This window comes from Pseudorasbora parva, chromosome 4 (genome assembly GCF_024679245.1).
Source record: "Pseudorasbora parva isolate DD20220531a chromosome 4, ASM2467924v1, whole genome shotgun sequence".
NCBI classification, from domain to species: domain Eukaryota; kingdom Metazoa; phylum Chordata; class Actinopteri; order Cypriniformes; family Gobionidae; genus Pseudorasbora; species Pseudorasbora parva.
Genome location: NC_090175.1, coordinates 6,908,361 through 7,030,256, shown reverse-complemented (window position 1 = coordinate 7,030,256; position 121,896 = coordinate 6,908,361). Strand labels below are relative to the sequence as shown.

Below are 121,896 nucleotides of genomic sequence, written 5' to 3'. Positions count from 1 at the left end.
AAATGAACGAAATGACTCGAAAAAAAGATTCGTTCATTTTGCTGAACGAGACTCAAAGATCCGAGTCAGTAAAATGATCCGAACTTCCCACTACTATCGGAGACTAGACTATATTCGACCCGGGACGAGCTCTGTGTGAACAAAAGCCGAAACTAATGCCGCAACGTGTACGTAGTTATCGTGCGACTCCTAGAGCTTGTTTTTTCAATAATACAACCCTGCAGTGCCAGAAGAGCTCGTCGGTGTTTAAAACGCAGAGAGTGTTCGTATACAAAAGAAACTAAAATTAAACAAGCAGAAATGAGCACAAACTGGACACAAGTCGAGACCACGGAGCTCCTTACTATCCGCGCTGAAGCTGAGATCGCTCGCCGTTATACGTCACATCCGGATGTCACGTGTCAACTCGACCCGGGGCCGTTACGGGTAGTGTGTGAAAGCGCACATATTACGGTATTTCGCTGGCAGTGTGAATGGACCAAATCTAGCGGCCCGGGAACAAACGGGAATCGCAGTGTGAAAGGGGCTTTGGTTTCATGACAGATCTTTGTATTTCAGGACTCATTCAGTGCAGACAAAGGGTGTTTTACACACAAAAGGACGTAAAACCTGTTTGGTATTTATAGTAATACTTTATTGGAATGATTCTTGTGGTGCAAAATATCACAATTAACTTGAACCATGTCCTCAGGAGTAAGCACTGGTATCCACTGAGTTCGCCTCCAGCTTAGAGGAGATATTTGTAGCCTAGAGAGTTGCGTGTAAGAAATTCTCACCCAAAAAGGAGCCAGATGCTCTGCACCCATTCAGAGAGAAGACTTTGCCTATTTAAAAATGCAGAAATGGAAGAATAAAGGGGGAAGAAACGGCGAAAGCGTTGAGGGTCGACCGCAAGGCTTCGCCGTGTGAATCACGCACGGAGTGTGTGCAATTTCGTCAGGTACTAGAACTGTATATCCCAATGAGAACCGTGACAATTATAGTGTGAAGAACAATACTAAACAAACGAAACGAAAACATTCATCCCCTCCTCCGCGCGGTCCGCTATCTGTCAGCTAGAATCAATGAAACGACTGATGAGCCAAAATATTGACACTTGTAGGATTTCATGGCACATTTCATAGGTGAAAGTTCAAAGTTCATCAGTGAATATTTTACAGAGCGCAGTGGACCTACAGCTGAAAGAAGAAAAAGAAAAGAGGTGCTCATTTTATGAAATCATGGCTTCTTTTCTACGCCATAGTCACTTTGTCATCCCTTTCAGTGCATTTTAAGAATAAAGAAACACATGACAGTATACAGGACCAAAAATATTTCGGTTATTACACAGGAATACATATTTTTTTCGTCTTTTTTTTGTATGGTTGTTATGGTGACCTAGTGGAGAACTTGCTCAAGATTAGAGATATAACTAACCCCGTCTGTTTTTGTGCGGCAACAACAATCCCAGTCCACAGGCCAACAAGTACACCCTATCAAATCCATCATGATTAATATCACATGAACAGAGATTAAAAAAAAAAGAGAGAAAATTACAAACATGATTAAAATAGAGGAGATGATAAAGGCCTCACTGTTTATCCCTGGAGGTCTTCTCTGGACTCTTCCGCTGGTTTCTCTGCTGTTTAACAGGAGGAAGGATCGGTTTTAAGATTCATGCACTTTTTCTCCTTCTCTCTCTCTTTCTCTCCACCTATATCCCTCTCTTTCTCTGATTTCTATCGTTTCTTGCTCTAGAACTCGGCAAATTCTTTAGCGCACTTCTCCGTGAACGACACACGGATCTCCTCTTCCTCGTAGTCGTCGAAGTTGCTGGTGTCCCCGGGACCTCTGCATTTAGGCACAAATGGGGCCTCCACCTGCCAAAACACACACACACACGGAGATATTTACCGGAGCTTAAACATTTAAAGACTGGACTACATTTGAGATATTTACCTCAGTTTAAACATTTAAAGACTAGACTACATTTGAGATATTTACCTGAGCTTCAACATTTAAAGACTGGACTACATTTGAGATATTTACCCGAGCTTCAACATTTAAAGACTAGACTACATTTGAGATATTTACCCGAGCTTCAACATTTAAAGACTAGACTACATTTGAGATATTTACCTGAGCTTCAACATTTAAAGACTGGACTACATTTGAGATATTTACCTGAGCTTCAACATTTAAAGACTAGACTACATTTGAGATATTTACCTGAGCTTCAACATTTAAAGACTAGACTACATTTGAGATATTTACCTGAGCTTCAACATTAAAAGACTAGACTACATTTGAGATATTTACCTGAGCTTCAACATTTAAAGACTAGACTACATTTGAGATATTTACCTGAGCTTCAACATTTAAAGACTGGACTACATTTGAGATATTTACCTGTGCTTAAACATTTAAAGACTAGACTACATTTGAGATATTTACCTGAGCTTAAACATTTAAAGACTAGACTACATTCGAGATATTTACCTGAGCTTCAACATTTAAAGACTAGACTACATTTGAGATATTTACCTGAGCTTCAACATTTAAAGACTAGACTACATTTGAGATATTTACCTGAGCTTCAACATTTAAAGACTAGACTACATTTGAGATATTTACCTGAGCTTCAACATTTAAAGACTAGACTACATTTGAGATATTTACCTGAGCTTCAACATTTAAAGACTAGACTACATTTGAGATAATTACCTGAGCTTCAACATTTAAAGACTAGACTACATTTGAGATATTTACCTGAGCTTAAACATTTAAAGACTAGACTACATTTGAGATATTTACCGGAGCTACAACATTTAAAGACTAGACTACATTTGAGATATTTACCAGAGCTTAAACATTTAAAGACTAGACTACATTTGAGATATTTACCTGAGCTTCAACATTTAAAGACTGGACTACATTTGAGATATTTACCGGAGCTTCAACATTTAAAGACTAGACTACATTTGAGATATTTACCAGAGCTTAAACATTTAAAGACTAGACTACATTTGAGATATTTACCTGAGCTTCAACATTTAAAGACTGGACTACATTTGAGATATTTACCTGTGCTTAAACATTTAAAGACTAGACTACATTTGAGATATTTACCTGAGCTTAAACATTTAAAGACTGGACTACATTTGAGATATTTACCTGAGCTTCAACATTTAAAGACTAGACTACATTTGAGATATTTACCTGAGCTTAAACAATTAAAGACTAGACTACATTTGAGATATTTACCTGAGCTTCAACATTTAAAGACTGGACTACATTTGAGATATTTACCTGAGCTTCAACATTTAAAGACTAGACTACATTTAAGATATTTACCTGAGCTTAAACATTTAAAGACTAGACTACATTTGAGATATTTACCAGAGCTTCAACATTTAAAGACTAGACTACATTTGAGATATTTACCTGAGCTTAAACATTTAAAGACTAGACTACATTTGAGATATTTACCTGAGCTTCAACATTTAAAGACTAGACTACATTTGAGATATTTACCTGAGCTTAAACATTTAAAGACTAGACTACATTTGAGATATTTACCTGAGCTTAAACATTTAAAGACTAGACTACATTTGAGATATTTACCTGAGCGTAAACATTTAAAGACTGGACTACATTCGAGATATTTACCTGAGCTTCAACATTTAAAGACTAGACTACATTTGAGATATTTACCTGAGCTTCAACATTTAAAGACTAAACTACATTTGAGATATTTACCTGAGCTTCAACATTTAAAGACTAGACTACATTTGAGATATTTACCTGCGCTTCAACATTTAAAGACTGGACTACATTTGAGATATTTACCTGAGCTTCAACATTTAAAGACTAGACTACATTTGAGATATTTACCTGAGCTTCAACATTTAAAGACTAGACTACATTTGAGATATTTACCTGAGCTTCAACATTTAAAGACTGGACTACATTTGAGATATTTACCTGAGCTTAAACATTTAAAGACTAGACTACATTTGAGATATTTACCTGCGCTTCAACATTTAAAGACTAGACTACATTTGAGATATTTACCTGAGCTTAAACATTTAAAGACTGGACTACATTTGAGATATTTACCTGAGCTTCAACATTTAAAGACTAGACTACATTTGAGATATTTACCTGAGCTTCAACATTTAAAGACTGGACTACATTTGAGATATTTACCTGAGCTTCAACATTTAAAGACTAGACTACATTTGAGATATTTACCTGAGCTTCAACATTTAAAGACTGGACTACATTTGAGATATTTACCTCAGCTTCAACATTTAAAGACTAGACTACATTTGAGATATTTACCTCAGCTTCAACATTTAAAGACTAGACTACATTTGAGATATTTACCTGAGCTTCAACATTTAAAGACTAGACTACATTTGAGATATTTACCTGAGCTTCAACATTTAAAGACTAGACTACATTTGAGATATTTACCTGCGCTTCAACATTTAAAGACTAGACTACATTTGAGATATTTACCTGAGCTTCAACATTTAAAGACTAGACTACATTTGAGATATTTACCTGAGCTTCAACATTTAAAGACTGGACTACATTTGAGATATTTACCTGAGCTTAAACATTTAAAGACTAGACTACATTTGAGATATTTACCTGCGCTTCAACATTTAAAGACTGGACTACATTTGAGATATTTACCTGAGCTTCAACATTTAAAGACTGGACTACATTTGAGATATTTACCTGAGCTTCAACATTTAAAGACTAGACTACATTTGAGATATTTACCTGCGCTTCAACATTTAAAGACTAGACTACATTTGAGATATTTACCTGAGCTTCAACATTTAAAGACTAGACTACATTTGAGATATTTACCTGAGCTTCAACATTTAAAGACTAGACTACATTTGAGATATTTACCTGAGCTTCAACATTTAAAGACTGGACTACTTTTACAATTTTAAGTATGACAATGATCATATCCCTCACCTTTGTTTTTGAGTAAGAGCATAAAAAATGTTTTATGTTACATTTACATTTATGCTTTTATCCAAAGCAAGTTATAACTGAGAAAGTGATCCATCATGAACAGGCAAAGAAACACAAAAAGGGCCTTAAATACAACGTTTTGGACATTACTCAGAGTAGCATAACAACCCACTCATTTGGAAGACATTAATATTGGATGCAAGTAGATATAATATCAGATATAATAGGCTAATTACATCCCAAAAAATAGTATACAACTTTTTTCATACAAACTTATTGTCATAAGCAAATTTATTCATGCGTGTTTATATATATATATATATTCCTCACTGTATATAAAACTAACAGTAAGCACCTCTCCTCTGGTGTTTCTTTATAGCTAACTAACAAACTGTGAACATCTGTGATGACTTTCCTGAGGTAATTGCTAAACACAATGTTAAGTGAGCTGTTGTTTACCAGCTGTTTTATTGACGTCTCTCTGCGGTTGAAACACCGACTGAGTGATTACATGAGTCATGATACAAGTTGTACTGTATCTTTTTTTATACCTGTTTTTCGAGATCCGCGCTGCCATCACAAACAGCTAAGATCAGTCCACCTTTACAGCCTCACTATGCTCATAATTGTGCTCTTATAAAGTAGTCTAACTCAAACGTTCTGGGAAACTGTTTATTATATAAAAGCCGTAAATGTTGTTGGAAGATTAGTTTTGATGAAGGGACCGTGGTGTAGTCCGTTTATAGCCTACCTTTAGCATTTTATTTCTGGCGACTGCATTTAGGCTTCAGAACTCATAGAAGTGTGTTCATCTGCGAAAATTATCTTGATGGACAAATTGTGCAAGTATCATGAACTTGTGTTGATCACAGAGCTTGTTTTTAGCAATAATCCCAAAGCTTATGGGGAAATACTATTGGGTTTTCTCAAGGAAACCAGTGCGATGCGAACTGTCGGCTGGCCTATAAAGTGACGACAAAACTGCACCACTCGATATAGTATGAGATACAAACTCTACGCCACGCTCACACCGCCAGCGACACACAGTGACAAAGTGACAGGATCCCATTTATTTCAATGGAGAGCTGGTGATATCAGGCGATACGCGAGGATATAAGCGTGTCCAGTGACGCGACAAGGTTGAGTAATGTTTAACCTTATGCAATTAAAGAGCGACTTTCTTCTGAATTCACTGGAGATAAATGTGAACCTACAGCTCTGAAAAAAAAATAAGGGACCACTTTACATTGATTTCTATATAGATGGCAAAGAGCGCTCGTTGTTTCCCGTTCATCATATTAAACATTTTATGCACTGATTCCAATTTGTCTTTTCTCTTCAAAATGTCTGCTTTACAACATCAGTGAATGTCATTCATAGCCGTTACAGCGCAGCTTAAACACTGAACACATCAGATCACGGTGAGCGATGAAGGGATTGTTTCTCACCCTCCGCTGGTAAATGGCTATCCAGTCAGTAGTGGAGAACCACTTGTGTCCTTTGATGTCGTTCACTCCGTTTTTAAGGTTGCCGTAGCGTTTGGTGAGGTCCACCTGCAGCAGGTTTCTCAACAGGTCCTTCAGATCCGAGCTGAAGTGCGACGGGAATCGTACCTGTGAGAAGAAGAAGTGCTTTAGCAAAAACCAAACGAGCAGACGGATCGTGGGTCAGGCCGAAGACAACAAGCTCAGATACTGCAGAAGCACTGCACTGCAAAAAAGGCTTTTCTTACTTAGTATTTTTGTCTGGTTTCTAGTAAAAATATCTAAAAATTCTAACATTAAGAAACATTTACTAGACAAGTAAAAATTATTGTCTTGTTTTGGGAGTTTTTGCTTAAAATAAGCTAAATAATCTGCCAATGGGGTAAGCAAAATAATGTTTTAAGATTATTTTGCTTACCCTATTGGCAGATTATTTAGCTTATTTTAAGCAAAAACTCTCTTAATTTTGAGTTATTTTTCCCCAAAACAAGACAATTATTTTTGCTTGTCTAGTAAATACTTCTTGTTTTAAGAATTATTAGATGTTTGGACTAGAAACCAGACAAAAATACCAAGTAAGAAAAGCATTTTTTTGCAGTGTGGATTCATTTTTGAATCTATAAGCTGTAGTTTTGTTGTCTTGGTAAAATTACCTTTCCTGAGACGATCTTTTCGTAGATCTGAATGGGTTGATCGGCGAAAAATGGAGGATAACCAGCAGCCATCTCGTACATCAGCACACCCAGAGCCCACCAGTCCACCGCCTTATTATAACCCTGCCAGAGGAACACCAGGATCGTTCAGGAGAAGACCAAACACTGCACTTCTTACTCTTCTGACTAAATGTTAGTCGAGCTACAACTGCGTATGAAGACCGCCTGACACGTTTCCTTTTAAATGAGCATTTTTTTTATAAGCCTTCTGTGTTTAGGTTCAGTAATTGCACTTTAATGGCAATGAAAAGGTTCTTAGTCGGTTGTGGAAATCCCTTATTTTCAAAAATTTAACTTTAGTCAATTTATTGGTATTAGCAAATTTGATGTCCATGTGTGCTTTATTTGCAAAAACCCTCTAAAGCTGTTCTTTAAAGTAGGTTATGTCAGTTTCTGTCAGAGTTACAGCAGCACACGAAACCCTGTCGTGTTCACGTTACTCTCGAAACCCCGTCAGCGGTTCTCTTTAGTCTTAGATCGGGCAGAATTATGAGGATGGCGACGTTTCCTTTTGCCATGTGACTGAGATTACCACAGGTTCATCCATTTCATCACACGCCTCCATCTTGTCTAGATAAAAATCTCTGTAAACATGACACAAACTCGACAACTGAAAGCCGGCTTATATGCACGCCGTCATTCCTCTTGAAATCATATGATTCGATTCGCGTCTTCTGATTGGTTCTGTGAGCTTAGAGGCTTTTACTGAGGAATGTAAGCGGTGTTTAGAGGTTTCGGCCAGCGAACCGTATTTCTGAATGGGCTGACGCTGGGATTCAGTGGGTATGAAGCGAAAGTATTTGATGAACGTAAACTATGTAGAGCATTCGCTCAATGTCATTAACTATGACGGAGCCGTTTAGCGGATTTTTAACCTGAACTCTTCATATATTTATGAGAAGATCTGAATCTGAACTCTTCATATATTTATGGGAAGATCTGAATCTGAACTCTTCATATATTTATGAGAAGATCTGAATCTGAACTCTTCATATATTTATGGGAAGATCTGAATCTGAACTCTTCATATATTTATGAGAAGATCTGAATCTGAACTCTTCATATATTTATGAGAAGATCTGAACCTGAACTCTTCATATATTTATGAGAAGATCTGAACCTGAACTCTTCATATATTTATGAGAAGATCTGAACCTGAACTCTTCATATATTTATGGGAAGATCTGAATCTGAACTCTTCATATATTTATGGGAAGATCTGAATCTGAACTCTTCATATATTTATGAGAAGATCTGAATCTGAACTCTTCATATATTTATTAGAAGATCTGAACATGAACTCTTCATATATTTATGGGAAGATCTGAATCTGAACTCTTCATATATTTATGGGAAGATCTGAATCTGAACTCTTCATATATTTATGAGAAGATCTGAATCTGAACTCTTCATATATTTATGAGAAGATCTGAACCTGAACTCTTCATATATTTATGAGAAGATCTGAATCTGAACTCTTCATATATTTATGGGAAGATCTGAATCTGAACTCTTCATATATTTATGAGAAGATCTGAATCTGAACTCTTCATATATTTATGGGAAGATCTGAATCTGAACTCTTCATATATTTATGAGAAGATCTGAATCTGAACTCTTCATATATTTATGAGAAGATCTGAACCTGAACTCTTCATATATTTATGGGAAGATCTGAATCTGAACTCTTCATATATTTATGGGAAGATCTGAATCTGAACTCTTCATATATTTATGAGAAGATCTGAATCTGAACTCTTCATATATTTATTAGAAGATCTGAACATGAACTCTTCATATATTTATGGGAAGATCTGAATCTGAACTCTTCATATATTTATGAGAAGATCTGAATCTGAACTCTTCATATATTTATGGGAAGATCTGAATCTGAACTCTTCATATATTTATGGGAAGATCTGAATCTGAACTCTTCATATATTTATGAGAAGATCTGAATCTGAACTCTTCATATATTTATGAGAAGATCTGAACCTGAACTCTTCATATATTTATGAGAAGATCTGAATCTGAACTCTTCATATATTTATGGGAAGATCTGAATCTGAACTCTTCATTTATACATAGGAAGATTTATTATGGGAAGAAATAGATTAGAGAGATTGATTCAAGAACTAGTTGGCTTTGCAAGTTATTGATATTGAAACAGAACAAATTAATAGCAAACAATTCATAGACACCACCGGTCAAAAATGAGAAATAATTGACTGCATTTATAAATAAAGTAAAAACTGATAAACTTAAATATTATTATAGTTTCAAAAGTAATGTATCAAAGCTGAATTTTCAGCATCATTAGTCTTCAGTGTCACATGATCCTTCAGAAATCATTCTGGTATGATTATTGATGATCAGTAAACATTTGTGATTATTGAAAACAGTTGTACAGTGTTTTATTTTGTTGTGGTCAAGACCAGCTAATCCGAGACCAAGACCAGACCAGCACTCCTTAAATTCATAGAGATCCACATTACCACCTGAGAAATGACTTATAACTTATAATAACTGACTTATAATAAATATCATTTGAATAAAACACTATATAGAGCTGTTACCAATCAAATGAAATCATTAATGACAAAATTCATCTTTGCGCTACAGAGGTGATCCGGAAGATGCATCTGAACTGGTAAATTACAAATGCATGAATAATGTTGAGGATAATGTTTTAAAACATATATATTGAATATTTGTCAAAACAATATCATGTTTGCAGTCCTGCTCATATTTGTGAAGACAGCTCTCTTAATCGTGTGATTTTGGTTCATTATATCACGTTATAAATCCAGATTTCCTACAATAACGTTTTGCAACAATATCTTGAGTTTTGGTAGCATTTGTATACATTTTTGAAACAATCCCTCATTTCTGAACAGGCACAATAAATACATCAAAGTAGAAATTAGTAGAAATTGATTGTATCTGAAGCAGATAAAAAAATTAATAAATGAATTGATCAAAAGTGACAGTGAAACATTTGTTAAAAAAGAACATAAATACTGAAAATACAAAAATAAATACCGTTCTTTTGTAACTCCTAAAGAATCCTGAAAAAAAAAATTAAACATGATTTTAACGGAAATATGAAGCAGCACAACTGTTTTCAACACATTATAATAATCATTAATAAATGTTACTCGAGCAGCAAATCGTCAGAATGATTTCTGAAGGATCATGTGACACTAATTCAGCTTTGATCACAGGAATAAATCACATTTTACAATATCTATTTTAAATTGTCATAATATTTCACAGTAATATTTTAATATGTTTGACTCAATAAATACAACCTTGGTGAAGAGAAGAGACTTTTAAAAGGCATTGAACAATCGTAATTATTCCAAACTTTTGATTTAATATAAAATCGTGTTATTTCACTGAAAGCGAGTTCAACAGGCTCGTGCCGAGAACACGCTTCATTAATAATAGCGGGAGTGCTGATCACCGTTAGTGTGAAATGACAGCATATTCCAGGATAATAACTGCACTGTAACTCAACACTTCTCACGTAACAAACGTCACTCTTGCCCTCTCATCATACAGCGAAGGTACCCGGCATGAATATATCATGCTGTGGAGTTTCTTGACTCTTGTTGGTTTTGCTTCACTTTAAGCAGTTTGTGTTTATAGTCGAATAATGATGTGTGTGTATCATTAGGTGATGGAAGGTCTTGTCACATCTTTCAATCTATAAACAATTATGAATTCGAATTAAGACATCGGTAAATCCTTACACTGAAATAAAGCTAGTACAGTTTGACTAACTTAAAAATCATCCAATTCGCTTATTTCATGTTCGAGCTTGCCGTTGTTTTAAACAAATGCTTTCGTTTGTCACACTTCTGACTTGATTGATTAGAAATATGAATATGAAAATATTTATATTTCTAAAAAAGTTCCAAGATCCCACACTGCGAAAAATGCTTTTCTTATTAAGTATTTTTGTCTTGTTTCTAGTCTAAATATCATTAAGAAACATTTACTAGATAAATTAAATTTATTGTCTTGTTTTGGGGAAAAAATAACTCAAAATGAAGAGAGTTTTTGCTTAAAATAAGCTAAATAATCTGCCAGTGGGGTGAGGAAAATAATCTTGTTTTCTGTTTGAATTAAGGTTTAAGGTTATTTAGCTTATTTTAAGCAAAAACTCTCTTCATTTTGAGTTATTTCCCCCCCCAAAACAAGACAATAATTTTTACTTGTCTAGTAATGGTTTCTCGCTAGAAACAAGTCAAAAATACTAAGTAAGAAGAGTATTTTTTGCAGTGCAGCGAGGCTCACCTTGCTGAGGATGATCTCTGGGGCCAGATACTCCGGGGTCCCACACAACGTCCACGTGCGGCCCTTCACCCGCTTGGCGAAACCAAAGTCCGTCACCTGAAACAAACGTTGCCTCAGATGACGCTGTGATTTCTGCACAGTACACGCATGCTTACATGCCAGAGACATGTGTTTAATGTCCTTCTCATATTAGCCATGAGGGGGCAGTAACGGTGGTGATATTATCAGCTGTGTGTCACTGAAAGCACATCCACAACACTCTCACACACACACACACTTGTCCGCATTTACACCCTGACCGGATTCCCCCCCACCTGTTCATGTCGCAGCTAAATCACTGACTTTGATACGTTTATTTTTATCAAACAACATCTGTCATAATCTGTGCTTGATTTAACGTTTACATTGATTGAATTTTATGTTTCGGTTCATCTAACATTTGCCATCATTTGTTCTTGACCTTACCCTTGATCATTAAATATTTCTGAATTAAATATTTGTTTAAAATACATATTAATGCACATGAATGTAAAGTAGGTCACAAACGATGATATTTGCTTTAAGCAGATAATTACATTATTAATCATGCTAATTAAACCTCATCCAGAAGACTGGAAGTCCAAAATTTTTCATATTCATTTCATATAATGACTAAATATTATATCATATTAAATGAAGATATCATGAATTTGACACATTTCTGATAACATTTGTCATAATTCTTGCTTGACTTACCCTTGTAAATAACATATTTTCCGAATGGCAGTATATAAACTGTTAAACGCATACCTCGGGTCTGTAGTGACCCGGGACGTCCCTCTTCCTCATTACTTTATTTAAGTTAGACATCAATCTTCCTATATTCCTCGATATATTAATTATAATCAATAAATAATATAGAATTATAAAAAAATGTCTGTTTTCTAGTTGATTTTTTGTTTTAAAAATAGTGTATAGTGTCTCTAGTGACCCGCAGAGGCGGACAGCACTCCAGTACTTTTACTCTCCAAGTCATTTTGTTTTTCAAGTATATATATTTTCTAAGTATATGTACTTTATCAGTGTTCTTCCTTAGAAAACTTTCACTTCACAACATGCCAAAACATAATATTGTACTCTTTACAGCAATACATTTAATTCTGAATATCACTTAATACTTAATTACATTAAAAATGTAGTACTGTATACTTTTACTCAAATAAAAGTATTCAAAGTTGTACTTGAGTACAAGTAAGAAAGTACTACATTTTTAGTGTAATTAAACAAGTATTAAAGGGAAGAAAACAACAACTTTTATTTATGAAATGTAGTGCAGTAAAAAGTATGACATTATAAATTATGCTTAGGAGGTAGTGTTGTCAAAAGTACCGACCGCGATACCAAATCGGTACTGAAATGTTAAAAATATGACGCTTCGAGCGCTGTTGAGCGGAATCGTAAACACCTCTGACTGGCCACTGTGCTCACGCGCTCATCAAATAGGTCTGTGATTGGCTACTTTGATCAGCGCTTCACAAACATGTTGTAAAAATACATCAATGACCATTTTCACGGAGCGCTTATACACACAGAGCGTTTGAATGTAGGTGTCTATCAGCCTACCGGTCCGCTGGTCGACGCCTGCTTGTGCTTTCAAACGCTCCTGCTCGCGCTTTCAAAACACTTTTCAAACAATTCCGTGTTGTTTCAAACCGCTGCCGTGAGTTGATCATTGTAGCCAATCACAGGCACATCCGATGAGCGCGTGAGCACAATGGCCAGTCAGAGGTGTCCGCTCAACAGCGCTCGAAGCGTCACATTTTTAACATTTCAGTACCGATTTGGTATCGCGGTCGGTACTTTTGACAACACTATTAGGAGGTAAAAGTATAAACTTGAACATTTACTTGAGTAGAAAGTAAAAATACTCCACTACTGTCCGTCTCCGCTGTATGTAGTAGTGTACGTTTTTTTTGTTTTTTTTGCACAACTATTGAGTCTCTGATGGCTCAGTAAGTGCCATACACCGTTATTCCTCAAACAGGACACACAATGATGGCGTGAGCGATCAATATATCGATTATAAAGTCATCTCTACTCCAGACAGTTGCTTTACTGAGCAGTCCCGATCTGAATGTAACTCTTTTCCAGTGGCGTCGGTGTGTTTCTCACCTGGATGTAGCCCTGCTGATCGATGAGGAGGTTCTCTGGTTTAAGGTCTCTGTAGATCAGGTCAAGGGCATGCAGATATTCAAACGTCAAAACTATTTGTGAAGCATAAAAGCGCGCGTGGGGTTCACTGCAGAAACAGAGAGAAAACACACAGTTACATGAAGGATCAGCAATAATTAAACACATGGACTGGACTAGTGTTGTCAGAAGTAGTGACCAAAGTGACGAAAAATGTGACCTCGTTACTAAAATTTTAAAAACATGACGCTTTGAGCGCTGTTGAGCCGAATCGTAAACGCCTCTGACTGGCCATTGAGCTCATCAAACATCTGCGATTGGCTACAAACGATCAACGCTTCAAAAACATGTTGTAACATACATCAATGACACTTTTCACGAGCACTTATAAACAGAAGCATTGATCATTTTAGCCAATCACAGACATGTTTGATGAGCGCAATGGCCAATCAGAGGTGTTTATGATTCTTATTTCAAGGCCTAACGTCCTATTGTCAAGTTCAAGTGTCTATAAAAAGACTGGCACTGTAAAATAAGTGTTCAAATTATGGCTCTCTTTAGGGCAGTATGTCATATCTCAAAGCCTAATGTCCAATTTAATGCATCCTCTGTGGCGGCGGAGGAAACATGAGATGAATTGGGCAGATGGCACAATACGGCTGTGGGCACAGTCCTATTTGCCAAGTTCAAGGGTCTATAAAACAGACTGGTACTGTAAAAAAAGTGTTCAGAAATGGCTTTTAGTATAGGGGCAGTCATATTTCAAGGCCATATTTTAGGTCTGCTTCTGTGGAGGCCAAGAAACCACAACATGAACTGGGCTGATGGCACATTACAGCTGTGTGCACTGTCAATAATCAATCAACTTTATTTATATCGCGCTTTTACAATGACGATTGTTTCAAAGCAGCTTCACAGTGTTAAACAGGACAACAAAATTTGATTTGGCTGTACATTTGTTCTGGAGAAAACTTGATGTCATCAGCTTATTTTAATTTATCATAGAGCGACAATGTTGGCAGATCAGTTTTATAGTTTATAGAATTAAATAAGACCTAATTCATTAAATATTTGCCATATTTGCCAAGTTCAAGTGTCTATAAAAAGACTGTTGCTGTAAAATAAGTGCTTAAAATGTGGCTTTCTTAGGGCAGTATGTCATATTTCAAAGCCTAATGTCCACTTTAATGCATCCTCTGTGGCGGCGGAGGAAACATGAGATGGGCTACTGGCTAATACGGCCGTGTGCATAAGTTCAAGGGTCTGTAAAACGTGTTCAAAATGTGGCTTTCAGTAGGGCAGTGTGTCATATTTCAAGGCCTTAGGTCTGCTTTGACGCATCTTCTGTGGAGGCCAAGAAACCACAGCGTGAAATGGGCTGATGGCGCATTAGGTGGCTCATTGTGTGCGTTGTCCTATATGCTAAAGTTTAATGGTTTCTCACACTAAAGTCTGTATTTTTCCCTTTCAGAGGCTCTGTAATACCGTGCTACACTGTGGAAAAAATATTTCAAAAATAAGTTACCTGGTTGCCTTGATTTTCAGTTCATTGAAATAAAAAATTTGAGTTAATACACTGTAAACCCTAATGTTGTCTTTACTTTTTTTAAAAATCAAGTAATCTTGACTTAATATTACTAGTTTAGTCTAAAAACTCAAAAATATAAGTTAGTATAACTTATTAACCTACAAAATACATAAACTTAAGATTTCAAGTTGAATGAACTCAAAACCATAAGTAATTAAAATAGCTCACTCTGGTCTTGCTTTAATGTGATTGGCCATTCAAGGAGTTCTGCCTGGCAACAAGAACTAATTCACTGATTGGAGGACATTTACAAAAGGCGGTCCTTTTCTGTTGCTGATTCAAATTAAGATGGAGACTTTTTCATTGTGTGCAATCTTTAAATCGGTAAATAAAAATGTGTAAGTTACTAAACATAATAATAATATGTGAACTAACTTATAACTAACCAGACTGACTTTATTTCTGTTTTAATGAAAATAATAGTTTCATTGGAAGTCACCATGATGGAGATCAGTGTTTGCTTTAGTTGGGCTCTTGACCCTTGACTGTGTAATATTAATAGTTCTCTGGCTGCTTTGTGTTTGTGAAACATTTGTTAAGGAACAAAAAGTCAAGAGAAAATATTATAAAGTGATGTTGTTTAATCATTGAGGATGATAACATTATCATGTATTGGCAGAATCCCTGATCTCATGCAGAGTCTAATGTTGTCAAAGCAGTTATTAAGAGTTTTGAGATATTAATAAAAATATTCATGAGATTCTTTACTCTTTTGGTAACTTAACTTGGTAATTTATTATTTCATTTTATTTTAAAATGTTTAGATCTACGACATTAGTTAGACATGAACAGACATCAAGAATCTGTGTATGAATCTCTACAATGGTGACAATAATAAAAAAAAAAAAATCCGATAAACAGATCAACTCTGAACATAAAACAAGCTGCGAAAACATCAGAACAAAACAGCAAATGTAACAGCAAATAGTAAGAATCAAAGAAAATGTGTCACAATTCAGACGCATAATTTATTCATGCTGCAATGCATGTTGGGACCAATGGGGAAGTTTTGATTGGTTGTACCAAGCATAGTGTGCTGAACTTCTGGAGTACCCAGTTTGGTGAACTTAACAACTTAAGTACAGTGAACGTAAGCACCAAGTTAAGTGAACTTAAATATACAAGTTTTGGGAGACTCCATTACTCAATTGATTTGAGGGAACGAGTTTACTTGTTACTCGTACCAATTGAGTTCAATCAACTTATTAGGGTTTTCAGTGTACAAAGAACATTTTTGATAATCGACAACCTTTATTCAAATATTATTAAAAGATTTTGTAAGCATTGGGTTATTGTGTTTTATTTGTGATGCCAAATAGTGCTATTTTCATGATTTATCACATTTTTTATGTGGTTCAGATACAATAATATTTTGAGTGTCTATTTATTAAACCAATTTTTTTCATTGTATCAACTCAATTTTTTAATTTCAATAAACTCAACATTTAGAGGCAACCAGGTTACTTACTTTAAGGTAAACCAACAATGTTTTTTACAGTGTAAGAATATCGTGCATTTTTGCATAATGAAATAAATAATCACTGACTGTGAAAACATACTTCTTGTATGATACATTTATTTTCATTAAAATCTTAATTTTCTATTATAGAACACACATTTTCCATACTCTGCTTTCTTTTTTCCCATACTTTTCCAGACTGTGTAGGATCCCTGAATAATTCAATCCACTACACTAATCTCTCTCCGACAGCGATGCCACAGAAATATAGAGAGCTGCCACAATAAAGCGTGTGTGTGTTTGTTTCTCCGGCACATACTGTATCTGTGCATTATGCTTCATTTCCCCCTCAGGGGCGAATACAGCACATGAAGAATGATGTAAAGATATTCACCTGAATCTGCCGATTCTGCGCAGGTGTGAAAACATCTCCCCTCCCTGAACGTACTGCATCACCATGTAGAGATTAGTGTTGTCCTGCAGCAAAACACACACACACACACACACACACACACACACACGTCCATTACATGCGCCATCATCCGGTTACACTGCAAAAAATGCTCTTTGTAACGAACTGCTCTGAGACAGAAGGTTGGTTGAAGATCCAAACGCAGTATTTATTGAAGGGTAATCCAAAGTCATAGTCCATAGAACAGGCAAAAGGTCATAACAGGAAATTAGTCCGAAAAGGCAAACAAAACAGAAGGAACAGGCAAAAGGGTAATCCATGGAGAAGGCAAGAAATCAAAGACCAAGATACATGAAAACAGGGAACCGCTCAGAAATGCAGTTGTGACACTAAACAAGACTTCGCAATGAATGACAGAGTGAACACGGTATATATAGGCAGAGGTAATGAGGTGATGAGACACAGGTGAAAACAGTGAGTGCTAATGAGTCCAAGGATTATGGGTAATGTAGTTTGTGATGGAATGACAGTCCGGGGTGGAGTGCCCTCTGGTGGTGATCACGGGCACTCATACTGATGTAACACTCTTCTTATTCTGTTTTTTTTTCTTGTTTCCAGTCCAAATATATAAATATTCTTAAATCAAGATTTGTTTACTAGATAAGTAAAATGACATATTTTTGCTTGTTTTTCTGGGGAAAAATCTAAATGAAGTGAATTTTTGCTTAAAACAAACTAAATGATCTGCCAATGGGGTGAGAAAAATAATCTTGTTTCTTGTTTCCGTCCCAAACAGAAATAAGATTATTTTTCTCACCCCATTGGCAGATCATTTTGTTTGTTTTAAGCAAAAACTCACTTCATCTTGATATTATTTTTAGAAAAATATAAAAATGTTAGGAAAAATGTCTTATGTCATTTTACTTATCTAGTAAATAAATATTGATTTAAAGGACAACTCCGGTGAGAAATGACCCTAGGGGTAAGTTATCGAGTAAATCGTTCTCTGGGATGCGTTTTCATGAAAATCGAAAAACAGATTAGCTTATAACGCTAGTCTATGGGGCACAGGGTAGACACAAGGTAGTCAAATTAAACCGCTAGTTAATACCACTAACAAGACTCAAAATAGCCTCACACTAACACAGCAGCATAATGAGGGTCCCTGCATGCGAACCGCAGCATTGAGAACTTTGTAAGAGTACAAACAGTTTAATAAGAAGATACTTTATAAACACAGTACATTACGCGTTCACGGACAGGCGCCATCTTGGAAAACAGTCTCGACGAATCGATCCACGAGCGCTGTCCTAAGTGAGCTGGTCGATAGGAATTAAGTTTGTGAAATGTAATAACATGGACATTTTTATTTTTATTTATTTATTTTCTCTGTTGTGTTCAGTGTTTTCTTCCGGAAACAACGGACCATATGAGATTCAGTCACAGTTCATCACTTAGCACAGCGCTCGTGGCTCGATGAGTCGAGACTGTTTTCCAAGATGGCGCCTGACCGTAAGAGCGTAATGTACTGTGTTTATAAAGTATCTTCTTATTAAACTGTTACACTTACAAAGTTCTCAATGCTGCGGTTTGCATGTAGGGACTCTCATCATGCTGCCGTGTTAGTGTGAGGCTATTTTTAGCCTTGTTAGTGGTATTAACTAGCGATTTAATTTCACTACTGTGTGCCCCATAGACTAGCGCTATAAGCTAATCTGTTTTTAGAGATAAAACTCTTTACATTCGATTTCCATGAAAACGCATCCCAGAGAACGATCTACTCTGTAACCATCTGTTAATTACCCCTAGTGCCATTTCTCACCGGAGTTATCCTTTAAAGGGGTGTTTGCATGCGATTTGACTTTTTTAACTGTAGTTAGTGTGTAATGTCGCTGCTTGAGCATAAACAGTGTCTGCAAAGTTACAGCGCTGAAAGTTCAATGCAAGCGGAGATATTGTCTTTTAAAGTTACGGCAGTTTATTGCCTACAAAAACGGCCGGTTTGGACTACAACGAGCTTCTTCCTGGGCTGGTGACATCATAAACCCTTGCTAGTCTCCGCAGATGTGACTTCTGCCCGTAATGGGAAGAGGCGTGGCGTTTCCATGACAACCGGTGCTTGGCACTTCAGCCAATAAAAATACAGGAAACTACATTTGGCCATCTGACCAATCTAAGACCATTGCGTTTTTCAGAGGGAGGGGCTTCATAGAAGCAGGAAGCAAACGAGCCGTTCAAAGGACAGACAGCGGTGTGGAATAAAGGGAGAATAGAAGAAAAATACAGCGTTTAAAAAAAGAAGTATTAAGACATGATATACTGCGCCCCATAAACACAACCAAGCCTAGAAAAACACCAGAGAACCACCCCTTTAAGAAATGTTAGATATTTAGACTAGAAACAAGACAAAATGACTCAGTAAGAAGAGCATTTTTTGCAGTGTACTGGTGTTCTGAGCAATCCTAATACATTTAATAATAATAAGACATTTAATTTATAAAGCAGTTTTCATGTTAAAGAAAATCTTCACCTTGAAGGAGTATTCCAGGCGCACTAAGAAGGGGAAGCTGACGGCCTGCAGTATCCTCTTCTCGTTTAGAGTGTGTTCGATCTGCTTCAGCTTCACCACCTAAAGAGAAACAGTGTTAAATCACGGCTGACTGCGGCGGCGTGCGTGCGTGTGTGTGTGTGTGTGTGTGTGTGTGTGTGTGTGTGTGTGTGTGCGGCTCCGCCCACCTTCTGTTTGTTGAGGATCTTCATGGCGTAGTGTTGGCCGGTCTCTCGGTGTCTGACCAGCATCACGCGACCGAACGAGCCAGTGCCCAAAGTTTTCAACCGCTCGAAGTCCTCCAGGCATGCTGTGTTCTGTGGGACAGGCGGACATTACACTCCTTCATAATCAAAACTGACCTTTGACTCGATCGGTGCACATCCGTTTCTTTTAATTCATGTTTCTGAAGTGCAAAAAATGCTCTTCTTACTTAGTAATTTTGTCTTGTTTCTAGTCTAAATATCTAAATATTCTTTAATCAATATTTATTTACTAGATAAGTAAAATTGCATAAGATATTTTTCCGTGTTCTCTTAAAAATAAAATCTAAATGAAGTGAGTTTTTGCTTAAAACAGGCAAAATGATCTGCCAATGGGGTGAGAAAAATAATATTATTTCTTGTTTCCGTCCCAAACAGAAATAATATTATTTTTCTCACCCCATTGGCAGATCATTTTGCCTGTTTTAAGCAAAAACTCACTTCATTTAGATTTTTTCCCCCAGAAAACAAGCAAAAATATCTTTGTCATTTTACTTATCTTGTAAATTAATCTTGATTTAAGAATGTTTAGATATTTGGACTGGAAACAAGAAAAAATTACTTAATAAAAAAAGTATTTTTTTTGCGGTGTGGTAATCTTGAATCAGAATAGCAACCCCTAACCCTTTCTCTGATGACGAGGGCGGGGCAACCTGTCACTCATTTGTTCTTGTTTGTGAAGCGGTTTCACGCGATATACGTCACAACAGGGAAGAAAAGATTCTCTCAACTTTTGTTCAATGCCGACTTTGTGTGTCAGTCGCATGAACCAGCATCTGTATGGCTTCACCTGATCTCAGATCAGTCCCGTGAACCAGTGTCTGTATGGCTTCACCTGATCTCAGATCAGTCCTGTGAACCGGCGTCTGTATGGCTTCACCTGATCTCAGATCAGTCCCGTGAACCTGTGTCTTTATGGCTTCACCTGATCTCAGATCAGTCCCGTGAACCTGTGTCTTTATGGCTTCACCTGATCTTAGATCAGTCCTGTGAAACGGCGTCTGTGTGGCTTCACCTGATCTCAGATCAGTCCCGTGAACCTGTGTCTTTATGGCTTCACCTGATCTCAGATCAGTCCTGTGAACCAGCGTCTGTATGGCTTCACCTGATCTCAGATCAGTCCCGTGAACCGGTGTCTTTATGGCTTCACCTGATCTCAGATCAGTCCCGTGAACCTGTGTCTTTATGGCTTCACCTGATCTCAGATCAGTCTTGTGAACCAGCGTCTATATGGCTTCACCTGATCTCAGATCAGTCCCGTGAACCAGCGTCTGTATGGCTTCACCTGATCTCAGATCAGTCCCGTGAACCGGTGTCTTTATGGCTTCACCTGATCTCAGATCAGTCCCGTGAACCTGTGTCTTTATGGCTTCACCTGATCTTAGATCAGTCCTGTGAACCGGTTCTGTATGGCTTCACCTGATCTCAGATCAGTCCCGTGAACCGGTGTCTGTATGGCTTCACCTGATCTCAGATCAGTCCCGTGAACCGGTGTCTTTATGGCTTCACCTGATCTCAGATCAGTCCCGTGAACCTGTGTCTTTATGGCTTCACCTGATCTCAGATCAGTCCTGTGAACCAGCGTCTGTATGGCTTCACCTGATCTCAGATCAGTCCCGTGAACCGGCGTCTTTATGGCTTCACCTGATCTCAGATCAGTCCCGTGAACCGGTGTCTGTATGGCTTCACCTGATCTCAGATCAGTCCCGTGAACCGGTGTCTGTATGGCTTCACCTGATCTCAGATCAGTCCCGTGAACCGGTGTCTTTATGGCTTCACCTGATCTCAGATCAGTCCCGTGAACCGGCGTCTGTATGGCTTCACCTGATCTCAGATCAGTCCTGTGAACCAGCGTCTGTATGGCTTCACCTGATCTCAGATCAGTCCTGTGAACCTGTGTCTTTATGGCTTCACCTGATCTCAGATCAGTCCCGTGAACCTGTGTCTTTATGGCTTCACCTGATCTCAGATCAGTCCCGTGAACCTGTGTCTTTATGGCTTCACCTGATCTCAGATCAGTCCCGTGAACCGGTGTCTTTATGGCTTCACCTGATCTCAGATCAGTCCCGTGAACTGGCGTCTGTATGGCTTCACCTGATCTCAGATTCAGTCCCGTGAACCGGTGTCTTTATGGCTTCACCTGATCTCAGATCAGTCCCGTGAACCGGTGTCTGTATGGCTTCACCTGATCTCAGATCAGTCCTGTGAACCAGCGTCTGTATGGCTTCACCTGATCTCAGATCAGTCCCGTGAACCGGTGTATTTATGGCTTCACCTGATCTCAGATCAGTCCCGTGAACCGGTGTCTTTATGGCTTCACCTGATCTCAGATCAGTCCCGTGAACCGGTGTCTTTATGGCTTCCCCTGATCTCAGATCAGTCTAGTGAACCGGCGTCTGTATGGCTTCACCTGATCTCAGATCAGTCCCGTGAACCGGCGTCTGTATGGCTTCACCTGATCTCAGATCAGTCCCGTGAACCGGTGTCTTTATGGCTTCACCTGATCTCAGATCAGTCCCGTGAACCGGAGTCTGTATGGCTTCACCTGATCTCAGATCAGTCCCGTGAACCGGTGTCTGTATGGCTTCACCTGATCTCAGATCAGTCCAGTGAACCGGCGTCTGTATGGCTTCACCTGATCTCAGATCAGTCCTGTGAACCAGCGTCTGTATGGCTTCACCTGATCTCAGATCAGTCCTGTGAACCTGTGTCTTTATGGCTTCACCTGATCTCAGATCAGTCCCGTGAACCTGTGTATTTATGGCTTCACCTGATCTCAGATCAGTCCCGTGAACCTGTGTCTTTATGGCTTCACCTGATCTCAGATCAGTCCCGTGAACCTGTGTATTTATGGCTTCACCTGATCTCAGATCAGTCCCGTGAACCTGTGTCTTTATGGCTTCACCTGATCTCAGATCAGTCCCGTGAACCGGTGTCTTTATGGCTTCACCTGATCTCAGATCAGTCCCGTGAACCGGCGTCTGTATGGCTTCACCTGATCTCAGATCAGTCCCGTGAACCGGTGTCTTTATGGCTTCACCTTATCTCAGATCAGTCCCGTGAACCGGTGTCTTTATGGCTTCACCTGATCTCAGATCAGTCCTGTGAACCAGCGTCTGTATGGCTTCACCTGATCTCAGATCAGTCCCGTGAACCGGTGTCTTTATGGCTTCACCTGATCTCAGATCAGTCCCGTGAACCTGCGTCTGTATGGCTTCACCTGATCTCAGATCAGTTTGTTCAAATGGCCACAGCAAACACCATGACCATGTAATACTTCTACTGTACTGTAAACTCAAAGTGTACCTGAGAGCACCCAAACCTGGATTAAATGTCCAGGTGACACTCATTTAACATATCAGAATAAAGGAGCTCACCCAAAGCCTCACTCCCCTCCTCTAGTCCTCTTACCTGTGCAGGGTTCTCCCATTTCCTGAGGAAATCTTCTTTGGCGAAGGCCAGAAACTCTTTGACTGTGGGAAGAGACAAAAAAAAGCACACTTATTATCACAAACAGTGACATTATATTTGATTTCTAAAGCCACTAATGATCAAAACCCTGCTTTTGCACTCAATGTGCCTTCTGTCGTCGGACTGATAGTTTAGACTTTTTTGACATATAAAACGCCTATTAGTGTAATTGTAAAGGTTGCAAAAAAAAAGCAAGTAAAAAGAAAGAGAGTAGCACAACACGTCACACAGGCCAGCGGGGAAGAGCCCGTCTAAACCTCCAGTGGGTTGAAGAAGTGTTTTTCTTAGAGGTTTTCTGTATAGTGTACGGTTTTGGGCTGTCCCAGACGAAAGAGGAGCAATCGTGGCGATTTCTGGGGTCGTGGTCCTCTATCACACAGTGTGAGCGGTTCAAAGACAGCTTTTGTCACGGTCTTGAGAACAAAGGATAGCCTGCGTCTACTGACGAGCCAATAAAACTGCAACATGAGATGGCGTGTTGCTAATAACGGTAAAACATAACTACTTACCTCGAAATTCGGCACACTAAGTTGGGCTCTATTTCCTAGCCACAACCACATCCATGTTCTCATCTTTCTCTCAGCGCACATCACAACCACAATTGCTAGTGTGATTCATCTTGCTCTATTTGTTTACCACAAGCTCAGGCTGAGGATGTGTTATTCTTCTATACTTACTTGCGTCGTCGCCTATACGATTCAAAAGGTGTCATCTCAGTACAGTCTACATACATCACGCCCAAGTTTATTAGGTGCAGTGTGATTTGTGCTGATCTTATAGGATTGCTGAAATCCCACAGTCCGTCTCAAGCATTATACGACTTCTCAATACGCTCAAGACCAGTTTATTTGTGGTCCGATTTTCACAATACTCACCGTTTCCAAGCAGCTTTACAGAAAATCATGCCGTTAATGTTTATATTGCCTACAATGCAACATTTGAGCCGAGTGATAATGTAAAGTTTACATTCTGCATCGATACAAGCAATCAAGCTGATGAGCTGTGCTATAATCGCTTTACGCAAGTATACAGTACGTATGCAGATTAAAGTTAGTTATACTATTAGTAGGGGATGATCCATGGCTGGCTGTGCATTAAATGATTTTTAATGCATGACGTGGAGGTAAAGAACCGCCAAGACTCCGCTAATTGTTTGATGAGCATCTAGTCGTGGATTATGCTGATTATACCATGTTAGATTGCTGGCATTGACAATTTAAAGCTGTTATTAATGTTGGCTATACTATCAGTACGGGATAATCCACAGATTGTGAAGCATTAGAGGTGTTGATGGATCTCTAATGTCGATCTCCTGCATTTTTTAAAAAAAAGAAGAGGGTCAGCTCTTTCTTTTGATATATTGCATACTCAGATGTTCACACAACAAAATATTCAATGGGCTATTACATTTGTGTGAAAATGGTCAAAAAACCCTGATGGTCACTGCCAACATTTTTATTTATTTTTTACGCTGGCGGGGAAAGAGTTAAACAGTTTTATTGCACACCTTCCAGCCAATCAGAATTGTGCATTCAAACAGGTATATGGTATGTATAAGGAGGTATAAGATCATATATATGGTATAAGGTATAGGACCCATGGTATAAGTCTTATTAACCCCAGAGTTAACACGATAGTTCAACCAAAAATTAAATTTATCCCATAATTTGCTCATCCTCAAGTCATCCTAGGTGTATATGGTATTCAGAGTTATATCATAATAAAAACATATCCTGGCTCTCCCAAGCTTTATAATGGCAGTGAATGGGGGTCGAGATTCTGAACGCCCCCCAAAAAGTGTATCCATCCATCATATAACTGCTCCACGTGACTCTGGGGGTTAATAAAGGCCTTCAGAAGCGAAGCCTTGTGTTTGTGTGAGAAAAATATCCATCTTTATAACTTTATAAACTGTAACTGGCTTCCGGAGATCCATAGGAAGAATCATCATCATCATCATCATCTTTATTTATTTGAGCATCTGATTTCCACAAAATTCAACATAGTAACAAGTTTCAACAGAAGGATACATGCGCAAATGATTAAGTAAATTAAAATAAAGAGAAAAAAAAGAGAACGTGGATTTGATGCTCTAAAGGAGTAGGCAGAAGCTTATTGACGCCTACCCCCTTTTATACATTTGAGCAGTAAATACATTTACTATAATCAATAAGAGAGTCGCCACATATTTATGTTGTCCTATTCCAGTGACTATACAATCAAAAATATTAACTCACAACCATTATGTTAATTCCAAGACAAGGAAAGAAGACTCTTCGAGAATGACCTTTGATCCAACGCATCACGTATTGACGGACGATTATTACGAGAAATATGGGACAAGCTCGAGTTTGTCGCGTACGGCCGTTATCAAAACCTGTGATTATAGTTTGTCAAGCAATAAATATGGATATTTTTCTCACACAAACACATGGCTTTGCTTCAGCAGGCCTTTATTAACCTCCTGGAGCGGTGTGGAGCAGTTATATGATGGATGGATGCCTGAAAATCTCGACCCCCATTCACTGCCCTTATAAAGCTCGGACGAGCACTGCTATTTTTTCATATAACTGATTGTGTCTGAAAGAATAAAGTCATACACACCTAGGATGACTTGAGGTTGAGTAAATCAAGGGATCATTTTAGTTTTTGTGTGAAAGGACACTTTTAACCCTGGGTTGAGCAACGTTTCACACTTTTTTTTTTTTTATTGGGGTTCGCACAAACAAAGGTATGAGTTACACTGAGTTGTTTAACAACAGACAAACCCATCTAAACAGTGTTCCTTCAAGTTGTAGAGTCACAGAAACTCAGCAGCGAGGCGAGCGGTTTTAGTTCCTGTTTTGACACATGTTCCACCAAGCCTTCCTGTTTCAGTATGTATCATCGAAGGACTTATTGGATATGAATTGATCAACATAACTAACTGTTCCAGCTATGAGTCATGATATGATCATTTCACAGCGCATTTTATCAGACAAAAACATGCGAGAAGATGCTGTCGATAATTTTGAGTGTTTTACTCGTTCAATCAATGTAACAACACACATGCAATGATGTTACCCTGGTGTGTAAAGTGTGCAATCTCAACCTGATTACTAAACCACGGTTAGCATGAACAGGGTTAAAACATGAACTACTTAACCCAGGGTTAGCATGAACAGGGTTAAATGTGAACTACTTAACCCAGGGTTAGCATGAACAGGGTTAAATGTGAACTACTTAACCCAGGGTTAGTATGAACAGGGTTAAATGTGAACTACATAACCCAGGGTTAGCATGAACAGGGTTAAATGTGAACTACTTAACCCAAGGTTAGCATGAACAGGGTTAAATGTGAACTACATAACCCAGGGTTAGCATGAACAGGGTTAAAACATGAACTACTTAACCCAGGGGTATCATGAACAGGGTTAAAACATGAACTACTTAACCCAGGGTTAGCATGAACAGGGTTAAACGTGAACTACTTAACCCTGGGTAAGCATGAACAGGGTTAAAACATGAACTACTTATCCCAGGGTTAGCATGAACAGGGTTAAAACATGAACTACTTAACCCTGGGTAAGCATGAACAAGGTTAAAACATGAACTACTTATCCCAGGGTTAGCATGAACAGGGTTAAAACATGAACTACGTAACTCAGGGTAAGCATGAACAGGGTTAAAACATGAACTACTTAACCCAAGGTTAGCATGAACAGGGTTAAATGTAGGGCTGAACGATATTCTGTTTTAACATCGACATCGCGATGTGCGCGTGTGCGATAGTCACATCGCCGGCACATGCCATGTGAAGGGTAGTAGCCCACAGTGTATTAAGAGAACGGTAGCACACAGTAAGCACGCGTTTGCTGCTGGAGTGAATTGCACGTTCCTCATGCCTGCACAGTGATTGGTTCACTGTGCCGCTGCTCACCGCTCACGGCCAAACATTAACTGCCAAAATGCGCGACAAAGAGGATCCGAAGAGGAAAAAAAAAAGGTTTGTACTAGAAATCCTCTTTTTGGGACTGTTTCGGCTACATAAAGGAGGAGAGGATGTTGAACAAAACGAGGTACTGCATGGAGTGTCTTGTGGCCACAAAACAAGAAAACGCCACCAATTTGTCTGATCACTTAAAACGGCACCACAAAGATCTTTACAACGCATAAGTTATAAAGCAGGGCTCGACATGAACGCTTGTCCGGGACGTGGATGTTTTGAAGGGACAAGCGAAAGAGAATTTTACTTGACTGACGGACAAGAGCCTGATTTAAACAAAAAAAAAAACTAGCGAATCACCAAAATGCAAGAATGTTTGTGCATTAATTTAGTGTAAGTGGCGATCGATTGTGGATAATATATAATGAACAGTTGAACTGATTATAATAATAAGGTCGCGCTGTTGACGCTCTTGCAGCCTCTCGAGGAGAAATCACAACACTAGAGCGTTTTCCTGAATATAATCACGACTGAAAATGACACTGATTTCATATGACAGCTCCATAAACAACTAATTAACATTCACTTAAAGTCACTTACATTTTAGATGCAATATTTAGGTGCTTTTGTTCTATTTCAGCAGTGAAAACCGTTTACAGCAGACCCGTAACACGTCTCACTCACAGCAACAAGTGTGTGAATGATTCAGTGTTTGAATGAATCGTTTGAATGAACGACTCAGTGACTCACTCATTAAGACGGTCACCTGCTGCCCCCTACTGGAGGTTTAATTTCATGTTTGCACATACTTTCCAACATTTTTATTTGTCACTTGTAATGAAGCTTTCTTATTAGTGAAATTATTAATATCACGGAATGGTAATTATTGACTTCAGCCTGGATTGATGGCTCTCAATATCGCAATATATATCGTTGGGGAAAAAAATATCGCAATGTAATTTTTTTTCAATATCGTGCAGGCCTAGTTAAATGTGAACTACTTAACCCAGGGTTAGCATGAACAGGGTTAAAACATGAACTACTTATCCCAGGGTTAGCATGAACAGGGTTAACACATGAACTACTTAACCCAGGGTTATCATGAACAGGGTTAAAACATGAACTACTTAACCCAGGGTTATCATGAACAGGGTTAAAACATGAACTACTTATCCCAGGGTTAGCATGAACAGGGTTAAAACATGAACTACTTAACCCAGGGTTATCATGAACAGGGTTAAAACATGAACTACTTAACCCAGGGTTATCATGAACAGGGTTAAAACATGAACTACTTAACCCAGGGTTATCATGAACAGGGTTAAAACATGAACTACTTAACCCAGGGTTATCATGAACAGGGTTAAAACATGAACTACTTAACCCAGGGTTATCATGAACAGGGTTAAAACATGAACTACTTATCCCAGGGTTAGCATGAACAGGGTTAAAACATGAACTACTTAAGCCAGGGTTAGCATGAACAGGGTTAAAACATGAACTACTTAACCCAGGGTTAACATGAACAGGGTTAAATACGTTAAGCAGCAGCTGGGCCAAAACCAGCACAGATTGTCGAGGTTCATATCAGATTGTTCAGTTTTTATATGCGGTCCCTCAATCTCAATATTGCATTACTCTCTCGTTTCCTACACATCTAGATCCATCAAATACACACACACACATATGGATCTTTACTATTGAATAAACATCGTTGACATATTATATAGGCTATAAACACACACTCACACACAAGTCTGTTCACTATCTTTGCGGGGACACTTCATAGACTTAATGGTTTTATACTGTACAAACTGTATTTTCTATCCCCCTACACCGCCCCTGCCCCTAAACCTACCCATCACTCACACACACACACACACACACACACACACACACACACACACACACACACACACACACAGGTTTGTTTCACTATATTAGTGAGGACATTACATAGACTTCCATTGATTTTGTATCAGGTTAATGATATTTTCTATCCCCTAACCCAACCCCTATCCCTAAACCTACCCCTCACAGAAACATGTGCAGAACAACAGATAAAAATAAAAACATGTTTTGGCCGATTTATAAGCCTTTTAAACTAGTGAGGACCAGTCCAATGTCCTCACTAGTGGGTCATTTTCATGTTTTACTATATAAGTGAGGACATTTGTGTCCTCACAAGTATTGCCAAACAAGGAACACACACAACCCCTAAACCTACCCATTACAGAAAACATTCTGCATTTTTACTTTCTCAAAAAAAAAAAAAAAATCCTCCTGTATGATTTATAAGCCTTTTGAAAAGTGGGGACATCTGGTCCCCACAATGTAGGTGATCTCAGGTTTTACTATCCTTATAGGGACATTTGGTCCCCATAATGTAATATAAACAAGGACAAACATTTATACATACACAAACATACACAGCCCCCAAAACGAAGCACCGCTCGCTCTTATTAAAGCATCAACACATTGTTTGAGCCTGCAATCGCCATGACAGCATCAGCATCATCTCTGCTGAAGCCTCGCACATGCACGAGCATATTCCCGAGGCTGAGCATCTGATGATGCCGATCACCGTGATCGATGATGATCGATGATGACTAAACAGAATGATTGGGAAGCATTACAGACACCCACCGCTTTCCATCTCGTTGCCCCGTTTGGCGGCCGGCGTGTTGCCCATGACTCTGGGCCTGTCAGGCGAGCCGCAGGTAGGGAGGGATGCTGCCGCTGCTGCCGCGCCTGTCGCGCCTTGGCTCTCACGGTCCGTCCGTGCGATTGACGTCTGCCGATCGGCTTTGAATGTGAAAACAGGGGACGTTGACGCGTCCGATCTCTTTTAGGATAAACAGCGATCCCTTATGAATGCAGCAGCAGCAGCAGCATCCGCGTTTAAAGGGCGGACGGGCCGCCAGCATCAAACCGGACTCGGGCGTCCTTTCCTGGCCTGGCTCTCCGCCGCACCTCCGCGGCCCCGCAGTCTCTCTCTCGCCTCCCCGCGGGGGTGTTCCGTGAGCGGCGCTCGCAGGGGGGAAATCGCGGCTGAAAAACACGGACGCAGGTTCGGTGAGATCGTTCATGCAGCTGCGCTTCCCGTGGCCATCGACACAGACTCCGCCCCCCACGGACTGAGCCCGCCCCTCGCCTCCCCCCATTGGTCAGACGGAGGAAGATTGACAGATGTGTGGAGTGATTGACGCTAATGAAGCCGTTATGAGTTGCGATTAGCCGATATCGAAACAGAACATTTTCGTGTTTTTCATAATGGACGGAAATGTGTGTGTCATTGAGTGGATTAACTTTTACTTGTCTCGTAAAATATATACATTCTGAACATTTCCACTGTTGTTGTCCTGGAAAATCATTTTAAACATTTTGGATTCAATAGAAGGACATTTTGTGGGGTTTCATTGGAACCTGCGTACCTCGGACAATTTGAAACTGTAAAACAAATATAAAACTTAAAAATAAAAATTCAGATAACAGAAGGTCAAAGCATTTCTGTGTGAAAACTAGTCACGTTTTGAGTGACCCTATAAAGTGATATAAAACATAGAATATGCAAGTTTTTTTTTCTTTTCAAAGTAAACAAAATAGCCAGTTTACAGGGCCACACAATATATTGCGGATCTTTAAACTTTTTTATTTATTTCAGCAACTTTTCTCATTTTTAATTAATAACGCCATGTTTCATGTACAAAAATACAAAAATAATATGTGTATATATATATACACACACACACACAATCATGACCACCTTCCTAAAATTGTGTTGGTGCCCCTTTTGCCAGCCTTCGCTCCTCACGTGCATCAATGAGCCTTGGCCGCCCATGACCCTGTGGCCGGTTCTCCACTGTTCCTCTTGGAGCACTTTTGATAGAGACTGACCACTGCAGACCGGGAACAGCCCACAAGAGCTGCAGTTTTGGAGATGCTCTGACCCAGTCGTCTAGCCGTCACAATCTGGCCCTTGTCAAACTCGCTCAAATCCTCACGCTTGCCCATTTTTCCTGCTTCTAACACAGCAACTCTGAGGACAAAATGTTCACTTGCTGCCTAATATATCCCACCCACTAACAGGAGCCGTGATGAAGAGATCATCAGTGTTATCACTTCACCTGTCAGTGGTCATAATGTAATGCCTGATCAGTGTATAAATAATCTTAATGATACTAAAACAACACATACTGTCAGGAAGTTATGACACATTTTTTACATTGCTGTATCTCATCAAAATATGTTAATTAATTTTCAACTTTTTTCTAATTCTAATCTAATTTCTAGTAGAGTTTAAATCAATTAAGGTTGAAATGACTTTAAACAAAGCTACTTTTGTATTTTATGTAACTTTATGAGTGTCTGCTCATGTAAATATTCCTCCCTGAACACACATTGTAATGTCCGTGTCACCTCTCTCTCTTCCGCAGCACAGGAGACGCTCCGATCTGACCCACAGTCTGCATATTTCCACAGAGCCAGATCAGAGGACGGAGAATAGACGGAAAATGAAACTATAGGACGAGAGCAGAGGGAGTGATGGAGGGATGAAAGGAAGAGTAGTTGTCTGATGTGATGTGTGGATCAAAGGTGGAGCAGCCCATAGTGCCATCTCTAATAGCGGTTGCCTAGCAACGTCATAAAAAGACACACACAGGGTGGAGGACGGACAGAAAACCAAAGACAGCTTTACAAAGACAAAAGTTAATATTTATTCAGGCGAAGACTTTTCATAAACAAATATTACATGGGATGAAAAAAAAAAAAGGCAACAAACGTACCAATATAAACCAGGCGTTCAGATTAAAACCAACATAACAAATACGTCACACGCCAACTAATCCGAAACAGAGTTGGAGGAGCTCCAATAATATCCGAGGAAAAACAGTCCCGGGAAAACCGCGGATTTCTGATCACAGCGTGAATCTCACAAAAACATGTCGGTCACATTTCACCACAGAATTAAGAGGAAAACAAAGATGTCCCCATTATAGCATTTACATCCGTTATTATTGTATTATCAGCATCAATTAAAAAAAACGTTATTATAATAATAATGTTTGCATTGCAGTAATGAAAATGAGCTGTTTTTCCATAATAATAAAGACACGTGTGGGAACTATTTGTAAACGATCTCAGACTGTCGATCCTAAAAATGCTTCATTGTGTTTAGGCTAAATATGCGCAGAGAAACGTGACTCGAACATGCTTTCGTGACCTGAACGCGTTTCCTCGAATGAGGAGAACGGAAGAAAACAGTCCATGTCTGCTGGTGCTGCAGGCTCCGCCCCCTGCTGTTCGACACAGGAAGTGCTTGAGGAGGCCTGCAAAGTCCCTGACCGCTGCAAGGAAGTGCCAAGGATGGAGATGAGAGTGTGTGTGTGTGTATGTGGAGGTGTATAAATATAAGATAACACCTTTATTACTTTATGTATGAGGTTGTTGTTGTAGTTTTGTACGCGTCCTATAAGCAGTCCATGGAGTTGTCGGGCATGAGTCCGAGGGGCGGGGCTTTGCCCGGCATGGATGTGGGCGGGAGCATGGCGTTGGGGGCCGGGTCTACATTCTCCGAATCCTCCATCTTGTCCACAGTTGCTTCCCAGTTAATGTGGAAACGGGTCACCCGAGGGTTCGATGCCAGGATGTTCCTTTGTAGCTGCGAATCGGCACAAAAAAAACAAAACATGAGGAAAAATCAGACAAGAACTTGGATTTGAATCTGTCAGTGACACATTTTAAAGACTCAATGCTAATATTTTTCCTTAAAATATAATACAGAGTTCCAGAGAATAAAGAAATAAGGAGACATTGGCTCCTATTAGGGGGGAAAAAAAGCCGACAGATCATTTTCTTAAAAGCCACAAAAGAATATTCTAATTAATTAATTCTGTCATGTGTTGTCACGTCTGCCCTCCTTATAGAGCATCAGCTTTCCATCCATCTCGTGGATGTCCTGGGAACTACGGTTATTTTTAATGTAGGAACTGAATTGCTTTTCTAACTTGAGAACGAAATACAGTCACAAAGGCAGATCGCTAGCCTAATTTAATCTGCCCGCAAGTGTCGTCCAGGAACTCTCAATACCCTTTTGAGCTGTATTCGCCTAACTCTGGTTGGGCCAATCACATCGTGTATAGAGTCGGTGGGTGGGGCCATAATGACGACGGCCGAGTTGCATTTGCGTGCTTGTGGGCGGCAGTGACTCAGTGGTTCATGTAGGTTGTCTACAAAGGTTGGTGGTTCAATCCCCGGTTCCACCTGACCAAGTGTCGAGGTGTCCGTGAGCAAGACACCTAACCCCAGCTGCTCCCGACGAGCTGGATGAGCCTTACATGGCTGACATCGCCGTCAGTTTATGAATGGGTGAATGCGAGGCAATATGTAAAGCGCTTTGGATGGCCATAGGGTCTGTTAAAAGCGCTATATAAATGCAGTCCATTTACCATTCTAGTAAACACAGAAACTGGTGAACGGCGGTCTTTCGAATCAGCTTTGACCGCGACTCTGGAAGACTTGGAGTTAAGCTTTTCTCTGAGAAAAGGACAAAGAACGGCACTGAAGTCATTCTTAAAAAGGGAAGATGTGTTCGGAGTTTTGCCGACCGGATACGGTGAATGTTTAATCTGTCAGCGAGCTCTGCTTCACCGTCGTTGCTCTGGTTGGTTGTAGCGCTATCCTATCGCGTGCAGAGGGAGTTTGAAAGACAACCGTTTATCCGCCCCTCGGATTGAGCTGTCAATGGTGAGTTTCCAGACCAAACATCTTGATGTGGGTCTGGCTTGTCAGGCTAGCAGATCGCATGACGGAGAGCCAAACTCAGTTTTCGGCGAGTGAAAAAAAAGATATTTATATGCTAAACTTATGCTTAGACTCTAGCACACCCACTGACGAGTAAAATCTAAGAAATTTTAGCTGAATATACCAATATAGATAATTGATAGACATTATTTAGTCGCCCAGAGTGAAGATTTACTCGCATTGTAGCGGGTTAGGGCGAGTTTTTTCACCGCAGTGAAAATGCTGTTTTTAAAAATCTTAACGTCAACAAATATGGATCGAAAAACGAGAATGTTGAATTTTTTTCAATACCTCTTGACTTTTGGCCTTTACAACGCTCTGGAGTTACTGGAAATGTCTGGATCACACGAATCAGAAACAATCCTATGCCTCCAGCAGCATCATCAAGGGTAAAACCAGTCAATCTCTTGCTGACATTTCAAAGGTAAAGCTACGTTTTAGCTTAGCAAAAGTGTGTAAAAAACAGAAAGTTGCTAGGCAACAGTGAAGCATCTTCAGTGACGGGGTTACTGTGTGTTCACACCGCCGGCGGAGAGAGCATCAAAGTGGTGTGTGAAGTCACTCACTTTTTCAATTTGAGCACTTTTCAATTAGCTGTGCTTAAATAAGGCTGTTTTCAAATTCAAGTATTTCAAACACTTTAAAGGTGCACTATGTAGGATTTTTGCAGTGAAATATCCAAAAACCACTAGGCCAGTGTTATATATTGTTCAGTTGAGTTCTTACAATATCCCAGATGTTTCCAACTATTTGTAAATTGTGAGAAAATTGCTATTTTAACCAAGGACCGGGACGTGTCGGCATAGCGTTTGAGGGAGTCGCCTGTCAATCGCCTCATATCTGCGCTACCCTCGGTTTTATAGTGTGAGCATGTCACAGCAGCGCCGAGCGAACGCACAGAGGAACGTCATAACATCATTTTAAACACACTTAAATGTAACTTATATGATAAACAGTTGGGCGATGTCACCTAAATCGGCAGCTGACGATGTGTACAGTAAAACATCGCGATGGACGATGATATCGTCCGGAGGGTGGGGATGTGAGTGGAGTGGGAGCGGAGCGATTGTGAATGGAGTGAGGAGCGGATTTTTTAAAAGTCGGAGCGTTGTGGCTTTTACTCGCTCCAAGAGCGCTCCACTAGGGATGGGCACCGAAAACCGGTATTAAACCGGCCCCGGGGGTAAATTTTGAAAGACCGTTGTATCGATAAGCTCGGACGTTATTGGTTCTGCTGTCGGTACTTTTAGAGAGAGAGAGAGAGAGAGAGAGAGAGAGAGAGAGAGAGAGAGAGAGAGAGAGAGAGAGAGAGAGAGAGAGAGAGAGAGAGAGAGAGAGAGAGAGAGAGAGAGAGAGAGAGAGAGAGAGAGAGAGAGAGAGAGAGAGAGAGAGAGAGAGAGAGAGAGAGAGAGAGAGAGAGAGAGAGAGACGCAAACGACAGCCGAGGACAGAACTAAACATTCAAACGTAGCCTGGTTACACTTTAGATCTGTGATAGTCTGATTTTATTTTAGATTTTGGCTTCCAAATATTATAATAATTATGTCTAGCGCAACTTAATTCCCTTTGCAGCAGTAGCCTACGCTGTCATTTCTCCTCAAACGCATTGACAGAATCCGCACGATCAGAGATTGTTGTAAAATACAGTCTAGCTACTGTTGGTAAATTGTGGGACGCGTTTAATAATAAAAAGTGCGATTAAAAGCACAAAAATGTGTGCAAGAGATTGTTCCCGGCACGCGCTCTGAAACAGCCACAACGACACGAGCAAATTACACTTTCGGTTTCACACTCGCGTCTAAACGATCAAATGTACACAAACATCTATGTCAAAATGACCGGCTTGGAGAGTCTCTTAAACACAGTTTGTGTCTAAAATGGACGTAGTTATTATGGTTATAGTTGGGCGAAAATGTAGTGCATCTGCCTATTATCAGTCGCCTATAGATCTGCACATCTGTCTTAAAGAGGCAGCGGTGTAAATAAACATGCTGACGAATTACTGCGAATTAAACAATCAAATGCAAAGAGAAAATCACTCACAGCTCTTGAATTAATAACTTCAACTTTAATAAGTGTTATTTTGGCTATTTATGATAAACAGTGTTATTTTACATTTGATCACTAGAATTCTTCCTGAAGTGAAAGCACTGTGTAGGCCTGTGTATTTTTGTTAATTGTATATTTTATATATATATATATATATATATATTAGTGTTGTAGTACTCGAGATCGGTCTCGAGACCACTTTTTAAAGGTCTTGGTCTCGTCTCGGTATCGACCGCATTTTTACTCGGTCTTGTCTCGGTCTCGGGCGAAGATGACTCGGGATTTTGTCTCAAGACCGGTCAAGACCACAGCTGAAGGCATATAAAGAGCAGAGAACTCCACCCTGCGCGCACTCTCTCTGTCTTCAAAATAAGCACATGAGCTCTCTCTGATACTTCACATATTAAGCTAAATCAAAAGTTCAGAAAACCGAATCCATGTTGAACGTTGCGCGTTCGGACAACTGTTTTGAAGTACCGCTCGGTGTGAAATGCACTCAAAAAACGTTTGACCAGCTAAACAGCTGACAAAAATCATACATTAAATAAACAGGAAACAATTTCTATCCAGTTATGAAGTGTTTTCTGTGTGACAAACCTTCCGCGATGTTCTGACAGCTGTGATTCACACACAACGGGTCTGCTAATGTCCGATTCACGACCAAATGACTCATTTGAACCGAATCATTTTAACGACGGTAATAAGAACTGATCTGTTCAACACTGAATTAAACGAATCAGTTTAATCATTTACTCAGAACACCTCAGAAATGAGAACGCAAGTGCGCTTACCCAATTTAGCAAGAGTGGAGAGTAAGAATTATTAGTTTTAACTATCCACAGTATTTCAGCTTATGTATGTTGAATGTGTAGTAAAATAAATAGTCTAAAATCATTTAGTTTAGACTGGAGTGAGGTGAAAACAGATCAAAACTGTTTGTTAGCTAGCGGATCATTTTATTAAATTGTATATGGCAGAAATTGTGGCTATTTGTTAACTGTTAATGCTATTTCTAATATTGATATGATTATATACCAAAACAATTCAACCTGTTGGAACAAAAGAAACATCAAGATAAGAGATCATACATAATATGAGATATAAACATAAGATAATAAAGAATGATTGTTTCGTTGCATTTAAAAAAAAAAAATGGTGTGTGTGTGTGTGTGTGTGTGTCAGCCACCACCAAAGACCATTTTTGACCCAAAACCCTGCACATGTGAGATATTTGTTAAATCAAACTAGTTAATCAAAAAATGCAAGTACAGGGTTTCTTTTCCTTGTTGTTGCACAATAAAGCTGCACAATAACATTTTCAATTTGTAAATGAAAAATATGTACATATATAAAATAATTAGCTTAAGCAGCATACTAATGCATATCTGTATGATACATATTCCACCTCCTGTTATTCACATTCATTTAAGACATAATGGACTGTGTCTGAGATTAATACCTCATCCAGATTAGCATTCTTAGGGAACTTTGAGTTTTAAAATGGGATTGAGCGCTTTTCACAAAACAAAACACAAAACTCTGTCAGTGTCAGTTTGGTGTTTGTGTCCACCATAGACTGTAAACAATATGGACACGTCGTCTTCAGTGCCTCCCATTGACGAAAAGTTAAGTGTTATTTGCTTATAGAAGAAAAGATTAATTCCCACAAAGCTGCAATGCCTTTTGATTATTTGATCAAAACTTCTCTCATGGTACACTTACACACCCACACATACGAGAGAAGTGCCAATCATATGCATATTCCACATTTTATCATAAGTGTGGGGACATGCACTGGTCTTGGTCTTGTCTTGGTCTCGGTTTAGGTGGTCTTGACTACAACACTAATACATATATATATATATATATATATATATATATATATATATATATATATAAAGTACCAATAAGAATACCGTTAAAGTACCGGACCGATAAGCAGTATCGGTAAGAGTAGTAATACCGTTAAAACCTTAACGATACCCATCCCTATCCATCACGAGTACAATTCGGGCCGGCACATAATAACTACATTTTTAGCCAGAACTAGAGCTTAAAAAAAAAATCAAGCCTGACCCTGCAGACCCCGAGAGACCGGCCCTGCCCGGCACATTAACTGTAATTATCGTGAACGAGCCTGTAATGAGTAATGAGTGGAGCGCAGCCGGAGTGATCAGCTCAATAATCCGCACTCGACCCAGAGGTAAAATGACTTTCGTTCAAATCCAGCTCAGACATGACATAAATCTGTAGGTTACTATACTTGTTGTAGCCATTACACATTTTTTTCTTCTTTCATATTTATGTTTAAATATTATAATATTATTTTTAAAATTTCATCTGATTAACGTTATAAGTGCAAAGATGCGAGTGGGTCAGAAATGATTTTGGTGGTTATATTTAGTTTAATATTAAGTTTTGTTTTGTAAAAAGCCTTTCTTTCGTTTTGAACAAATTGTCTCTTAATTTTAATAAATTTTTCTTCGGCCAATTGCATGTATTTAATTAATAAGAAGCAAATAAGTAGACGGTCGCGGAAACCATCGCTTTCATCATGAACTGAAGCGAATCTCAAATAAACTGAAACTCGTCAGTCTTGCCTCACAGACATGAGGAATATGTAGCCTAATATGTGTAGAAACGAAAATATTTAAATAAGCATATAGTGCAATGTTCAGAACTCACACGGTAAACAACCAGCTGGATACAGAAGATCACGGCGATGGGCATAAGCGGGATGGTAAAGTTTAAGGGATTTTTTTTTTTACCTTCAACATAGCCTACTGAATATGATCGAGCGAAAGCACATTTGAAACAGGTCGCACTTATTCACACACGTAATCGTTCTCTCTAATGCATTCAAACACATCTTGTAGTGCTTGCTTACAGTTATCAGTACTGTAGTTACAATATACAGTTATTCTATTATATGATTTTGAATGAGCAGACATCTGTATTGATCCGTAGTAGTGTTGTCACGATACCAAAATTTAGACTTCGATACGATACTAAATCAAAATACCTCGATACCGATACTAAATCAAAATACCTCGATACCGATACTAAATCAAAATACCTCGATACCGATACTAAATCAAAATACCTCGATACCGATACTAAATCAAAATACCTCGATACCGATACTAAATCAAAATACCTCGATACCGATACTAAATCAAAATACCTCGATACCGATACTAAATCAAAATACCTCGATACCGATACTAAATCAAAATACCTCGATACCGATACTAAATCAAAATACCTCGATACCATACTAAATCAAAATACCTCGATACCATACTAAATCAAAATACCTCGATACGATACTAAATCAAAATACCTCGATACCGATACTAAATCAAAATACCTCGATACCGATACTAAATCAAAATACCTCGATACCGATACTAAATCAAAATACCTCGATACCGATACTAAATCAAAATACCTCGATACCGATACTAAATCGATACCACGGTAAAAAAACAAACAAACAGATAATATGAATAATATGACAACAGAACTTATTATTCATTGTTTAATTTTTTTACTAAAAATTCACTTGGCCAGCATGTTCCTGCGCTGGTTTTTGCCCATTCCCTCCTGTTATTGCTATAATAACTACATGCCATTGTGAACATCCTCACAGAGATCATCATTATCAATCATTATCATTCACTCACCTTTCACTTCTCAACAGGTTGGGATGACCAAAATCTTACTTCATGATATGAGTAATTTAATATTTTTTTAAGTGTAATTTTATAATTATTATATAGATTTTAAATTGTTTTTTTTTTGAAAAAGCAAAAATGCTAATTACAAACAATATGACAAAAACAGTGCTTTATTTTTCAGCTTCATTAGGTCTCTTTAACAGTAGCAAGTCAAGAAATAAATAAATAATCAAATATAAAACTGCTTACTAGTCTTCATTCTATAATTTAACAATAAACTGATTCTTAATAAATATATTTGAGTTATTTAGCCAAGCATGTGATGGTTTTCTATTTTAAATTGGTGTTTGATTAACATTAAATCACACAGAATAGTAGGTCTGGCTTAAGACCTGCACGGATCAAATTACCTCAGCTGTACACTAAAGACATATCCGACTGTGTTTACCTGAATACTCGCCAGACCCTGCATTTTTACATATGTTTGACCAATCAAACCCAAATAATAATCCGTGAAAGAACTGTCTGAAAGGTGTGTGTGTGTGTGGGCGCGCGCTTCAGTTCAGAGTCCGGCTGCACGAGCACGTCCCGCGCTGCGCTTTTTCTCCTCATGCGCGCATATTTCTATTGCTTTCTTTCTCATGCGCTGTTATATATATAACTCTTCTACTTCCCATGTTTAGTGAACGGTTCCGCACACGTGTCCTGACACCTGCTGTCACACTTCCACGCAAATTAAGAATACAGCTCATATTAGCGCTGTCCTCCTTAAAGTACCGGTACTAATACAAGTCCATATCGTACCGTTTGTAGTAGGAAGGTATCGCAATACTTTTCTAGTACCGGCATACCGTGCAACACTAATCCGTAGATAAAATTTATAGAGCGTGGAGGGGAAATTGCCGCTGCTCCACTCCGCTCACATACTCTGGTGTCGACCCGCAAGACTCGCAGCGGGGCGGGGCGTGGCATCACGATGGTGTTTCTCCATTGTGATGTCTGTCAGCCATCGTGATGGATGATGATATCGTCTATCGGCACAACCCTAATAAACAGAGCTGCTTTACCTTATAATCCTGACCGGAAAAAGCGGAAGTGCACGCCCCCGGCGACTGTGTCCCGTCCCGTCATAATAAAAGTCTCGGTACTCGCGAGCCGTGTGTTTGTATAATCCCGGTGTTTGCAAGGCGGGTATTTGTTTAACAATCGCTCCAGCGGCCGTGCTCATCTCCTCAACACTCGGTCCTGCTCTGCTTCACTACAGTAACGTTAATAACCAATCGCTCCAGCGGCCGTGCTCATCTCCAAAACACTCGCTCCTGCTCTGCTTCACTACAGTAACGTTAATAACCAATCGCTCCAGCGGCCGTGCTCATCTCCAAAACACTCGCTCCTGCTCTGCTTCACTACAGTAACGTTAATAATCACATCCATGAGCGTGATTTCTGCCCGAGTCCTATTTTCCACCGGCTGTGCGGTGAAGACCACATGTCCCAAGATGCTGCGCTCACACTTGGTGTCATCAAACTACGCCTTTGTTTTGAATAGGATGTTGTTTTCAAAGCACTTACATGCAATAGCGACTTAATACTGTTTCCTGTGCAGTGACGTTAGCCAATCAAAACAGTGGCCGTTAACTGACATGCCTTAAAACGGATAATTTGAGCAGTTATATATATATATTTACTTTTTGTGTGCAAAAAAATACATTATTAGTGAACCTATTAAAACATTTAAAAAAAAATAAACATTTGAAAATAAACATTTGAAAATCCCATGCTAACTAATGTTAACAAATGGCAACCTTATTGTAAAGTATTAGCAATATATTATTATTATTACTAAGATATATCTCAGTGGCCATTTCCCATTTCTGTGATTTGAAACAAATGTTTTATGCGTCAAATGTGAAATGAGTTTTACATATTCATTGAGCGGTTTAAGAACCTCTTAATTCGCAACAGAATGAACTGATGGAAATACGGGATCCTGTAGCAACACGCACAATCGTTCAGCAGAATTAATGAATTACAAGCGATATGGGCTATAAACGGCAGACACCTGTCTCTTTGATCCGGCCGGCATTACCACATCTCAGACGCAGCAGATCTGAGTTACACAAATACACTCTCTATATATATAACATGCATAATGTGTGTGTGTGTGTGTGTGTGTGTGTGTGTTGATGGGGTTTCATGTCTAAACTCACTTTCTCTTACACATCTGTATTCCTGCTTCCTTCCATTCGCCAGTAATAGAATAATCAAATAATCACTCAACAAGTGAAATATAATCATTTTAATATAAATATATCAAATATAGATAATATCTAAATTAATTGTTATACTGATGTTGAAATCATTATGTGCTCATTCGGTAAAAATCAGTGTGTGTGTGTGTAAAATATGCTTTAATAGAGGTATTTACTTTTTGAGATATCGCTAGATTGGCGTTAAACTTTGCTTAATTTAATCCTTATTGGTGCAACACACCCTGTAGTGTTTTCACGTTAAGCGTTTTAAAACGTCCCGTTGTTTTTAGTGATTGAAATACTACAGCAGGTGCTGTATATGGACCATAAGTGCCTAAAACGTGCATCTTGTTCACATATGTTTGTTTTAAGATGGATATTTGACAGGCTTGTGCTGCAGTTATATGGCGGTTTTCCCTCCCTGCCACTGAAGTCATGTGACTGAAAACTATGAATAGCAGTCTATGAGAGCCACTGAATAAAATAAACCATTTCAAGTCTCACGATACCAAATTTCCAGTAGTCGGTACTAATACCATAAAAATGTTACAGTTCTTACACCCGTTTCACACATCCTCCGTCTGCAGTGCGTGTGCGGTGTGTGTTTCGTGTGTGTTGCAGGAGCCCCACGCCCTGTTTTGCTTTCACACATGCTGCGTTTGCAGTCGTAACTGATCCGCTGTTGCATACATGGCTCGTCAGAATTGCAATTCTCTTTGTTTACTATGGTTAGTGTGGATTAGAGGTTAGATCGGGCTAAAAAAAAATCAAGCCCGACCCTACCCGAGCCCGTGCACGTTGTGTCCGAGCCCGGCCCGGCCCGACACATTAACTGTAATTATGAGCCCGAGCCCGATTTAAACCCGACCATTGTTCAATACGTGGGCGTTTTGACGAGAACGAGCCTGTAATGAGCAAAGCGCAGCGAAGCAGACTGGTGAGGCTCATGATAAAACTACATTTAGGGTGCTTTCACACTTACCTAGTTTGGTCTGGATTTTCGGACTTTTCAGTTTGGTACGAACCAAAATTACAGGTGTGAAACCTCCCTCGGACCATGGGCCGGACCAAATGGACGAAATTTGGTCCGACGAAAAGAGGTAGTCTCGGTCCGGACCAAACAGAACAAAGGTTCGGTTCGTTTCTTGTGTGAAAGCATTTTCTGTATAGTTTGGACTTTCAGACCATTTACAGGAAGTTCTGGAGTAGGATTAGTGAAAAAACACAGATTAAACTCACAGCACATGCAGTGATGGAGCGCGCAGCATTTTATCCAGAACCGCTCGTGTACTCATGTCAGCTCGCGTGAACAGCGTGCTCTGCTTGACTATATGAGTTTCGGTTCATTTATGAGACCGCTCCAGTTCATGTGCAACACAAATGATCACTCCGTCACGGGATGTCTGCTATATTATTTATTTAAGCTTATTTATTAAATTCAGGCAAACGATGAAACATTTATTAAAATTAAGATACAAAATACAAAGCTTTCTACAAAACAAATCTTAATGTCTTTGACATATATTGCACATCTGTGCACGTTTCATAATCAATATAGCCTAGATGAAATTTAAAAATAACATTATAATATTTAAACATAACTATAAAATAAAATACATTGTTTGGCTAAAAAGCCTATCCTCTAGGAGCTCCTCCTTTCCTGTCGGCGCCGATAAAATGTTTGCACAACGAGGACGTTCATTTGGTGAATTTGCCTCGAGTATAGTTGGTGCTGCAGATAGTAATGCCATAATATTAACAGTATTGGCAACGATGCGTCTGTTCATTCATTCTTGTCAAAGTTAGCCGCTGAATTGACAACACACTGACGTCAGACGCACGTCCGCTAACAAACCAATCAATGTTAAGATGCAGCCCACATAGATGATGACGACAGGACGCCAGTGCGTCATGTAAAGTTCTTTGGTGCGTTAACATAACTGCAATGTGAAAGCAAACCAAAAAGAACCAAATGTCCAAACACAAACTTTGGTTCGGACCTTGGTGCGGACTTTCAGGTGTGAAAACGCCCTTAGTTTTCAGTTTTCTCCACAGCGACTGTACAGCCGAATAACATTTTGTTGCAATATTTTCATTTTTAACACTTTGAAGCTGCTTTGAAACAATCATCATTGTAAAAGCGCTATAGGCTATAAATAAAGCTGACTTGACTCCGCTCAATAATCCGCAGGCGCGCGCTCATGAACCGCTCACCGGTAAACTGATGTTTGCTCAAATCCAGCTCAGACATTTATCTGTAGCTTACTTTGTTGTTGCCATTAAACAATGTGTTTTTCCTTCATATTTATGTTTAAATATTATAATATTATTTTTACATTTCATCTGATTACGAGTGAAAAGATGCGAGTGGGTCAGAAATGATTTTGGTGGTTATATTTAGTTTAATATTAAGTTTTGTTTTGTAGAAAGCATTTATTTCGTTTTGTTTAAATTGTATCTTAATTTTAAAAAAGGTTTCTTGGGCCAATTGCCTGGATTTAATAAATAAAAAGCAAATAGCAGAATATAATCATGAGGTGAAGTGGTGGGAGTGATCGCTTTCATTGCTCATGAACTGGAGCGCGTCTCATAAATAAACCCAAACTCAGCAGCTACTCGCCTCACAGACATGAGAAATATGCGTATAGAAAGCTTGAAATGACCACTTTTAAACGAAACGATTCGAAGATATTTAATTAAGCAAAGTGCAGTGTTGACGCGAGCAGCTCTTGACACAGAGCGTTTCTGTTTATAATGCTGCGCTCCATCACTGCTCCAGCTGTGAGTTTAACACGCGGGTCGGTTCGGGTCAGGTTCGGGCTCGGGTAGAGAATCTAAACTCTAACGAGTGCTCTCCATTATGGCACTTTTTTTTAACCTAAATGCCAGGTAAGGTGTCGTTTCCTTGCTTTACTTGAGAAAAAAAAAGCCATGTGTTGACTTTTAAACAAGAGTATATTTGTACACCATTCATCTGCGGTGAAATTACTAGATTTTCGCGTCAGTACGTGTTTATTTTAATGCGAACAATGTTCTATCACTTTAATGCAGCAACGCAGCGCAGCAAAAAATAGACTCGGTACGAAAACGATCCGTGCACTGCTGCAGACGCAACGCTCCTGGAACGGACTGACGGACCGCATCCGCGTGCAGTGTGAAAGCTGTCATCCGTTAACATGGGTACGGAAAAAAATACACACCGCACACGCACTGCAGACGGAGTATGTGTGAAACGGGCGTCAGTACCAATTTCTAGCCTGGATGCCAGCCGAACTCAGCCCCGCCCACAAATTTTTGGTTTGGTCTGGCCTCGCTTAATAGAGGAGAGATTATCCCCGAACAGAAACTGTTCGGACCAATGAAATCATCAGGGCGGGCTTTAGACGATGACGGACAGATGATCAACAGTAACGTAATCATCACGTCATCAAAGGGGCTTGGGTTATATTTATCTCTGCAATGATGATCATGTTGGGTAAGTACTCTGTGTATCCATAAATTCTTTTATTTTTTTACAACCCCGGCAAAGATCGTGTATTCCAGCGCGCGTGGAGACAGGGTTGCCAAGTTTTTACAACAAAACGTGCCAACTACTAGCCCTAAACAATAACTTCTGGGGGGGTTCTCCGTAAAAAATGGTGTTTGGGGGGTAAAATGTGTGTTAGTTTGGCAAGATTGCTGCTAAAATTCGCTCTCATGGGTCTATATATCACATAATAGTCGCTTAAAAACGCGAATATAGAAAACAACACGTGGTAAAAAACGCAGACTTGTCAACACAGTGCAGTTGAGCTCTGTCTGTTGACATTTGACAACTAATATAATGTGTCCCTTCGTTTCTCTAATTGGTTGTAGGTCTATCCAATTGAGGTCTTTCCTGGTTCGGTTGAAACACGCCCCATAATCACAGCCCAATGGAGCATCAGACTCATATTCTGAGTATGACCACGTCAGGCTAACCAATTTCGGTACCACGGCTAAGTCAACAGTTTCTTCCCACAGGCCATTTCCCTCTTGAACAGTTAATGTGCAAATGCCTGTAAGTGCAATTATTCCCACTTTTTAGTGCAATATCTCCTAAACTCAGGTGATTACTTATATTACTTATATTATTTATTATTTATATTTATTCTCTCCACCCAAATACTGTAAATGCTCATAATCTACGTCTTCTGACTAAACATAACCGTGACCTTATACTGTTCATATTTTTCTTCATATTTTTATTCTTAGAATTTTTTTATTACCGTGTTGTATTGTATTGTTTATGTGCACTGGAAGCTTCAGCACCAAAAAAAATTCCTTGTGTGTGAAAGCACACTTGGCAATAAAGCTCTTTCTGATTCTGATTCTGATTCTAAATGTTTTTTTATTTTTATTTATTTAACTATTTACAAAAAAACATTTTCAATGAGTTTATTATTTATGATGATAATATTAAGTAAATAAAGCATAAACATTTAAATGCTACATGCTGTTTAAAAGTAAACATTGTTTACTCAAGGATCAAGAAAGGATCAAGTAAAAAAAAATAAACAAATATTATTATTATTATTATTATTATTATTATTATTATTAGAAGCCTATTAGTATTACATTGAGATGTGGCTAAATCTACTGTACAACAGTAGCCTAATATATTTCTATCAATTTCCTCAAGTTAAACCAAACTTTTATTTTTTGACGTGTTGCCGTGAAGACCTTTGAGTGTTTGTGTTCATTAAATTATTCTCTAAAGTGACGGTTTATGCGTTCATGCCCTCGTATAATGACAGGGCAGAGGCTAAAATGACAGCGAGTGTCACGCGAGTGTCGCGTGTGTGTGTGTGTGTGTGTGTGTGTGTGTGTGTGTGTGTGTGTGTGTGTGTGTGTGTGTGTGTGTGTGTGTGTGTGTGTGTGTGCGCGCACGCGCGAGCTGCAAATGAAACTGCGCATTTGCGCCCGTTATTCACACAGAGACGCAGAATTTGCAGAAGTAATATTTAGATAGTATTTAGCAGTTTAATATTCACAGACACTAGTATATATTCGGCCAGTCTGGAGCCCTGCGCTTAGACCAGCACTGAAGCGACTGAACGCAGCTGCGATTACAGATTATACTCGAGAGTCGGTACTACAGAAATGCTGGTATCGTCACGATAAGCACGTTTAAGCACTTTGAGATTTTGTTTATTATAAAGTGCTTTACAAATAAAATGTAGAAGTACCGGTACTTGGGACATCCCTAATTTCATGTTCATATCTGATACTTCTGGCTTTTTTCCTGTAAATTGATAGTTCATATCTCACAATTCTGAATTTTCTTCTATATTTTTATTTATATAAACTGATTATTCTGTCTTTTTCCTTGGATTTGTGAGTTTAAATCCCGCAATTATGACTTTTTTTACTCTCAAAATCGTGGTGTAAACTCACAATTTGCGAGTTATACAGTCAGAATTAGGAGATTCAGGGCGTGTTCACACTTGCCATGTTTGCTTGGATTAAAATGAACCCTGAAGCGATCACTCTGTTAATGAGCGCTGCCATCCGAACACTGGTGCGCACCAAACAAGCGGACGAGAACGCTAAAAAAGATGGATCTCGCTCTGTTTCGACTGAAATATGAAAGCAGCACGGACCAAAGACATGTAAACGAACCAAAACTTTCTCCAACGGCCACAACATCTGCGGAAATCTGCTGAGCGATTCTGTGTGGGCAGCTAATGACTATATGTGTTGAGCTGATGGCTCCACTGATTAAAATGAACATTTTAAAATCAAACACAATGTTTATAATAGACTTCATTTGACTTTTTAGTTTTAGCGTACATTCATTTTTCAAAAGCAGTATAACCATAATGTGTGTAATCCTACCCTTCTTTGTCTTTTCAAACCTCTAAAACAACAGTGCCCTGACATTAGTGTGTGACGCGTAAACTCTCACCTGTGTGTAGTCGGGTTTGACTGGTGGGTTTTCCCGAAGCTCGGGGTCTGTGTACTCATTGTTGACATAGTAGCCAATGCGAATGAATTCCTGTCCGCGATAGGTGCATGTGATCAACACCACGGTCACGCCCACTGCATCACTCTCAGGGATCAGCCCTGTGTTTGGAGCATCCGCCTGTCAATCAGAGAGAGAGAGAGAGAGAGAGAGAGAGAGAGAGAGGGAGAGGGAGAGGGAGAGGGAGAGGGAGAGGGAGAGGAGAGGGAGAGGGAGAGGGAGAGGGAGAGGGAGAGGGAGAGGGAGAGGGAGAGGGAGAGGGAGAGGGAGAGGGAGAGGGAGAGGGAGAGAGAGAGAGAGAGAGGGAGAGGGAGAGGGAGAGGGAGGGAGAGAGAGAGAGAGAGAGAGAGAGAGAGAGAGGAGAGAGAGAGAGAGAGAGAGAGAGAGAGAGAGAGAGAGAGAGAGAGAGAGAGAGAGAGAGAGAGAGAGAGAGAGAGAGAGAGAGAGAGAGAGAGAGAGAGAGAGAGAGAGAGAGAGAGAGAGGGAGAGGAGAGAGAGAGAGAGAGAGAGGAGAGAGAGAGAGGGAGAGGGAGGGAGAGAGAGAGAGAGAGAGAGAGAGAGAGAGAGAGAGAGAGAGAGAGAGAGGGAGAATTTGATTGACTCTTGCTTCATTAAATAACCTGATATCTCCAGACGGCCCTTTGTATTTCAAGACTAATCTAAGTTGATTGTAATGATTTTCCAAAAGATCAATACAGTCAGTAACACACACACACACACACACGTTTGTTTTTGTGACGTATGTGGACATTCCATAGGCGTAATGGTTTTTATTCTGTAAAAAAGGTATTTTCTATCCCCTTACACTGCCCCTGCCTCTTAACCTACCCATCACACACACACACACACACACACACACACACACACACACACACACACACAGCCCCTAAACCTACCCGTCACAGGAAACATTCTGCTTTTTTACTTTCTAAAGAGAACTCATCCTGTATGATTTATAAGCATTTTGAAAAGTGGGGACATGGCCAATGTCCTCATATTTCACCCTGTCCTTGTAATACCCATGTCATACCTATGTCTTTATACACATGTGTCCTCATGTCACAAAAACATGCCCACACACACACAGACACACACACACTTTACTGCATATGCACTCTCTCAGTACATCTCTAGATGGCAGTGCTCTGCAATCTCAGAAGGTATTATTATACAGCTTGGAGCTGAGATTTGGATGCAGTGCAGATTGAAGTATGTCAGCCCACCTGAAACACAAACATGTGTCTTCCTGCAGGAACCGGGCCGACCAGAACCGAGTCCAGAATCTGGTCGTACTCCTCGCTCTCCGCAGAGCCCACGTAGATGATCTTCCACTCCAGATCTGAGAGAGACGCAGAAAACGACGGATGAGTAAAGATATTATAAACAGATACAACCCATTCAACTCTCATTGAGTTTCCAATACAGTGAACTCCAGATGTTCAGGAGTAAAAAGTACAAAATTGAGAATCTAGTGCAAAATCACCAAAGATGTCCGTTTATATGCTTGAGAAGTTAGACAACCTTAGTTAGTCCTTATATTTGTATTTCAAGTTTCATATTTGGTTAAGATATCAGGAGTATCATGTGAGGTTTTGTATTTGTAGAACAAAATGTCTTACCACAAACCTTATTTCACTTACAAATCAAAAACTGCCATTCTGCTAGCCTTCAGGGTTAGCCTACAAACTAATGGCATGCCTGAACAAATTTAATGAGCATTTTATTTGTTTAGTTTACCCAAAAATGAAATTACCTCATGCCAACTCAACTCAAAGCCATCTAGGTGTGTATGACATTCTTCTCACAAACAAATACAATTGGAGTTATATTAAATAAAAAAAATGTCCTAGCTCTTACAAGTTTTATAATGGCAGCCCAAAATTTGAAGCCCAAAAAAGTCCATCTATCCATTATAAAAGTAATCCACACGGCTCCAGGGCGATAATAAAGGCCTTCTGAAGTGAATCGACAGGTTTGTGTACGCAAAATATCAATATTTAAAACTTCATAAAGTAAAATATCTAGCTATAAATATCTGTAGTCTTATGAAGAAAGTGTAACGCATCTCAGTTTTAAGCGCGTATGCTATGTCTGACATCAACCGTCGCACAAGTTACACTTTCTATGTTAATAATACTTATTTGAATATGGATATTTTTCGTAAACAAACCCATTTATTTACTTGTGAAGGCCTTTATTAACCCCAGAGCCGTGTGGAGTACATTTATGGTGGATTGATAAACTTTTTTTGGGTTTCAAATGTTGGGCTGCCATTAAAAAGCTATTTTTAAAGGATATATTTAATAGAACTCCAATTGTATTCGTCTAAAAGAAGAAATGAATACCCACCATGGATGGCTTGAGGGTGAGTAAATCATGGGCCGCTCATTTTCATTTGTGGGCGAACTATCCCTTTAAGTGTCATTCCTAAATTAATCACTGTTAATTTTGCAACAATTGATCTGAAAATAACTGAATAATACTTTTCCTTACGTTTTTTTCTTCCAGGGTTGAAATATGCCTGACGTTTTCTTTCTTTTTAAGCTATGATAATGCAAAATGGGGAAAAGAACAAATATCCAAAGACATAATGGAGGAAAAAAAGACACTAAATAAATGTTGCACAATGTTTTAGTGTACGTACAACAGATAGAAATGTGTACAGAATGTCATAACTATACTCATATAAAAAAACAACAATGTATTTCAGTATAAAATAAAATTATAAAAAACCATTTACAGTGCGATACTAAGCACAAAGCGCAACTCGCTCCAAAATCTTCAGCACGCTTCCGGCCACGTGACGTGAGGCAAAGTCCGACCAATCAAACACATTTGTCACGCCTCGCGTCTACTATCAGACCAATCAGAGAAGGAAGGGCGGCCTCGCGCTGTCATCGAACTCCCCGCCGGCGCCAAAATATTAAGCGCGTTAACTGAACATTAACAACTGAAAAAAAAAAAATACTTTTCCCGCGTAAACCAGCATGACTATTCGTGTGATTCTTGCCATCTAACGAATAATGATTCAGCAAAAAGACATCTAAAGCCTTCGGTATTCGACTTTTACACAATAATTGCAAAATGTGTGTTAAATAATGTTCATCTGTGCAATCTCTCACCTTCAGGTAGGTCCTCCATGCACTCAAATGTGATCTCGAACTGAAACGGGTTCCCAAAAGGACTGGGGTTGTCCAGAACAGCCACGTTTAGCACCTGCACTTTGGCCATGATGGTTCACTGGGATTGAGCCACAGAAATCGGCCTTGTGTTTACGGTAGAGATCCTCGCGAAAACTGCCCAAATCACCAAAGTCTGAAGTAAATCCAGCGGAAGTGAGACACCACAGTCCGTTTTTTGACTGAAAGGACCGCAGGTGAAGAAGTAGGGCTTTCTCTTTATGGGGTTATTTTGTACTTTTTAAACTAATCAGCTGGTCGCCATATATCCATTTTGCTTATTGCTGAAACATCTTGAAAAACATATTTAGTGCAGGATTTGCATGAACATGGTTTCAAATAACCAAATTAAAGAATCAATCCGTCCTTTCCACAGGATCCTGAAGGAAAAACGTCCCCAGATGCAGCAAAGATACTGAATGACAGCAGCAAGTGCTGTGGATGTGATGTTTTCCTTCCTCTCTGGTCACTTTAGTGGAATAACCTGCTCTCTGCTGCCCCTGCTGGACTGGAGCACATCTAGCCACTGTGCAGTAAAGCACCCTTATCAAAAAAATAAAAAATAAAAATAAAAACAATAATCAGGATTCCACTAAGAACCCTGTGCAAGATTCCATTTAGAATTTCTATCACATTTTGGCAGGATTCCGTTAGGATTTGACTTATAGGATATTTGTCTTCTTGTCCAATAAGATTCTTCTGTGATATCTATGGGATAATCTTATAAGACAATACATAAATATCCTGCAGAATAATCGGATTTTAATGCGATGAAATTATCAGTGGGATCAATTTCTCTCTCTCTCTCTCTCTCTCTCTCTCTCTCTCTCTCTCTCTCTCTCTCTCTCTCTCTCTCTCTCTCTCACACACACACACACACACACACACACACACACACTTACTCTAAAAATAGTTATTATTTTACTATATTAAAATGCAATAATACAAAAAATATCACATGACGCAGTGAAATTAGCCTACATTTAATAAAAACGCAATGCCCAAGTGCTGTGGATGGGATGTTTTCCTTCCTCTCTGGTCACTTTAGTGTAAAGCACCCTTGTCACAAAAAAACAAACAAAAAAACAATAACAATCCTAAATAATTCAAATAAGAAACCTGTGCAGGATTCCATTTAGAATTTCTATCACATTTTGGAACTGTTCCTATAGGATTCTGTTAGGATTTGACTTATAGGATATTTGTCTTCTTGTCCAATAAGATTATTGTCTGGTTTATGGGATAATCTTATAAGACAATACATAAATATCCTGCAGAATAATCGTATTTTAATGCGATCAAGTTGTCAGTGGGATCAAAATCTTTTTTTTTTTTTTTTTTAATAAAATAAAATTTTCTCTCTCTCTCTCTCTCTCTCTCTCTCTCTCTCTCTCTCTCTCTCTCTCTCTCTCTCTCTCTCTCTCTCTCTCACACACACACACACACACACACACTTACACACACACACACACACACACACACACAATGTTACTCTTAAATAATTATTTATTTACTATATTAAAAAGCAATAATAAAAAAAATCACAGAACAAAGTGAAATTCCATTAAATAAAACACATGTCCAATATAAGATCCAACAGGATACACTGAAATTTGAAGGATTGTTTGACGAGGGGCAGATATACAAGAATTCAGTATGAAATAAAAACAGATGCTGAGATGTCAATTGAGCATTTTATTAAAACAGAAGCATCTCAAAGCAGTTTCACAGACACTCAATATCAGAATTATAGAGTTTGTGATGGTCAGCTCAACACTTCAGACAACAAATAGGCTAAGATGCGTAGATGCGTAACAGCTAATAATGTCATAATAACATCCACCTTATTCCTGACAAGACTACTGTGATTTAAATTAAGCGGGAACTTCCAATCAAAAAGACTGAAATGAATAATTTCACATCGGTTGCGCTTTACAATATAGCCTATCCGTCAGTTTGTCAATGTTCCTTCATGTTTTATTTTCAGACATTATGAGAGTAATGCACCGCTTGGTATTTTAACGTGACTTGTATAAGAAGAATATCAATGGCAAGAGCTCTTTTCAGTCGCTGCATTCTTCTCCTGATTATTTCATTTGTTCCCTTTGTATTCTGGTGTAATGGTATGAAAAAGACACTGCTCATTTGTGGTCTATTCTCCCGATATAATTTACGATATATAATTTACTGGAATCTCCTTAAATCCTTACATCTTTTCCCATGTAGTTTAACAGAGGCAAAATACAATTTATTATCTGTCAAAACGACGGAAAACACTAGTATCAACCAAGTTAATGGCATTTTTTTGATTAAGGCAACTTATTTTATTTTTATTTTTAAGGCAACTTATAATACAAATGAAATATTACTACAGTGATATTGAACCCGTCCGTTATTGCTGTGGAAACAATCGTGCTTTTGAAGTTATTCATGGTGTGTTGGAAGTAGCTTGTTGATGTTTTTACACTTTTAAATGTACTTTTAATGTTTGAAGGTTGACAGGTGTGTAAAATATCGGCACATTATTGGACCCGGTTTGAAAAAAAACGGGGTTGGTCTTATTGGTTTATCTCGAGGAATTAAATAAGGATTACAATGGATTTAATAAAATAAAAGACATAAGAATGGTTAAAGGTTCAGGTCTATTGTTGTTATGAATTAAACTATTTAGCAAATAATGTATTATTTTCTTATATGCACACAAAAAAAGTAAAAAAAAATTTTTTAAAAACATTTCCTGTCATGTCAAATTCAGTTATAATGAATAATGTAAATAATGGCATATTCCAAATTCGAAACAGTGAGACTTCTTAAAAATGTTGAGTTGTTTGCATCCATTAATATTACTGTTGGACGCTGAAAAAGTTTCTATCATAAAACAGTAGGCCTAATTGTTTAGCTATTTAGGCCTACACCTTACGAAGCACTCGCATTGAAACTCAGACAAACGGTAAGCCTCACCTTCTTTGATTTAATCAGTGATGGGAATAACGGCGTTATAGATAAACAGCGTTACTAATGGCGTTATTTTTTTCAGTAACGAGTAGTCTAACTAATTACTGTTTCCCCGTTACAACGCTGTTACCATTACTGAGAATAAAATGTGGCGTTACTATAATTGAGCTCACTGAAGCGGTTTTCATCCGAACACTGTCAGCGGACCTACAACCTGTGTGTGTGTGTGTGTGTGAGAGAGAGAGAGAGAGAGAGAGAGAGAGAGAGAGAGAGAGAGAGAGAGAGAGAGAGAGAGAGAGAGAGAGAGAGAGAGAGAGAGAGACAACCACAATTAATGATGATTCATGATTGAGGTAGACACACACACACACACACACACACACGAGTGCATGCGACCAGAAGTCAGAGCGATGGCACATCCTGACTTCAAAGGTAGCTTTCGCAAACTTCCCTTGTTGAGGTGAAAGGGAAGGATGTTTATGTAACGTGCAACTTATGCCCAGAAAGAGTCTCTCCACGTCGGTGGCAAGTAATTCTAATCTAATGAAGCACTTCACATCGTTACATGCCCCCACAAAATTAGTGGCTAAGAATGCAAAGGATAACGTGAACTCCGCTACCAAAGGAGGAGACAGAGCCACGACATTAAAGAAATATGTGTTGGTCAGTTGGGGTCTGTGCAATAAATCTTACAGTTCTTAACAATCTATTTTGTTTTATTGTTTCACTATAATACTGATATTTACAATAATGTTTTGAATTTGATAGGTGTCCCTCACATTGTCCCACAGCAACATTAAAATAGTGTAGATTAGTGTACAACATAACAAAATTTTACAATAATAATTTATTCTATTTCGTGTGCATTTCATTAATTTAATATTGGGGGCATCCAAGTTATTTGACATATTTGTACATTTAAAAAAAAGTGTATCAGTAGTTAATTTTCCTGGTAATTAGTTACTTTTATAATGATGTAACTCAGTTACTAATTGAGTTATTATTTGTGAGAAGTAACTAGTAACTATAACTAATTACTTTTTTAAAGTAACTTGACCAACACTTGGATTTAATTGGCCATCTTTCTTTAAATGCTTGTTCTCACCAGGATGATTATCTCATGTTTGTCACAGACATTTAACACCTTGTGATTAAACAAAGGGCGCCAATGTGTGTACGCACAACAGTAGGCACGTTTACATGCACACCTTTTTGTCATTCCGATTAAAATCATTTAGATTTTAAAGATTTATTGGACTGTTTACATGAGACGTTATCTAAACCGATCTGGTCTTTACATGTGCTGACTTTCAATCGCAATCATTTTGTGACATGCAGGTTGTCTGCCGCATTAAGGGGGTTGCTCACCGGAAGGGAAGCTCCGCGCCACGTCTCTAAAATTCAAAACATTGTTTTCAATGAGTGTAAGCACACCGGTGGCAGCATTCGGTGCCTGTCCACAGCGGCTCAAGAAGTTGTTCAAAATCCTGCCGCACCACAGAGCGCCATTTCAAGATTTTATATTAAATTTATATTATATTTCCATCAAATCTGATCAATATACTGATTTGACCCTGTGCTACAAGATACACCCATCATGCAGCTCTGTCAGAAGTCATTCAGAATTAAGCTTGCGCGTGTATATAATGTGCACGTCCGGCGTGAGATCCTGAGACGCGACGCTGAGCTTCAGTCCGGTGTGCGCCCCGCTTCCATCAGAAATGTCGACGCCGTCCTCTCCAGCTGGAATGCGTTCATGGATGCAATAGCAACTCTCAACGACCACCAGGACTTATACGGTTTTATAAAAGCTATTTATTTGATGTAAAGTGTAATAATCATCTCAGAAAAATAAATTCTTCTGTCAGGCGCAGTTGAAGTAAAAAGTGCCTGGGACAAACTCTGTCAGATGAGGGTGTAGCCAGGCAATGTCTGTCATTATGCCAACATTATCTTCATAACTTATGTATAACTTAATAAAAAGTTTAACGTTACCCCTCAGAAAAATTAACTTTCCTCTCTTGTCAGCATTATAGATTGGTGTTTTTGACCAATGAGATTGGCGCTTTTGTTCTCGTGCCTGGAGCTGCTAAATTATTATTACACACGACTTGGTGGCGCCAAAACACAAGTCGGTCTTACCGAGCACACACTGATACCTAAGAAAAATCAGACGACGAAGAGGAAGTATGTAGACATAGGCTGGATCCCCAATGGCACCCTAAACCATCACGGTCCTCCTCTGAGTCCGCACTTTTGTGACGTAATGCCGCTTTGACTGCCAGGTAAGGTCCTCTGTGTAGCTCGCAAATTGCAGGCTCAGCTGAAGTGCGTATAGCCTATCAAGGGTGTTCGCAAGGATCCTTCTGAAACCTAAAATGATAAATGGGACACTACTCTCATGGACTTAACAGACACGTGTACTCGGCAGCCATTGTAAGTCCACAAGACTGAAAGTGCATAGAAGGGATTCATCCGAAGGAGATGCAACAAGGCGAGATGATTGCTGGTCCCTTTGGTGTTCACAACGCCACAGCGACTACAAAAATATTGATAAGAGCGAGTTGTTATGGAGAGGAATTGCAGATCAAATAGGATTCGATGGAAAAGCACCAGGGAGTGGATTTGCATGTTCGCTCCGCGCATCGCCAGTGAAAATAACTTGGGTATTAAACACAAAGATGTGTCAAAAAAACCTTGAAAAATGCTGCCGTTAAAGGGTTAATGAATCAGTGAATTGATTCATGAACTGATGAAATCACGTGACTTTGGCGATCTGAATCATGACTCGATATGCTGATTCAAAACCATTCAAAGCTTTGTTCTGAAATCGGGCATCACTATATAAGTCATTATTTCGTTTTTTTTTTTTTTACGCACAAAAACTATTCTCGGCACTTCATAAAGTGATTGTAGAGCCGCTGTAGTGAGATGGGCTTTGTAACGACGTCTTTAGTGCCTTTATGGGTCTTGAGAGAGGAAATTACATTGGTGTCAATGAAGGCCTTTCTGAGCCATCGGATTTCAACACTAATATCTTCATCTGTGTCTGAAGATGAACGGAGGTCTGACGGGTGTCGAACGACATCCATTACACCCATAATTGGCGCAAAGTGTCATGGAGCATAGGAATAGGGTTGATAGAGCTGCTTGTGATGGAGCAAGACATTCACATAAAAGCAGTTCATACATGATAAAATAAACTTACAGTTTAAAAAGACAGGAATCTTAATAATAAACTATGTGATCAAAATAAGATTTATTCCATAAAATAATAGAAGTAAAACCATGACATGACGTAACCTAATGCTCACAAATACATTTTATCTTGAATAAACATGGGAGATCATTCCAGTTGTTCACACGGTCTCTTTCGGGATCCAGTTCAATGCAGTCCTCTATTCTAGGAAGACTATTCGGCTCACCTTTATCCCAAAACCTGAATAAAATGTGTCAGAATTATTAAGAACCTCAAATGTTTGATTAATATTTAGCACGTAGACTTAACAAATGATGAGCATCACAATCAATTCATGAATCAACAGTCCTCGCAGATGAATGGCATGATTCAGGAGTAAACTGATGAAGCAGAAGTTACAGCGCAGAGAAGAAGAGTTTCCATGGGAAGTTCATTTAATTGTGTTTGTGGAAGAGGCGTGTCTCCAGCAGTTTTCTGAAGGTTGTGATGGTCTGATTTTTTATAATGACTAAAACAGATAGCAGTAGTTTTAGATCTTACTTTTGATTCAGATGTGAAGTATCCACCCATTTAAAGACCGTCTCGTTCTCAATGTCAGTCAAACCAATCCACAGTCTCTCCTTGGCTAATGAAGTTATGAACCTCTGTGTGAATAAAAAAAGGAATAAGCGTGTTTCCTCTCCTTCATTAACAGTCATTCACACAAACTCACCTGCTTCTCTTCAGTGTTGATAATGATCAGATCAGCTCCTCGATCCCTGCAGTACTGCCTGCTCTCAGACCAGGTCATCGCCTCATTGGATATGGTATAACAAACTGGACCACACAGATTGTCGTACATAAACACTTTTCAAAACTATACATAAACGATTAAAAGGAAACTACACATGAACAGATTTTTACTGACCTTGTTCAGAAGCATCCTTTGGTTTCAGAATGCTTTCTAGCTCCTGGTTTGTGTCTATTAAATTTGGGATTTTGCCGATCTGCAGTATGACGAAGACCAGTAGAAGAACACAAATGAGCCCGAGAAACACCGTCAACACCACCAAACATCTGCATCCTCCTGACAAACAGAGGGAAAACACACAAATATCAGTGAATACCATTCACATTATAAGATACGACATTTCAAATCAACCATTATCCAGCTTTGTCTTTAGTTATAAACGTGTTCTGTTAAAATTACAAACTGGAATTGCTGTAAAATATTCAAACAAGCACATGCTGAGAAAGTAAATATTAGAAATTATTCCATGAAATACACTTTATATAAAATCAGATAAACTCATAACTAATATAAAATCAGAAATAAAGTGCTCATAGAAAGCCATGACTGAGATTGTTTTTGGTTCCTAAACTTTCTGCTTACTTGTTTTTGGAGCTTGTCCTTTATCCTGGCTGTGAGTCTGTGTCTGAGGTCCATGCAAGTCCTTAACATTTTCATAAATGGTGTCTATCTCCATTATTCGCCTTCACAGATGAGGTGTGTTTAGAGATATGAGTAGTGTTTCCAAAATGGTGCTAAACCTTCAGGGGAAGTAATTTTCTCTGACAAACGTGTTACAAAACCATATGCTTAGGATGTGGTAACAGATGAGGCAATCACTTCTGGTGTTTTAATCCTAACCATTGTTTCTTCCCTGAAGTGTAAGGATCAGCAAGCTTTATGCTAAACTTAAAGCATGACAAAAAATCACGACAGTAAAGTTTGAACAAACTCAGACACAGATCTGTGTCAGACAAAGAGCATCAAGGTCTTTAACAGGTCTATCTCTGCTGTGATGGGGATGTTTGCTGGGCCTGTCCAAATAAACACACTTGCGGTCTTGGCCATTTGAGAGTGTGTGTACGCAACAGAAAGTAAGTGTGCAAGACTGTTCCAGGTCTAGAAAAAATGGCAAAGCGCAGTACAGTTAACTTTCATTATTCAAATCAATTGACTGATTGTTAGGCTGCATTAACTAGGTCAGCCGGAACCGGGAACACTTCCCATAACACCTGATGTACTCGTTCATCATCCCAAATGGCACCCTAAACCCTCACGGTCTTCCTCTGAGTCTGCACTTTTGTGACGTAATGCCGCTTTGACTGCTGGGTAAGGTCCTCTGTGTAGCTTGCCATTTGCAGGCTCAGCTGAAGTAAGTCCACAAGACTGAAAGTGCATAGAAGGGATTCAGCCGAAGGAGATGCAACAAGGCGAGATGACTGTAGAGCTGCTGGTCCCTTTGGTGTTCACAATGCCACAGCGACTACAAAAATCTTGATAAGAGCGACTTGTTATGCAGAGGAATTGCAGATCAAATAGGATTCGATGGAAAGCACCAGGGAGTGAATTTGCACTTTCGCTCCGCGCATCGCCAGTGAAAATCGCTTGGGTATGAACACAAAAATGCGTCAAAAAAACACCTTGTAAAATGCTGCCGTTAAAGGGTTAGTTCACCAAAAAATGACACCCGTCAGACCTCCGTTCATCTTCAGACACAGATGAAGATATTAGTGTTGAAATCCGATGGCTCAGAAAGGCCTTCATTGACACCAATGTAATTTCCTCTCTCAAGACCCATAAAGGCACTAAAGACGTCGTTACAAAGCCCACCTCACTACAGCGGCTCTACAATCATTTTATGAAGCGATGAAAATAGTTTTTGTGTGCAAAAAAAACAACCTAAATAACGACTTGTATAGAGATGGCCTGTTTTAAAACATGGAAACTTCCTGGGGGGGTGAAACACTCAGTTTCAGTCAATCTTGAGTACCTATAGAGTAGTATTGCACCCTTCATATCTCCAAAAAGTCTTTAGTTTTATTATATTTATAAAATAAATATAGGCTGTACCGAGTCTTTCCGAAAAACAAACAAACGGTTGGAGGCGTATCGTGTGGGCGGAGCTAAAAAATGACAAGCGCGCACAAAGCGGTAACATCCTCAAGCGTGGAGAAGAAAACGCTACTCTAATAAACCATGGCTATCAATCAGATTCAACTAATACAGATCCAGAATCAGATCCCGAGGCTGCGGCACGTCTTGTATTCAATGAGCCCAAAATGGCTCATGTCTCACCTCTACACAGCAAAAACTCCAGTGTTAAATTAACTCTCCTGAGAGTACATGTGAGACCACACTCAAGAGTGTTAAAGTGTTAAAATAAGAGTGTTAAAGTAACACTGAAGCAGTGTTAAAGTTAATAAGATAATTAACTGATTATTGGCAATTATTGAAGATACCTGATGATAACAAGCAGAATCACCAAATGAGAACATCACGATTCACAAGTGGACATATTTTCCATTTGTAATTGCAAAGCAACTCAGACAGTGTGTGTTTGTCCGAAAATCATAAAAATAAAAGAAACTTCACTCACACCTTTAGACACTTTAGACAACTTATCATCTGTAATTCACACATTTTTGGATCTTGAGAGAAACCAGACCTGAAGGAAAGACTCTCTGGCTCAGGATTCAATCCAGGATCTTCTTGTTGTGAGGAGCAAGTGTTTCCCACTGAGACACTGTGCTGCCCTTAATCACAGATATAAGACACACTTTGACTATTTCTGTCAGAGTCAGACGTCTACAGAAGCTCTTACTGAGAATTACCAGAGGTTTAGATGTTGAGGATTTATGGTTCATTTGAAGTCACCATTGTGGAGGGAAGCGTTTGCTTTAGTTGGGCTCTTGGTCCCCGTACGTGTGTTAGCGTTTCTGAGGCTGCTGTAACTGTGTGTGTGTGAAACACAAGAGTTGTGGCTGAGAAAGCAAAGCTAATGTGACATCAGATGTTGTTAGCTCCTTGTTGATGATAACTAAATCATCAGAAAGTGAGCATCTGATGTTGTTTTTTGTGTTCTTGTTTGGCACAATAGTTATTTGTTTATAGCCTCTATAATCTTGTAAATCTGCATTATTTGGCACCAATAGCAATAAATGAACCACCTATCCTGACGGGTGAGAAAAAAAGTATGTGTACCCAATGTTTTGAGAAAATATTTCCCATGGTCACACACAGATATCAAGATTTGGCCTATGATTCACAACAATGGTGACAATCAAGCATCAGTTTTGTACTACGAAGCCACCCATCATGCATTGCAGCAGGAAGCGTTTTTGTGTCACCGTTGTTGTGAAACATAGGCCAAACCTTGATGTCTGTGTGTGATCATGGGAAATATTTTCTCAAAACATTGGGTGTATGTACTTTATCATCCTTCAGGATAAGGCTATTGGTGCCAATACTGCAGAGGCTATAAACAAATTACTATTATGCCAAATAAAAACATAATATCAGATGCTCACTTTCTGATGATTTAGTCATCATCAACAAGGAGCTGACAACATCTGATGTCACTTTAGCTTTGCTTTCTCAGCCACAACTCTTGTGTTTCACACACACACACAGTTACAGCAGCCTCAGAAACACTAACACACGTACGGGGACCAAGAGCCCAACTAAAGCAAACGCTTCCCTCCACAATGGTGACTTCAAATGAACCATAAATCATCAACATCTAATTATCTGTTAATTTTGTTTTTATGATTTTTGGATAAACACACTTTGTCTGTGAGTTGCTTTGCAATTACAGATAAAACATATGTCCACAATGAGCAGATTTGAACTAGTGTTTAACCTTGAGGTCCATGAGGGTCTATATCAGACGTGCAGATCACGTCCAAAATAGACGTCATAAAAACTTTCATTCTGTCTCCTCAGTGGACGTCTTTTCAACGTCTGCCTCTAGTGGCAATGAAATCATTAGAATTATATTGAAAATGCTGGATCTCATGTTATAATCAACCAGATAAACCCAACTAAGAGACTCTAAATTAGTTGAGTGATTCAGATCAAGTAATGACAACATCAAAACATAACCAACACCAAACAATCAGCTTTTCTCATGGCTTGTCTGACTGTTGGTTACGGCATCAAACAAAATATAATCTTACAAAGTCAAGGGTCAAGAGCCCAAGTTAAACAAACACTGATCACCAAAATGGCCTCATTTGGTAATTCTGTTAACATCAGGTATCTTCAATAATTGCCAATCATCACTCCATTAATCAGTTAATTATCTTATTAACTTTAACACTGCTTCAGTGTTACTTTAACACTCTTACTTTAACACTTTAACACTCTTGAGTGTGGTCTCACATGTACTCTCAGGAGAGTTAATTTAACACTGGAGTTTTTGCTGTGTATTCATCTCTCTGCATTGGCTACCACTCGCTGCCCGGAACAAATTCAAAGCTCTGACTCTTGCTTATGGATCTTCCACAAGCTCAGCACCCGCATACTTCGACTCACTCCTACGAGTCTACACACCCACCAGAAGCCTTCGCTCAACTAATGAGCGAAGGCTTGTGGTACCATCACAGAGAGGCATGAAATCCCTCTCTAGAACTTTTCTTTCATTGTTCCTGGTTGTTGAAACGATCTTCTGTCCTCCATACGCACGACAGAATCACTCGCTTCATTCGAAAGACAAGTAAAAACTCATCTCTTCCATTAATCTTACATAAAAAAAAATAAAAAAAAATCTTTCCTCCTCTATTTCTCTTTTCTTCTTCCCTTTTCTGGTTTTTGCTACTCTGAGCGGTATTTGGGGCACTTTTTGTGTTTCTTTGCCTCTTCTTGACGGATCACTTCCTGTTTTCCTGAGTTGTAAGTCACTTTGGATAAAAGCGTCTACTAGATGCATAAATGTAAATGTAAATGTAAATAAATTGAACAGGAGAAGCAACAACAGCAGGACCTCCGTCTCTGTGGTATGTACTGTATTTAGTGGCCTGTCAACATTTGTATGGGTTTAGTCGTTGTTTATGAGTAGGGTTGCCACCTTCAATAAAGAAAAATAAGGGACGCCTGCCACAGTGGTGGCCACACCCCTCGGGGCCACGATGACCACAGTCCCGATGGTGTGCCAGTGCAGTGGTCGTATATCATAACTTAAAACATGTTTTCATAATTTGTATATATATTAAGATTGATACCAATGGACATGATAATAACCAGCAGCCATATCACCCTGTAGCCCAAGACTGGTTTCCCACTGAAGCTAAGCAGGGCTGAGCCTGGTCAGTACCTGGATGGGAGACCAACTGGGAAAACTAGGTTGCTGCTGGTAGAGGTGTTAGTGAGGCCAGCAGGGGGCGCTCACCCTGTGGTCTGTGTGGGTCCTAACACACCAGTATAGTGATGGGGACACTATACTGATAAAGAGCACCGTCCTTCAGATGAGACGTTAAACCGAGGTCTCGACTCTCTGTGGTCGTTAAAAATCCCAGGATGTCTTTCGATAAAGAGTAGGGGTGTAACCCCGGCATCCTGGCCAAATTTGCCCATTGGTCTCTGTCCATCATGGCCTCCTAATAATCCCCATATCCTGATTGGCTTCATCACTCGGTCTCCTCTCCACCAATCAGCTGGTGTGTGGTGGGCGTTCTGACGCAATATGGCTGCCGTCGCATCATCCAGGTGGATGCTGCACATTGGTGGTGGTTGAGGAGATTCCCCCCTTCAATGTAAAGCGCTTTGAGTGCCTTGAAAAGCGCTATATAAATCGAACGCATTATTATTATTATTATTACATGATAATAGGATATCTGCTATTGAAATCAGTGTGAACAGATGCACTCAGTATAATACACAGCTATGACAATAAAAAACAAAGGCCAACAAAGTGTGATTAAGACCACAAAAAAATAAGCTTTTGGAGGAACCATATTTTATTAACTTATTAAATTAACAGATCCATAACATAGTTATTATAAATTAAACAAATGCTTTTATAATAATAAAAAAAGTATATTGGGGAAAATAAATATATATATAGTGCAGGAGACTTGCAAAGGATTTTCCATGAAGATCATGAACATAGTAACATTAGTGGACCAGAAGTACTAGTGTGCAGTATTGGAGGCTGGTGCATGTCAGGCCTACTTTCTTTTAAAAGTGTACTTCTTGTCACTCCGTGCAGCACTGAGAAGCTGTTTGTCTTTCAAACAGCTACAGTAAAACTCTGAACAGGACTGCTCAAAGTTGAGCGTGATCAAGAGATCACTCCCAATGAGCTCCACAGAGCACCTGTTCCTGCGGTCACTCCATTTGTTGGTCATTCTAGAAAAGATCCTTTCCACATAACCAGTGGATGCTGGGACGCTTAAGATGTGGCTGATGATGGACAGCATGTTAGGCAGGTTAGCTACTTGAAAGAGAGCTACCCACCTGGCAGCCACATCTTTGGACTTCCATTCATCCTCATCTCTAAGCCCCTTCAGAATGCTATTTGCTGTGGTGCATTCATCATAATTTAAAATACGGGACAAATCGCATCCCGTATTGCTTTGATACGGGATGCGTAATTTTTCCTGAAAATACGGGATGATTCCGTATTTCACGGGACGGGTGGCAACCCTATTTATCAATTTGTTTATGGACTATTGTATGCGACTAAACCTTAGCAGTAGCAAGCAAAACGGTTTTGCACGTCAGACTAGTGTAACGTTATACAGAGAACAACAATGGAGTAACCGTTAGCGCATTTGAATGACGAAGCACGCTTTGTGAGAACGCTAGGTTTATGTTTGGGTGGTTTTACAATAAACAAACTGACACCTATAGTGGTCAGCTAAACAAATGTATTTAAACACACACCATAGATCGCATGCTCCATTGATAAATTAACTAACGTTATACACGATCGTGTTGTTTACTGATGTTTACTCACGCGACGATAGCCAACAGCACAGACATTTGAAGCAGTTTTACTCACCGGCTGCTTCCAAAGCAGGACCGAACCTTTATCGTTGGGACCGCTCCGTCAAAAACACACTTTTTTGGTAACTGTTGATTTCGTGAAGTCCTGTGACAGCAGTGACTGTGGCGATCCACTTTTGTGACACGACTGAGGTGTGATGATGTGAAGCTTCCCGTCATTTCTGCATTCAAATCGGTTCAAATGCAGCGCTGCCTTCCCGGAATGCTGTGCGGACGCGTTGAAGTCACTTGACGTCACCCATAAGGCTTGCTTATACTTTCACCTGGCTTCGCTGTGTGAGCCTCCGCTGTCTGCGCGCACTAAAAAAAAAAGAACTTATGATGCTGTTCACTTTATTTAAGAAATTCATCTTGATTTAACACCGTTATATCAGGTTTCTGGTTCAAATGTAATTGATTCATGTTAAACTGACTTAAAACCGTCACTCTTTGACATAACTTTATGTTTTTATTTTGAGATAACATTTCAGTCAAGTAATCCAATCAAACAGGACTTTTACTTCCCAACATGCTTTGCAAATGGGCTGAATTTGGAGAGTAAATGTTTAAATAAAGTGCTATTTTATGACTTTCTAATAAGATGAGAAAATGGAGAGACTTTTTAATGTTTAATGTTTTGTTATGTTGGTATTTAAAAGTGTGTGTTATGTTAGTGTGTTTTGACGTCACCATTGTGGTGAATTGTAGAGCAAGTGCTTGGGGTGAGGATCTGCTAATAACAATTATAGTTATTTTAATAATAAACAACAACTTTGGGCATGCCATAGATGTAACAGAACCATCTAGCCAATACAATCTTGTAATGTAAAAGGTTTTGTAAATGTTGTAAAAAATTGCATTTCACTAAATAAAAAGAATCAATTAAACTTGTTTTGTTTTTTATATTCATTTCAGAGTAATTAAACTTAATAGGTTTGGACAAAATTAAGAATGTTAACCTGATTTAACTAAATGGCATTGAATTAACTTTACGTACAAAAAATAACGTTTACCGAAATAAACAATGTTAATTAAATTCAACATAACCCAATTACGTGGAACCTGTTGACATAAAAAAATTAAGTAAATCCAACGTATCATTTTTTTGAGCGCGCGCTCCTCCCCAAAAGGACGAAGGATTATACTTGACGCGCTCGCCGTTGTGCTATTCTTTGAAACGACAGAGGCCGACTCGGAGTAATTGTTCTATAAACCAACGCGTCGAGAAGAAGTGGGCTAACGTGCACAGGTGATGATATTTATTTTAGTACATTTCACCAAAAACCACACCACAAAAGAATCGTGTAAAACTCAGTAAACCTTTGCTTGATATTATTAGGCTACTTGTGACATGAGAACAAAATATGCACTAAATTAACAATCTCTTAAATATTTCCTAATTTCACAAAACTTTAGTGTCGTGATTTATTTATTTATTTGGTTAAACATGGATCTTTATTTAAAATGGCTTATTTTAAAACGACACCCTCGCGCTCATGCAGAAGCGTCGAGTATAAACAAGGCTATAGGAATAAAGTGGAGCGCGGCGCGACAGAAGTGTTGCACGGACGAGTGGATCTGCACCTGAGAGCAGCGTTTATGGGCGTGCATTTCCTCTCTCGCTCTAGTCACGCGCGCGCACCCTACCGGTGGAAGAGCCCGTACGGCCCATACCATGACCTCTGACTTGTTGACGTCAAGCCGACCCACACTCGAAAAAAACTCTCCGAAACTTGTGAGAAACCAGAAGGAGTATTTTTGACACAGAAATACTCCATCAAACGTCCAACTTATTTTTTTAAACTTTGTCTATGTTTAGGATGGGAATCCAAGTCTTTAACAGTGTAAAAAGCTCAGTATGCATGAAACAGCATTTCACCCCCCCACCCCCCTTTAATGAATCAGTGTATCGATTCATGATTCATGAACTGCTGAAATCACGTGACTTTGGCGATCCGAAACACTGATTCGATTCACTGATTCAAAACGGTTCAAAGCTTTGTTTTGAAATCGGCCCATCACTATAAAAGCCATTATTTCGTTTTTTTCCCACACAAAAACTATTCTCGTCACTTCATAAAATGATTGTAGAACCACTGTAGTGAGATGGGCTTTGTAACGACGTCTTTAGACAGAATTTTATTTTTTGGGTGAACTAACCTTTTAAGCGCGTGATAATCGTCCTGGTGTGCACAAGGCTTAAGAATGTACTATTTAAAACGTATTTAAATCGCAACAAACAGACTGGTGTGTAATGGAGTACAGCAGAGCAGCATCAAAAACATCAAAAGTTGGTAATTTTGGCGATTTTTAATTATTGTCTATAATTATTGTAACATATATCTATAGTGGTTACAGCCCAGGTTCATTTGTTTACAGTTTAATGGAAGATACACCCATTATTGGCGCAAAGTGTCATGGAGCATAGGAATAGGGTTGATTGCTTGTGATGGAGCAAGACATTCACATAAAAGCAGTTCATACATGATAAAATAAACTTACAGTTTAAAAAGACAGGAATCTTAATAATAAACTATGTGATCAAAATAAGATTTATTCCATAAGATAATAGAAGTAAAACCATGACATGACTGGACGTAACCTAATGCTCACAAATACATTTTATCTTGAATAAACATGGGAGATCATTCCAGTTGTTCACACGGTCTCTTTCGGGATCCAGTTCAATGCAGTCCTCTATTCTAGGAAGACTATTCGGCTCACCTTTATCCCAAAACCTGAATAAAATGTGTCAGAATTATTAAGAACCTCAAATGTTTGATTAATATTTAGCACGTAGACTTAACAAATGATGAGCATCACAATCAATTCATGAATCAACAGTCCTCGCAGATGAATGGCATGATTCAGGAGTAAACTGATGAAGCAGAAGTTACAGCGCAGAGAAGAAGAGTTTCCATGGGAAGTTCATTTAATTGTGTTTGTGGAAGAGGCGTGTCTCCAGCAGTTTTCTGAAGGTTGTGATGGTCTGATTTTTTATAATGACTAAAACAGATAGCAGTAGTTTTAGATCTTACTTTTGATTCAGATGTGAAGTATCCACCCATTTAAAGACCGCCTCATTCTCAATGTCAGTCAAACCAATCCACAGTCTCTCCTTGGCTAATGAAGTTATGAACCTCTGTGTGAATAAAAACAGGAATAAGCGTGTTTCCTCTCCTTCATTAACAGTCATTCACACAAACTCACCTGCTTCTCTTCAGTGTCGATAATGATCAGATCAGCTCCTCGATCCCTGCAGTACTGCCTGCTCTCAGACCAGGTCATCGCCTCATTGGATATGGTATAACAAACTGGACCACACAGATTGTCGTACATAAACACTTCTCAAAACTATACATAAACGATTAAAAGGAAACTACACAGAAACAGATTTTTTACTGACCTTGTTCAGAAGCATTCCTCAGTTTCAGAATGCTTTCTAACTTCTCGTTTGTGTCTGTTAAGTTTGTAATGGCGGTGATCTGCCATATGAAAAGGACCAGTAGAAGAACACAAATGAGCCCGAGAAACACCGTCAACACCACCAAACATCTGCATCCTTCTGACAAACAGAGAGAAAACACACAAATATCAGTGAATACCATTCACATTATAAGATACGACATTTCAAATCAACCATTATCCAGCTTTGTCTTTAGTTATAAACGTGTTCTTTTAAAATTACAAACTGGAATTGCAGTAAAATATTCAAACAAGAACATGCTGAGAAAGTAAATAGAAGAAATTATTCCATGAAATACACTTCATATAAAATCAGATAAACTCATAACTAATATAAAAGCAGAAATACAGTGCTCATAGAAAGCCATGACTGAGATTGTTTTTGGTTCCTAAACTTTCTGCTTACCTGTCTTTGGAGCTTGTCCTTTATCCTGGCTGTGAGTCTGTGTCTGAGGTCCATGCACTTCCTCAACATATTCATAAATGCCGTCTATCTCCATTATTTGCCTTCACAGATGAGGTGTGTTTAGAGATATGAGTAGTGTTTCCAAAATGGTGCTAAACCTTCAGGGGAAGTAATTTTCTCTGACAAACGTGTTACAAAACCATATGTTTAGGATGTGGTAACAGATGATGCAATCACTTCTGGTGTTTTAATCCTAACCATTGTTTCTTCCCTGAAGTGTAAGGATCAGCAAGCTTTATGCTAAACTTAAAGCATGACAAAAAATCACGACAGTAAAGTTTGAACAAACTCAGACACAGATCTGTGTCAGACAAAGAGCATCAAGGTCTTTAACAGGTCTATCTCTGCTGTGATGGGGATGTTTGCTGGGCCTGTCCAAATAAACACACTTGCGGTCTTGGCCATTTGAGAGTGTGTGTACGCAACAGGAAGTAAGTGTGCAAGACTGTTCCAGGTCTAGAAAAAATGGCAAAGCGCAGTACAGTTAACTTTCATTATTCAAATCAATTGACTGATTGTTAGGCTGCATTAACTAGGTCAGCCGGAACCGGGAACACTTCCCATAACACCTGATGTACTCGTTCATCATCCCAAATGGCACCCTAAACCCTCACGGTCTTCCTCTGAGTCTGCACTTTTGTGACGTAATGCCGCTTTGACTGCTGGGTAAGGTCCTCTGTGTAGCTTGCCATTTGCAGGCTCAGCTGAAGTAAGTCCACAAGACTGAAAGTGCATAGAAGGGATTCAGCTGAAGGAGATGCAACAAGGCGAGATGACTGTAGAGCTGCTGGTCCCTTTGGTGTTCACAATGCCACAGCGACTACAAAAATCTTGATAAGAGCGACTTGTTATGCAGAGGAATTGCAGATCAAATAGGATTCGATGGAAAGCACCAGGGAGTGAATTTGCACTTTCGCTCCGCGCATCGCCAGTGAAAATCGCTTGGGTATGAACACAAAAATGCGTCAAAAAAACACCTTGTAAAATGCTGCCGTTAAAGGGTTAGTTCACCAAAAAATGACACCCGTCAGACCTCCGTTCATCTTCAGACACAGATGAAGATATTAGTGTTGAAATCCGATGGTTCAGAAAGGCCTTCATTGACACCAATGTAATTTCCTCTCTCAAGACCCATAAAGGCACTAAAGACGTCGTTACAAAGCCCATCTCACTACAGCGGCTCTACAATCATTTTATGAAGCGATGAAAATAGTTTTTGTGTGCAAAAAAACAACCTAAATAACGACTTGTATAGAGATGGACTGTTTTAAAACATGGAAACTTCCTGGGGGGTGAAACACTCAGTTTCAGTCAATCTTGAGTACCTATAGAGTAGTATTGCACCCTTCATATCTCCAAAAAGTCTTTAGTTTTATTATATTTATAAAATAAATATAGGCTGTACCGAGTCTTTCCGAAAAAAAAAACAAACGGTTGGAGGCGTATCGTGTGGGCGGAGCTAAAAAATGACAAGCGCGCACAAAGCGGTAACATCCTCAAGCGTGGAGAAGAAAACGCTACTCTAATAAACCATGGCTATCAATCAGATTCAACTAATACAGATCCAGAATCAGATCCCGAGGCTGCGGCACGTCTTGTATTCAATGAGCCCAAAATGGCTCATGTCTCACCTCTATTCATCTCTCTGCATTGGCTACCACTCGCTGCCCGGAACAAATTCAAAGCTCTGACTCTTGCTTATGGATCTTCCACAAGCTCAGCACCCACATACTTCGACTCACTCCTACGAGTCTACACACCCACCAGAAGCCTTCGCTCAACTAATGAGTGAAGGCTTGTGGTACCATCACAGAGAAGCATGAAATCCCTCTCTAGAACTTTTCTTTCATTGTTCCTGGTTGTTGAAACGATCTTCTGTCCTCCATACGCACAACAGAATCACTCGCTTCATTCAAAAGACAAGTAAAAACTCATCTCTTCCATTAATCTTACATAAAAAAATAAAAAAAAATCTTTCCTCCTCTATTTCTCTTTTCTTCTTCCCTTTTCTGGTTTTTGCTACTCTGAGCGGTATTTGGGGCACTTTTTCTGTTTCTTTGCCTCTTCTTGACGGATCACTTCCTATTTTCCTGAGTTGTAAGTCACTTTGGATAAAAGCGTCTGCTAGATGCATAAATGTAAATGTAAATAAATTGAACAGGAGAAGCAACAACAGCAGGACCTCCGTCTCTGTGGTATGTACTGTATTTAGTGGCCTGTCAACATTTGTATGGGTTTAGTCGTTGTTTATGAGTAGGGTTGCCACCTTCAATAAAGAAAAATAAGGGACGCCTGCCACAGTGGTGGCCACACCCCTCGGGGCCACGATGACCACAGTCCCGATGGTGTGCCAGTGCAGTGGTCGTATATCATAACTTAAAACATGTTTTCATAATTTGTATATATATTAAGATTGATACCAATGGACATGATAATAACCAGCAGCCATATCACCCTGTAGCCCAAGACTGGTTTCCCACTGAAGCTAAGCAGGGCTGAGCCTGGTCAGTACCTGGATGGGAGACCAACTGGGAAAACTAGGTTGCTGCTGGTAGAGGTGTTAGTGAGGCCAGCAGGGGGCGCTCACCCTGTGGTCTGTGTGGGTCCTAACACCCCAGTATAGTGATGGGGACACTATACTGATAAAGAGCACCGTCCTTCGGATGAGACGTTAAACCGAGGTCTCGACTCTCTGTGGTCGTTAAAAATCCCAGGATGTCTTTCGATAAAGAGTAGGGGTGTAACCCCGGCATCCTGGCCAAATTTGCCCATTGGTCTCTGTCCATCATGGCCTCCTAATAATCCCCATATCCTGATTGGCTTCATCACTCGGTCTCCTCTCCACACAGCAAAAACTCCAGTGTTAAATTAACTCCCCTGAGAGTACATGTGAGACCACACTCAAGAGTGTTAAAGTGTTAAAGTAAGAGTGTTAAAGTAACACTGAAGCAGTGTTAAAGTTAATAAGATAATTAACTGATTAATGGAGTGATGATTGGCAATTATTGAAGATACCTGATGTTAACAGAATTACCAAATGAGGCCATTTTTGGTGATCAGTGTTTGTTTAACTTGGGCTCTTGACAACTTGACTTTGTAAGATTATATTTTGTTTGATGCCGTAACCAACAGTCAGACAAGCCATGAGAAAAGCTGATTGTTTGGTGTTGGTTATGTTTTGATGTTGTCATTACTTGATCTGAATCACTCAACTAATTTAGAGTCTCTTAGTTGGGTTTATCTGGTTGATTATAACATGAGATCCAGCATTTTCAATATAATTCTAATGATTTCATTGCCACTAGAGGCAGACGTTGAAAAGACGTCCACTGAGGAGCCAGAATGAAAGTTTTTATGACGTCTGTTTTGGACGTGATCTGCACGTCTGATATAGACCCTCATGGACCTCAAGGTTAAACACTAGTTCAAATCTGCTCATTGTGGACATATTTTTTATCTGTAATTGCAAAGCAACTCACAGACAAAGTGTGTTTATCCAAAAATCATAAAAACAAAATTAACAGATAATTAGATGTTGATGATTTATGGTTCATTTGAAGTCACCATTGTGGAGGGAAGCGTTTGCTTTAGTTGGGCTCTTGGTCCCCGTACGTGTGTTAGCGTTTCTGAGGCTGCTGTAACTGTGTGTGTGTGAAACACAAGAGTTGTGGCTGAGAAAGCAAAGCTAAAGTGACATCAGGTGTTGTCAGCTCCTTGTTGATGATAACTAAATCATCAGAAAGTGTGTATCTGATATTATGTTTTTATTTGGTACAATAGTAATTTGTTTATAGCCTCTGCAGTATTGGCACCAATAGCCTTATCCTGAAGGATGATAAAGTACATACACCCAATGTTTTGAGAAAATATTTCCCACGATCACACACAGACATCAAGGTTTGGCCTATGTTTCACAACAACGGTGATACAAAAACGCTTCCTGCTGCAATGCATGATGGGTGGCTTCGTAGTACAAAACTGATGCTTGATTGTCACCATTGTTGTGAATCATAGGCCAAATCTTGATATCTGTGTGTGACCATGGGAAATATTTTCTCAAAACATTGGGTACACATACTTTTTTTCTCATCCGTCAGGATAGGTGGTCCTTTTATTGCTATTGGTGCCATATAATGCAGATTCACAAAATTATAGAGGCTATAAACAAATAACTATTGTGCCAAACAAGAACACAAAAAACAACATCAGATGCTCACTTTCTGATGATTTAGTTATCATCAACAAGGAGCTGACAACATCTGATGTCACATTAGCTTTGCTTTCTCAGCCACAACTCTTGTGTTTCACACACACAGTTACAGCAGCCTCAGAAACGCTAACACACGTACGGAGACCAAGAGCCCAACTAAAGCAAACGCTTCCCTCCACAATGGTGACTTCAAATGAACCATAACTCCTCAACATCTAAACCTCTGGTAATTCTCAGTAAGAGCTTCTGTAGACGTCTGACTCTGACAGAAATAGTCAAAGTGTGTCTTATATCTGTGATTAAGGGCAGCACAGTGTCTCAGTGGGAAACACTTGCTCCTCACAACAAGAAGATCCTGGATTGAATCCTGAGCCAGAGAGTCTTTCCTTCAGGTCTGGTTTCTCTCATGATCCAAAAATGTGTGAATTACAGATGATAAGTTGTCTGAGTGAAGTGTCTTTTATTTTTATGATTTTCGGACAAACACACACTGTCTGAGTTGCTTTGCAATTACAAATGGAAAATATGTCCACTTGTGAATTGTGATGTTCTCATTTGGTGATTCTGCTTGTTATCATCAGGTATCTTCAATAATTGCCAATGATCAGTTAATTATCTTATTAACTTTAACACTGCTTCAGTGTTACTTTAACACTCTTATTTTAACACTTTAACACTCTTGAGTGTGGTCTCACATGTACTCTCAGGAGAGTTAATTTAACACTGGAGTTTTTGCTGTGCACCAATCAGCTGGTGTGTGGTGAGCGTTCTGGCGCAATATGGCTGCCGTCGCATCATCCAGGTGGATGCTGCACATTGGTGGTGGTTGAGGAGATTCCCCCCTTCAATGTAAAGCGCTTTGAGTGCCTTGAAAAGCGCTATATAAATCGAACGCATTATTATTATTATTATTATTACATGATAATAGGATATCTGCTATTGAAATCAGTGTGAACAGATGCACTCAGTATAATACACAGCTATGACAATAAAAAACAAAGGCCAACAAAGTGTGATTAAGACCACAAAAAAATAAGCTTTTGGAGGAACCATATTTTATTAACTTATTAAATTAACAGATCCATAACATAGTTATTATAAATTAAACAAATGCTTTTATAATAATAAAAAAAGTATATTGGGGAAAATAAATATATATATAGTGCAGGAGACTTGCAAAGGATTTTCCATGAACATCATGAACATAGTAACATTAGTGGACCAGAAGTACTAGTGTGCAGTATTGGAGGCTGGAGCATGTCAGGCCTACTTTCTTTTAAAAGTGTACTTCTTGTCACTCCGTGCAGCACTGAGAAGCTGTTTGTCTTTCAAACAGCTACAGTAAAAGTCTGAACAGGACTGCTCAAAGTTGAGAGTGATCAAGAGATCACTCCCAATGAGCTCCACAGAGCACCTGTTCCTGCGGTCACTCCATTTGTTGGTCATTCTAGAAAAGATCCTTTCCACATAACCAGTGGATGCTGGGACGCTTAAGATGTGGCTGATGATGGACAGCATGTTAGGCAGGTTAGCTACTTGAAAGAGAGCTACCCACCTGGCAGCCACATCTTTGGACTTCCATTCATCCTCATCTCTAAGCCCCTTCAGAATGCTATTTGCTGTGGTGCATTCATCATAAAATTCATCCATGCTGACTTTTTGGATGAGGTTGAGCTTATTAATGATCCTCTCAGTGTCACTGAAAAGCATGTCATGGTTCAGAGAGAGAGGTTGCAGGGAGAACAGCCAGTTGTCCTCTGAAAAATCAAACCATTTCTCAATGTATGAGATTGCTGTGTTGAGAAATGCTGTGAAATCTGCCCTTGCCCTATCTGCATCATGTGGGAGAAGATGCTGCAGCTTCACTTTTGTTATAGCAATAAAACTGGTCATCTCTTCTCTGTGCAAGTTTTTGCTTGAAGGTAGACATGATGGAATACAGCTCAACACACGTGGTTGAATCATTCTCCAGCTTCTTTACAACATCTTCAAATAGAGGATGTTATTGGAGAACAGGAGGTAAACTTCCACATTATCAGCATCTTCCTTAGTTGAGGCTTCACTGAGCTTTAATAAAGCTCTGATCTGTCTGGGACACACCCCCAGGCTGATGAAGTAAGACCTGACAGCCACCTTGTAGTAACATGGCGCAGAATCTCACGGAACTCTACATCACAGAACTGGCAAAACTCTTTGAGGGATTCCCTTCGTTTGGCAGATGTGGAGAAGTGGCCATAGACCTTCAGCACAACATTTTCCACATCTACAGTGAGCTGGTCGAGAGCATGCTTCACTGTGTTGTGCACAATATGGGCATGGTAGTTCCCTTCCAGCAAACCTTTTTGCTTTTTCTTTAGGTTGGTGAAGACAGAGTTATGGATTCCATAATTTACATTAGTATTGTCTGCACTAAATGCTGTAACTTGATCTAATGATAAGCCAAATTTATCAAGGGATTGTTCTATGTATTCCATAATCCCAGCAACTGACTCATCTGGATTCTCTCCAAAATCCAGCATTTTGTTGCAGATTGCAGTTTCTGGCCTGAAGTACTGTACAGCAAGGGGAAAAATCTTCATGTTCCCTTTATTTGACGCATCCGTCTGAATGGAGAATGGGAGGGGTTTATCTGATGTTAAGATGTCAACAACATCAGCCACTGCTTTTGGAGCAAGGATGTCTTTGACAATGTCTTTGTTCTCCCAAGAGACATTTTCTTTATGATTTTGGAGTCATGCAGAATCTTTTGGTTGAGCTTGTGTCCACAGTCAGCACTATTATAGCTGAGGTTGTGTTTAACCGTGTGGTACACCTGCGTTAACTCAGCTGCTGTAACCTAGAGGGGAGTAGGATAAGAAATTGCTAAATAACTCGAGTAATTTTATAGTGTTGTGAACAAAGATTTTGACTAAAATATTTGTCATTGTTTGCAGTAACACCATCCAAACAGTGAAACCACACCTAAATAACTGTAAATGATATAATATCTACAATCATTTCTTATTTTAATAAAACACTTAACAACATTTTTTTTAATTTTATTTTTTATTTTAAATATATTTATGTATTATTCCATTTTTATAGTCTATTGTTAATTCTATAGTATTGGATGATGCAATTATTTAAATTTGTTAAGCATAACAAATAGTTGTTAATTTTATTCCTAAAAGGTCCTATTTTGATTAAATATGTATTAAATATTTTATATATATATATATATATATATAAATATATATATATATATATATATATATATATATATATATATATATATATATATATATATATATACATATATATCTTATCTCTTATTAAAGTAATGCTTGTGTGACTGTACAACTTAACCTTAATAAACAAATCATAACATCATTAATGTAGCCTACATTATTAACATTATTTCTTAATAGCAGCATATGAAATCTAACGTTACCAATCAAAAAATTGAGGTGATAAAAAAAAAAAAATATATTACACTGTCTGCCTCAGGAGATGGTTGAGGCATGAAGAACTGTGCGACAGTGCTTTGATTTCGGTGAGCTCTTGCATTTCGTGAATGTTGCTCTCCCGATGCTGTCTCACATCTGACAGGCCACCGTGGGCCACTGAAAACACTCGCCGACAAATTGTGCAATTGGCTTGGTATTCATTGCCGCGGACACTTTCCAGCCAAGTATTTAATTCTTCCCACTCTTGTCTGTACCTCAGCAACCCAATTAGGGGCAGAATAGGACGTGTCTTCACACAATGCGGGTGGACCTATGTAAAATACGGGACAAATCGCATCCCGTATTGCTTTGATACGGGATGCGTCATTTTTCCTGAAAATACGGGACGATTCCGTATTTCACGGGACGGGTGGCAACCCTATTTATCATTTGGTTTATGGACTATTGTATGCGACTAAACCTTAGCAGTAGCAAGCAAAACGGTTTTGCACGTCAGACTAGTGTAACGTTATACATAGAACAGCAATGGAGTAACCGTTAGCGCATTTGAATGACGAAGCACGCTTTGTGAGAACGCTAGGTTTATGTTTGGGTGGTTTTACAATAAACAAACTGACACCTATAGTGGTCAGCTAAACAAATGTATTTAAACACACACCATAGATCGCATGCTCCATTGATGAATTAACTAACGTTATACACGATCGTGTTGTTTACTGATGTTTACTCACGCGACGATAGCCAACAGCACAGACATTTGAAGCAGTTTTACTCACCGCCAGCTTCCAAAGCAGGACCGAACCTTTATCGTTGGGACCGCTCCGTCAAAAACACACTTTTTTGGTAACTGTTGATTTCGTTAAGTCCTGTGACAGCAGTGACTGTGGCGATCCACTTTTGTGACACGACTGAGGTGTGATGATGTGAAGCTTCCCGTCATTTCTGCATTCAAATCGGTTCAAATGCAGCGCTGCCTTCCCGGAATGCTGTGCGGACGCGTTGAAGTCGCTTGACGTCACCCATAAGGCTTGCTTATACTTTCACCTGGCTTCGCTGTGTGAGCCTCCGCTGTCTGCGCGCACTCAAAAAAAAAGAACTTATGATGCTGTTCACTTTATTTAAGAAATTCATCTTGATTTAACACCGTTATATCAGGTTTCTGGTTCAAATGTAATTGATTCATGTTAAACTGACTTTCTCTCTTTGACATCTCTTTGAAACCGTCACTCTTTGACATAACTTTATGTTTTTATTTTGAGATAACATTTCAGTCAAGTAATCCAATCAAACAGGACTTTCACTTCCCATCATGCTTTGCAAATGGGCTGAATTTGGAGAGTAAATGTTTAAATAAAGTGCTATTTTATGACTTTCTAATGAGATGAGAAAATGGAGAGACTTTTAAATGTTTAATGTTTTGTTATGTTGGTATTTAAAAGTGTGTGTTATGTTAGTGTGTTTTGACGTCACCATTGTGGTGAAGTGTAGAGCATGTGCTTGGGGTGAGGATCTGCTAATAACAATTAAAGTTATTTTAATATTAAAAAAACAATGACTTTGGGCATGCCATAGATCTAACAGAACCATCTAGCCAATACAATCTTGTAATGTAAAAGGTTTAGTAAATGTTGTAAAAAAATAGCATTTCACTAAATAAAAAAAATCAATTAAACTTGTTTTGTTTTTTATATTCATTTCAGAGTAATTAAACTTAATAGGTTTGGACAAAATTAAGAATGTTAACCTGATTTAACTAAATGGCATTGAATTAACTTTACATACAAAATTTACGTTTACCGAAATAAACAATGTTAATTAAATTCAACATAACCCAATTACGTGGAACCTGTTGACATAAAAAAATTAAGTAAATCCAACGTATCATTTTTTTGAGCGCGCACTCCTCCCCAAATGGACGAGGCATTTATACTTGACGCGCTCGCCGTTGTGCTATTCTTTGAAACGACAGAGGCCGACTCGGAGTAATTGTTCTATAAACCAACGCGTCGAGAAGAAGTGGGCTAACGTGCACAGGTGATGATATTTATTTTAGTACATTTCACCAAAAACCACACCACAAAAGAATCCTGTAAAACTCAGTAAACCTTTGCTTGATATTATTAGGCTACTTGTGACATGAGAACAAAATATGCACTAAATTAACGATCTCTTAAATATTTCCTAATTTCACAAAACTTTAGTGTCGTGATTTATTTATTTATTTGGTTAAACATGGATCTTTATTTAAAATGGCTTATTTTAAAACGGCACCCTCGCGCTCATGCAGAAGCGTCGAGTATAAACAAGGCTATAGGAATAAAGTGGAGCGCGGCGCGACAGAAGTGTTGCACGGACGAGTGGATCTGCACCTGAGAGCAGCGTTTATGGGCGTGCATTTCCTCTCTCGCTCTAGTCACGCGCGCGCACCCTACCGGTGGAAGAGCCCGTACGGCCCATACCATGACCTCTGACTTGTTGACGTCAAGCCGACCCACACTCGAAAAAAACTCTCCGAAACTTGTGAGAAACCAGAAGGAGTATTTTTGACACAGAAATACTCTATCAAACGTCCAACTTATTTTTTAAAACTTTGTCTATGTTTAGGATGGGAATCCAAGTCTTTAACAGTGTAAAAAGCTCAGTATGCATGAAACAGCATTTCACCCCCCCCCCCCCCTTTAATGAATCAGTGTATCGATTCATGATTCATGAACTGCTGAAATCACGTGACTTTGGCGATCCGAAACACTGATTCGATTCACTGATTCAAAACGGTTCAAAGCTTTGTTTTGAAATCGGCCCATCACTATAAAAGCCATTATTTCGTTTTTTTCTCACACAAAAACTATTCTCGTCACTTCATAAAATTATTGTAGAACCACTGTAGTGAGATGGGCTTTGTAACGACGTCTTTAGACAGAATTTTATTTTTTGGGTGAACTAACCTTTTAAGCGCGTGATAATCGTCCTGGTGTGCACAAGGCTTAAGAATGTACTATTTAAAACGTATTTAAATCGCAACAAACAGACTGGTGTGTAATGGAGTACAGCAGAGCAGCATCAAAAACATCAAAAGTTGGTAATTTTGGCGATTTTTAATTATTGTCTATAATTATTGTAACATATGTCTATGGTGGTTACAGCCCAGGTTCATTTGTTTACAGTTTAATGGAAGATACACCCATAATTGGCGCAAAGTGTCATGGAGCATAGGAATAGGGTTGATAGAGCTGCTTGTGATGGAGCAAGACATTCACATAAAAGCATTTCATACATGATAAAATAAACTTAAAGTTTAAAAAGACAGGAATCTTAATAATAAACTATGTGATCAAAATAAGATTTATTCCATAAGATAATAGAAGTAAAACCATGACATGACTGGACGTAACCTACTGCTCACAAATACATTTTATCTTGAATAAACATGGGAGATCATTCCAGTTGTTCACACGGTCTCTTTCGGGATCCAGTTCAATGCAGTCCTCTATTCTAGGAAGACTATTCGGCTCATCTTTACCCCAAAACCTGAATAAAATGTGTCAGAATTATTAAGAACCTCAAATGTTTGATTAATATTTAGCACGTAGACTTAACAAATGATGAGCATCACAATCAATTCATGAATCAACAGTCCTCGCAGATGAATGGCATGATTCAGGAGTAAACTGATGAAGCAGAAGTTACAGCGCAAAGAAGAAGAGTTTCCATGGGAAGTTCATTTAATTGTGTTTGTGGAAGAGGCGTGTCTCCAGCAGTTTTCTGAAGGTTGTGATGGTCTGATTTTTTGACTAAAACAGATAGCAGTGGTTTTAGGTCTTACTTTTGATTCAGATGTGAAGTATCCACCCATTTAAAGACCGTCTCGTTCTCAATGTCATTCAAACCAATCCACAGTCTCTCCTTGGCTAATGAAGTTATGAACGTCTGTGTGAATAAAAACAGGAATAAGCGTGTTTCCTCTCCTTCATTAACAATCATTCACACAAACTCACCTGCTTCTCTTCAGTGTTGATAATGATCAGATCAGCTCCTCGATCCCTGCAGTACTGCCTGCTCTCAGACCAGGTCATCGCCTCATTGGATATGGTATAACAAACTGGACCACACAGATTGTCGTACATAAACACTTCTCAAAACTATACATAAACGATTAAAAGGAAACTACACAGAAACAGATTTTTTACTGACCTTGTTCAGAAGCATTCCTCAGTTTCAGAATGCTTTCTAACTCCTCGTTTGTGTCTGTTAAGTTTGTAATGGCGGTGATCTGCCATATGAAAAGGACCAGCAGAAGAACACAAATGAGCCCGAGAAACACCGTCAACACCACCAAACATCTGCATCCTTCTGACAAACAGAGAGAAAACACACAAATATCAGTGAATACCATTCACATTATTAGATACGACATTTCAAATCAACCATTATCCAGCTTTGTCTTTAGTTATAAACGTGTTCTGTTAAAATTACAAACTGGAATTCCAGTAAAATATTCAAACAAGAACATGCTGAGAAAGTAAATAGAAGAAATTATTCCATGAAATACACTTCATATAAAATCAGATAAACTCATAACTAGGGTTGGGCATCGTTTTGATTTGAACGATTCTGATTCCGATTCCGATTCTTACTTTCGATTCCGGTTCTTTTCGATTCTCGATTCCGATTCTTTGAGGGGTGGAGTCAAAACATGTCACATCGATATTCAATGCTATTTTCAATACCACGGGGGAAAAACGCTGCATATACTGTCAATTAGATATTTATATATATATATATATATATATATATATATATATATATATATATATATATATATATATATATATATATATATATATATATATATATATTTTTTTTTTTTTTTTGGTCTGTCTTTTGAAAGTCTAGGCAATCAAACATTTCTTCTGAAGAGATCACTTTATATGATAAAGCTTTTAAGCTTTTTCTCATATATAAACATTGATCAATTACTATTAAAATTATCTCACAAATATTTGTTAACTCAATGTATTTTTTACAACGGGGTAATTGTGTTGCAATAGCTTACACACAGCACAAGTAAGCTTGATTTTGAATGGTAAATTGAATAAACAAAGATACATATTACAAAAAATAGCACAAATAAACACAATAGAATAAAAGATATAAATGAAGTGGCTAAATCAATTTAAAATAACATTGGATAATGTTTTTGTAAAAAATTAAATAGTTTCATATAAAACCATTAAAGTTAGACAAGTTGATCAGTCAAGAGCAGTGTGATCGTTTGTCTTTTTGTTGTTTGACTTTGAATAACAAATGACTGCTGTCCCTTTAAGAACTGCCGCACTCATGGATCCTGAACACTGTTCCTGTTACTCATTCTTCATTTCTTCCTGAATTGTTTAAGACTGTGTTTACATACTGTTCAAAATGTGCACTGAGAATTTGTTTGAGTGTATTTGACCAATAATTATAACCAAAAAATAAGCTGGAAAAATAAGCAAATATTTGGACTTGTATGTCAGAGGGGGCTTTATTACGGTATGTGTGTGTGTGTGCTTCAGATGTGAGCTTGAAATCTGCGGGGTTTCGTAGAATTGTATGCAATCCCGTGCGAAATTCAGACCGATCACACACACTAACACTAACACGCTGTCGTAAGGAAAAGTCCAGCAGAACGAGCGTCCGTCGTGTTCAGAGGTTAACCGGCTGAATGAGAATATGCGGCTGCGCGTCAACTCGCTGTCGGTCAGAGAGGAGAGTGCAGCTGGGATTGCACTGTGCTGACCCAGGCTTTTAATGGTGAAATAAATCCACTCTTCAGAGCCGCTTACCGGGCTTCCATGACTAAAAGAACAAGCGGGCGCGCAAGCAACGGAAATCAGGTGGCCATGGAAACCAAAACTTGCGCGCTTGGAACAGAAGATCGGAACCGAAAATACATTTTCTAAACGATTCCAATGGAATCGTTATTTTTTAAACGGTTCCAAGTTAGAACCGGTTCTCGATGCCCAACCCTACTCTTAACTAATATCAAATCAGAAATACAGTGCTCATAGAAAGCCATGACTGAGATTGTTTTTGGTTCCTAAACTTTCTGCTTACCTGTCTTTGGAGCTTGTCCTTTATCCTGGCTGTGAGTCTGTGTCTGAGGTCCATGCAAGTCCTTAACATTTTCATAAATGGTGTCTATCTCCATTATTCGCCTTCACAGATGAGGTGTGTTTAGAGATATGAGTAGTGTTTCCAAAATGGTGCTAAACCTTCAGGGGAAGTAATTTTCTCTGACAAACGTGTTACAAAACCATATGTTAAGGATGTGGTAACAGATGAGGCAATCACTTCTGGTGTTTTAATCCTAACCATTGTTTCTTCCCTGAAGTGTAAGGCAAAAATAAACATGCTTTATGCTAAACTTAAAGCATGACAAAAATCACGACAGTAAAGTTTGACCAAACTCAGACACAGATCTGTGTCAGACAAGGAGCATCAAGCTCTTTAACAGGTCTCTCTCTGCTGTGATGGGGATGTTTGCTGGATCAGTCCAAATAAACACACTTGTGGTCTTGGCCACTTCAGAGTGTGTGTACGCAACAGGAAGTAAGTGTGCAAGACTGTTACAGGTCTAGAAAAAATGGCAAAGTGCAGTACAGTTAACACACATTAAATCCACACTATCTCCAAGGCCCGGTCCCACGTAGAACCCAAATACCTCTAGATCTAATTCTGAGGCAGAGGTGGACAAAGTACACAACTTCATTACTTGAGTAAAATTGAGTACTATTGGTCAAATATTACTCCATTACAAGTGAAAGTAAGTAAAAGTAAAGAAGTATTTGTTTTCAAAAGTACTTGGGGGGGGGGGGGGGTGAAATGCTGTTACATGCATACTGAGCTTTTTACATTGTTAAAGACTCGGATTCCCATCCTAAACATAGACAAAGTTTCAAAAAAAATTATTTGGACGTTTGATGGAGTATTTCTGTGTCAAAAATACTCCTTCCGGTTTCTCACAAGTTTCTGAGAGTTTTTTTCGACTACGGGTCCGCTTGACATCAACGGGTCAGAATGTCCTTGTATGGGTCGTACGGGCTCTTCTCCTGGACCAGAGCGAGTCAGCGAGAGAGCAAATGCACAACGCCCATAAACGCTGCACTTTTAAACGCTGTGTTTTTGATGGGGCTGTGACGGTAAAGGTTCACGGTCATGCGTTGGAAGCAGGCGGTGAGTAAAACTGCTTCAAATGTCTATGTTGTTGGCTATCGTCGCGTGAGTAAACATCAGTAAACAACACGATCATATAGTTAATTTATCAATGGAACATGCGATCTATGGTGTGTGTTTAAATACATTTGTTTAGCTGACCACTATAGGTGTCAGTTTGTTTATTGTAAAACCACCCAAACATAAACCTAGGGGACGTTCACACAAAGCACATTCAAATGCGCTAACGTTACTCCATTGTTTTTCTATGTAACACTAGTAGTCTGACGTGCAAAACCGTTTTGCTTGCAGTTGCTAAGGTTCAGTCGCATACAATAGTCCATAATCCAATCATGTCCTCACAATCCACAAGTAAACAAATGCAAATGTTGACAAGCCACTAAATACAGTAACGTTACATACCACATAGACGGACGTCCTGATGTTGCTACTTCTCCTGTTCAACTTATTTTAGCCTCTGGATCTGATTCTGGATCATATATGTGAGCCAATTAAAAAATATTAATTCAGGTAACAATTTCTAGAATGAAATTAAGTGAACGTAAAAAATCTGTGGAACTAGTTACTAAATAATAAATAGTTGCAAGCACTTGAAATTTTTTACAGTGTAAGCCTCAAACTGCCCAACTAAAAGGAAACACTCATCCCCAAAATGGTAACCAAACATTTTCAATAAAAAAGTCTACATCTGAACCTGTTCATTTTTCATAAGAACGTCTCGGTTACATATAAAACCCTCGTTCCCTGAAGGAGGGAACGGAGACACCACGTCGAAGTACCGGCGAATAGGAATCTCGCTAGCGAGAGCCAATCTACTTCGAGTGTAACCAAACGAGCCAATGCACATTGGCATGCAATGATTGCACCAGTTGCTCATGCCACGCAGCGCGGGTATAAATGAGGCACAGGTGCTTGCATCAAATTAATCTTTTGCTGAGGAGCCGAGTAGGTGAATTGGCACCCCAGCATTGTACAGAGGACATGGCGACGGGACGTAACTGAGACGTTCCCATTCAGTCGGTCACTCTCGACGCGACATCAGAGTAGCGACGAATAGGAATCCCTACCAAAGCGCCATGGCCTGTGCCCCCTTCCAGTGCCCTGTGTGAGCCTCCTGAACTCTCTTACCTGATGAGACAGGGCTCACACAGAAAAGTCCATCACTACTGTTCTGCATGACCCGCACAGTGACTATTGGATAACACTGGGAAAGCGTGCCCAAATGGGGGGGCCGCTGCGGAACCACATCATACCGAGAGGAGTTATCTGGAGACAGAGCTGAGCCTTAGCCCTCCGCCGTGAGGAGGCTCCATCCCTAATAAGGGAGGGCTCTCCCAAGGAAAAGACACAGGCTTCTGGGAGGAGCAACCGTGGACAAATATGTGGGATCCCCGCAGGGTCGCTCACATGGCCCAAGTCAAATACCGGTTCTCAAGGATTCAGCGGCAAGAGGCCTGATGCCGGACGCTCCGCCACGCCCGGCACCGAGGGCGGTGGAGGAGTCACAGAGTTTCATCTCTGAAGAATGTAAGCGCCGAGGCGCAGCAAGCCAACAGGAGCCGGGGCCTCTCAGTGCTTCTACCCGTTTGAGGTGAGAACAGAGAAGGAGACTGGCTCCACACGTAGGCTATAGAACCTAGCGAACGTGTTGTGTCACCCAGCCCACAGCTCTACAGATGTCTGACAGTGAGGTGCCACGTGCAAGCGCCCAGGAGGATGCAACACTTGAAGTAGAGGTTGCTCGCACCCTGAGTGGACAAGGCACACCTTGTGTTTGGTAAGCCAAGGGGATGGCATCCACTATCCAGTGGGCCATCCTCTGCTTGGAGACAGCCTTTCCCTTCTGCTGGCCTCCATGACAGACAAAGAGCTGATCTTAGGTTGTGAAGCTTTGAGTTCTGTCCACATAGGTCCACAGAGCGGACGGAACAGAGCAAAAGCTAGGGCTGGGTCTGCCTCCTCCAGGGGCAGCGCTTGCAGGTTCACCACCTGATCCCTGAAGGGAGTGGTGGGAACCTTGGGCAAGTAGCTATGCCGGGTTCTCAGTACCACGTGGGCGTCACCCGGCCTGAACTCCTGGCACGATTCATCGACCGAAGTGCCTGCAGGTCCCCTACCCTCTTGATGGAGGCCAATGCAGCCAACAGCAAAGTCTTCATGGACAGAATCTTAAGCTCTGCTGACTGCAAGGGCTTAAATAGGACAATCTGAAGTGCTCAGAGCACCAGCAAGATCCCAAGACAGTATGGAGGGAGGTCGAGGAGGATTTAACCGTCTCGCCCCCCCAAGGAACCTGATGACCAGGTCGTGCTTCCCAACCGACTTACCTACATGTGTGACAGGCGGAAATAGCAGCAACATAACCGAGGGAGGAGGGTGACAGCCTACGCTCCAATCCCTGCTACAGGAGGGAAAGCACAGACATGATCGAACACCTTCGCAGATCTTCTCTGGGAAGAACACCAATCGACGAACGGGTTCCACTTCAAGGTATAGGCCTGTCTTGTAGACGGTGCTCTAGCCGAAGAGATGGTGTAAACTACCTCTAGGGGTAAGTCACCTAGAACCTCCGCGTCCCGTCCAGGGACCAGACATGAAGTTTCCAGAGGTCTGGACGCGGTTGCCAGAGGGTGCCCCATCTCTGAGTTAGAAGATCTTTCCTCAGAGGAATCGGTCAAGGAGGGGCTGTCGTGAGGAGCATGAGTTCTGGGAACTGGGTCCGGTGGGGCCAATACAGGGCCACCAACAGGTCCTGCTCCTCATCCATCCTGCCCTTGCACAGTGTCTGTGAAAGTAGGCTCACTGGGGGAAAACGCATATTTGCGCAGGTCCAGAGCCAGCTGTGCGCAAGTGCATCCATCCCGAGTGTACCCTCGGTCAGCAAATAAAACCACTGGCAGTGGGACGTTTCTGGGGAGGAAACCAGGTTGACCTGTGCCACCCGAACTGAACATCGCCTGGCCGAGGGCCTGCGCCGTGACCTGATCATGGTTAGTCAACACAGCTCAACCCCGACTCAGAACTACCCTCATGCCTTAAGAGTGCAGGGCGGAGGTGGTCTGCATACAGCCACCCCACCGAGGAGGGTAGTGAGGGAGGAAAAACTTATGCAGTTCTGGCCCCTTTGGCATTCCATATCCAAAGTAGTTCCATACTGACAAGTTTTACATGCACATCTGGGATTGATCCCAGGAAGCATGGCTGTTGACTCTGAATCTGATTCAGCAAAGCACACACCATTACAGTGGGCTCAGCATCATCTTCATTCCCAGAGCCCAACAGCCCTCTCTCCGATGCAACGATTGACATCTGCCCTCAGCTGGAGCCCTAAATGAAATGCTAGGTTCCCCCATAAGAAGGACCAGCAATTCCAGAAGCTGCACAGCTTGCATAGTGCTAAAGGGGGAGGAGCCATAGGGGGTTGGTTCCCAGAAGAAACCCCACCCACCTCAAGTCACCCCAGCCATTACACCAAAGTAGACCACTCCTGTTGGCCACCAGGGAGGGCGCTACAACGGGAAATAGACCAGGGGACAGCGCACAGAGCGTCGAGCGTGCGCTGGGTTGCCATGACAACGCGCGCTGCAGCTTAGCTGCTCGATGGCACACGACTCGCAGAAAAGCGAGAGGACCGTCCGGGTTTCCCCCGGCGGCAGCTCTCGCTAATCTCCACGGTCTCCCATAGTGTCGAGCAGACCCGCGGCTGTGCTTTTCAACATGAGCCGCGGCTGGCCAACAACACAGGGGACTCAAGCTTCCTGGAGAAAGAAGAGTCACGACTGGCGTGCCGACGTGGTCATGTTCTCATTAGAACACATGAACCACCCACGAACGCAGTCTCAGCATGCTGCCCAGACATGTGAAACAGTGATCGTGACCGTCAGTGAGGACAGGAAACAACCGCAACCAGAAACACACAGGTAGATTGTCATCTTTATAAAGACGCAAGCTCTATCTGTGTAGCTCTTTTAGGGAAAATGCTCTCTGGGGTACCAATGCACACAGAGGATAGTTGCGGTGACGCAGACAGGGAATGTGTGCAGCCTGTCGTGCGCGCTCTCTTTCTCATAGAAGGCGATCTCTTACCAGCCGTAAAAATGGCTTTTTAGCGCTTTAAACAGCGCACCGAACCAGCTTTGAGAACAGCCTTTTGTTTTTGCTCAATAAAACAAAATAGAAAGAGAAGAGAGAATTCGACCCCGCTGCAATGCCGTCACTTCACCAAACGAAGAGAGATCCACCCAAAGAGCTTGACTCATTATGTTAACACACGCTTGTAGAGAGTGATTTCAGGACAATCCATTCACCACTCGGCTCCGAAGCAAAAGGCTAATTTGATGCAAGCACCTGTGCCTCATTTAAACCCGCGCGGCATGAGCAGCTGGTGCAATCATTGCATGTGATTGCATTGGCTCGTTTAGTTACACTCAAAGGAGATTGGCTCTCGCTAGCGAGATTCCATTCGTCGGTACTCCAATGTGGTGTCGAGAGTGACCGACTGAATGGGAACTTCTGTTTCCAAAAGACACAAAATGCTGAATTGGCTCAACTACAAAAGATTTGTTACAGATTAGTTGCATCTCTCCTGAAAACAAATAATGTCACGTTGACTCAACTAAAACATTTTTTTGTGTGTCACAGACAACTTATTTTCAGTTCGTATAACTGTTATTTACCAAAGTTGAGTCAACAAGAAAAAGCTAGGGGAAATTAGTACTAAGATTTTTTTTTTGTTGTACGAGATTTTTACAGTGCCGATTTTTGCTGAAACAACAAAACTAAATCAGTCTTCTCAACTTTTTTCAAATTGTTTTTTACAATGTTTGATTTTTTGCTGAACCAACACAACAAAGTCAGTCATTTCAACTTTTTTCAAGTTGAGTTTTTTACAGTGAACCAGCTAATGAAGCTCTTACTAGGCATAGAAACTTCCAGACAGGTGTGTAGAGGCAAGCTGGAACTAAACTCTGCAAGACATTGGCCCTCAAAGTCCGATTTTCGACACCAACAGCAGTGGTTCTCAAACCTGTCCTGTTGTATGACTCACCTCATCAGACTCATCCAATTCAAGTCTTGCAGTCTTGATATGATTAATTGAATCAGGCAGTTAGATGGAGACATGCAAAATATACAGTGGTGGGGGGCTGAGAACCACTGGTTTGGAGCATAAGAAACAAATGGTTAAACCATTAAAAATATTATATTTTAAATTAACACTCAAAATTCAGAATTGTCTGATCATTTACAAGAATTGCTGGTGAAGATCAACTAAAAAAAAAAAAAATCCTATAACCTATTTATAACCCCTCCTGTTCAAATCGTCCGCTCCAAGCAGGACCTGAACTCAAGTCCGCCGTCATGAGAGACGGATGCTCTAACAAGGAGGCTAAAGGCTGCAACCTCTAGCGTCAGTCGCTAGAGTGTCTCTTGAGGTCAGAGGAGTGAGGTTTACTTGAACAGTGACTACTAGCTGGCCTCTGTTACATATTTAAAAGTCAAAATTCAGAATGTCAGACTTATTTCAAATTGTTTGTGAATATAATCCATCAAAAACTACAACAACAACCATCTGGTCAAGGATTAGTGAATTATTCTACTTTATTATGCAGAACACAATATCACCTGTTCATCTTTGTTTTTGGCTTTCTTTTGACCAAATTATTTGCTTTAGCAAACACGGTTACAATAACCACAAACTCACATGAAAAGCCAAGAATCAAACTGCCCAACTAAAGAAAACACTGATTACCATAATAGTGACCAATTATTTTCAATACACTGCAAAAAAATGAAAGCATTTCATAAATGATGAAATAAACGTACAATTTGAAAAGACAGGAATCTTAATAATAAACTACTCGATCAAAATAAGATTTATTCCATAAGATAATAGAAGTAAAACCATGACATGACTAGACGTAACCTAATGCTCACAAATACATTTTCTCTTGATGAAACATGGGAGATCATTCCAGTTGTTCACACGGTCTATTCCGTGAAACAGTTCAACGCAGTCCTCTTCTTGTCCAATGCTATTCGGCTCACCTGTGAACCAAAACCTGAATAAAATGCGTCAGAATTATTAAGAGCATCAAATGTTCGATTAATATATAGGCTTAACAAATGATGAGCATCACAAGCAGTACATGAATCAACAGTCCTCGCAGATGAATGGCATGCTTCAGGAGTAAACGGATGAAGCAGAAGTTACAGCGCAGAGAAGAAGAGTTTCCATGGGAAGTTCATTTAATTGTGTTTGTGGAAGAGGCGTGTCTCAAGCAGTTTTCTGAAGGTTGTGATGGTCTGATTTTTTATAATGACTAAAACAGATAGCAGTGGTTTTAGGTCTTACTTTTGATTCAGATGTGAAGTATCCACCCATTTAAAGACCGTCTCGTTCTCAATGTCAGTCAAACCAATCCACACGTTCTCCTTGGCTAATGAAGTTATGAACCTCTGTGTGAATAAAAACAGGAATAAGTGTGTTTCCTCTCCTTCATTAACAATCATTCACACAAACTCACCTGCTTCTCTTCAGTGTTGATAATGATCAGATCAGCTCCTCGATCCCTGCAGTACTGCCTGCTCTCAGACCAGCTCATCGCCTCATTGGATATGGTATAACAAACTGGACCACACAGATTGTCGTACATAAACACTTCTCAAAACTATACATAAACGATTAAAAGGAAACTACACAGAAACAGATTTGTACTGACCTTGTTCAGAAGCATCCTTTGGTTTCAGAATGCTTTCTAACTCCTGGTTTGTGTCTATTAAATTTGGGATTTTGCCGATCTGCAGTATGACGAAGACCAGCAGAAGAACACAAATGAGCCCGAGAAACACCGTCAACACCACCAAACATCTGCATCCTCCTGACAAACAGAGGGAAAACGCACAAATATCAGTGAATACCATTCACATTATAAGATACGACATTTCAAATCAACCATTATCCAGCTTTGTCTTTAGTTATAAACGTGTTGTTAAAATTACAAACTGGAATTGCAGTAAAATATTCAAACAAGAACATGCTGAGAAAGTAAATATTAGAAATTATTCCATGAAATACACTTCATATAAAATCAGATAAACTCATAACTAATATCAAATCAGAAATACAGTGCTCATAGAAAGCCATGACTGAGATTGTTTTTGGTTCCTAAACTTTCTGCTTACCTGTCTTTGGAGCTTGTCCTTTATCCTGGCTGTGAGTCTGTGTCTGAGGTCCATGCACTTCCTCAGCATATTCATAAATGGCGTCTATCTCCATTATTTGCCTTCACAGATGAGGTGTGTTTAGAGATATGAGTAGTGTTTCTACAATGGTGCTAAACCTTCAGGGGAAGTAATTTTCTTTGACAAACATGTTACAAAACCATATGTTTAGGATGTGGTAACAGATGATGCAATCACTACTGATGTTTAAATCCTAACCATTGTTTCTTCCCTGAAGTGTAAGGATCAGCAAGCTTTATGCTAAACTTAAAGCATGACAAAAATCACGACAGTAAAGTTTGAACAAACTCAGACACAGATCTGTGTCAGACAAAGAGCATCAAGGTCTTTAACAGGTCTCTCTCTGCTGTGATGGGGATGTTTGCTGGGCCACTTGAGAGTGTGTGTACGCAACAGGAAGTAAGTGTGCAAGACTGTTCCAGGTCTAAAAAAAATGGCAAAGCGCAGTACAGTTAACACACATTAAATCCACACTATCTCTAAGGCCCGGTCCCACATAGAACCCAAAACCCTCTAGATATTCCTCTGAGGTTACACTTTTGTGATATAATACCATTTTGACTGTCGGGTCACGGCTTGGAAGCACCCTTCTGAAAAATAAAATGACAAATGAGGCACCCTATGGACTTGTGGACTTAACAGATACATGCACACGTCAGCCATTATAAGTCCATAACACCGAAAGTGTGGGACAGGACCTAATATCTCTTCAGAGCGATGTCTTCGAGTCTTTGAGGCTAGGAATATCCCATTCTTCATTACGTTCATGAACTGACATGACCCAATTTGTGTCATGTCATGTCAAGGAAAACTTTCCAAAGCAAGTTAAATTAATTGCGTTACATATGTAAAACACTAGACCGCTAAAGAAAGAGTACTTAAAGGGTTAGTTAATCAATCAATGATTCGGATCGCCAATGTCACGTGATTTCAGCAGTTCGGAGCGCATGTCAAATTGCCAAACTGTTGAAGTCACGTGACATTGGCGATCCCACTCATTGATTGATTCACTGATTCATGACTGTTTTAATCTTTTTTGAGGAACACGGAAGAGAAGACAATGCTGAATAAAGTCATAGTTTTTGATATTTTCTGACCAAAATGTATTTTCGATGCTTCAAGAGACTCTAATTAACCCACTGATGTCACATATGGACTACATTGATGATGTTTTTATTAGCTTTATGGACGTGGACAGTAAAGTGTGCATTGACTACATATGCTGTGGGACTAAAATAAAAATGATCTTAAACTGTGTTCTGAAGATGAACGGAGGTCTTACAGGTGTGGAACGACATTAGGGTGAGTCATTAATGACATCAATTTCATTTTTGGGTGAACTAACCCTTTAAGATTGCATTGTTTAGAGTGGGGGTGTCCAATCCTGCTCCTGGAGGGCCACTGTCGAGTTTAGCCCCAACCCCAAACAAACCTGAACCAGCTAATCATGCTCTTACTAGGCATATAAACTTCCAGACAGATGTGTAGAGGCAAGTTGGAACTAAACTCTGCAAGACATTGGCCCTCAAAGGCTTATATGGTGGAAAAGGTGACGTTTGCTAGAAGGATCGAGTGAACGATCTAAGCAACGTATCTACGTTTGTATTTTGTAATACAAAATAATATTACCCTTTGTCATTAGACACACTATTTAGTTTTGTATGTTTCTTGGTGTTTCCTATTGTTACTGTACTAGCATCTTGCGTTATCTAGACAATGATGTCTCTCGAAGAAACTTTCAATTTTAATCAGAAATTGTTTAAACAGTCAATAAATCACTACTTACTGCTTACAGCAAGTGGATAAATCACTAATTACTGCTTACATGAATACAGTTTTACCTTTTCTTCAGTTTAAGACGCTGAGCGAAGCTTGCTTGAAATAGGCAGAGCAAATGAACGATTTTGAAATAAATTGTTGTGGTATCTGAATATAACAAACCTCAACCATGACTGTTGACATATGAAAGCCTGAACATGACGTGTGTCATGAAAGCCGTTTTTGCTATCCTCAAGTGTCGTTTGTTTATAGTCCCGATGATCCGGCTCCGTCAGTTCCGCCTGACAATGCACATGTTTGGACAGATGCAAATGTTGGGGGCGTGCATATAAATGATCCCCAATGCTTTTTTTGATGCAATGGTGACTTCTCAATAAGAGCTTCTGTAGTCGTCTGACAGAAATAATGTCAGGCTAGTTAATAATGTGTGAAGCTGGTAATGCTGTTTGTCGCCAGAGTTTAGCCCCAACCCCAATCAAACACACCTTAAACAGCTAATCAATTCCTTAATAGAGGGAATGCACGTGCCGTTACCGTCAGCTGCAGTGACTGCGATTACGCTCTACTGAGTTGCAGAAAGACTGAGAGGCAGCGCTGGTTTATAGTGTGATTTAAAGGGTTAGTTAAACACAACTTTTTAATATATAAACTGTATAAAATGAAGAAAAAAAGGTGTAAAAAAAAAAAGATCTACACAAATCTAACCTCGTTTAGAAGCACCCTGAAAGTGCTGCAGTATAATGCCAGAAATCAGAAGAAGACAAAGGATCCCGAGACACACGATCAAACATCGACATCCTTCTGACAAACGGACAAATATCAATGAATACCGTCATATTTTCAGTTCTGGTATGACAACTCTTGGAGAGTTTTGGATGGTAATAGATATGTCAATGTGTGTGTATGTGTAGTTTAATACTGTATGCAAACAAGAACTAAAAGTAAAAATAATACCTTGTTAATATATTTTATATAAAATAAAATATTGACATTTTGGTCTTGGAAAACAACGATTGAAATTAGCGCTGTCAAAGTTAGCATGTTAACAGATCTGATTTTTTTTCTTCAGTTTAACGCGTTGATAATATTTAATGTAATTAATGCAGCATCCGTTTTTTCTGTCATCCTTGGTCTAGCGTTATATTTTGATCATTCTTATTCATGCAAACGCACACTCTAAGGAATGTTGGGTTAAAAACAACTCAAATTAGGTGAAAATGGACAAACCCAGAAACTGGGTAGTTTGAATGGGTCGTTTCACTGGTTTCACAATAAAAAGATCATCTCTTTTGTTCTTCAGCAAACAATAACACACAGAATTATGCCAAAATGTAGTCAACAAAACTGTTGACATCATTACAGCAAGGAAGTGCAGGAATGTAGTCCAAACCGGCCAATCGCTTTGAAACGGAACTTGTGTTAAATAAAATATCTCACTTGGCATTGAACATTGAGCTTTATAATTTTACAGGTATTATTTATGCTCTAACAGCAACATTACACACTGACTAAAGTTTGAAAGATGGGATCGCGAAGAACAGGACCTTTAAGTTGTTGCTACATTAATTTGTAGCAACGCACATGAATGACGCACATGTTTGGACAGATGCAAATGTTGGGGGCGTGCATATAAATGATCCCCAACGCTTTTTTTGATGCAATGGTGACTTCTCAATAAGAGCTTCTGTAGTCGTCTGACAGAAATAATGTCAGGCTAGTTAATAATGTGTGAAGCTGGTAATGCTGTTTGTCGCCAGAGTTTAGCCCCAACCCCAATCAAACACACCTTAAACAGCTAATCAATTCCTTAATAGAGGGAATGCACGTGCCGTTACCGTGAGCTGCAGTGACTGCGATTACGCCCTACTGAGTTGCAGAAAGACTGAGAGGCAACACTGGTTTACAGTGTGAATGCAGTGAAAACACACAAAACCAGGCCCGGCAGTAGAGGTGGGGTAGGGGGAGGCTTGTCCACGAACCCAAAGGACATCGCTGTTCCGAGCTTGATGCTGATGCATTCCCTCTATAGGCCCTATAACATTGATTAGCTGGTTCAGGTGTGTTTGATTGGGGTTGGAGCTAAATTCTGCAGGACAGGAGCCCTCTAGGACCGACACTGGGGACCCCTGCTCTGATGAGATCTTGTGATTGTCAGAGTCTCCAATTGTCCACCACAGGGCAGCAGAGACTTTGAAATGTGAACAGAGGTGGAAAGTCCAGGTTCAGAAGATAAAAAGTCCTGCTCCTTATTTTCTTCCAAACACCTGGATTTGCTAATAACACACTTTTTCAGCCAAGAAGTAGAATTATTTATTGAATCAGCTGACTGAGTTTTTTTTTTTAACTTTCTGAATTTCAATAAAAAATTCTGTTCACAATAAGATTGATTCAATATGATATCTCAAGTTTAATCAGGATGAAGAAGAAGTAAAAGAAGAAAAAACAAACAAACAAAAAAACAGGACGATCCCTATTTCTCACAAATCCCTTTTCTCATGTCAGAGCATTTGAGATCACTCCAGTTGTTCAGGGTGTGTTTGTCAGGATCCAGTTCAATGCAGTCCTCATCTCCGCCATAATAGTTGTTCGGCTCACTTTTAGCCCAAAACCTGAATAAAATCAGATTTTTAATTATTCATAACTTCAAAAAGTTTTTTATCCATGCAACACCAAACAAATAGGTATTTCCCACAGAATAAATAAATACATCATAAATATAAAGCACTCAGTACTGCACTGACAAGTTTCAAGAGTGAACAAAGCAGAAGTGAAGGCACAGAAAAGTAAAAGAGAGATTTTATTTTTAATAGATTTATTTATAGGGAGTGCCTTTGTGGTTTTGGTGTGGTTTTGTGGTTTTGTGCTTGTAGAAAAGCAGTCTTCAGAAATTTTCTGGAGGTTTTAAATAAAAAATAACTAAAAAGACTAAAACAAATAGGCCTAAATACATGATTGTCTGCGAGTGTTTTATCGCTTACCCTTGTTTCAGTGGTGAATTATCCACCCATTTCATGATCCCCTCGTTCTCAATGTCAGACAAACCAATCCACACACTCTCCTTGGCTAATGAAGTTATGAACCTCTGTGTGTGAATAAAAACAGGAGTAAGTGTGATTCCTCTTCTTCATTAACACTCACTTACTCAAACTCACCTGCTTCACTTCAGTGTTGATAATGACCAGATCAGCTCCTCGATCCCTGCAGTACTGCCTGCTCTCAGACCAGGTCATCACCTCATTGGACATGAACAAACCATCTGGACCCCACAGATATCCTAATAGAAACACAACTTTTTAATATATAAACTGTATACAATAAAAATGAAGGAAAAAAGTTATAAAAAAAGATCTACACAAATCTAACCTCGTTTAGAAGCGCCCTGAAAGTGCTGCAGTATAATGCCAGCAATCAGAAGAAGACAAAGGATCCCGAGACACACGATCAAACATCGACATCCTTCTGACAAACAGGGACAAATATCAATGAATACCGTCATATTTTCAGTTCTGGTATGACAACTCTTGGAGAGTTTTGGATGGTAATAGATATGTCAATGTGTGTGTATGTGTAGTTTAATACTGTATGCAAACAAGAACTAAAAGTAAAAATAATACCTTGTTAATATATTTTATATAAAATAAAATATTGACATTTTGGTCTTGGAAAACAACGATTGAAATTAGCGCTGTCAAAGTTAGCATGATAACAGATCTGATTTTTTTTCTTCAGTTTAACGCATTGATAATATTTAATGTAATTAATGCAGCATCCGTTTTTTCTGTCATCCTTGGTCTAGCGTTATATTTTGATCATTCTTATTCATGCAAACGCACACTCTAAGGAATGTTGGGTTAAAAACAACTCAAATTAGGTGAAAATGGACAAACCCAGAAACTGGGTAGTTTGAATGGGTCATTTCACTGGTTTCACAAGAAAAAGATCATCTCTTTTGTTCTTCAGCAAACAATAACACACAGAATTATGCCAAAATGTAGTCAACAAAACTGTTGACATCATTACAGCAAGGAAGTGCAGGGATGTAGTCCAAACCGGCCAATCGCTTTGAAACGGAACTTGTGTTAAATAAAATATCTCACTTGGCATTGAACATTGAGCTTTATAATTTTACAGGTATTATTTATGCTCTAACAGCAACATTACACACTGACTAAAGTTTGAAAGATGGGATCGCGAAGAACAGGACCTTTAAGTTGTTGCTACATTAATTTGGTGACTAACTGCAATTACTACAACATAAAACATTACAAATAAAACATTTGTTAATGATTATTTTAAAAAATGTTAATCGATTGAGACAGCACTGATTGAAATATAACAGTTCTCATTTGCTGAAACCTCATCAAAGCCAACACTGCTTCAAATGAAATGCTCTACTTACTGCACGTTTGAGCTCTTCCTTCATTCTGGTTATATCTTTGAGTTGTGTCCATAACACTTCTGCATTTAGCATTTTCATAAACGTCCTCTAATTCCATTATTTGTTCTTGTGTCTTGCAGTGTGTCTTGACAGATGAGATGTGGTCCTTAGAATGACGACTATTTTTAATAGTTCAGCTTATGTAGTGCTAAATTTACACCGGAAGTGATTTAATTTGACACTAATTTGACCTTCAATGTGAATAGACTTCCTAAAATTCTCCTCAGATCCAAACTCTATGACCGTATCATTGTGTACATTGAACCACATGTAGTGAGTTAAAAGCCAATTTTGGCAAGTAAAAACACAACAAGAGTCTGTGTCCATTCATATGAACTACCTAAACAGCCATAACTAGACCAACACACACACAAACACGTGACTTATGGATATTTATTTTGTGATTTATTTTAAACATCTTCACTTCTAGACAAAATGGAAAATGTTGAATATGGGATTTTTAAAAAAAATGTTTTATAATGCCTCAAGTGACACTATCCACATTCCTAAAACCTGAGAGATAAACAGATTAAGTTAGTATTTCTATTCTCAAAACTTCAAGTATTTCATCATGAACATTAGGACACTTTCTGACATTCAGCTTTTCAAGACACACAATGCTCTTCTTATTTAGTATTTTTTTTTCTTGTTTCCAGTCCAAATAACAAAATGGCATTTGTGTGCCCATATAATCTTAGTGGAAGTTGTAAACAGATTTAGCTTGCTGTCTGCTATAGAGGGGCTTGGAGAGGATATTCCCAAGATCCGATTGCTAACAGGCAAAATTGTACAAAAAGGAGGAGCAGGGGAGGAGGAGGGATGCTGGAAGAACTAACAACAGGAAGAGGTAAGCTGCTGGTCTTATACCAGTATTAACTGAAAGATTAGATGGGCGTGCTCCTCCCGAAATTACGTTGAATAACTTCACTTCTTAAATCAAGATGCATTTACTATATAAGTAAAATGAGATTAGATCAAAAATCAAAATGAAGTTAATTTTTGCTTAAAACAAGCAAAATGATCTGCCAATGGGGTGAAAAAAATAATCTTATTTTTGTTTGGGATGGAAACAAGAAACAAGATTTCAATCAGAAACAAGATTATTTTTCTTACGCATCTTAAACGCATCTTAAAACCACACAGCAAAATCCACCAGCCGTGGCAGACGATAATTTGGGAAAGGGGATGAAATGGGCCGCCTTCAAGAACCAGTCCACTACGATCAAAACCGCCGTATTGTCCTGGGAGGGCAGGAGGGCAGTGACAAAATCTAGCACAATGTGGGACCAGGGTTTCGAAGGGACTGACAGCGATTGGAGTAACCCATCAGGTGGACAATTGGAAGACTTCCCACAAGCACAGACCAAACATGCCAAAACAAAACGCTGAATGTCGTGAGCCATAGAAGGCCACCAGAATCGTTGCTTAACCAAAAAACTAGTGCGATTAACTCCTGGATGACATGCTACATTGGAACATTGACCCCACTGAATGACGTTGGACTGTAGCTCCTCTGGCACGAATAAACGACTCGATGGACACATGTTTTCAATGGAGAGGCAGAATCTCTCAGACTATATATAAAATATCTTAAACTGTGTTCTGAAGATGAACCGAGGTCTTACGGGTGTGGAACAACATTAGGGTGAGTCATTAATGACATAAATTTCTAACTCTTTAAGGGTACATTTTGTACCTCTAAGTCAGGGGTAGGCAAAACTGCCCAACTAAAGGAATCATTGATTCTTGACCTTAGCTTTTTAATGTTATATTTAATCTGGCTGTTGTAACTGGGTTTGTAAGACACATTTGTTATGGCAAGGAAAGCCAAAAGAGAATGCATCTGGGTTATGTTTGTTATCGATGAAAACAACATAATCACCACCTTCAGTATGCTGTTTTTGTAAAGTATAAGTAATTTGTGATTAAATGGTATGAGACATAGTCATAATCATTTATGAGGGATCTCAAAAGCATGATAAGACAAACATTGAATTAATCTCAACAAGGGTGACAATCTTTGTGCAGTGAGCTCAAATTGTGACCATATATGAGCACACAGTGAGTGACTTTTAGCTCCCTGTGACCTCAAATTGTCGACAGGAAACACAAACAGACATCAGCTGCACAAAAATGTTAGTGAACTAACAATACAGATGCCCAACCATAGCCATGCACACCAGTGGAGTTCTGGAAACCATGCAAACCTTTCATATATCACGGAAAAGTTTTTACGCCCGAATGAGGTGGATTTTCAGGAAAAACTTTTCTGCCACATAGGGCCTATATAATTGTTTTTTCACTGATATTATAATAATGAGTACTCGAATATCGAATATTCTCGTAATGAGATGTTATATCGTTAAAAAGACATACATTCTGCTAATAAGGACAATTGTGTTGTATAGTAATGTGGACAAAATATGCCTTTATCCACATTAGAGAAGTAACAAAAAACTACCCTGAGCTAATGACCGAAAAAGACAAACTGAAGAACAACTTCAGCTCTTTGAGTCAGAAGAAAGAACTGGAAAAAAGAGTTGATTATTTCACTGCCTGAAAAATACTATTTACAGAGCAGTTTTGATTCTTTGAGTCAGAACAAACTGGAACTGGAGACCAGAGTCACAAAGTTAAGTGAGGAACTGAAGAAATTGTCCTGTAAACTTTTGATAGTGTCATTGAACTCTCTATCAGGTCTCGAGCTTGAGACACACTGTCATCAACACCAAACAGAGATGACAAAGATGTGCCTAAAGTCTCACTAAGTTGATTGGTCAATAAAAACCCTTACAGGTTATGTTTTCAAGTCTTTCAGGTTTGAATGTGACATGACATAAAGCGGTGATATCTAAGTGGGAGAGTTGTTTACTTTTGAATTATTTTTTCCCATTAACACCAACATTAAGACCGATCTGCAGATACACAACGTACATAAAACAAGCGGCAGCATTTATTGCATTTATTTACAGCGCAGAGGGGCAACATTTGCATTGTTTTATTTTTGCACTATGGATTATATTCTCACCCATTTTTTAAATTATTGCCACATTTACTTAAAGTAAAAGAGAGATTTGTTTTTTTAAGGATAATTTACATATGGAAAGCATCTTTTATGATGATGGTGTGGTGCTTGGAAGAGTGGACTTTGGCTGTTATTTGAAGATTATGATGATCTTAACTTTCTGTCAATTCTGCAAGTGTTTTAGCACTTGTTTCAGTGTTGAATTACCCACCCATCACATTTTGCCCTCGGCTCAATGTCAGAAAAAACAATTGACACTTTCTCCATGATGGCTAATGAAATAAGACAGTTAAAAGACACTTGCTTAATTTCAGTGTTGTTATCGACCAGGGGTGCTTTCCCAAAAGCATCGTTAGCCAACTTTGGTCAACAGTGGTGACATGCTTAATGTCACAATGCATTCTGGGAGACAGAGAGGAGTTTTTAGGATGCACCCATAATGCCTTGAAACATGAATTGAAAGTTGGTCGGACCGACACAACAACAAACATGTGGCATTGTGGGGTATATGACATGAAACAAATACACATTCATCTCTTTCCAGCAGCTGTGAAATACCACTCAAACAATAAAATGGATGGGAACAAAATGACTGATCAGGAGAGTGAATGTTGAATATTTTCAGACACACAGACAGAACCCCCCCCCCCCCCCCCACGTTAAAGTGGTGATTTTTTTACAATGAAAAAGACATTTGAAATTAAATAAGTTTACAGTTTTAATATGCTCACATTATTAGCACGCTTGCAGTTTCTGCAAATTAAGTGAATCAACTTGTTTTAATTTAGTGCAACTGTGCTGCCAGCATTTTACTGATAAATTAGGATTTTTTTTTACAGTAAAAACTGTAAAAAATAAAAACAGCACTCTGCAGGTGAAGCTGCTGCCCTTTCAGTGATTTATTGATACAGATTTATTACCCTCTTAAACTCCAAGGACTCTGATAATGACCCAGGGAATGAAATCATCAAAAATATACTTTACATTGTAAATGTCTGAGGAGGAGCTCTGACCTCATATGTGGTACCATTTGGAAGCGTAGAATGTCTATTTTCTGGAGATATGCATCACTTTGGTTGCCTGACATGGTCATAATTCTATTCTGTCAAGTTCAACACAAAGGAAAATGGTGCGAGGACTCAAGTGCAGATAAATTAAGATTTATTTATAAAATAAAACATAAACTTAAAACAACAACCCACGAGGAGGGAAAACACATAATAGAATAATAAAATACAACCTTAAACAAACCCCCAGAGACCATGGGGAACCTGGAGACGTAGCCAATATGACAATCTGACAAAGACTGACAAATACAAGGAGCTTATAAAGGGAAGAAATCAAGAGGAAACAGGTGGGAGCAATCAAACACTAATCAGATAACAAGGGGGGAGGGATCAGACAATGACAGGAGCACAAGCCCAAAATAACAAAAACCCACATGTGCACAGAAGACAGGACAGGCTTGTGACATAGTCAGAATATGAGTCTGATACTGCTCCATTGGGCTTTAATTATGGGGCGTGTTTCAACCGAACTAGGAAAAACATCAATTGGATAGAACTACAACCAATCAGAGCAAAGAAGCGACGCATAACATTAGTTGTCAAATCTCAACAGAACTCAACTGCACTGTGTTGTCAAGTCTTTGTTTTTTCCGCGGGTTGTTTTCCATTTCCACGGGTTGAAGCGACCTCAATTATGTGATATATAGACCCAGGAATGCAAATTTTATCAGGCAGCCTTGCCAAAATAACACACATTTGACCCCCAAATGCCATTTTTATTCCGGAGAACCCCGGAAGCTATTACTTAGGGCTAGTAGTTGCGGGTTTTAGTTGTAAAAACTTGGCAACACTAACTGCATGCACGCTGGAATAAACAATCTTTGCCGGTGTTGTAAAAAAAGATTTTAAGGATGCACAGAGTACTTACCAACATGATCATCATTTCAGAGAGAAATAGTGACGGTGAATGCATATACAAACAAGCTCTCCGTTTAGGTTTTGAACAAATTCAATCCAAGCACCTTTGATGAAGTGGATGATTACGTTACTGTTTATTATCTGTCCGTCATTGTCTTAAAGGTCCCGTTCTTTGCGTGTTTTCGAAGCTTTGATTATGTTTACAGTGTGCAATATAACATGAGTTCATGTTTCGCGTGTAAAAAAACAGTATTTTTCACACAATTTACTTATCTGTAAGTAAATCGCTGTTTTTTCTGTCCTAAAAATGGCCTGATGATTTTCTTGTTCTATGAAGTCCCTCCTTCAGAAATACGTAACGAGTTCTGATTGGGCCAGCGCTTCCCGTGTTGTGATTGGACAGCAGCTTAGCGCACTTTGCCTGGAAAGGTACCGCCTCTTACCATAACGGGGAGATGCAAGCACTGCGCGCTCTTCTCCACGCGGGAGAGCAACGAGACCGCGCCCCCTATTTTGCGTGTTCTTGTGGGCGGAGGGTTTGTCAACAAACGGTTCTAGTGACGTCATTCCTGCCAGGAAGTGCAGCGGTGTAGTCCAAACTGGCCGTTCACTTTAGGCTTTGAAAGTGAACTTCTGTTAAATAAAATATCTCGCTTGGCATTGAACTTTGAGCTTTATAATTGTACAGGTATTATTCATGCTCTAACAGCAACATTTCACACTAACTAAAGTTTTAAAGATGGAATCGCGAAGAACAGGACCTTTAAGCCCGCCCAGACTATTTGATTGGCCCAAACCGTTTCTGTTCAGGTATAATTACTCCCTCTATGGATCAAGTTCAGACCAAACTGCCCGAACTCAATTGTTGTGGGCAGGGCTGAGTTTGGCTGGCATCCAGGCTATCACTTTGGCATTTGTTTTAAATAAAGTAACTTATTTACACTAAATTACTCTGGGACCATTTCTGCCTAGATTTGGCCTACCCAAATTCCGGTTTAATTTTACAGGAAACCCTTTGAAGTTACATAAACCATTGCTAAAGGTGATAAACATGTAAGTATATGTTGTCTGAGCTCTAATAAAAGACAGTTTTGGCTGTTTCCAGCATGTCAGTAAACATTGGAAACAATCAATTTGTGACACTGGGATATTGCATCTATACCACTGTATATGGGGAGACTTGTATATTGGAGAGTTTTTAAGTAGGTGGAAGTTACATAAAAAAGGTAATATTCCTCCCTTCAGATCCATTTGAATACATCTTGCATATACAACATGATACAGACAAAAAAAAAGTCCCCAGTATTTGCTGCCATCTAGTGGAAAGTCTTCAGGGTAGCACTTTTAGCAGTGGCTTATGTAACTTCAAAGGGTTTTCTTTAAATTTACACCGAAATGTTGTATTTAGAGACCACTGTATGTGGGTATGGGAAGCTTTTGAATTAGGGGAGGACAAATCCAGGCGGAAATCCTCAAAAATGGTCCCATAGCATAATTATTATTATTAAGCACACATTCTTAACCACACTGACTTTATTTCTGTCAGATGACTATAGAAGCTCTTATTGAGAATTAACAGAGGTTTAGATGCTGATGATTTATTGAAGAAAAAAAAAAGTTTAGTTTGAAGTCACCATTACGGTGATCAGAGTTTGCTCTAGTTGGGCTCTTGACCCTTTACTTTTCAGCATATTTTTTTCTGGCTGCTGTAACTGTTTGTTATGAGGAGAACAGCAAAAGAAAATGAATGATGACAAGTTTTTGATATTGAAGTTTTTATAATATAGTGGCCTTATTTGTTAAACTTCTGAGAGTCATTGATTAAAGTAACTTTGAGGCTCAACAGCAGAAGATCCAGCAGTGTTTTAATCAGATAAACTAAATAATGCATTGTGGGTGCATAATGCAAAACTGACCCATGGCTCCCAGAATGCATTGCAGCATGAAGCATGTCACCATTATTGAGAGTCATAGACTGATTATTAATGTCTATGTGTGAGTAACTCTTGCTGGATATTTAAAGTGCTTTATAAATATCTGTTTCTGTTAGTGGCTTATAAGCCTTTGTCAGGGTGTGAATAACAAACACAATTTCAAGTTCTGTCTAAAATTATAAGTAGCAATTAATTAGTCTTATTACAATCACCTGGTACAGTACAAGATAACCTGAGGAGAGAAAGGGACATGGGACATAGGACATGTCTCATACAAAAAAGTTAAATCAAACTCCTATATGATAATAGTGTAATAAAGAATGAAAAAAAACACTAATTCAATCCATATAATGACAAATTATCCATCATAAACTCGATAATCAAATAATCTCCCATCATCTAGTTTTATTGTTGCTCACTCATGTTGATGTGTTTCACTTCATGTCTCACTTTCAGTTTTGTTTGGTTCGACCATTACTAAGCCTGTGGCCTGCCTATTAAAGGCGCAAAAATCCTACACACAGGTCTCGCTCCGTACAGGTGCCCCAAGGAGGGGCTCATAGGGTGCATGCAGAACCCTCCCTTTGGTGGGGAGAGTGGGTTTGCCGGTGGATCAAGGCCGTAAACGGGAAAGGATGCTTTCTTTGTGAGGGTGTAATATAAGTAATATAAATAATAAAAGAAGCAACCCTCAAAACGGCCTGGCGGCAGGGTGCGAGGCTGACGGGCCTTGCCCTTTTTTGTCCGTGTTTCAACATCAGGTTTGTCATGCCCTCTCCTCGACAAAACCCGCACGACCCGTTTTTAGTCCATCTTGGTGTGCTGCCATCCTCTGGACGGCCCGCCATTCCAACTGGGACTGGGGCACCCTCTCCGATCACCAGCCAGGGAGGTCCACTAGCTTGAAGCTTTTCGCTGAGGTTAATTTGGACTTTCTCAGGTGCGCATTTGGACTTCGAGTTTTGCCCTCTCCTCGACAAAACCCTGTTTTGAGTCCGTCTTTTCTCGCGCCCACCCTCCAGAGGGGCTGCCGATCAGACCGTGCCCAGAACGAGGCACCTTAACTTTGGCAGGCCGAGTAGGTCTTATAGCATGTTTTCATTGGATAAAGCCATTCAATCCCTAGTCAATATTTAGCCAGCAAAGGTTTGTTTGATGGACAAAGTAACAAATAAAAAGACATTATTTTGTGCAGTGATTGTAAGATATGTTGTAAGAATTGAATGAATATACCTCTTGCTTACTATCACTATGGCACCAGCTCGGCCTGCCAGTTTTAGCACACACACTTGATCGCAGCGTGCAGACTCTACGACATAATGTTTTACACTTGTAAATTCTGTAAATAGTTGCTTTAGTTTTTCAGGGACTGTAAATGCATTATAATTAGCAGTTTATTGCAAAATTATTTTGAATTTAAAACTACTCTTTACAATTACAAAATGTTCTAATATAATTGGTCTTTTTGAAAGGACGCCTAGTCTTTTTTTGACATACCAGCTTACAGAAACTACATTTTTGAGATAACCATCATCAAATTTGAATCAAAACATGATCAGACATTCAGCTTTATATTTAGGTTATTTTCAGGGCCTTTTTAAATCTCAATAAAAAATTCCCCTTGTAACTTCCCCTTGTTTTACTCAGTTCCTATACTATTTGGAGTTATTATGACTCTTGGGTAACAATATTCCATGTGTCTAGTTTTAAATAAGACCAGATTCATGAATATAGACCAAAGGGTTTAAGAGCTGCAGATCTTTTTATTTGGGTATGTCGTTTTCAGAAAATTCTCAAAATAGGGGTGCAGGTTAAGAGGTTAACACCTTAAGTGTCACCCCCCCTTTTTGAAAATATACATGAAAATTCACTATCCAAACTTAAATGGTTGCAATTCAAGAATGCTTTGGAATATAGACATAAGTTTGGTCTCATTTTAAAGAAGACAGTCAGCAGAGAATTGCTCAAGTGCAAAAAATGTAAGTATAAAAAAGTTATGGAAGTTTAAATGTACTGTAAATCAAATATACTGTACAAGATATTTAATATTTTATATGCAATATATATGTTACAAAATAATGTGTACTCTAAAATTACAATCAAATCAAAGCCATATGTCTAATCAATTTGTGTTCCAAATTTGAAGTTGATATCACAAAAATTGAAGTTCCCATGAGATTTTGTTTAGGCGTTGTACCACAAATAGCCACCGGGTGTCATTGAAATTCCATTGATTTTTTTAAATGCAATTTCCTGTGGCAAATGTATATATTTTTGTGTAAATATCACAAAACAGTTTGCAGATATAGAACCGTGAGACTAAGACCTTTCCAACGATATGCGTTTTGTCAAGATTAGAAAAGGTTTTTATTATAAATTAAATAAATATGTTAAATAAATATGAAACATGACAACGCCACTTGGGGAGGAGCCCTGCTAGAATAATTTAGAGCACCGTTTCCATGGTAACGCAATGTCTGATTTCAAATCGGTTTGCACAGGATGAATCTTGAGTTCGTAAGCTTTCGAATGATATATAGTTTGTCAACATTAGATCAGGATAAATATAGGATATATTGTTTTAAACATGCAGTGGCAAATGGGCCCACCGGTGGGCCGGTGAGAATTAACTTTTTGAGAATTAACAGAGGTTTAACTCTAATGTGTTTCATTTGAAGTCACCATAATGGTGATCCGTGTTTCCATTAGTTGGGCTCTTTACTCTTATAATACATTTGTCTGTTTTTGGCTGCTGTGAAAGTGTGTTTGTAAAACACATTTGCAGTAGCAAAAGAATCTTAAATGAACTGACATCAGATGATGATATTATTCTAACATTATCTTCTATTATTAACTTCTTACGAAATAAAAAGTGGTAAAATTAATAGAATATGGAAGAGATTCAAGCTGTACTGCTTTTGATGCCCAGTCAGCAAATTTCCTTTGACCTAGATCTGGCCCAGATTAGATTGTGTTTGCAGGCCCAGATCTGGCCCACTTCTTCTTTACCACAGTTCAGCCAAACCAGTGCCATAACTCCACCAAATGTGAGCCAAACAATACAATTTTATGTGGCCCTTATGTGGGCCTTATATGGAATTTTAGTATGGCTGAGTTTTGTTAAAATCTAATGGCCCTTATGTGGCCCACATGCAACTTTGAGCATTATGTATTAATTATTTAATTTATTTAATTAGTGACATGGCAGACGTCTGCTGAGTCAGCACTATGAGGTAGACAGTGGAAATAAGCGCTGATCCCAGATGATGTCCTGCTGACAGATGCTTTACCAGGTCTCTATTATGCAGCCCATACAGGGACTCCTTGCCCAGCTCAATAAAATCTACATAAAACCTTTTCTTCCAATCTGTTATATGTACTGTTAATTTTAAATTGTATTTAGTTTTTCCCATCTTAAACGTAACTTATCTTGTAAATAGTTGTAAAAAGTACTGTAAATACATTTTTAGAACAATTTATTGTTTCATGTACTAATTAATCCACACAACAAAAATAATGTACAGAATAACTTATTTAATTCACAAAACTTGCAGAAACAAAATATGTATACAATTTAACATATATATTTTTAAGTTGCATTACATAAATAAACAATGCACAGAAATTACCTTCATTTACAAATTATAACTTGCATAAGAAAAAATATGTGTAGAACGATGTTTCATTTACAAATGTTATTTTACAAAACCAAAATTTTAGTTCTCTACCAATCTCTCAAGAAGAGAAAACTATCTGTCCACTATCTCCTATTTTCCTCTGTCTCTCGCTGAAACTTCCTGTCCTCCCATGCTACCACTGGGAGATATTATTAGGAAGCATGGTGTTAGTTTTCATTGTTATGCTGACAATACTCAGCTCTATATTTCTTCACGCTGTGACGAGATTTACCAATTCACAAGATTAACGGAATGCATAGCTAATATAAAAAATTGGATGAATAGTCATTTCCTGCAACTTAATTTAGATAAAACTGACTTTTTAATTATTGGACAGAAAAGCTCCACAAGTAGTAACCTAGAATACTGTCTAACACTTGATGACTGCTCCGTCTTCAGCAGTGTTGGCCAAGTTACTTTAAAAGAGTAATTAGTTATAGTTACTAGTTACTTCTCACAAATAGAACCTCAATTAGTAACTGAGTTACATCATTATAAAAGTAACTAATTACCAGGAAAAGTAACTACTGTTACACTTTTTTAAATGTTCAAATATGTCAAATAACTTGAATGCCCCCAATATTAAATGTTAAATGAAGAAAATGGACACTAATTTGAATAAATTATTATTATAAAACATTGTACACTAATCTACACTATTTTAAACTAACATTTCAATCTTTGTAACAGTGTTTACCAAAACACATTTATTTTGCAAAGAAAATGTTTTATGCATCATACAGTTTGTTGGCAAGTAAAGTTTTAAAGATCAAGAACACCAATCTTGCACTGAACAAAAGCAGTTATTTGTTTTTAAGTAAATCGTTCATCAACATGAAATTCTTGCCACAAATTAAACAGAATTTAGATTTCTTAATTATAAGGGAAAAATTTATTTGGACACAAAGACATCGATAATCAGCATATGAATCTCAACAATAGTGACATGTTTTATGTCACAATGCATTTTGGGAGCCACCCAACTATAGAACCATGATCAGCATGCATTGCAGCATGAACCATGTCACCATTGTTGAGAATCATATGCTGATTCTTGATGTCTGGCTAAAATCCTTGGTTCTGTAATTTTGAAAAAGCTATACATTCAAAATCTGGTCCGTGGTAAAAAATTCTACTAAATAGCACATTTGGTCAGTGATGAGATTAGTAAATCATTCTATTTCATCATGAAAACTATATTAACTAATTTGCTTCTGGCTTCCATTGTAACTAAGTAAGTGTAGAAAACACTGTTAGCAACACCGCTCTTTAAAAAGCCAAGTCAAACTGCCCAACTAAAGGAAACACTGATCAGCATAATGGTGACCAAACATTTTCCAAAAAACATCAACATCCAAACCTGTTAATTCTCAATAAGAGCGTATGTAGATGAACAGTATGACAGGAATAACTGTGAAGTTGTTTAATCCTCTGCTGAGATCTTCAGAGATTTAATGTCTTCTTTTATCTTCAGTTGATTTCATCTAAAGCTGTGGCTGAAGTCAGTTGTAGTTCTTGTGTTTCTCTGTCCTTCAGTGATTATGCTTATTATCATCAGGTATTCATCACTAATGGTCAATCATCCCTTAATTCATCTCTTAAAGGGGTACTTCAGCGCTGGGAAGATGAATCTGTATTTAAACTGGGTCATCAATGTAGTAGAAATGTGAAATTATTTTTTAATTTGGTGCCTTCTAGACTGAGAAAAGACAAAACAAATATTTTTGTCTCATGGGGATGAAAGACTACAATTCCCAGAATGCTTTGCTCCATTCCCAAAGCCAGCAACTTGATTACAGTGACTGAGTTAGAGGAGACACTACAATTAAAAACTGAACGTTTCTGTTCAATATAATGAGTGAGTCGCCGCGTGAGTATCACAGCACTGAGCACTAACTGCAGGAGTGAAAAAAATTAGCTGATGAGGTCTCGTGATGAGAGCGGAGGTAATCGCGACTACACTCGCAGCATACATTCACAACGCGAGTTCAGTCTGGCGCGTTTCAGTTCATGCCTTTGCAAGCGTAACTTTCATAGAAATTAATTTGAGAAGTTAGAAGACTTACATTGCTCACCATTTAAATGAGTCCCTGTAGCTGCAAGTTGAGCTCTCCCTGCCAGCTGAGTGTGATCTCCATCCCCCATGCGCAGATTCAAAACATGTGGAAAATGACTCCCTCTACTGGCTGTAGTCTTTAGCCTCTGGGCAAACATTCCTCCTGTGATGCAAATATCGTCAATTTGCATCATAGGAGGAATTTTTCCAGAAATCAAATGCATAAATCTCTTGTCTCAGGGGGATATTAGGGGGGAAAGCACAATCATTTGAATATACTTCAGGGTTTCTACTGATACAAAGCCATATGCTAATAACTGAAGTAACCCTTTAATTATCTCTTTAACTTTAACACCGTTTCAGTGTTATTTTAACTCTCTGTGGAGTGGTACCAAATACACTCTGAGCAGTGTTGATTTAACACTGGGGATTTTGCTGTGTAAGAAAGGAGATCTTGGAATCTTAAAGAACTGCCCACATAGCAACATTGTGTCGGCCCAGATCTGGCCCTCATCTGGCACATGTGGAATACGGATCTGGCCCACATTCTGCGATGAATTACGGCCCTTGAGTGGCCCACTCCTGTTTGCCAGATCTGGGCCACAAGCAGGCCATAACAATGCCACATGTCAGCCAAGAGCAAAGAAATAAACCAGAACTGGACCTTATCTGAGTCACAAAATCTGTGTATAATAAATATGGAGTCATCGCAGCCTTAATAAGCCTGTTAACAAGCAGAAAAACTTAAGGAAAGATGAGAACAGAAAAGGAGACGAGCAGAAACAAAAACTACAACTGACTTCAGCCACAGCTTTAGATGAAATCAACTGAAGATAAAAGAAGACATTAAATCTCTGAAGATCTCATCAGATGATTAAACAACTCCACAAACAGCATTACCAGCTTCACACATTACTAACCAGACTGACTTTATTTCTGTCAGACGACTACTGAAGCTCTTATTGAGAATTAACAGAGGTTTAACTCTGTGTTTCATTTGAAGTCACCATAACGGTGATCAGTGTTTCCATTAGTTGGGCTCTTTACTCTTATTATACATGTCTGTTTGTGGCTGCTGTGAAAGTGTGTTTGTAAAACACATCTGCAGCAGCAAAAGAACCTTAAACAAACTGACATCAGATGAGGATGATTACCTGTTGACAGGGTTATAATCATCTTAAAATTCACTAATGTCATTTGATTCTAACAATTGTGTTATTAATGCATTTTCATTATAATTCCTGAGTTACTGCAGCATCAGATCCTGCAGTATTATAACCATCAGTTAGAAGATTTTAACGAAAAGGCCAATCTACAATGACACACACAGACATCAACAATCAGTGTATGAATCTCATCAATGGTGGCAGTCAACAAAATATTCAAAATAATCAGATCAACAAAAAGTTACTAAATGTCACAACAACAAAAAAGAAACACATAAAAGCAAATATTTTGAATTAAAACAATAGGACAATTTAGCTGCATAATTTATTCATGCTGCAATGCATGCTGGGAGTTTTGTACTATGCTGGTACCCAGCATGCACTGCAGCGTGAATAAATTATGCAGCTGAATTAGATTATGCCGCATTTTTGATTGTCACCATTGTTGAGATTCATACGCTAATTCTTGATGTCTGTGTGTGTCATTGTAGAGTACCCTCTTGTTTGTGAAAAAAAAATTCTGATTTTTATTGACTAATACTGCAGGATCTGATGCTGCAGTAACTCAGGGGTTGTAATGAAAATCCACTAATAACACAATTGTTAGAACCGAAGGACATCAGTCATTGTTAAGATGATTATAACCCTGTCATTAACAGGTAACCATCCACATCTGATGTCAGTTTGTTTAAGGTTCTTTTGCTGCTGCAGATGTGTTTTACAAACACACTTTCACAGCAGCCAGAAACAGACAAATGTATAATAAGAGTAAAGAGCCCAACTAATGGAAACACTGATCCCTGTTATGGTGACTTCAAATGAAACACATTAGAGTTAAACCTCTGTTAATTCTCAATAAGAGCTTCTGTAGACGTCTGACAGAAATAAAGTCAGTCTGGTTAGTAATGTGTGAAGCTGGTAATGCTGTTTGTGGAGTTGTTTAATCCTCTGATGAGATCTTCAGAGATTTAATGTCTTCTTTTATCTTCAGTTGATTTCATCTAAAGCTGTGGCTGAAGTCAGTTGTAGTTCTTGTGTTCCTGCTCGTCTCTTTTTCTGTCCTCTACTTTCCTACTTTCCTCTACTTTTAATTCTGCTTGTTAACAGGCTTATTAATGCCGAAATGACTCCATATTTATTATACACAGATTTTGTGACTCAGATAAGGTCCAGTTATGATTTATTTCTTTGCTCTTGGCTGACATGTGGCATTGTTATGGCCTGCTTGTGGCCCAGATCTGGCAAACAGGAGTGGGCCACTCAAGGGCCGTAATTCATCGCAGCATGTGGGCCAGATCCGTATTCCACATGTGCCAGATGAGGGCCAGATCTGGGCCGACACAATGTTGCTATGTGGGTGGTGTCCTGTGTCGTTGCTGTGTACAGATTTAACATTTTTGTCAAAAGCTATAACTAACAGGTTGAAAAAATGTATGCCAACTATAGTTCATGAGGATCAGTCCTAAACGGACGATTTTTAACAACTTGTTCTTGATAAGAGACATTATTGAAATTGCCAAAAAACATCAAATTGACATTGGGCTCTTTTTTTTAGATCAAGAGAAAGCTTTGGACAGAGTGGGCCATATAGATGTAAAAAGAAATTTGGAATAAAAAATGCTTTGGTAAAAATGATTATTGACCATTTTATTATATTTAAATTAAACTGACCATTTAAAGAGAAAGCAAGAAAAAGTTGTACACTTTCATTTGTGAATTTCTGAATTTTGTACAAAATTATTACATTACATGGATATCATAACGGCAGTTTAAATAAAATTATGGGTGGGTTGCACCAACAAGGATTAAATTAAGATCAGTGTAGAGCTAATCTAGGATTTGTTGATCTAGGCTTTAATTTAAATTTAGTTGTGTTGCACCACTTCATTTTAAACCAAAATTAACAAATCTGGGATTAGCAGTATTTAACCTGCGATTAAAACCTCCATTCATTTTCGCCGCCATGATGAGCCACTGACAAAAACAATACTAACATTCAATTTCCTTCTTTATTGAACACCAGAAACACTCTCTCTGACAGAAGGAGCTCTCGCTGATAAAGGAAATAAACTTGTAAAATGTCCTCTGTCTTTATAAAGTGCTAGAGAGAGACCGTTACTGATCAAGCAGGCAATGTAAACACTGCGGATTTCACAAGCATGGAAAATACATTAATGATCTAGTGTAACTAAACAGCAACAATGTAAATGTTTCACTTACAATCGAGTGAATACAAAGGTCTCGCGCAAGTAAAGGAACTGAATTTAAAAAACAAAAGTCTGTTATTATTAACGATCATTCGCATAACTGACAAAATGGCACAGTGTAACAGAAGCTCTAATTTTACAAGCCACGAAAAAAATTTATAACATCAATTAATGGAGCAATTTGGAACAAAAAAAGGTCTCCATCCACCATTTGGAAACAACCAGTAGCGTAAAAGCGCAAGGCTATTAAAAGCTGGAGCAGGGGTGGTATAGCTGCATTTCGGTCACTGCCATGTCTAATTGCAGGTTCAATTTTTCGATTGAATCTAATCACAGTTTCCTTGCTGAATTGGTATCTGTTTGAAAATTCGCCACCATCATAAAACTCAACAGGATTGAGACGGTCCCTAATTTTTCTGCGAGGAACTCTTTCATTTTCTTCAATCCACCAAATAAGTGCTGCCATTTTGACGAATTAATCCTCCTCAGCAGCAAGTTTAAATTTAATCCCTAACTGAAATTTTAATCTGAGATTAAAGTTATGGAGCAACAAGATTATAGTTAATCCAGGTTTATTATAAAAATAAATCCAGGATTAAAGTCATGGTTTAAATTTAAGCCTGCTTATTTTTAAACAAAGTTTAAAGTTTGGTGCAACAGAATTATAAGATAAACCTTGATTTAATCTAGATTTAAAGTTAATCCTTGTTGGTGCAACCCACCCTAAAAGTAGTAATTTAATTATGAAATTTTAATATCATAGTAAAATTGAATCCATAAAATAATACAATTAAAAACATGCTCCCTTTTTCTCACAAATCCCTTTTCTCTTCATAGAGCATTGGAGATCATTCCAGTTGTTCAGGATGTGGGCTGAAGGCATCAGTTCAACACAGTCCTCATCTCCATTTGCATTGTTTGGCTTTTCATACCAGAACCTGAATAACATGTGGTAAGAGTAAATTTAGCACAGAAGCACGAGCAAAACGAAAGTGCAGAAAAGTAATGGAGAGAAGAGTTGTGTTTTGCAAAGTGTTTTGCAGTTTGTTTAACAGTTGTGACTTCAGTTATTTTTTAGAAGTTGTAATGGTCTCATGTTTAAATACATCTGCAATGGTTTTGAGTGTTTTATCACTTACTCTTGTTTCAGTGGTGAATTATCCACCCATGTCATGTTGCCATCTTTCTTATTTTCAGACAAACCAATCCACACACTCTCCTTGATGAATGAAGTTATGTGTCTCTGTGTGAATAAAAACTGGAATATGTGATATTCTCCCTTATCTCATTTAACACAAACTCACTCACTCACTCACTCACTCACTCACTCACTCACTCAAACTCACCTGCTTCACTTCAGTGTTGATAATGACCAGATCAGCTCCTCGATCCCTGCAGTACTGCCTGCTATCAGACCAGCTCTTCTCCTCACTGGACATGAACAAACCATCTGGACCCCACAAATATCCTATCAAAAACACACATTTTTAAAAACTCTATGGATAATGATAAAACAAAGTATGAAAAGGAAAGTACTTAAACACAGATTTGTACCTTGTTTAGATTTGTTCTTTAGTTCTTCACCCAAAGATGTGAGGTTTCTTTCTAACTCCAGTTTCTCCTGACTCAAAGAGTCAACTCTTCCCTCTAACTGGCCTTTCTCAGCAGTGTGATCATTGACTCTGGTCTCCAACTCCAGCTTCTCCTGACTCAAAGTGTCAACTCTTCCCTGTAACTGGCCTTTCTCAGCAGTGAGATCATTGACTCTGGTCTCCAGCTCCAGCTTCTCCTGACTCAAAGTGTCAACTCTTCTCTGTAACTGGCCTTTCTCAGCAGTGAGATCATTGACTCTGGTCACCAGCTCCAGTTTGTTCTCATTCAAATAACTCAGATTTCTCTGTAACTGACTTTTCTCATCAGGGCGATCTTTGACTCTAGTCCCATTCAAAGAGTTGGAGTTCTTCAGTTGGTCTTTTTCAGTCATTAGATCAGTGTAATTGTCCTGTAAGCTGTTGATAGTCTGGTTTAACTCTTCAGCTGTGTTCTTGTAACTCTTAAACAGGTCTCTCTCTGCTGTGATGATGATGATGAAGATCAGTAGAACAACACAAATGAGCCCGAGACAAACTGTCAACACCAAGCACCTCCTTCCTCCTGACAAACAGAGAAAAACACACATCAAATAAATTAACATCAATTCCCAGCAGTGGGACGTCAGGAAGACATTGGACTCATCCAACGTCAGCCCGACGTCAAATTTTGGTTGGAATAGGTGTCGTGTGTGTGTGTGTGTGTGTGTGTGTGTGTGTGTGTGTGTGTGTGTGTGTGTGTGTGTGTGTGTGTGTCATCAACCCGATTTTCATGTTCAACCAAAATTTGACATCTGGCTGACATCATATTGATATTATATATATTTTAGCATAAAAGGGTGAAATGCATGTCAGCACATTACATCTCTTAAAGAAAACAGCATTACCAGTCTCACTTATTACAAACCAGACTGACTTTATTTCTGTCAGATGTCTACAGAAGCTCTTATTGAGAATTAACAGATGTTTAGATGTTGATGATTTATTAAAAATAACAGTTTAGCCACCAATATGGCAATCAGTGGTTGCTTTAGTTGGGCAGTTTAACTTGTTTTTATCAAATTGTATTCTCTAATTGATAAAGATATAATCATAATATAGTGGTATATTATTCTGATTTCATTCAGAATTTAATGTTTTAATTTGTGGACATTTTGCATTATTAATTATAGCAAGCCTGTAATTCTACATTGTCAAGTAAACATTTTGATCCCCAATGTCAATTAGACATATATCAAGAATCAGCATTTGAATCTCACAAATGGGGACATGCCTAATGCTGCAATGCATTCTGGGAGCCATAGCTGAGATTTGGCTCTTATGAGATGTGCCTCAACTGAAATATAGGCGAGAGTAGGTGGTTGCAATGAGAAGTTGTTACAAAAGTGCAGGCAAGATAGATGTTTCTCTTCTCATAGCCTAGGGGTGTCCAATCCTGCTCCTGGAGGGCCACTGTCATGCAGAGTTTAGTTCCAACCCTAATCTAAGGCAGCTGAGGGTAATCAAGCTCTTTAGCACCACTTGTTGAAAATACACAGGCAGGTGTGATGGAGCAGGTTGGAAATAAACTTTGCAGGACAGTGGGTGCCCATGAGCTGGGATATATATATATATATATATATATATATATATATATATATATATATATATATATATATATATATATATATATATATATATATATATATATATATATATATATATATATTTATTTATTTATTTATTTATTTATTTATTTATTTTTTATTTGTTGAGCTCTAAAACTAGATAATCAAAGCCATAAATGTAAAAAAGCTGTTTCAAATTTGAGGTTGATATCTCAAAAAACTAGCTCTCAGTAAAAAAAAAATTGCTCTCAAAAGAAGCCAACTTTTCCCCATTAGATGACAGCAAAACTCTGAAAAAAAAGGTTCTCTCTCATATATTACAAGCACACACATGCACACCTACACACATTTTTTTTAAATTACATACACCACACTCTAACATCCATACCAACACGACCACGCAGTTATAGCTGCAACATTTATCAAATTGGCTTTATAATATGCTTAAACAAAAAACAGGAATAAAGTGAGTATTTGCTTTATACGCCAAACCTAAAAAAAAATAGCACCATCTGGTAAAAAAAAAAAAATGTAAAACGTAAAAATTTTAAGCCTTGCCAACAGAATAAAAGCATTACCACAGGCAAAGTTATCAAAAAATAAAATAAAAAACAAAAAGGACACAAAATGTCCATAAGGACTTACAAGGGTTGAATGAGCATTAATCTGTGTAGTCATCAAGTCGTTTCCCATCGTGCTTTTGACTGCAGAATCTGTCATCGACGCCTCCTAGTCATGTCATTTTATTTGGTTGTTATTTGTATTAATATTATTCGCTTCAGATATTTCTCATCTCAAAGGAGCCTTTTTTTATGATGCACCAAGAACGTGTTGTGGCATGAAGCACGTCACTGTTATTGAAATTCATACACTGATCCTCAATAATATGCAATATAAATAAAAGTGACTTGATTCTTTAATGTTTGCGTGTATCTCCAAAACTTCCTGTGCCTGATAGGTTCACATATTATTTACCCTCTGATCAACAGAAATATTTGGAATTGGTGGTACAATATGCAATCAAGAACATCTGCTTAAAAAGTAAATAGAAAATTAATGCATTTTATATAAGCACAGAAACACTGAAACATTGCTCCTAAAAAGAAATTACTGAAATGTTTTCTATATGTCAGAAGAAAAAAAAATCAGCTTACTGCACATTTGAGCTTTTCCTTCATCCTGGAAGTGACTCTGTGTTTGAGGTCCAGTTGCGCCTTCAGTAACTTTGTTTACAATATACCTGCCTGATTTCATAATTTACTCTTATACACAGACTTGCAATACAGTAGTCTATGTGTTCACAGATGGGCGAAAGTAGTCTGCACTTTAAGACTGGGTTTCCTTCTAAGAAAAACATGAAATCAAACATCCTGTATAAAACAATGACTATATAAACCCTCCCTCTCCCTACACAGTAAATTCCCCGGTGTTGAATAAACACTGGTCGGTGTTCATATGGGAACCACCAGCAGGGTGTTAAAGTAACACTGAAGCAGTGTTAGAGTTAATAAGACACTTAAGTGATTAATTAAGGGATGATTGATTGATTATTAACGACACCTGATGATAATGAGCAGAATCACTGAAGGAAAACTGTTGCTGTTTTCTTGAAATGTTTGGTCACCATTATGGTGATCAGTATTTCCTTTAGTTGGGCAGTTTGCCTCTTGGCTTCTGAGGTCAGTTTGTGTAACAGTGTTTATCAAAACACAGTTAGTTACAAAATAAGTTTAAACAAAGATTATCAGATGATAAACCTTGGTTCATCATAAAAAAATCTTGATTATACTCATGCCTGACTCAAATTAGTTAAGGCTTAATAGATTATATTCAAGTGCTTCCACACCACAGATCAAACATTCTGAAAAATAATCTTTATCCAAACACAGAAACATCAAGAATCAGCGTATGAGTCTCAACAACGGTGACACGCTTTCATGCTGCAATGCATTCTGGGAGCCACTACAGTATAAAAATCATGGCTCCCAGCATGCATTGCAGCATTTAAGAATGTCACCATTGCTGAGATTCATAAGCTGATTCTTGATTTGTGCAGATCTAAAATAAGTAACACCATTTATTTAAAAAAAAATTCAGACTGTTTTATAAGTTACAAGAAAGTACTGTTGGTGAATATTATCAATTAACATAAAAAAACTGTTTTGATCAATGAGACTTTGTGATGTTGAAAGCAATATTGTTGCCTTCACAACAAACTAAGTGTTTTAAAAAAACACAATTGCTTAAATCACAAACTGACCTCAGAAGCCAAGAGTCAAACTGGCCAACTAAAGGAAATACTGATCACCATAATGGTGACCAAATATTTCAAGAAAACAGCAACAGTTTTCCTTCAGGGATTCTGCTCATTATCATCAGGTGTCTTCAATAATCAAACAATCATCACACAATTAATCACTTAAGTGTCTTATTAACTCTAACACTGCTTCAGTGTTACTTTAACACCCTGCTGGTGGTTCCCATATGAACACCGACCGGTGTTAATTCAACACTGGGGAATTTACTGTGTACCTTCCCTACTTTTATCCTGACTCAAGTCACTGAAAGTTCACCTATAGAATGTCAATATAAAATATATATCTTGCGAATCCATTGTTTGTTTGTTTTTTCCGTTCATGTTAGGTATAATTTTAAATGTCTTAGTACGATTGGTAAATTTGTCTCAATTTCACCACTGTCAGACAAATATCTGACTATTTATATTATGTGAAAGATTGAAAACTTTGGGTGGTGTCTCTACAAGATATCTGATAATCATGGCTCCTGTCTCCCAAAACCAGGTGTGACCATTGAGGAATGAAAGTAGGTCCAAAAAATACAAAAATATTTGTGTAGCGTCCTTTGTTCTGGTCTGTTAGTTCTGGGGAAATTGCCAAAATAGTCTTTGGAGATCTGTATCCAGGAAAAACACACAGTGCTGTGAAGTTTCTTGAAGGCCTACACTAACTCACGTACTGCTGTGTTTCTTAACTGTCTCATGAGGGAGGGAGCTTTATGAGCCAACAACTCAACTTCATACTTTTTGATATTTGTTTCGGTAGCAATATATAATGCGGCACAAGATAAGTGATACTACCTTACAGAAGAATAATATCTGGTCCAAAAATATACACTCTCGGAAAAAAATGTAGAGTGGAGACACAATTTTGTTCCTTGGGGAACAAAACGTATAACTGTACCTTCAAAGGTACACAATTGCGAGTTTGTGGTTTTTGTTACAGTGTTAACAAAAAACATAATCTGATCAAATTGAAAGCAGCAATAAACTAAACTTATCATGGAGAAAAAAAGTTTAACTAAACTCGTCATCACTGACTAAAAATATTAATAAATATTCACCAAAAATACTTTTTCGCCACAGATCAGACATTCTGAATACATTTTTTTTTTAAAAATATTCTAGGGGAAAAAGTTTAGACGCACAAAGATATCAAGAATCAACATATGCATCTCAACAATGGTTTACACCACAAATCTTATTTAATTACTATTAAAAATTGTCTTAGATATCACTAAAGCTTGCTCTATTTTGTTGTAGGTCATTAAACTGTTATCCTGCCTTATGAAGTTCTACATACACCGCTAACTCAGTTTGCTGGATTTGATTGTTGATGATTTGGCATTATCTTGGATTGTTTGGTTCTTTGACGCTCATCCTGGACTCGCTCATAGCAACAGGTCTGTTAGCTTAAACCTGCTCGGGCTTATTTCATGTAAACAGAATTAGATCGCATCTTGAGGTGATACTTAAAATCTGTCCCAGCCACTGCTAGTTCATTAATGAACCAGGTGTCATGAATCAGGACGAGATTCAGTTGCAGACAAAACAAAACTTAACTTAACAAGTCTTTAAAGGCACTTAAGCCCGTTTCATTAGCCAGTTCATAATGCTGTTGTGAAGTTGAGAGAGGTGCAAGATAAAAAAATAAAGCATTTTAATTGGAATGATTTTAGCGTGTGATTTATCGCGGGCATGAATCGGGTAACGGGTGAAATAATAACGCGTCTGGCCGGGTGCGGATTTAATTTTGTTATTTTCACGGGTCACGGGTCGGATCTGGTGCTGAACTTTGCGGGTACGAGCGGGGACGGGGCTCCAAAAATGGACCCGTGCAGGACTCTGCTGCGCGCGACTGCTCCTCCCGGTCAGCGACGGACAGTAATCATTTTTGCGCAACACACTGTCTGCAACAATAACAAGTATGGAAGAGATTCAAGCTGTGCTGCTTTTGCTGGTTATGTATTGGTTTACTAAAGAGCTAAACTAAAATGAACAAAACAGTGGAAAAGAGCTCTGACACTAAATCGTATTCTGAAAGCTTGTAAAGCTAGATTTTTCTCAGCTATTACAGACATTGACCGTGAGATGGCTGAGACGAACATGCGCCATCAGACAGAAAGAGCAAGACAGATAAGTGATAACGAACCTCGCAAAAGGCTCTTAAATATGCCGGTTGAAATAAAATGCTGTGTGAGCTAAACCAGACAGCATTTTCAGCGCCCAAGTCCCAACCCTGAAAGTTCCTGAACTTTGAAAAAGTACTACCTCGCGAGCAGGGCCTTTTGAAGGGGGAAATATTTACCTGGAACTTCATTTAGACCCCGGTTCCTGTGATCAAAAGACACAGAGTACCACCCAAAGTTCCTAGTTCCTGGGGAAAGTTCCTGTGGTGGAAATGCAGCTTTTGACTACTCAATGACCCTTATTCCCCACTAGGGGGTGGTATTTAACCATATCACTACAGTACATCCGAGTGAATGAGATGGAGGGAAGTTAGCAAGGGAAGGGCATAAAAAAAACGAACTTAAACGCAGCTATCAAAGGCCTCTCTAAAGCAGTATTAGGTCCTGTCCCATGGTAGCCTGCACAGCAAAAACTCCAGTGTTAAATTAACTCTCCTGAGAGTACATGTGAGACCACACTCAAGAGTGTTAAAGTGTTAAAATAAGAGTGTTAAAGTAACACTGAAGCAGTGTTAAAGTTAATAAGATAATTAACTGATTATTGGCAATTATTGAAGATACCTGATGATAACAAGCAGAATCACCAAATGAGAACATCACAATTCACAAGTGGACATATTTTCCATTTGTAATTCCAAAGCAACTCAGACAGTGTGTGTTTGTCCGAAAATCCTAAAAATAAAAGAAATTTCACTCACACCTTTAGACACTTTAGACAACTTATCATCTGTAATTCACACATTTTTGGATCATGAGAGAAACCAGACCTGAAGGAAAGACTCTCTGGCTCAGGATTCAATCCA

General features: G+C 38.9%; 7 protein-coding genes and 2 pseudogenes across 13 annotated transcripts; 2 read left to right on the top strand and 7 right to left on the bottom strand.

Moving 5' to 3' along the window:
* Positions 1-612: 612 nt before the first annotated feature.
* Positions 613-30,453, bottom strand: prkacab (protein kinase, cAMP-dependent, catalytic, alpha, genome duplicate b). Its single transcript, XM_067440700.1, has 10 exons — positions 29,958-30,453; positions 23,327-23,388; positions 19,841-19,969; positions 19,635-19,733; positions 17,087-17,169; positions 13,628-13,754; positions 11,477-11,572; positions 7,115-7,237; positions 6,426-6,590; positions 613-1,859 (listed from the first exon to the last, which is right to left on the bottom strand). Exons 1-10 carry the CDS (start codon positions 30,001-30,003, stop codon positions 1,734-1,736), a joined length of 1,056 nt encoding a protein of 351 aa, XP_067296801.1. The 5' UTR covers positions 30,004-30,453; the 3' UTR covers positions 613-1,733.
* A 1,558-nt stretch (positions 30,454-32,011) lies between these two features.
* Positions 32,012-51,742, bottom strand: asf1bb (anti-silencing function 1Bb histone chaperone). The gene is made up of 4 exons (XM_067440698.1): positions 51,201-51,742; positions 49,302-49,417; positions 48,022-48,198; positions 32,012-32,973 (listed from the first exon to the last, which is right to left on the bottom strand). Exons 1-4 carry the CDS (start codon positions 51,307-51,309, stop codon positions 32,782-32,784), a joined length of 594 nt encoding a protein of 197 aa, XP_067296799.1. The 5' UTR covers positions 51,310-51,742; the 3' UTR covers positions 32,012-32,781.
* A 5,439-nt stretch (positions 51,743-57,181) lies between these two features.
* Positions 57,182-69,452, bottom strand: LOC137073857 (C-type lectin domain family 4 member E-like). Of its 4 annotated transcripts, none has more exons than XM_067442566.1 (5): positions 69,036-69,452; positions 58,319-58,477; positions 58,124-58,227; positions 57,952-58,055; positions 57,182-57,651 (listed from the first exon to the last, which is right to left on the bottom strand). In XM_067442566.1, the coding sequence occupies exons 1-5, from the start codon at positions 69,127-69,129 to the stop codon at positions 57,516-57,518; spliced, it is 597 nt and encodes a 198-aa protein (XP_067298667.1). In that variant the 5' UTR covers positions 69,130-69,452; the 3' UTR covers positions 57,182-57,515. The 4 variants fall into 4 exon arrangements, with proteins under 4 accessions (XP_067298667.1, XP_067298666.1, XP_067298668.1 ...); XM_067442565.1 differs by lacking the exon at positions 69,036-69,452 and adding an exon at positions 58,784-58,933 and having other exon boundaries at positions 57,185-57,651; XM_067442567.1 differs by lacking the exons at positions 57,182-57,651; positions 57,952-58,055; positions 58,124-58,227; positions 58,319-58,477 and adding exons at positions 67,614-67,902; positions 68,203-68,306; positions 68,375-68,478; positions 68,571-68,726 and having other exon boundaries at positions 69,036-69,438.
* LOC137074234 (5S ribosomal RNA) lies at positions 63,417-63,533 on the top strand (annotated as a pseudogene).
* Positions 69,453-71,532: 2,080 nt separating the features above from the next.
* Positions 71,533-71,649, top strand: LOC137074233 (5S ribosomal RNA; annotated as a pseudogene).
* Positions 71,650-75,363: 3,714 nt separating this feature from the next.
* LOC137073856 (C-type lectin domain family 4 member E-like) lies at positions 75,364-82,995 on the bottom strand. 3 transcript variants are annotated; one of them, XR_010904806.1, is made up of 7 exons: positions 82,845-82,995; positions 80,943-81,098; positions 80,747-80,850; positions 80,575-80,678; positions 80,155-80,279; positions 77,528-77,823; positions 75,364-76,141 (listed from the first exon to the last, which is right to left on the bottom strand). XR_010904806.1 is itself a non-coding variant. In XM_067442563.1 (6 exons), the coding sequence occupies exons 1-6, from the start codon at positions 82,936-82,938 to the stop codon at positions 77,792-77,794; spliced, it is 618 nt and encodes a 205-aa protein (XP_067298664.1). In that variant the 5' UTR covers positions 82,939-82,995; the 3' UTR covers positions 76,960-77,791. The 3 variants fall into 3 exon arrangements, 1 of the variants encoding a protein (XP_067298664.1); XR_010904805.1 differs by having other exon boundaries at positions 75,367-76,141; positions 80,943-81,101; XM_067442563.1 differs by lacking the exon at positions 75,364-76,141 and having other exon boundaries at positions 76,960-77,823; positions 80,943-81,101.
* A 6,457-nt stretch (positions 82,996-89,452) lies between these two features.
* On the bottom strand, positions 89,453-93,410 carry LOC137073855 (CD209 antigen-like protein A). The gene is made up of 5 exons (XM_067442562.1): positions 91,146-93,410; positions 90,683-90,841; positions 90,488-90,591; positions 90,316-90,419; positions 89,453-90,022 (listed from the first exon to the last, which is right to left on the bottom strand). Exons 1-5 carry the CDS (start codon positions 91,237-91,239, stop codon positions 89,887-89,889), a joined length of 597 nt encoding a protein of 198 aa, XP_067298663.1. The 5' UTR covers positions 91,240-93,410; the 3' UTR covers positions 89,453-89,886.
* Positions 93,411-94,718: 1,308 nt separating this feature from the next.
* Positions 94,719-97,515, bottom strand: LOC137073854 (CD209 antigen-like protein D). Of its 2 annotated transcripts, none has more exons than XM_067442560.1 (5): positions 97,384-97,515; positions 96,348-96,443; positions 96,137-96,258; positions 95,963-96,066; positions 94,719-95,593 (listed from the first exon to the last, which is right to left on the bottom strand). In XM_067442560.1, exons 1-5 carry the CDS (start codon positions 97,478-97,480, stop codon positions 95,455-95,457), a joined length of 558 nt encoding a protein of 185 aa, XP_067298661.1. In that variant the 5' UTR covers positions 97,481-97,515; the 3' UTR covers positions 94,719-95,454. The 2 variants fall into 2 exon arrangements, with proteins under 2 accessions (XP_067298661.1, XP_067298662.1); XM_067442561.1 differs by having other exon boundaries at positions 96,348-96,440; positions 97,384-97,514.
* A 15,322-nt stretch (positions 97,516-112,837) lies between these two features.
* LOC137073853 (CD209 antigen-like protein B) lies at positions 112,838-117,937 on the bottom strand. Its single transcript, XM_067442559.1, has 5 exons — positions 117,763-117,937; positions 114,967-115,566; positions 114,759-114,880; positions 114,552-114,655; positions 112,838-114,350 (listed from the first exon to the last, which is right to left on the bottom strand). The coding sequence occupies exons 1-5, from the start codon at positions 117,860-117,862 to the stop codon at positions 114,203-114,205; spliced, it is 1,074 nt and encodes a 357-aa protein (XP_067298660.1). The 5' UTR covers positions 117,863-117,937; the 3' UTR covers positions 112,838-114,202.
* Between the last annotated feature and the right edge of the window lie 3,959 nt (positions 117,938-121,896).

Coding starts and splice junctions, on each gene's coding strand:
- prkacab (XM_067440700.1), bottom strand. CDS start 30,003: ATGGGCAACACGCCGGCCGCCAAACGGGGCAACGAGATGGAAAGCG. Junction 23,389..29,957: donor GGGCAACGAGATGGAAAGCG/GTGGGTGTCTGT, acceptor CTCTTCCCACAG/TCAAAGAGTTTCTGGCCTTC. Junction 19,734..19,840: donor AGATCCTCAACAAACAGAAG/GTGGGCGGAGCC, acceptor GTTTCTCTTTAG/GTGGTGAAGCTGAAGCAGAT.
- asf1bb (XM_067440698.1), bottom strand. CDS start 51,309: ATGGCCAAAGTGCAGGTGCTAAACGTGGCTGTTCTGGACAACCCCAGT. Junction 48,199..49,301: donor GACACATGTTTGTGTTTCAG/GTGGGCTGACAT, acceptor TCTGATTGACAG/GCGGATGCTCCAAACACAGG. Junction 32,974..48,021: donor TCAAACCCGACTACACACAG/GTGAGAGTTTAC, acceptor GCCGATTCGCAG/CTACAAAGGAACATCCTGGC.
- LOC137073857 (XM_067442566.1), bottom strand. CDS start 69,129: ATGGAGATAGACGGCATTTATGAATATGTTGAGGAAGTGCATGGACCT. Junction 58,228..58,318: donor AAAGGATGCTTCTGAACAAG/GTCAGTAAAAAT, acceptor TGTGTGGTCCAG/TTTGTTATACCATATCCAAT. Junction 57,652..57,951: donor ACTTCACATCTGAATCAAAA/GTAAGATCTAAA, acceptor CATTTTATTCAG/GTTTTGGGATAAAGGTGAGC.
- LOC137073856 (XM_067442563.1), bottom strand. CDS start 82,938: ATGGAGATAGACACCATTTATGAAAATGTTAAGGACTTGCATGGACCT. Junction 81,102..82,844: donor AGGACAAGCTCCAAAGACAG/GTAAGCAGAAAG, acceptor TCTGTTTGTCAG/AAGGATGCAGATGTTTGGTG. Junction 80,851..80,942: donor GAGGAATGCTTCTGAACAAG/GTCAGTAAAAAA, acceptor TGTGTGGTCCAG/TTTGTTATACCATATCCAAT.
- LOC137073855 (XM_067442562.1), bottom strand. CDS start 91,239: ATGGAGATAGACGCCATTTATGAATATGCTGAGGAAGTGCATGGACCT. Junction 90,842..91,145: donor AGGACAAGCTCCAAAGACAG/GTAAGCAGAAAG, acceptor TCTGTTTGTCAG/GAGGATGCAGATGTTTGGTG. Junction 90,023..90,315: donor ACTTCACATCTGAATCAAAA/GTAAGACCTAAA, acceptor CATTTTATTCAG/GTTTTGGTTCACAGGTGAGC.
- LOC137073854 (XM_067442560.1), bottom strand. CDS start 97,480: ATGGAATTAGAGGACGTTTATGAAAATGCTAAATGCAGAAGTGTTATG. Junction 96,259..96,347: donor TCAGGGCGCTTCTAAACGAG/GTTAGATTTGTG, acceptor TGTTTCTATTAG/GATATCTGTGGGGTCCAGAT. Junction 96,067..96,136: donor TCAACACTGAAGTGAAGCAG/GTGAGTTTGAGT, acceptor ATTCACACACAG/AGGTTCATAACTTCATTAGC.
- LOC137073853 (XM_067442559.1), bottom strand. CDS start 117,862: ATGAAATCAGGCAGGTATATTGTAAACAAAGTTACTGAAGGCGCAACT. Junction 115,567..117,762: donor AGGAAAAGCTCAAATGTGCA/GTAAGCTGATTT, acceptor TCTGTTTGTCAG/GAGGAAGGAGGTGCTTGGTG. Junction 114,656..114,758: donor TCAACACTGAAGTGAAGCAG/GTGAGTTTGAGT, acceptor TTATTCACACAG/AGACACATAACTTCATTCAT.